The following is a 143,067-nucleotide window of genomic DNA, read 5'->3' as shown; positions in this document are numbered from 1 at the left end:
CCACTGTCATAGAGATGGCCATCATCCCACCAGGATATAATGCTTGGGTTCAAGAGCTGGTCAGTATGTGTGTGGATTGTCTTTGTCTTAAAAAAGCTTCAATATTATCCAACTATCTAACAGACAGTTTAGGCCGTTCATATCTTTACTGGTTGAGTTAGTTTGTTCTTTATTAAACATAGCATACAAAACAATCACCTGCTTTACTTTTATCAGGTCCCCCTCATATATCCTAAAACTGTTTGGGCTGGGATACAAGAACTCCCAGGTTGACTTGTGGTGCCTTAGATAAGGAGAGTCGTCTGAAAGGGTTTCTATGGTTTCTGCTTTATGGGCTCTCTGGAGTTTGGAGTCGAAGCCAATGCCTTAGTAACTTACATTCCCCAAGCTGCTTTGGAAAAGTTGTGGTGCTGCTGGAAGAGCCCCTGTCAGGGAAACTACCACATGATAGTCTGAACCCAAAATTTCAGCACAACACTGAATTTTAACAAGATTATCAGTGTTATTTATCATATGGTTGTGACAGTGATTGATGGATAATTGGTGTCGAGCTGTCACACTCTCCACTGTACAATCTGATGGCAGCAGCTTTCCCAGATAGGAGATCATGTGTCCAAAAATTTTTGCATGCACTAACCACTCGATGCATATTGTTCCATCTTGTAGGTATTAATCTTGGTATTATCTTGGAGTATTAATTAGCTCTTTTCCATCTTCACAGTTTTTTGGTTTTTTTTCCAAATTTTCTTTTTTTTTTTTAAGTTGCACATTATCACTAAAACCCTCTCTGTTACTTTAGGCTCAGGAACGCTTCCAGAGCTACCCTACCTGGGCTCTGATCATGTGTTTTGCTCTAATCGTCTTGGCCATGCTTCCTCTACCAATCGTCTTCATCGCCCGCCACTTCAACTTAATGTCAGATGGCTCCAACAAGTTGTCAGTCTCCTACCGTAAAACTATGATGAAAGACATATCCAACCTCGAGGAGCAGGATGAGTCCAGATTTATCCTCGGCGCTAAACCGGGTGAGGCACCATCATCAGTTCTGGCACGCAGACCCTATGTAACTCCAGCAGGGAACAAATCCCTGGATCCCAACTCTCTTTCTCCAAACATCTGCTATGGTACAAGCTACCAAAATGCTGCAATAAGCCCCACCACGCCAACAACACCACCTACGCCTGTGACACCAGAGTCTGACTCTTGACTGTTGTTTAACTCTTACAAACACCCAGTCATGTGTAATACTTAACTTTTCAGCCATAAAGTCTCAACCAGGGGTCCCTGAAACACCAAGGATTCCCACCAACACCCCTCCAATGAAACAAAATTGTATGAAAGCAATTAATAAATTATGAGCACAGAATTCCCAGGATGGCACCAAGGAACAATTTGGATATCCAGAATGTTTCCATGTTTCCCAAAACCTAGACAACTGGTCCTTTCAGAGTTATATGTTACAAAGCAGGAAAAACTCTACATCTGTATATATTTAAACTCATCAGGTTATTCTGCTCGAGGTGAAGTTCTGTGATCTGCTCTTCTTTGCCTTAGTATAAGAAATATCAGCAGGCACGAACCCAACAGAGCAGTGCACGTGTGTGCAGAGTGCAGGAGGAGTCAGTGTGATGTTGCTGGCTGGACAGTTGGAGGATCTCAACAGGGTTTCATTCAGTACAGACAACTAAGGTGAATGTGAATATGATTACTTAAAGAGTTAAAAGTATCGTCTGCTGTTTCAAAGTTTCAAAGCCATGCACAGAAAAGACAGACCAAGTATTTATTTGTCAGGTATTATGCAGTGTTTCTAAACTGAGCATAAACAGACATATAGTCTCTGACACTATGATCTGACAAGACAAATCTCATCATATGGATGCTCTAAAGACACCCAGTTGTGCTCTGTTTAGGCCTAAGGTTGACCTCTTGCTGCAGTTTATGTGTAACAATCCTTGTTCTTTTTTGTTCTGTAGAAAAACAGTATACATTGTAGATATATAAATTAGGATAATATAGTTTTTCTTAGTTGAAAATTAAAGCCATTAAATTAATGTTGTTACATGTTAAGTAGAAAATCACAGATTAGTTTTTGCACCAAAGAATAGGAAGTAAATAACAAAGCACTTGAAATGTAGCACAGAATAATAAACTTGATGACCTAAACTGCACTACAAGGTGAACAGCAAAGAGCTTATTTTAAACTTGAGACTGAAATAAATAGCAGTGTGATCCGTTTTCTTGCCCAGTTTGTTCATAAGGATCTGAAACAAGGGGGAAGTTTGCTTGTTTGGTACCACAGAAGCACAAGAGATTATTGTGCACAAATTATTGCCCTAAATTGTTCTGTTATTTTTTTTAAAATGCTGTCATCATGTACTAGATATGCATTTATATTGGAGCACAAACTAAAATGCACAAACTATAAACACAATGACCAAAATATCATAAACATAAGTGTCAACCGACCAAAAGATTTCGGAAGTTATGGAGCAACAATCTCACCGACTGACTTGATAGTATGCAATCCTGAAAGCCTTAGACTCCTCACATGCACAAACAGAAATATACATGCACACAAACTTACTGTTTTCTGTACATCTGTGGAAATTGTTCATGAAGATTGGCACAGTTGTGATGGGTGTCTTGCTGCTAATATGTTTCATGTTTCTGCACACTGGTAGTAAGTAGCTTTGAAAAACTGTCGACAAGTTGAAAGTGAGCACGTTTGAGGTCCTGTTAGACAGAAAACAAAACATTTATTTATTTTTTTATCACAGTATTTAAAGCAGTGGTGTTAAGGTAGAAATGGACTATATTTATATTCCTATATATTTGCAGCTATGTAGACGTAATGAGTATAGGGGTCTATGTTTTACAAGTTGTCAGTATGTATAGTGTACATTTTTGTGTTTTCATGCTTATTGAAACTGTGTTTTCAAAATCTTACCTCTTTTGTTGTTGCTTGTTCTTGTTGTGGGACATAAAATTGCAGACATCTGTGGGATTTTTGTGGCTGCGTCACATGTCAGTTGGTGCATATGCATCTGACTTCCCCTCTGGTTTACCAGCCTACATGTTTTCAGTCACACTAGCCGTCTGCCTCAATATGCTGTCGTAATTACCATTTATTTCATGACAAAGATGCCTCAAAAATAACTTCAGTCCATGTAAGTCATGGTTTCAGATGTACACTAAAGTAGATCAGCAGAAGATGAGGGATGAGAAGGTAGATTTAAGAAAGCTGAACCAAGTGGAGGCATGCAGTCAAAAGGCAAAAACTTCAGCTGTGTTGCAGCTTTTTTTCCAGCACCATCAATTCTTAAAACAACTATTTTACTGCAGACTTGTTGGTTTGCTGGAGCCAAATGTAGAAATACACAACTTCTGTGTTTTAAATGACAACAAAACAAAGTGCAAAACTGTTAAAATACATAGAAGTGTATAGATGCTCTTACCAGAGCATAAAAGCTTCTTGTTCTCTACATGCCTGATTTATCTGCAGTTAACTTGTCACCAGTGTTCGGTGTGGCATATACACATGCTTCTTCTGAGCTGTGCTTATTTATATTGTCCATTGTGTATATGACGGACAGGGCAGTGTCAAAAGACAACACATTTCATCTTTAGATTAAAGGGAGACCATGTATCTTTTGGCCACTAGGTGCACTTTACTTGTAACTTTCTTCAGGGCACACAACATTGTCACAAAATAAAAAATTAAATTAAAAAATAAACTAAATTAAACAGTCTCCATTTTAATTTTTTGTGAAATGTTAAGGGAGTCACATTAGCTTTGGTCTGTAGCCAATTAGCTTCAACTAGCCACATTTAGCTTCTTCTAAACAGCAAAATAAAGGGACAGACATATACTACATTTTCTGCAGCTCAACAAGCACTTAAAGCCATTGTTTTGAACAAATGTTGGCTGCAAGATGTTAAAAAGTCATTCACATTTTGGTACGTTTGCAAAACAAACAAAGAGCTGAATTAGCATTCTAATAATAAAAAGACAGTCTTCTGTTTCTGGCCTCTTCAGATGCCATTGTCTCTTTTATACTTTGTTCAGCCATGAAAAACTTTCATTCAAAGAGGAGGAAAAAGTAGCACAAAGTGCAGCTCCGTTTTCATAGAGGGGGAGCTGTAAAGCAAAGTACTCCAGGTCATGTGATTCTGTGAGAGACGGATCCAGTCCTACAAAGTTACAATGTCTGGTTTCTGAAGAGGGCAGCCCCTTCAGAGCACCAACATAAGTCAAGCACTGTATATTGACCCCAAAAATCATCCATTATTACTCACATTAAGCTAATGTTTGGGTCAAAAGTTAGATAGTATCCCTTTAAACTGCCATTTTGTCCCCATAAGGTGGAGCTAACAATAGCTATCTGAAATATTGATTAATTTAAAGACACTGTTTGCTGCTTTTTTCCATGATATATTTAAATGTCAGCTACTGGTGTGGCTTTAAACTTCCAAGTCTCGTGTTGTTTTTGTTCTTGTGAGTCCAGTACCGCTGAAACTGTATCATGTAGAAATCTCATGTTTTGTTCAGTCTGTAAATACTCCTGTGTGACAAAACTGTTTTGAAGATGGTTTTTATTCCTATGAAGTACATAAATGTCTTAAAAAGTAGGTAATAAATGTAAGAAAAAGTAATAATGAACAGAATTAATGCACTTTTTTCACAAGACAACAAAAAACAGTGTTTGCTTTGTTGTCCAAACTAAAGCAGTAAATTCACAATTAATATAAAAGCATCATGTCATTTAAGCTGCAGGATAACTGTGGCTGAAAGGAAAATTACACCTGAGTGTCTCTTCATAGATAATACCAATCAATGGGATCCCCTTCCCTCCTTGTAGTTAAAGGGAGATAAAGTTCTATGACTTTTTAAGTGCTTGAGTGTGTGTATATGTGCAAAAGTATATGTGTGTGTAGAGATAGATTGATGTATGCAAGGCCTTACTGAAACCACATTATAAGCACTAGCTGTACAGGATACCCACTTGGAAATGTCCCTTTACAGCTTTTTCTCCTCAGTAATATGATTGTATAATGGAAATAATGATAATAAAAAACAAGAAAACTGAAACAGATTAATGACTATAATAAAGAATGGACAAGCTGCTGTGTTATTTTTGGTGTCATTTTATAGCTTATGTCACATTTCAAATTCAGTAAAACTTTACAGTTGTATTTATTGACATTTTAAAACGCAGTTACCAAGATTTTAGGCTGCATTTCTAATTTGTTTTGAAGGCAGGCTTACATTCATTATCCACATTCCTGGAGTTGTCATTGCCCTGCAGCATCCTAAGCCTGAGAAACCACACTTCATAACTATATGTTCCTGTCTGGACTGGAGCATTACCTGAAAGATATATTTTGATTTATGGTGCCTCATCACGTGAACGCAACTGGATATCAACATGCCGGCCATTTTCAACATGCACTGTGACTGATTTGGTAAAGAAATTCAGGAAAGGGGAAAAAAGAAATTGACCGAGCAAGAGATAAAAGAGAAGTCAACAACACAACTGGATTTTACTGGCTGGAGAGCGCTCAGAGAAGAGATGGGCCTCAGGACGATTAGCCTCTGTTGAGGGCATCAAAGTGAAAATCTGCAAAATTCAGTTGTGCTGCTTTAAACATAACCAATGTAGACTCAAATTAAATGATAGAAGCAAAAACTAGTAGTAGTACCATCCATATCGCTTTATTCCATAACTGATTAAAGTTATTTATATTTACATAACTGCTCAATAAAAATAAAATGTACAATATGATTTTCCAAAAAAGATCATCTTGAAATTCTACCTGATGTGCAATCCCAACACCTACAAACAGGCTATCAGGTAACCCAGTGTCCCCAAAATTTATGCAATAAAACCTTTACACAACATGCAAAAACAAAACAGAAAATACAGCAACAGTTGATCACTTTATCACTAATGAAATCACTACGATATCTAGTAGCCCACCGCAGGACCGCTGAAGAATCCAGTCAAGCACCCAGAAAACACAGACTAGCTTGATTTCACTGTTGTTTAACTCTCTTAAACTTATTACTGGGTCATTCCATATCATGCTTTCATCCAATATATTCTGTGTAGTCTGAATTTCCAGAGTGAAGACGTCCTTGTAAATAATAGTTGTCTGCGGTCCACTGTGGTGGTTTACAGCCTGTGTTGTTTCAAATCACAGATCCTTATGCAAGATTTGTCTCCAAGCCAGAAGCCCGGATACAGCGGCTCTGTAAATTTAGCTTCCATCTTGTAAAGAAACTTCATATCGTCCAATACTTCATAGAAATACACAGCTCCTTCTTTGAATTTCAGATAAACTCCAATCCTGTGGTGACTGGGGAGTGCTGATAGCTTAATACTGTGAGCTTTGTGGCTAACAGAGTAGGTTTCAGAGCGATCCAGACTCCAAGAATTTGAGTTGGCCCCAAAGGCTGACAGTTTAGAGAAGGACTTTCTGTCTATTCCTTTATAGGCAAGAGCTATTTCCACTTTGTTTCCTTTTACTTCTACCTCATAGTAGCATTGCTCAGCCTGCAGTCCCTCCCTGCACAACACCTGCTTCCGACGGGTGAACCTCTGTGGGCAATGAATGACTGGAGTTTTACACCTTCTGGGGAACAACATCACCTCTTTGTTCCCTTCAGAAATGGTCAGGTCCTCATGAGCTGTTGCGGGGTCCAGAGAAAGCCCACATGCATCTGAGACAATGACAATGATAAAAGGTGAAATTAGCATTTTAGCAGCATAGTAGTGGTTGGATGTGTCAGTATATGAATCATGGACATTTTAAACAGTATGTCTGAACGTAGACTCACACTGAAGAAACTCTTCTCTGGTTTTAGGCTCCAGTTTATTCTCTTTCACTGTTCTATTATCCTCAGGAGGACCTATCAAACAACATTAGCATCATTACTGAACAAAAAATAAACATAGATGGACAGAGAGAGAGATGCAAACCATGGGACTTTGAGGTACTGGCTTCACATCTTTGCTCCATGTCATTGTTGTTGATTGATTCCACGTGCTCTTCCAGGCCAGCTTTCAAAGACAAAGGCATGTTGTAAAAAAAAGACTGGACTGAGAATGGAGGAAAGTTTTCTATATGTTAGTAAAAACAAATACCAGCAGAGAAGATTGAGGCAAATTCTTTGTCACAGAATTCTTCCAGCTGTCTGCCCAGTTGTTCAACTGCTTTCTTTGTGTCCTCGAAGGGAATAAAAAGATCTTCTAAACCCTCATGGAAACGCTGGAGATCATTTTTCTCACAGAGGCGTTCCACATGGCACCATTTCTGTAACATCAGAAAAGATAAAGTCATCCAGAGATGATCTATCACCCAGATTCAGGAAAGCTTCCAAAGATGTGAATGCAGCACCTGCAGGAAATGGGCATCGGATTCAGTTTGTGCAAGACACTCCAGCTGAGCATCCTGTGCCTTTATCTTCTCCACCTTCATCTCTAGGGTCTGCTTTGAGATGTGAACCTGAGCTGCTGCCGCCTCCACCTGAGCTCCGATCAGCTGCTTCACTGACATGTAACATTTCTGAAGGTAGTCAATGACTCTGACTATGGTACTTTCACAGTCGTCCTCTGTTTTCCTGGCTTCCACCTGTTAAATATGCATGTGAGACAGATTAGTGGGTGTCTGGACTGGGGAATACATAGTTAACAAACGTTTTTCTCACCTGAATCTGTTCAAACATCTTCCCCATGTTATCCAACTTCTTCTCTTGCTCCTCCAGGGTCTGTCTGAGTTTTGTCTGCATCTTCCCCAACTCCTCCTTAAATGCATGTTATATCAGTAAACACATTATTTGTCTTGATTCATAAAAGTGCACTAATTTTCATTTTGCCTTCTGAAATGTAATTGTGTTTATAACTAATAGGGGAAATCAGGATCTTGCTTTGTGTGCTCAGTTTATTTGCATATTGGTAAGATCCCTGTAGTTCTATATGTGCTATGTCTCCTATATAAATTAAAAAATGTTCAATTAATGCATTTTATTACTTTATTAAAAACCAGCTTGAGTAGCAGCTGAGCATAAACAGAATGACTATCCGACCATCCTTTATAGTGAGCATCAAGTTTCTCACTTAACATACAAGAGACCAAATAAACTGGTGACCTTTTCTTGGCCTGACCTTTCTGTTATAATTAAATCATTGTAATAAACTCCCACATTCATAAACTCTTCGTCAATCTATTATCCACAAAAACACTATTTCAGTATACTTTAAACTGCTAAGTGTTTGGGCCTCCTTTGCATTATTCATTAATTTTTTTCAAAATCATTTGCTGTGACATAAAGTTAATGTGTTGGACTGCATAATACACACTTTACTGGTATATTTCCACAATCCTAAATACCAGCATGAAGTTGCAACTTGCAACATCTGCAACTTTTGCGGGTCTGGATCGCTTCCTGCCAGCAGAAGGATCTTTGCACGTAGCATAAAATTAATCTTTGTGGTTCAGAGTTTATTCCATTTTAAATATTTCCCTGCAAACCGGCAGATTAAGTGAATTATAAAGTGACTAATCACAGATATTTTTTCTCTCTAATCTAAAAGCAGTCTCTGTGTGGCCCTGCGATGGACTGGTGAGCTGTTCAGGTTGTACCCTGCCTTTCACCCAAAGACTGCTGGGATAGGCTCCAACTTCCCCGTGACCCTTCATCAGATTAAGTGGTTAGGATAATAAATGAATGAATGAATTATCTAAAAGTGGACAAGCCTTAAAGTGTCATTTTTGTTTAAGGAAACTAAATTTCAGAAGTCTTCAAAAGCCATGGTGAATTAGAAAGCACTTGAGCTTCTTTTGCTGCTGTTTCTGTGACTAGGATTGTGTCACAGGGTAATATTGTCTTGCAGCTGCACTGGGTTTCTGCTGGATTATAAGATAACATCTGAATTGAATCCAGACAAGCCCACTGCCCATTCATCATTTCTTATCCTTACTTCAGTAGGTGCATAGTTTTAAAAAATCCTTTTCATGGGTTACTGACTAGTTATTGGCAGACTCTTTGTGTTTGTTATTTTGTTTACCTGCTTCCTCCTCCGTTCCTCCTTCACCAACCCAAATCTGTGCCCTACATGCTTTGCTGAAGCACACAGAGCACATATGACATGACTATCTGTGCAGCAGTAAACATCCAGTGGACAGCTGTGACGAGGACATAAAGGGTTCCCAGATGTTTCTGTGTCGCTCCGGTGTCTCTTCAGTACCTCCAACGACTGAGCTGAATGCTGCTCTTTTCTTTTCCTCTTCAGAGTTTCCTCTGTGTCTTTCATCACCCAAGCCAGAGTTGTGTTCTTGATCAAAAGAGGCCTGTAAGGAAACTTCTTCCCACATTCAGGGCAGCTGCAGTTCACTTTGTCCTCTTTCCAGCAGCTCTGGATACACTCCAAGCAGAAGTTGTGTCCACAGGGGATAGTCGTTGGATTCCTGAGGAGCTCGCTGCAGATTCGACATGAGAGATGATTCATAGGGATATGAAAGTCTGCCATGTTTATGTAGAGAAAGGCGCGATTTCGTTCAGTTTCATTTCCTCAGCAACTGACTCAGAAGCCTTCAGACTGTGATTTGTTCATCTCAAAGCGGAAATGGGTGTGACAGAAAAATTTGAATAGACTGTGAAGACAGAAGCAGTGAGGAGGTGGGGTAAAAACAATCAAAAGAGCACAATTCAAAATATTTAATAAACAATTACAACAAGAAAAAGCATTTATCATAACTATACCATTTTTATTTCTAATAAAATAATTAAATTAAATAATTTTTAAATAAATACATTTTTAAATAAATAATAATTTAATTAAATAATTAAAGTAATTCACTTACCATAACAAAGGAGACAAAAATAACACATAAAAGTGTATTTATCCTTTTTCAAGTGTTCTGTAGAAACTGTCATAGTGTTTTAATAATGTTATTGTTGTGCTGTTTTTATGCATTTGTCTCCTTTGTTATGGTAAGTGAATTTCTCTCAAAGTGACAAGGATATATAATACAAATGAGTCCAAACCAACTAATGCCTAAAAACAATTTTTACATCAGGTATCACATTTTTATACACATACTTGTCACCTTTGCAGCACTTTTTAATATCCTGATGCATCAGCCAGGTTTAGATATCCAAGCAAAATTTATCCTTGGAATAAACGTGCTTGTCAAGAAATAAATAAAAGCTGTTCATTTTCAGAAGATTTTACTGCAATTAGGCCATTTTTTTTCCATTTTCATTCATTTCATGAATTTCCTTTTGGGGATTAACAAAGTATGTTTCATTTAATTTCTCTTAAGATACAACTTCTCACTTGAGTTAAGATGTCTTTTTTTTTTTTTTTTTTTTTAGTTTTGTTGTTGGTGTTTTTTCCAGGTTCTGTTTAAAACTTTGTTAAATCAAAGCAAGCTTAAGCTCAGTGTTTTCTACACTGTAAGCTCATTTGGGACGTACATCCCAGCGTTAAGGAAAACAGCGCGCTGGCGTTGACAGAAGAAAGTTTTTTCTGACAGGTTAAAAATCCTGCAACACAGATGAAGTTATTGACAGCGTGGCTCGTTTTTAATTAAATGAAATGAAAATAAAATGCATAAAAACATAATATTAAAATAAAAAACATAATATGCATAATATTTAATGCATAGAAACCTAAAAATGAAACGTCCATTTTAATTAATGGACTTATTTCATTCTGCGATAAGACAATTTGTCAGCAGGAAACTTGTGTTTTGTGAGTTTTTCACATTAAAATATTAGGAAAAGAAACATCAGACGTAGAAAGAAAATGACACTTTCTACTCACGTTTAAAATCAGGTGAATTAATGATTTATGTGTTAGTTTTGATGCATTTAAATTGATGTTACACATCATCTGACTACAACATGCTGCAAAAATATCAAGCTCTTTATGGCCCAGTTTCCAACTTGGTTCCCCTCTTTTTCACTGGAAACCCCCCCCCCAAAAAAAAAAAGCATTTAAAAAAGAAATATAAGTCCAACATAAATGGTGGTATAGTTTTATTACAGTATTTAAGTCCATGTAAAACAACAAAAGCCATGACAAAATACATTTCACAATTACACACACGTTCATTTTGATAAGCTTTTTAATAAGAAATTAATCAAAGCATGAAGTTAAATAAAAACCGTTCTGGATGTGGGAAAGAAAATCACCAGTTCCAAACAGCTGTCTGATGAGTGAATAAAGATGAAAATGATTCTTCTGACATGGACAAAAATCTAATGCTGCATTTTCATGTCCCTTCAGCCTGGTGGTCAGTAAAATCTGGATTGTCCCAGAACAAAGGCAAAAAGTCTGTATTCAAGTGAGATACTCAAAATAAATCAACATGATAAAAAAAAAAAAACACAAAGTCAATCCTGTACACAGGAATGCATCAAATTCAGATAACAACTACCAAAAAGGTAAAATGTTGGTATTTGCACACAAACTAACCCCAAAAAAGCTCCCATCCACTCCTTTTATCTCTCTCAGAGAAATTAAACTGAGGAAGGTTTAAATTTGACCTGATTGTGTGGAGCTCAACCTCACCTTAAGAGTTTATACATAAAATTTATTCCAAATAACTTTGATTAAAATTAAATGCAAACATACAGTCATGTAGTGCTTCCTGCTCATTTACTGACCTACTGTAGGAGGAAAGAGGCACACAGAGCAAATACCTACATATGTAAGATTGGATTAGAAAAGTGGGAGCAGCTGGAAAAGTCTTTGTCAAGCTCAATACAAACAAATGAGCTTTCTTTTTCTCCCCAGAATGGCATCTTTAATGCCAAATTTCTTAAAAGGCAAAAGTTATTAACAAAAACATGTTTGGTTAGAGCCTTGTAAAGCCACACTGATGCCAGCTGATGCCAGGCAGTCAACATCTGTGCAACTTCTGAGTCAAATCCATCCATCAGAACATGTAGAATAATGCTGTGTTCAGTTTGAACAGCGCCGTTTCTCTGTACTCTTTATGAAAACTGTTTATTTCAGGAAGGGGAGAAGAAAAAACAAGGATGTTGACATTGGCTGATTCTCACTGTAGCAGTTCTTCCCAAGAAATGGGTTTAGAGAAAACCTCACGTTCCAGCCAGAGGTCATAGTTCATTTGGAAGTCCTCGGGCAGGTCCACTCGCTGTCCCAGAACGCTCTGCAGACAGTTGTCTACTGGCAGGAAGTCTGGATTGCTGTGGCTCTTGTCGTAGCGCCGACTGTTGAAGCGTTCGATGTTAGCCCGCAAGGCGCACTCTTCGGCCTGAAAGTCCCAGGGACGAGCGTCGAGATCTGTCCTCAGAGACAAACAGAATTAGTAATCTGAGAAAGTACAGCAAAATCCTAACATATATACAGTATATAAATTGAAAGAAGCAAATTTTGATAAATGTCTGCTGCAAGGTTGGCAACGAACGGCTGAATATCTTGTGAAGAGGAAACTAAAATGTATGAAAATTAATAACTCAATATGCTCAGCTTGTTTTTATTGACATGAGTATTGAGTTTACCTTTGATTTCAAACTGAACATATGATTATTATCAATCATTCTACTACTAGTACTGGAATTTCTACTACTACATCCCTTAGAGCTGAAAAATATCAGCAGTGACCCCACACACCCGCACCATGGACTATTTTCCCTGCTGGTAAGAGGTTCTGCAGCATTCAGTGCAGGACCCCCGGGTTCTGCAAGTTTGCCCCCCAGACCTTCACATTTCACATTACTTGACCTTCACATTTCACACATACCTCAATTGTAAAGTACATTACATTGTGCAGTATTTTATATTGTACAGTTTTTTTTTTCCTATTTAGGGTGCATTTTATATATTTTTAGGATTTTTGAGCCAATGAAACGAAATTTCACTAGTGCATATATGAATGATGATAAAGCTGGCCTACGTCTACTGACAGAACAATATTTCTGTATCATTCTTCATAACTTACAGAATACATACTTTAGAATTAAACCTATTTTGCATAATATAAATATGCAATAACTGACCAGTAAAACAAGTACAAAATGATGTTATACACTTACAAAACTTTGGAACTGAAGAGTAAAGTCATTTTACTCAAAATTGCTATTAAAATCAAAGAAATCAGTCATTTACTGTCAAAGCTGAAGGCTTGACAGACTGTTTTATCTAAAGTGGCCTAATCTTAAAGCCATTTTTCATTGCTTGGACTGTTCATCTTTCTGATATCCTCATTCACTCATCCATCCAGTTTGAGTGCTGGATGGGTATCCACTCAGTTTGTCCAGGAAAGATTTATTTAAATTCCAATGAAAAAAAAAATTGTTAACTTAAATAAATTGTAAATGAATTTGATGATAATTGCAGCTAACCGATGCTACAAACAACCCATTAGTCTGCCATTCTGCTCATTTTCACACATTTTTTGGGTAGTTTAGTGCATTTACAGTGGATTTGGATTCTGCTCACCATTTCCATAGGCCCAGTCATCATTAAGGCGATGTCGGACTTTCTGGTAGATAGCAGACATGGTCTTCATGTTGCTCTTCCTCCACTGCCGTCCCAGGTATTTAGTCTGCACTTTGAGTAGTTTAAGAACATAAAGTTGCATCATGGCCTGCTTGACTTTTAGCGCCCTCTTCAGGATGGGAGCAGACTTGAAGACGACCAGCATCTGGTAGAGGAGAAGTAAACGTAGATATCCACAAACAGTCGTCCATCTTGATAAATCTGACATAAAGCTTTCTCACCATTGTTCTGGAGTGTTTCCACTTGGTTAGTTTGTTGAGGATCCTCAGCAAGTTGATACATGAAAACAGGTTCCTCCAACAAAACTGATTGTTGTCTCCTGCTTCCTATAACACAAAAACCATCTACAGTAAGAAAAAGATCCAGTTTGACATCAGGCTAAAACGGAAATGTAAAAACTCACCAAACTCTCCGCAGTTAACTCCGGGAGCTTGTGCACCACACAGTATGGAAAGTCAAGTACTGAAATGCTGTTCAAGAAACAAAATTCAGGATCAGGAAAAAAGGGAATTAAAGTTCAAGGAGTTTTTTTTTTTTTAATATAAGAATTAGTCACTGTTAGAGAAATCAATTTTTTCTATTCAAACAGACACTCAGTACCTATTCTTAGCCGTGATGTAGGACATGATGTTCTGGTTGAAGAACTTTAGGATGAGTGGGATGCAGTTGGCAAACACCAGGTGCTGAGCCATATACTCAAACTACAAAGAGAGCAGACAAAGACGCACTTTGTTCAGGTAAAGAGGAGATTTTCTTCACAACAACGTTTAAGCCTAAAAACAGCAATGTGGAGCTCAAACCTGATAGATGTGGTTCAGTTTAAAGTGCTTCAGAAGCAGCAGCAGGATGGCAGAGATGGCTTTCACAATGATTTCTTTGTGCCGATTGACGTCCACTCCAAGCTTCATGCTCTGCAGCACGGTGGTCCTGCAGAGTCGGATCAGCCCCACAGAGCAAAGCACATGACCTTCAACCTTCAGAAGGAACTGTTCATGTTTAATTAAAGCCTTCAAAGCCTGTTTTATCCAGCTCCTCCGCGTTACTACTTCACCTTCTTTCTTGACATAGGGTGTTTTCACATCAGGATGATCCACTAAACTCAGTCCCATAGGGGACTTGGTTCAGTAGGACGGGGGCAATATTATTTTAGACCGAGCATGCTTTCACGGTGCACTTCTGAAATAAATCAAACCTTTTTAAAGTGGCTCTATTATGTAAATTTCAGTCTAATTTATTTTAATATGCAAGTCCAGAAGGGCAAGAAATAATCAAGCATTTTTCACAAACCCCTTCATTCATTTTGTATTGATCTCCTCAGATCAGCCTCTGCCTGAAACAAGCCAACAGAGAAAGCTCCGCCCTATGTCCTGCCTGTGGTCTGCGTCTGATTGGTCAATTGGTAGGAGAGGTGGGCGTGGCTTTCTTTTTGTGAACGTGCACAACCTAGAGAAGATGACCAATCACGGAGTCCCTCCCCTGGGACGTCACTAAAATTTAGAAGTCGAAAAAAACTCTCTAAACCAATAGTTTCTGTCACCATGGAAACAAAGTAGAGATCGCTGGAAAACACAAACCTGCGTTTAGGTGATAAAAAACGGCGCCCCTCATATGTCTGGTGAGTATTCAACACTACAACACTGTAGAAAGCTAAAATAAAAAAAAAAAAAAACTAGAAATAGTATAATAGAGCCCCTTTAAAAAACGTGTTTCACTTTCCATCAGAAGCAAGAAAATATGGAGCTGCATCAGATCCTCATGGTCCGGTTGATTCTACCAGAACTTTGACCAAATTCTTCCATGTGTTCCCCTTACGACATTTATTCTGTACAGAGCCATCTACTAACCTACACACATATGTTTTGGCTGCTTTTAGCCAGGATACACTTTGTTTTCTTGTCCATTTCCTGCATTTTAAATGGACCGAGACCTGAGTTTGTAGGCAAACAAAGTCCGTTTTCTTGATCCAAATCAGAATTCATTTGTCGCATTTAGATTACCCCAACACAAAGCAGAGTTTCTGAGCAAATAGACTACAATCCCAATGAAGAATATGCCTGGACTCACTTTGCGAATTAAGATATTGATGTCATTGCTAAATTGTTGGTTAATTTGGAGTATTTTCCTGGTCGAGGCACTTACGGCATTTCCTCCGGCAGCACATCAGCCAGGATGTTAATGGAGTCTGTTTTGGCTTTGGATGTCGGAGCAGCAGCAAGCAGGATCTTCAGCAGTGCAATCTAACATTCAGTGAGAAAACACCACACACATCAGTTGGACAACATTAACTATTGCCCTTTATGACACCATATTTAACTGTCACATATTTTCATGTCATAAATGGAGATGTAATTGCAATAGTTATTGTTTCAGTTCTGCAAGTTTTTACGTTGTCATTGTTGAATGTAAAACTACGACATGAAGCTTACAGAAAAAGGTCTAAAAAAAAGAAGCCATCTTTACACTATCCTTCATTTTCTTTTATAAGAGACTATTTCAGGGTTTTCTGGCTGAGGGTTGGTGTTTATGTGCTGAGGAGCCACATACTCAACAAAATTTCCATCACACTGGTCCTCACTGAGATCAAAGTTCAGCACTAAATAAAATACTTTAATTAACAACTTCAAAAGAGTCATGTTAGTTATAAATTATATAGTAATAGTATAGTAAACAGTAAAACACAGCAGCTCATAAAGCCTACAAAGACAGTTCAATTCTTCATGTGATCTTTGCTACATCTACAGCTGAAACTCATCACAGCTGCTGGCTGTTCATTCAGACAAAACATATGTAGGTCAGCGCTGCATCACTATAACAGAGTCAGCTGGTCCCCTCCTGGTTGGTTGTTTGTCTCCCTCCACAGTGCAGATGCACATCAGAAGTGCCTAAAACATCAACTTTGATTCCCTATTCAGGTCTGAATTAATAAACAGGCTGGCGATACTGAAGCTCTGTTCCTACTGCTTTCAGCAGGCAGTATGAAAAAGCCTGTTTTCCACCAGTCCCCACCATTAATCACAAACTATTAAACTAAAACTAAACCTCATTATGAAGTTTTCCACACATTTCAGAGACATTCAGCTTAATCACAGTTGCATATATGTAATCGCTCATATATACACACTGTTAGGGCAAAAGGAAGATTTTGCAGATTTATAGCTTCATTATGCTTCCTCCTCTGATCTGTTGCTCCCTGACTGTGTGTCTGCATGTCTGTGACAGCAGGACATAAGCAGCATTGCATCGTAAGGGAGTTAAGTGGAGGCTCTCCCATGATGAGCTGATCCTTAAGTTGCAGAGTAATGAATGGCACTAACCATATACTGAGGCAAACTGGGCAGAATTCCCTGATAGAGGAGTTCAGTGGCGCACATCTCCACTTCCTCCTCACCCTGAAGACAAGGAAACAGAAAAGAAAGAAATGAAATCCAGACAAAATAACTTTAACAAAACACCTCCATGTAATCTGCTTATCAAACTTAAAGATTTGTCTTACATAATGTAGCATAATCCTTGTCCAGACTTCTTAATGTAAACATATTACATATAAAAGTTAATTTTCCACTTACACCAGACAAAGGGGTTTTCTGATATTCCTCCTCCTTTGCAATCTGTATTTCTGCTATAGAAATGTATTTGTGCTGGAAAACAAGAAGATATAAGCTTAAATTCCTAGAGGATGGACAGCTCTGCAAAAACATGAATCTATCCTGCAGGAAAACATTGGTGCACTGTGCAGCATGTTGCAATACCTGCTTTAACGTCTTGATGCTCTCATGAATTGGTCTGGGTAAACCAACCACTGTGTCTGTATCGCTGCAGGGCATGAAGGGAAAAAAGGTTTTTTACTTGATTGCAGCACGTGTCAGATATTACTTTTAAGTCACAGTCAACCCAAAGAGAACATACCTTCCAAGCGTGTAGCCAATGAATTTACTTCGACTAGATTCCAGAAAATTTTCAATGTCCTTTTCCCTGTTGGAGCAAAAAATTACGACAATAGTGAACTTTAAAGATGTAAACATGAAGAAGGACCCCCCCACCCCTAAACTATTGTAGCTGTAAATTTGAATGATAGCATAATGACAATAAAATAACATTTCCATTAATTCAGAAGTCATAATAAACTCTGCTGTTTGTTTATTGACGATGAACACTACCTGACTTTGGGAGCCCACGGCAGACCCTTGACAAAGAACGCTTTCTCTGATGGGGGATGAGGAATAGGTGGAGGCATCACCTCGTCTCTTTCTAAAGGGAAAGTCTCTGTCTCTAAAGAGTTGTCATTGTCGTCATTATCATCCTCATCCTCACGTGAGTCATCAGCCTTGTAGGGATCCTTCTCATTGAATGCATCCAAGTTGTCCTGTTTGATCAGTGCCTGAGTAAAACAGGAAGAAACAGGTTAATACATCATTGCACTTATTATAACAATATAAATAATATCTGAAAGTAATCACTACTGAGTCAGATACAAACTTTGATAATCATCTAACAGATGTCCTAATGCTTAATAAAATAAAAATTTCCATTTTAAGTCCATTGAAACCAAATTTTCTATTCTCTGAGGCACTTTGTGACCATCTTCATGCAAATTTAACCAAAATATTTGCTGAAAGTTACACCTTTCAACTCCTGTAGTTTTGGTCCAATTAAAATTGCAAATAAGGATGTAAAAAGCTGTAAGAGTGACACTCAAATCAGATGTCAATCTTTCAGACTGACCAGTTTTTCACGTCACTTTCATGTGTAAGCTTTGTGTGTTTTGAATTGAGTAACCAGCGCTGTCTACCTTGTGCTCACGGCGTGCCCGTTTTTGCTGTTGCTCGATCAGATCAGATGCCGATGCAGGAGGAGACGCAGCCCTCATACTGCGAATGACTCCAATACTGTCCTCTGGGAGAGGAGGAAGACCCAGTTCTTCACGTTTACGGACCTTTATGCTCTGAAGCTGTTCAAACCCTCCAAGTGTGAACTGAAACAAAGAACAGAGTAGGATTCACTCGACTCAATGTTTCTTTTAGCACCATATAACACTTGGTTTTATCTCCATAAATGCTGGATTTTTTCCATCTCTCACCAGTATGCTCTTCCATAACAGCAGTAGCACCTTCTTCATTGGAAAGTGAGGGGCATGTCCGCTGCAGAACTTGGTAACCATACCAAAGAGCATGACAGAAATGGGCTCATTGTTGAACAGAGGAGATCCTGAAATAAAGCAACAGGGTGAAATTAGTTTACATCAGAGTTTGCACATAACCTCATGTAACTTCAGTGCTCTAAGGAAATGTACCCAGTTCTGCTCTGAATGTCTCCTTGATGATTTTCCATTCAGGTTTGTCAGCTGGATCATCCTGCTGGATTGTCTCCACCATCAGATACATTATATTAAGCAGCACCCTGAGATCTGTGCTATCAGCGAGGGAGATGGCGGGCTTTCTGACTGCACTACTGCAGGCAGCGCTGTTACTGAAAAACAGACAGCACATCCCTAAATATTCAGGCTGATAAAATTTACTTCATCTCAATAAAAAGCAGAGAACGGTCAAAGAACTTAGCTTTACCTGAAATTTAGATTCCTAATGGGTGCTGACAGTTATGCTTGTTTATTTTTCAGCACTTTTGGGTGTAAATTAAAATTTTTCAGAAAAAAAAATACCATTTTCAAAACACAGACTCGTTAATAGATAACATACTCAATCTCCATGTTGAGCAGCTCCACCAGTGCAGAGAAAGTCCCCACATCAAGCAGCAGAAATATGTTGTATCTCATCCAGTGCTGCACCTCAACCTCAGAACTGCACTCTGCAAATGTCCCTGAAGAGAAAAGAGAAATTTGAAACTGAAATATGCAGAGATAAACAAAAGGCTCCTCCATGGTTGGTGTCCCTCTTCTAAGATTTTTTTTCCTATTTCTAACACATGAAAAGAGACGTATACTGACCCTGAGCCATGTAGAGAATGGCTCTAGCAACCTTCAGTCTTTTCTCCCGAGCGATGACTTCCAGACCGTCCAGGAGTCGCATGGCATGAGCTCTGTGCTGAACTGCATCCAGCTCTGTCCACTTCTTATCAGAAACTGATGCACAGCAGAAGTGAACATTTCAATTTATGTATATGACAACTTACTCTGCAATCTATAATCAATGCTTGTTAAACTCATTATATTTATCTACATCTACTTACTATGAGTTCTGAATTCCTCCTCGAAGCACTTCCTATTAAGAGCAAACTCTGGTCCTTCAGTGTAGCTGTAAAGTTCTGCAACACACATGAAAGTAATTATATATTAACTAAGCAGATCATTTACACGTATATATAAAGGTTTGAGAAAATTATTTGTTCAGAAAGCTCAGCTTTGCACACCTGAAAGTTCTGCAGCCCATTTGTCTGTATCAGAATATTCAAACTCGAGATCTGGAGATTCAGACAGGCCCTGCGCACAACACAGGACAAAGCAGCAAGAGACACAGCATTTAGATCCAAAAATAGCTACTCTGCATTTAATTATATCTAACCAAGCTTAAAGAATCAGTTAAATCATATCCACAAAAAAATATATGACTAGAAAACCTTTAAAAAGTTCCTGGATTAAAACCGTGATCCGGATCACCACCAATATTAAATTGGTTTTTCCTTTTCACAACAATTCCTAAATATTTCATGAAAATACATATATAACTTTGTGAGTTATATTGAACACAAACAGATAAACGCCGGGTAAAACATGACCTTCTTAATAGGTAATAAGTTAGAGTTTGATTGTATTTAGTGGCAACAGCCTGCATGATTATGATGATTCCCTAAGAAATGTTCCCAGTGGAAAATAATCATCTTATTAAAAAGCAACATATTGGCACACTTGTGTTGAGATTTTGTAACATTGTGGCAAATAATAATACATTTGGTGTTGTGAAACTAAGTAGTAGCTAAACTATTCTTCGAGTGTAACTTTATACTTCTACTTTATGTAAATGGAAGTATTGTGGGGGTTTTTCTGACAGCATTATCAGCCAGCTGGGGGTTGCAGATTTTTTTTTTAAAATTTTGTATATGAACCATTGGATGACAGAATAACACCAAACAGCCAAAACCGGCAATGCAATCTGCCGAGAAACTGTGACATAAATCTAAAATATAGACGTAACATATAAAAACATCTCATTTTACTTCAACATTTTACTCCAACAGGAATATGTACTGTGCCAAGCTGAAAAGACAAAAAAAAAAAAAACCAGACACACACACCACAGAAATCAAAGTTTAGTGTTGGCCTTCAAACTACACAGATCCTAATTGCATTATAGATCTGTGGAATATGAGAAAAAAATGATTTACCAAGGTCTTGCCCATACACAGAAATATAAAAGTATGTAAATGCCGAGGGTACCCTGAGTCATTTTTCTGGGTTGTACCACATTACACCAGTGGTTGCACCTGTTGTTAAGAGATGATAATTCATTGAGCCAAAACAAAAAGTCACTGTTTAGTTTTTCATCCATTAGAGTGGGGATATTCTGTAAATTAATGTCTGGCCATGGGATCAATAGGTGTCACACATGCAGCTTTCATAAAAAGACACAAACAGAACCATAAATACTCAGTGTGAGCGGTCGTGGAAAGTAAATAAGAAACAGACCTGAAACAAATTAAATGTCCTTATTCCTGCCAGTTAGGCCTGTAACAGGCTAATGTAGGTTAGCTACTGCCTACTCAGTTTCACTTAAATTCAAGACAATACAATTACAGGATTAGAACGTATATTAAACATAACTTTAAACTTGTTTAAATAAGGAACCTCAATTTCTGATGTTAGTGATAAATTCATGTTTAAAATATTAGTAAAGCTACATTGACAGTTAGCTAACGCTACAGAAACAGTAGGAAAGGCCTAGTGTTTTTTATTACAGTCTAAAAACCCTTTTAAAAAAAATAAACCACAGACTTTTGTACCTCTGAATCTTTCCTTGGATTCCGAGGGAATTCGCCCCTGCTTTTGTTTGGCAGCATTGCTCTCTGCTTGTTGTTTACAGGTAGCCCACCACCGTTGTCACCGACGTCCATCATTTTTTGGGGCGACGCGTATTCTCGCGAGATTGGAATCCATCAGCGAGAGTTTGCCTCTGACTGCAACTTCAATATGTTTTACTCACCAGGAAGCATGACAAATCTGACTATTTTATATCTTCTCTATACAGTCTATGATCTGAGACTTGCCACAGATTTTCTCTGTATTCAAGTTGCCTCTGTGAATGTCTCCTTAAACACGTCCAGCCTACATTTGTGCTGCAAACTGTATGCAGCTATTTGTAGCTTAGTAAACTTGTGCAGTACTACAATGTGTATGGCCTCCTTTAATTGTCAAGCTGCAGAATTCATCTACTAAACCTTTGATGTCTTCACTGTACTAAGTGGTCATTAATGTGTACACCTTATTCTCATTGCCCCAAATGAATAGCAGATCATAGGGACATAATGGGCCCCTGAAGTGCCCCTGTCCAGTCTTATTGCGTGACTACAGATGAGAAATGTGGTAATTTCATAATCTCTTAGGAGTATAATGATGCTGTAACTAAAGGAAAATTAAATAGATCTACTAAAAAAAACATCTGACTGCTAATAAAGGGTATTTATAGGGTAGAAAATATATTTTCTGACTAATACAATTACATGGACTGAGAGACAGCATGATGAAGCTCCATTTGAATTCAGATGTCTTCATTTTATATAAAATATGGCTTGAGGAGGAAAGCGGCAACAGGCATACATGGGCTTTCCAAGTTTTGCATGTTAGGTCAGTTGGTGTTTCTAATTTTACCCACAACCCTAAATTGGGATGAATATAGAAATTGGATAGATTGGTAGAGTATGAGAGTCATTTCATGATTAAAGGCTCTTATACAGGTCTTGGTGAAAAGTCATATGAGCCATTTTCAAATTTAAGTTCTTTATTAAAGGAAATGGTACACAGAAATTTAACAGGGTGTGGACTGATTAACACATTCAAACTACAATGTTGAAAATATACGCCAACGAGCTAACTCACATTATCTTGTTTCCAAACATAAAATAAAAGGTTCTGCCATCAAATCACAGTGGGAAAATAATCAAATCTAACAGAGGAATAAAGCTGTTTGCACACATTTGTTTCTCTCAGACTTAAAACATTATTAATCTGAATACTGATTGTATATTAATCAAAAGGAAATCACAACATAAAGAAGTTTCCACATACCATCTTTATATATATAAAAAAAAAAAATCAGTTATATGAAATAAATTGGATATGAAATAAGTATTGTCTCTATTTCTTTTTAAGAGTTACACTGGTTTAAAAATTCACCACCGCTGCAGAAGACTTCAGACAAAAGAAAGGATGAGGGTGTTTAGCTGCATAGCTTTCATTGTGTATTGCAGAATAACAACCAATCTGGGCATAAACATACATGGGAGGAAAACACAGCTCTGTGTGTGAGTATACATTGCTGAGTTACAAGGCACTGTCAACTGACAAGTAACCATGGATATAGCACTCATTTAGTAGACAATAATGTCCTTGCCAAGGTCCCTGGTTGTAATGCCCTTAAAAGCTGTTAGTGCAAAGATGTTAGTATTTTAATGTAGCACTGAGTAGACTACTTTTTTAACAAGCAACAGGATTAAAACAACTAAAACCAGCTTGTTCCTTTATGATCATAGCTCATATATAATACAGCAAGTACCTGCAGATTCAGATTGTTTTTCTCTTTTTTTTTTCCAATTCTTTGGAAAGGTGACATAACAGCAAAAACAAGGAGTACCTTGTAACAACATTAATACTTTCTACTTTCTAGAGCTGGGCAAGCTGAAAACCACCAAGATTCTGAAATGTGTTTGCCAGTCTCACACTTTGTGTGCAGGTTGTTGGGATTTAAGTTAAAAAAAAAACAAAAGGTACCCTCAGGGTCAAAATATATATGGCATGTGAATATAGAGGTAAAAATTATTCTCTGCATTTTGTAAGCCTCACAAAACAGTGCTTAAACCTTCCAAATAAATATTCCAGCAAGTACATTTTATTAAGAAAATACATAAAAATACCATAAGATGCCACAGTTGACTACCAAGTTAAATATGATGATACCAAGAGTTAAACCTAATAGTAAAACCTTTAGGACATTTACTTTTCTGTTGTTATAAGCCTTAAAGTGGAAGCTGACATCTTTAATTAAACTAAGATCCCTGTGATAATTTTAATGAGAAAGACAATGAGCAGCTTATTAAAGGTTGTTGTGTGTACAGTATAAACATACTTCATGTAACAGAATATATATCACTAAAAAAGTTTTATTTTAAATAGTTGAACCAAACAAATGAGCATCAAAATCCCCAAAGATATCTGTAGTTTTACTGTAAATGGCTTTTCCAAAAATGGGAGATTAGACAGATTAGAAAGATATTATATATCTTTAGCCATTTCTGATGGATGGAATGCATAATGTGAGTATGTGCACTGATTTCAAAGAAGAAAGAAAATATGAGCAGCAGCAGGGATGGATTTTTGGCCGCGGGATGGTAGAAACGTTTAACAAACTATGATTTACAAGTTTCTATAGTGATTTAAAAACAAATGTTCCCAAGACAAAAGCTCACAAAACTTAGAGAGACAAGTGCTCACAAACAGTTTTATAATCTACATTTACAGCAAGAGTTATAGTGCAGATATATATATGTGAAATATGTTCACACATTGATTTAACTTTGAAAATATGTATAAATACTTTTAAACCCAAGGGTTGTATGTATATGAAATTGATTTCCTTTGTTGTTCTATCACAGGTAAGTTCACACTTGAGTTAACACAGTTGTGAGATGAAGTTAAAAAGGGCTTTGGCGCCTTTATAAATACTTTAGTTTGCCTTCCCCGTACCACCCCATTTTAAAACTTCATTCATCATATAACACACATACTGTTTAGAGTATTGCTATGGTATTATCACAAAGATTTGGTCCCTTTATAAGTGAGTTGCTCAGAAGAAAAACACAGACTGGAACAGTTCTGGAGACTCAGTGTGCAAAGTACTTTTGAGCAGTTCTGGCATATACAGTAATTTCTGGACTATACAGTGCACCTGAATAGAAGCCGCACCTTCACCGAGCGTGCAGCAGCTTAATCTCCTTCTTCAACAACCACATCGATCGCCTTGAAGGCTGCATCATATGCATTTCTCCATGTGTTTTCCATGATGAGGTTGTGTACATGAAGCATAAAATGACTGGTTAGTCTGTAAAAGTCATACATTAGCCACCACAGAATTCAATTTGTGTGAAAAAGAAGCAGTTTACACGCCTGAAATTAACTTGTGCCTGTATTCAAGGAAGAAAAGACTTATGGTAGTCGGTCAAGTTGATGATTATCAATAAGATCTCATTGATCAGGGAGATATGATCCCTCTCACATGCTTAGACCTATGTCATATGCCTCATGTGACATGCAACACTGTGTTTACTTTCTTTTTGAAAAATTATGATTCTGGGAGCATTTGTCTTGTTAGCATTTGTCTTAGCATCTTCTATGGCTCATGTGTCAACAATCAACTGCCTACTTTAGGATCCAGCACAAATGGAAAAGTGTCTGAGTGGCTGTAAGAGCCACATATCTGGCTATATAGAGTTTAAGTATAACTCTTAGCCTTTCAGCTCGTATTTGGTCCAGCAACTACTGTTCAAAACATCTATTCACCAGTCAGGATTTTACATCCGCTCATGTCAGGAATTGACGGCTAATAGTTTTACACAAGAACGTGACAGCAAGGACAGAATCACCCAGTTAAGAGTGTGTCAAATGCGCAATATAAGCAGCAGAGACACCTTTGCATTACATCGGTGGGGGGTGGGCTCCTATACAGTGTTTATACATGTAGTTTTCAAGCCGTAAAAATAGATTTATGCAATTCCTCTTATTTCTACTGATTAATATTTTTGAACATCTATAATGATCAGTTCTCACAGTTATTTGGCACAATATATTCATACGTCATTCAAAAGTTATCAGACACATACCAGCAGTTATGGAAAAACATGCAAGCAAACTCTTATTGACATGTTGGATATTAGACATCTGAGTGCTGCTTTTCATCACAAAGTGTCACATGCATCATGTGCACAAAGCAGCAAAGAAGGCAAAATCTGCAGTGGCCACTAAAATATATCTAAATGCAAATTGTGCATACAGTGAAGTGCATAAAAAATTATATACATAAACCCTCTTGATCTGGAGGACAGCAGGATCCACACAGCCGGTTCAGAGGTGTGTTTGACAGACTAATACCTGTAATTAATGGAAGCATATCAAGTTTAGACTGGTCTGTCATGCATATCATGTATGTTTAAAAAAAATACACACATAAAAGTGCAGAAATGTACCTGTAATAGTTTGGTTTAAATGGGCCGTTTTTATTCAAACCCAGATATTTTGCCTGCTCATCAGAGAGCTCTGTCAGGTGGGCATCAAAGGTGGCCAGATGCAAGCTGGCCACGTATTCATCTGAAACACACAGATATGGATGAAAATATATTTAGATTTAATTATGTGCAACTACAGCTGGACTGTACAATAATTTATAACTCATCGGGGTGCTAGATTTATTTCTTTAAATTTTCATCAAGCATCATTGAAAGCTTTTAACTTGCATGCATGACAGATGAAGGAAAAAAGAATAGATTCATGCAAAACCTCAAACACAAGTAGAGCGTCTTGAAAACAATTAAGCTTTATATTCTTACCCATCTTTTTGGGAAGCAAGTAAACGTCTTGTTTGTAACGTCCCTCAGGAGCATTGTACAGCTCTATGAGGGCCAGAGCCTAAACACAAACATGCATAAATACTAGTTAGAGATCATAAAGTAATAACATGTTTTTGATTTAATAAGATGCGCAAAAAAAACCAGCAATTAAACAAACAAATAATAGCTGACTAGTTTTTTTTTTAAAAATCAAAGAGCACTTTTGTAAGGGCAGAAGGCATTTTGCTAGAAGAGCCCTGCACACTGACATTTCCAGGTCGGATCAAGAGCTTATCTGCCAGGATGGCCACATAATTAGAGAAAATGGAAAAGCACAGTCAATCCTTAATGCTCTGCTGACTGTGGCCGATAACAGCAATAATATAATGTGGGTTTAGCTGCCATGTGACCTGAGTGGTGGCTGTGATGGACAAGACAAAGGTCGGGACGGTGGAGCAGCTGAGGTTCAGAAGGCGCCCCTGTGGAACAAATCAACATGTTATCAGGAGCACAAGCTTCAAAGAGCATTTTCAACAGAACTTTCTACGCCTCCACAAGGCATAAATATATCAGCTTGTAACCGTAAGAGAAACTGTAAAATTGAAAGAAAAATGGTCTATTGTTTATGTTGTGAGAATTTCTTAGATATCACGTAAAAGTTCAAGTACAGTAACTGTGGAAAGTAAACAAAGTACTGATTTAAATAATAATTTCATTATTAAATATGGGTTTAATTAAAACTGTTGCAGAAGACAAAATACAGATTTTTTTCCCTCTGGTTGCCAAAAAAAAACTTCAATTAAGACATTAAGAAACTCAAGTAAACATCTAAATTTATACACATAAAATCAAAGTGTTTCACATGCAAAATATTTGTAATGATTGCACATCACTGCAAGACTCGTGACGTAGCCAGTCACCTCAGCTAGGAGGATAACTCTCTTCCCATCTGGCCAGATGACATGATCCACCTGAGAGCGGACTCTTTCCCAGGTCAGCTCAGGAGTCCGGAGACTGGCCTAGAAAAGATGCAAATACCAGTCATCCTGTACTTCTCTTTGACAGTTCAACATTTAACTTCTGAGCCATTTGGTTCTGTTTGCACATATTTACAGAAGTGTATACAAACAGCTTTTTCTATAGGTTGAGTTTAATTTAGAATTTTAATTCTATGAGCATGAGTTTACCACATCAATCTCAGTGTTGGAGTGCCCCATGTTGCACACAATCGAACCATTTTTCATTCGGTCCAGCTGGTCCCTGGTCACCACGTTTTTGTTGCCTACAAAATAAGAAAATCACTTATTATTAAACAAACAGCATATACTTCTAGAGGAACAGTGCAAAGGACCATGAGCTGAGAGGCATTTATTCATTTATTTCAAACTAGTCCTGTCCAGCATCATAGCAAGCAGGATGATGTCTGACTGTTGCACTGTGCCAAAAAAAAAATGCTTTGCCGGGAGGAGCTTTATGGTTATAAGGGCCCTTGTTGATACTTAAGTATTTACATATAAACCTTTAAGTTTTAAAGGTTTTTAAGGCATATTGTAAATAAGAAAAACCAGAGTTTATGATGGCAGTACAGTTATTCATGTAATTTCATGTAACGGCATCACAGGTTGGCAGCCATATTAGAATCCACATTATAACTCACTTTGGCGCCTAAAGGGTTAATGTTCATTTAATATAGATTAAATGCCTCTGAAATATAATCCCATGTGTCAGTGCATTCTAATGAATACACAAGTATTGCTTTAAGTTGAGTTACCAGTGCATGTGATGATGACGTCAACCTGACGAATGACCTCATTCAGCTTGACCACTCTGAATCCGTCCATGCTGTTAAAGAGAAATATTCTTCAATGAGGACAAACAAGAAAGATCTGAGCTTTCCTGACATGCAAATCAGTCCAGCTGAAGGGAAGAGCTCCTTTTTGACTGGCGTTTAAGGTCAGTTTTAATTAGATACTAAATCTAAATATTTTTTGGATGACAGATTGAGCATGTGGCTGTTTGTTGTTCCTGTATGCCAACTTATTCTGCATAGCGATCATCCAAGTTGTTCTGTTTCTCACCAGGCCTGCAGGGCACAGATGGGATCGATCTCTGTAACATAGACGATAGCTCCCAAAGCTTTCAAAGCTGCACAACAACCCTTTCCAACCTGAGAAAAAAGACGACGAAAAAACGCACAGAAAAATGGAAACATACAAGTAAAAGCAGTGTAAATAACACTGGTTATTAATCAATCCTAATCAGATCAATGTCCTGTAACTTTGTTTATAAAAGTTATAAAAGGAAATTTATCCTGAAACAATTCAGTTGAAAGAATGTCAATCTTGTTCAAATGTTATGAAAGTTTGGATATAATACTACATGAAGCATCTCACCTCACCATACCCACATACGACCACCTGTTTGCCTCCAAACATGACATCTGTGGTTCTCTTCAAGCTAGAGAGGTTTGAGATACAAGATCAACATGATTTGTGGAAGTGAAAAAATTGCCAATCTGAAGAGTTCACAATCTGGCAACTCTGTGTGCAGCTAAGGATATTCCAAAACAAAAAAACATCTATGGAGATCTATTTCATGTGATGCATTTTTTTGGCACCTGTTTGAATCCGAACATTTTGCTCTTCATGAGGCACATAAAGTTTTCTGGAAAGTCCTAGATCACAAGTCTTATCATACTGACATTTAGCACTGAATGGTACAATGGAACACCGGCTACAGGACAGCAGTTCGCCTTGCTGATAATTAATCTGGATGAACAGCAACTAATTAAAAGTGGTCAGAAAGCACTGACCCAACTCAGACATGTGCACACATTGTTAAAGGATAGTGGAGCATTCATTATGCTGCCAAGCTGATAATTAACAGAAGAATAACGGAAGTAGGACTTGTTCCCTCAGCCTGTTTCCACGGCGTTCAGAGTCCAGAGAATTTGCAATGTGCATTTTTTTAAAGAAGCAATTGACAAGTATTTCACCAATTACTCCTACCTCCCCCCAAAAAATCTAAAAAATGAACACATATAAATGCCAAGCTGTCCGTTTCAGCTGAGGGTGAGTCAAATGGCATTCAGTAATTATTGGCTAAACTTTAATCAAATTGCAGAGCTTTTACAAAGCCACTTCACATATGCAGTAGTGCAGTGTTAACTTAAGACCTGTATGTAGAATCTAATGTGAAACGTTGGTAGCATAAACTTTCAGACTGAATTACTTATCAAGGTTGGAGCAAGTGATTTAATTATTAAACCCTTGTCTGATCAGTTTTTAATAGCATTAAACTCCAGACGCTTCTCACAGTGCAAATGAGATCTTCTGACTCCAACATATCCATGGTCATGGTAATGATATGCAATAAGCAAACTGGACATGTGTTTATGAGCAAGTTGGACTGTGTTTATGTCAGGCTTTCAAATAGCCGTAAACTAATGAGCAAAGGTAACTCACCCATCCAAGATGGACTCTCTGCAGCAGTACAGGTTGTCAAACTTCTGTTTTGTCACAGAGTCATTTACATTCATAGCTGGTACACACAGTTTACCAGCTTTGGAAAGTTGATACAACCTGAAATAAATAGGATATTGACCTGGATGTAACCAATGTAAATATTCTCAAAAAGTTGAAGTTTCTCCATAAATAAATTACCTGTGAACCCCTGTAACACTCTCCTCTACAATACCCCGGATTTTCTTGAAGACATTGGGGTATTTCTTATACACCCAGTGTGTAAGGTCTCCTCCATCATCAAGGATCTAACAGCCAGGGTGAAATAAAAAAAAATCTTTTATGGTCACTGGTGCTGATATTGAGCCATGTTTTTTTTTTTCCATTTAACCTTTAAGTTGATAAAAAAAAAAAATATTTACAAACTTTGATCAGGTTGACTTACCATTCTGATTATTTTATGGGCATGGGAGACAAATGTTTGTGTTTGCTATTCATATATTACATTTTATGGCTACATGTCTGTCCCTGCATGGTGGATAAAAAAAAAAAAAAAAAAGATTTTCCACAAACCATATTGGGCTGCCAACCCTCAGTGTTGACACAGCGGTCAATACACCACCAGAAGTCGTCTTCAGACTCTCCCTTCCAGGCAAACACAGCCACACCTGATCACAAATTAACAAAAAAAGGTGAAAATCCTTCATATTCATGTGAACTCATCCCCTGCATTTCCAAGACAAAAAAAATACGGCAAAAACTTTGTTAGATTCCACAAGATGATATTTAACACGCTCTGAGTCACCTGAGTTAAAGTGAAAAAAGTCAAAAGTAACAATGATGAAATCTGTTTTGTTTAAAACTCTTGTGCAATAATAATAATAATAACAATAATAGTAATAATAATAATAATAATAATAGTAATAATAAAAATATGTCACTTCTTCAGTTGGAGAGCTAACAGCTAAACACGTCAGACAAGCAGCTCCAAGTAAGCAGTGAAATCATTGGTGGATTTCAAAAGCAGGTTGAAGAGCTGTTTACTGACGGCAGAAGTTTGCACTTTCTATGTTCCTTACAGTTTAATGAACAGCCCAGCATGAAGTAGACGATGCACGGCAATAAATCACTAGAGCAAACATCTAGAAGTGCATGGCCCCCACAAAGCTGCGAATCACTCAACTTGCCAAATCTGAAAAGGTCTACTCTGCAGATTTAACACACACTTAGACTGTTGCATAGCAACCAAAGATAAAGGGCTCAAGTAGCATGACTCGTTCCCTAAATTGAAATACTTAAATGCTCCCATTATCTCAGCAAGGCTGAATGTTCAAGAGTTTAACATTTCCAAAGAGTAACCTTGGACTGAAAAACATGAGATGTTTACGTGACGAATGAACTTCTGCTCATCGTCGAGCAAATTATGAGAACACCACTGGCTGCTATGAATACAGTATCATCGGATATAATCAGAAAACATTACTTAGTTACAACATTTATGGGATCATTTATAAGTTTGGGTATTTGAAGTCTCAAATTAATTGATCTTCATTATCTCTGCTGCTTACCTGTCTCTGACAAAGCAGCAGCTACTTCATTCTGTGTTGAGTAGATGTTACATGCAGTCCAACGGCACTGAGCCCCGAGAGCGACCAGAGTCTCAATCAGCACCTGAAAATGCACAATTTCATAGCTTTAATATTTCATTTTTTGATAAAAATGCATCGTGTCTGTATTATTTTTATCTTGATTGCTCTGTTATAATTTGCATATTAGTTACACATGTTATCTTTAATGGTAAATGTTGCAAAGCTGTGCAGAAACTAAAGGTAGCATCACACTGCACCACTAGCTGGTGTGTTGAAGCTCAATGTCCTGAGTGAACTCTTACCGCAGTCTGAGCGGTGATGTGAGTGCAGCCCACGATTTTGGCACCTGCCAGTGGTTTCTCACTCTGTGCTCTCTTTCTGAGTGAGATCAGCGCAGACATATCTGCAAAGAAGATGACATCAAAACAGTCAGTGGAAAAGAAAGCAATACAAATGATACAAAAAAAGAAAAGCTAAACCCTCACAGTAATTACAATATAAACAAAGCTAGCTACAGTACCTCTGTGTGGACCCAGTGGCAATTTTTTTTTTCAGATAAAGTTGGATTAAAAGGACTCTGAAATACCTTTAATTTAGACTTCACACTTATCTGTTTGGTGATGTTGGGTAATAGGTAGTTAGTTTGTAATGCTTGAATTAAATAAAGTCCACACTGACTGAAAAACTCTTCCTCTCAGAAATCATTAGTCATGACATCTCAGTGATGCCTGGTTTAGCAGAGCAGCGTTCCAGTAAAACGCTTGGGTCCCTTTATCCCCCTTGTCTTACCTTGTTCTGCTATCTCAATCTCACGTCTCCCAAATTCAGCCTGTTTGATGCTTTTGACGCAGAAGTCACTGCTGCCCTTGATGTTAACCTGCGTTTTGTCCCGCGGTGATGTCTCGTCATCAGAGCTGTCCGTGTAGGATGCAGCTGCAATTCCAAAATGTGTTATTCATTAAAGTAAATCTAAATGATCACTTTTCAGTTTCTCATTAAGCATCTCTTTTTAAATCCATTTACACATGCTAAAGTTCAGCCAATAATCAGAAGATATATTAAAACTAAATTATAATAATTGTTTATGTTTAAAAAAAAAAAGGCAAACTTAAAACAGGTGCTGAAGAATGTGGATACGTCTTCCTCTCACCAGAGCTGTAGCTGTCAGTGGATGACTGAGAGATTGAGCGAGACAGTGAACGCCGGCCTGTTTTGGTGGGGAACCTGCTGAACTCCTGCTTATCCTCCACAAACTGGATTTGCTAAAACAGACCAAAGTAACAATGTAAATTGATTAACAGAAAGTCAAACTGAGGTCATTTAAAATAAGGGCTTTACAATGTTTAAAAAAAAAACATAATATGCAATATTATTGCTGAATAACAATGAGTCAATTATATGAGCAGCAATGTGAAAAAAACTCAAAAAAATGGTGCAAATTTTAGGCGCATTAATGAAGAATAGTCAAGTTCTGCATCTGTGAATATCAAATGTTAGAAATGCCCTGAAGCAGAAGTCTCTCTAAGTGGAGTGCAGGCCTCATTAATACTGCTGTGCTTGTCCCATTGCATGTCGAAATGTCTCTCTAAAAATGATGTTGTGCATGTTAGTTAGTAATGCCGTTCAAATGAGAACAGAAAAGGTTTTGAATGTCAGCTTGTCCGGGAGTACATACTGGACACAAAGATAAATGACACACTCACTTTTTACATGTTTTTGGACTGTGGGATAAAAATGGAGTACCCAGTAAGAATCCTGCAAGCACAGGGAACTTGTGCAAACTCAACATTAAAATGCTCCAGTTCAGCTATGATGCAAGTCGCTTCTGTTTATTTTCCCCAGACATAAATAGATTTATAAGCTGCCTGGGCAAATTTGGTTTGGATGTCCCTATCAAACAAAAAAAAAATCCCCATCGAGATTTTGAACATCCCCACTAAGCTTTAATGCAACAACAACAAAAAAAAGAATATTGATGTTCACGTTATCTCCTCTCTTTTATAGCGTTGCCAGTCCTTGTTGCTCATTTGCCTGTATCAAATATAATTTTCATGATATACCTCCATTCCAATAAGCAGAAAAAAGCTCTTTTCTGGGGAAAAAAGTAGCACGCCTCTGTAAGAGGACAGAGTTAGTGTTTTTGTTAGGCATGTCTTATGCCTGCTTGGTTCATTTTCATCAAGGTAGTAAACATAAATTCTGATGACAAGGATTTCGCATGCCTAAAAGTAACATAAGACAAGGCAGGAGGCTTCGTCTGGACCTGCACTGTTACGTAAATGATAAGTCAAGGTATGAAAAAGTAGACATCTATATATATATATTATATCTATATATATATATATATATATAGATATATATAAAGCACATTTTGGTTCTGTTCTAATTTTCTTATAATCCCCAGGTATCTTTCATAAAAACAAAGGAAAAAAGATCAGAGTATGGGGAGTTTTTCTTATGACTTAATAAATGATCCAACAGATATTTATCATAGTAAAGCACCGCAATTGTGAACAAGCTTTTCCCCATTATTAACATGTCTGCACCTCACTGTCTTCATCTTATGATTAAGGATCAGGTTGTGACACACACATGGCTGGTATTGAAAACCATTCACATACCAGTTAAACAACATGGCAACAAAGAACAATGTGAAGCCATTTTCTTGAGATTAAGGTGACATGAAACCACATATTTTCTGCCTGGACACAGTGGTATGGGTTTCAGCCACAAGCCTGTCTGACTGATGTAAGATAAGCTAGAAAAGAATTCAAATGTATTTATTTACATTTATTTTCAATCTAATCATGATTATTAATCTTATGTGTGTCAGTTTATTTGTGCTTGGATAAATTATCTTTTTACCTCATCTCTGTGGAAATATCCTTTCAAGGATGCCAAAGCAAAAGCTGAAAGTTTCAGCGGCACCTTCATAACAAACAGTAATTCAGTTGCACCTTCAGCAATATTTACATGAAAATATTTTTCTTATTCCTGTTGTCATGAATAATATCTGAATGCTGTTGTTGCCACAAGTTTAAACACTGAGTGATAACTGTGGTAATACATCTATAAAAATAAAAAGGTTCAACTAACTGGGAAAACAGTTGTTAAATGGTTTTCGAACAGATATTAAAACCAAATGACATCTTCCAACATAACATAAGCCATAACTAATATCCTGTAAGCTTGTGCAATCCATGCTTAAATACGGACTAGATGATATAACATCTAACAATAACATAGAATAAATGGTCTTATGCTGAGGCAAAAGTCTGGTCACAAAAGAGGGGATAAGCCACAAGTAGCCTAAACAGACCCCTTTTTGTCCACATAAAACATAAGAGAAGCAGTGTATATCAGGAATTATACCTTATTTTGATCTCAAAACAGCTAAAGCATTGTAATATATATATCAAGTGGAAATATGTCGGTTGTACCATTTGTCAGTGTACCCTTATATATCTCTGAGACTTTGTTCTTGCAAGTGAACACACTCATTTTTATTCTCTGCAGCCAAACAAAAGCCAATGTAAGACTTAAGATAGTCACCGTTCTATAATAAAGTCTTCCTCAAGCAAGTATGAGGATGTAAAAATGTCTAATTAAAAGAAGGCTGCCAGATTGGCTTATAAATCTTGATCTTTGTATATCTGGACTTAGTTTTTGATAGAATCATATTCAAACAATCTACATCCACTATAGATTCTCAAAACTAAAAAAACACATAGTAGATTGTGTTGAATCCAAGTCCTCTGTTCATTGGTCCACCTCATCCAAAAAGTCAACATACTTGCCAGTAGGAAGTTTATAGAAAAATCCAAAACTCTTCCTTGTTCCTTTAAAATGTCAGGTGCCATCTGTTTTTATCACATTTCACATGGAATAAATGGGTCTGTTGTTTTAAGGAGTTGGAAATATCTTAGTTGATAGGCTTTCGATAAAGAATACATTTGGATTAAATTAAAAAATATATATATCAAACTATATTCTCTATTAAAATGAAAAAAAAAAGTTTTTCGAACAAAGAGACAGCATGTTGTACAGCTTGACAGCCCATCTGGGGTACATTCACGACATGAATAATTGGGTTACATAAGCAAAGTAGTATTTATCATAAATTTTTACCATTTTAAGATGTCTTATTTTTTTCTTCACATTTTTAAATTTAAAATAATTTATTTGTCAAGTGGCAATATAATCCAGACAATGTATTACTGCTGAGCAACTTAGTCTGGGTTAAACTAAAAAACAAAAACGGGATTCTTTATTAGATCATATTTCTGTCTTCTATTGTTATATTTTCTTTTCTTAGTTGAGTTTAATTTAAATTTCGCCTAACTTTTTTTTATTTCATTTTGTTTATCTTGCGTGTGAAATATTATTTTGTATACTAAACCTGTAAGAGATGCAAAGTACAACTGATTACAATCAGAAAACGATGCAATCACAAATAGAAAAGTCTGTATCAGTGACAACATTTTTTTTTTTTTTTTTAACTCAGTAAAGGTCATAATTGACGTGCAAATGTCCCCCGTAGTGATGTCGTTAAGCTGGTGATTGCTGCATCTTAGGAAGTCTTACCTTTTTGACTGGTTTGTGAGTGGGCACAGCGCTGAAGGCTGATGACAGCTCTCCCATGTTCATTTCGCTGTTTTTGCTTACAGTCATGGCTGAGTATTTTTCCGCAGCGTTTTCGCTCTCTTTCACCTCTTTGCTCGCTTGTTTCACCTCCAGCTTCGCGTCCCCTGCCGCCTCTGACATGTTCACAGCGGCTGTGTAACCTTACCTGGACAAAAATACAACAACCGTGGAGTCTGGTGGAAACGTCACAAGCTAACTCTAACGCCCTCTCCTGCTAGCTGGTTTCTCCACAAGAACAAGCGGAAGAACAGCTTATAGACTACGTGCTGCATGTAAAAAAAAAAAAAAAAAAATACAGTAGAAGCAGTTGGTAAATAACTGGTAGTTATTTGCCTGGTTTGATTTGACACCGACAAATCTCTGTTGCGTTTCTGTGCGTAGGTTGTAGTCGTGCTGTTCGCCTGCTGGCTCAGCTGTCACCTGGCTGAGTAACTTTGTGGGCGGATGCCAACGGAAAGCTGGGCGGTTCGTTTTTTTAAGACGCGTTCAGTTACGTAGGACATTAGAGAATTACTATTTTAAAAAAAGGACTATATCAGTTTAATTTTGTTTAGTTAATTTTTCAACTTTTGTGAAATAGACATGCTAATTGTCATTATACCAAAATATCTCAAATATAGTCTTTCCTAAAAACAAAGAAATGTCTAGTTTTCTTTTTCAGTTTTATAGTTCTCGCCTTGTTTATATGTAATCTTCAAAATTCCATCTTATAAATGTGTGTTTGAAGTTCGCGTTCGTAGTAATTTGCATATTATACTCCAGCAGCGAGGGAAGCGCTTTATATTTTATGGTAACAGGAAGTTACGAAATAGACCTATCAGGAGGTCATGATGTGATTTTTAAAACATGCTTAAAGCTTCGAGTCGTTTAAAGTTTTGTTCATAAAACACTTCTACAAACAGTAATAGTTTTAAAGTGTGTTTTTTTTTTTTTGTTTTTTTTTTTTTAAATAAAAACTTGTCTTGTGCAGGATCATATCAACACACAATGATGCTCTGGCTGCTTTATTATTCTGAGCTAATTTGTTTTGCCAAGCGGAACTTTATGGGGCATGCAGTCATCTCACCATCTTCCTTAATTTAGCTTCTTTTAGTTTGTAAAAAAAAAAAAAAAAAAAAAAAAAAATTAAAAATAAAAGAAAAAAAAAAAATCCAGATTTACAATTGAATGCATCCATTAAAATCTTGCACATTAATTATTTTTTGTTTGTTTGTGTTTTTTTTTTTTTCATCGCAAACTCAGAGACTTTTGAGAAGAGGAGCAAGACCTTGATCTGTAAGGTTTGCAAGTAACAGATTATGTTGAACTAAAATTATGTAATTTGATTACAGAAAATGTGTAACAGGATTTGTTTTATAGTGATGACTAAGACTCATCAAACTTACCAACAAGGTTCTCAGTAGTCTATTGTGTCTGGATTATCAACATGATGTAGTGAAGAGGAAGTTGTTGCTAAACTCTTTGCCAACATGAACATGATGTTTTCTAAAAACACCTCTGGCTATTCAGATGTGCAGATTAATCTGAAAATTAATTTTTCTTTACTAAATGGTAATAAGTATTTGTTAATTTCTTTACCTTTATATTTCTTTTTTTTAATGGCATATTTTACCATACAATTTTGAACTTCCTTGTAAATTGTTCCTGTAATTCCTGATAACTTCTTCCATTTATCCAGTACCTCCTCCCTGACCTACCAACTTATTGTTGTGGAGGGGTTTGTGTGTCCTGAAGATCCTAGCAGCTATGTTGTCGGGGGCTTTGTGCCCCTGGCAGGGTCACCCATGGCAAACAAGTGTCTTGGGGAGGGACCAGACTACGTGCGGCTCTAAGACCCAAATGATGACAACAACCATGACGGAAAAATTCCCTTGCCTGGAGGCGGGTCACTGGGGCCCCCCTCTAGAGCTAGGCCTGGGGGTGGGGCACGAGAGTGAGCATCTGGTGGCCGCCTTTGCCCATGGGGCCTGGTTGGGGTCAGCCTGAAAGGGTTACATGGACCTCACCTCCCATGGGCTCACCATTTGCGGGAGGAGCTATAGGGGTTGGATGCATGTGAGCTGGGCAGCAGCAAGAGGTGGGGACTCTAGCGGTCCGATCCTCGGCTGCAGAAACTGTCTCAAAGGATGTGGAATGTCACCTTTCTGGTGAGGAAAGAACCTGTGCTTGTGCGCGATGTTGAGCAGTTTCAGCTAGATATGGTTGAACTCAACTCGAAGCATGGCTTGGGCTCTGGAACCAGTACCCTTGAGAGGGGCTGGACCTTCTTCCATTCTGGAGATGTGTCATGGTGAGAGGCACCAAACAGATGTGGGCATTCTCATTAGCCCCCAGCTTGGTGCCCGTACATTGGGGTTTACCCCGGTGGACAAAAGGGTAGTGTCACTCCGTCTTCGGGTGGGGGGACAGGTCCTGACTGTTGTCTGTGCTTATGCACCGAAATGCAGTTCAGAGTACCCAGCCTTTCTGGAGTCCTTGGGGGGGGGGGGGGGGGGGGGGGGGGTTGGAGGGTGCTCCCTCTGGGGACTTCCTTGTTATGCTGAGGGACTTCAATGCTCACGTGAGACCAGGAGGGGGGTGATTGGGAGGCATGGTCCCCCCCCCCCCTCTGAACCAAAATGGTGTTTTGGAATTGGACTTCTGTGCTTGTCATGGATTGTCCATAACGGACACCATGTTCGAACAAAAGAGTGTCCATGTGTACACCTGGCATCAGGACTCCGTGGGCCACATTTCAATGATCCGTTTTGTAATCGTATTATCAGACCTGCGGCCACATGCCTTGGACACTCGGGAAAAGGGCGGTGGAGCTGTCCACAGATCACCACCTGGTGGTGAGTTGGCTCCGGTGGTGGGGGAGGAAGCTGGTCAGGTCTAGCAGGCCCAAAGATGTTGTGAGGGTCTACTGGGAGCATCTGGCAGAGTCCCCCGTGAGAGCAAGATTCAACTCCTACAAGTGGGCTGTGTTCCGTGCCTCTATTGTTGAGGGGGCCAGCCGGAGCTGTGGCCATAAAGTTGTTGGTGCCTGTCGTGGCGGTAATCCCTGAACGTTTTGGTGGACACCAGCAGTGAGGGAGGCCATCAAGCTGAGGAGGGAGTTATACCGGGCCTTCTTGACAGTGGGACTCTGGAGGCAGTGGATAGGTGTCGCCAAGGCAAAAACATGGGCACGGGAGGAGTTTGGTGAGGCCATGGAGAATGACTTCCATACGGCTTTTATGCAATTCTCGTCCACCATCCGGTGACTCAGGAGGGGGAAGCAATACTCCGTCAATACTGTGTACAGTGGAGATGGGGAGCTGCCTACCTCAACTTGGGATGTTGTGGGTCAGGGGAAGGAATACTTAAAAGACCTCCTACAAATACTCTTCCGGTGAGGAAGCAGAGCTGGGGGACTCAGGGGAGGATTCTCCTATCCCTGTGGCTGAGGTCGCTGAGGTGGTTAAAAAGCTCCTTGATGGCAAGGCCCCGGGGGTGGATGAGATCGACCTGGAGTTCCTTAAGGCTCTGGATACTGAGGGGCTTTTCTGGCTGACACGCCTCTGCAGAATCGCGTGGACATCGGGGACAGGGCCTTTGGACTGGCAGACAGGGGTGGTGGCCCCCCTTTTTAAGAAGAGTGACCGGAGGGTGTGTTCTAACTACAGGGGAATCACACTCCTCAGCCTCCCCAGTAAGGTCTTTGAAGGGGTCCTGGAGAGGAGGGTCCGTCGGACAGTTGGATCTCAGATTGAGGAGGAGCAGTGTGGCTTTTGTCTTGGTCGCGAAACAGTGGACCAGCTGTATACCCTCTTTGGGGTCCTGGAGGGGGCATGAGTGTTTTCACAACCAGTCTACCTGTGCTTTGTAGACCCGGAGAAGGCATTTGACTGTGTACCCCGGGGACTCCTGTGGGGGGTACTCCGGGAGTATGGGGCATGATCTCCAGCTCTCGCTTGAGCAATTTGCAGCCAAGTGTGAAGCGGCAGGGATAGAAAACAGCACTTCCAAATCTAAGACTTTGATCCATAGCCGGAGTAGGGTGGATTGCCCTCTCCGGGTCGGGAGTGAGGTCCTGCCTCAAGTGGAGGAGTTTTAATATCTCGGGGTCTTGTTCACGAGTGAGGGACGGTTAGGGACTCTGCGCCGGTCTGTCATGGTGAAGAAGGAGCTGAGCCAGAAGGCAAAGCTCTTGATTTACCAGTCTATCTATGTTCCTATCCTTCCCTATGGTCTGTGAGCTGTGGGTCATGACCGAAAGAAGGAGATCCCGTGTACAGGCGGCTGAAATGAGTTTATACCACAGGGTAGCCCGGCTCTCCATTAGAGATAGGGTGAGGAGCTCGGTCATCCGGGAGGGGCTCAGAGTAGAGCCACTGAACCAGTTGAGGTGGCTTGGGCATCTGGTCAGGATGCGTCCTGGTGAGGTGTTCAAGGCATGTACCTGAGGAAGGAGACTCCAGGGGAGACCCAGGACACGCTGGAGGAATGATTTCTCTCGGTTGACCTGGGAATGCCTTAGGATCCCCCTGCAGAGTTGGCAAATGTGGCTGGGGAGAGGGAAGTCTAGGCTTCCCTGCTTAGGCTGCTGCCCCCGCGACCCAACCCCAGAGAAGCGATAGAAGATGGATGGATGGATGGTTGGATGGATGGATGGATGGATGGATGGTATTTTTCCAGTGCCAAAAATGCTGTTAGACTGGTTTTTGTTTTAGGATTAAGGAGAAGGGAAACAGCCAGACTGTGGATGTAATCTATGCTCACCCAAATCCTGAAAGTGAATGAATCCAATCAGTAACCTCAAAGCAAACTAGAATCAAAGAACTGTCATCGGTTATGTCTGATTTTCATGAGAGAAAATGGATGCAGAGATATAGGATGGTACAACAACCCAGAAAAAGCAGATATAAAGTAATTGAATTAAAAAAGTTTAATTTGCCATGAGACCAAGTTAGTGTCATTCAGACTGTTATAGAAAGTACACAAGTGACAAATTATAATTGATCCAGGGCTCGCTTTACTTATTTGTATCCTATCACCCATTTTGATTTTGTCAGATTTTGTCATGAGCATTAGATAAAAAGAAACACAAAGCTAGTTGTTAGCATCTTCGCATGGTTGCAACATTATTACCATGTAAAAAAAATGTATATCCATGATCTGATTTATGGAAAGTTACTGAATCTAATAGGACACTTGTGTTTGTCCTTCCCCAACCAAAAAACAAGATTAAAGAGTGAGATTATGATTGTTGGGGAATTATAACGGCCCTGTGATGAAATGATGAGCTGTTTGGGGTGTGACCAGGGCCTTATCTGTCGCCTGATAGCAGGTGAGATATGATCAAGTCACTTACAACCCTGCACTGAAATAATAAGTACTGTTACAGTATGGATTAGAAATGTTCAGCCTTGGTTATTTGATTTTTATAAAAATTTAAAAACGTATTTTCAAAATACAACTAAGAACAAGCATTATATTCCAGGTTAATCAGATCCATTTGATTGTAAAAACTCATTTTCTGTTTTCTTAGTTTCTTTGTATTATTATTTGATCATTGCATTATAGTCTCAATGCTTTCTGCAAAGCGCTGAGGCTTTTCATGTTTCTGTGTAAAGCACTTTGAATAGTATTGCAGGCCTACATGAAATAAAAATCCCTTGTCTAGTCTTTGTAGAAGTTAATTTGTAAAAGTTTATTTGTGAAAGTAATTAAATCACAAAAAGTTTAAATTAGTTTCGCTTTCACACTTGTTCAAAAACTAATAATAATAATAATAATAATAATAATACTTTGTTGTTTCAGTAATTGAAAAAAAAATGAATAGGGTAATCTGTATGGAGCTTTTGCAAGAATTTTAATGAATATTTTGCAAATAGTTTTACACAGGCTGCAAATCAAATTGGTAATTTAGAAACAGCGCCACAGATTCATTGGGTTTAATTATGTGGCTCACCGTGGTACTGCAGTTTTATTCTTTGTGACCTTACCACTTCGGCACTTTAATTATACCAATAAAATGCCTACATATTTCAGCAAGTCGGCATGCTTGTACAAAGCAATATCAGTATTCTAAATACCTATTTCCGAAGAACTAGTTAAAAGAGGAGGGAAATAAGATACCCCGCCCTCCTCGATACAGCATCCTGGTTACTCTACCGACAAACGTATTTTCCGTCTCGCCATTTTCCATCCACGATCGAGAGCGCCGAACTAGCGGGAGAAGTCTTGATCTTTTGAGCTGTGAATTTAATCAAACACGGTACAGTTTGTGCACAATACTTGATCGCATATTATACAATATCGTTTGTTAATTATATTTTCGAGTAGAGTTTGCTGCATCACCCAAACTACATGTTGTATTGTTTGATTTCTGTGGCTGCTAGCCGATAGCCCCTACACGCGAGCAGGCCTCAGACGGCCATTTTAGCTTCTCTTAAATAGGCATTTCTTTGTAAACGTAAACTACTTTAGGTTTATGCATTTTAAGGGACTGTATTGGTTACTTATCAGTTAGGCCATTCAGTTAAGCGGTATATGAATTTGACATTTTGTGAAGTGTAGTTTATGACGACGAATAACGATATGTAGCTTCCTAGCTAATGCTAGCATTGGCTCCTAATCTAGTGGGGAACTTTTTTTTCCAGACGCTAAAACAGTTTATAGATAAAATGGAACTGTGGGTTTTGGACATATTAATTTGCTTACATATGTATTCATTTAGTTGTCACCTGCAAGTGTGATTAAACTCTTGCAAACATAATGGTGAATGCTAGTTTGTGTAACAAAGAATTAGAGGTGTGTGTCTAGGCAAGCATTTTCCCAGAAAAGCGGTAAAGAAAGGGTTTATGGGTTGTTGCTGTTTGTTTTGCTTTTCTTAACCGCTTTTAAGACAAGATTAACTTATCAGGTTTTGTCATGGGTGATTTTAAGTGTTGCAGTGATAACCAACTCTTTAAACTTCTTTATCATTTCAGATACAGTCATGCATCGTGACTGTCCCCTTGACTGCAAAGTCTATGTTGGAAATTTGGGCAACAATGGAAATAAAACGGAGTTGGAAAGGGCGTTTGGCTACTATGGTCCTCTCCGTAGTGTTTGGGTGGCAAGGAACCCCCCAGGCTTTGCCTTTGTAGAGTTTGAAGATCCCAGGGATGCAACCGATGCCGTGCGTGAGCTTGATGGGAGGTAGGTGGCTGTCTTTGCATATTTTGAAATCCATTAGACGAAAATACAGAAACAGGTTTGTCATGCTACACCGGCAATGACACATTACTGCTTAATTTATAGGACATTGTGTGGTTGCCGAGTGCGTGTGGAGCTGTCAAATGGTGAGAAGCGTAGCCGCACCCGTGGCGCACCCCCATCGTGGAGCAGGCGTCCTCGAGACCGAGACGACTACAGGCGCCGTAGCCCACCGCCCAGGCGAAGGTGACCTACATGTTATTTGATGAGGCCAGCAGGGATAACAGTTGTTCATTTATCCATCTGCAACTTTCTCATTTATCTCTCTTACCCACAGTTTAGTTTCCTGATAATTACGAGTGGCCTTCCAGTGCATTTGTATTTGCATTAGTAGTTGTGGTTATTTTTGTCTAATGGTTACAGTTGCACTGTCTAAGGCCTCCAGTTTTGTCTTCATTTACATTTTTCATTTGGTTCAGTGAGTGAAACAGCAGTTTAAAATCAAATATTAAAATATAACATCAATGGGGCATTCTCCTCTGCAGTACAGAAATGCCTTTCCATTGTGTTTTGCAATAGAAAGGCATTTCATTTGTACTTCAAATTATGACAAGTCTGACAAGTTGTTTTAGCCATCTGTGCTCCGTTGAAGTGTACATTCCTTTGTGCACAGTCAAACTTTATAATTTGCTGCATTACAGTGGAAAACTAGTAATGTGAAAGAGGTGTAGGCAGTTCCTTGTTAGGAATAGTATAACCTGTCTAAAGTTTGGGAGGGGGGGAGTGCCAAATGTGTTTTTTCCTTTTTGTTTGAGGATGCTTTTTACTTTTCATCTATATTAATAAGAATGAAACCCGTTGCAGAGCCACCACCATGCCTCTTCTCACCACCCTCTGAGTCAGTCAACTAGTCCTCTTTCAGCATCATGTGACTGCTGATCATCGTGCCCAATCAGCTTGGCTGGTGCTGTCACATGACCCAGGCATGGCCAGTCGTCAGGTTGCATCAGCCCATTGGTTCCTCAGCATGCCGTTCTCATCTTCCTCCTCCTTCAACCTTAAACCAAACGGCAGAGGCCCACCTCACATTCCCGACCAATCAGCGTATTACGTTTCCAAATGTCTACAACCTACCAGCAGCAGCCTTCAGCTTACCAATTAAAGCAGGAAAAAAGCCACAACCAGCCCCCATCTGCCTGCCACGTAATCACCTTGCAGCATCTGGCCAGTCCTATTCAACCAATTCTACCTACCCGGCCGCCAGTCTGCCTCCCTTTCGTCATAACTAGCTTGTTGAAATCCAAAAATACTAGTAAGTTTTCCTGCTTCATTCAGTACACTGCTGATTACAGTTTTGAAAGTGAAGAGACATCTGGTTTGAAAAGGTCATTCTTTAACATTTAAATCATAGGTTTGTCATTTAGTCGTCCACCATTTCTGTAGTCCTTATTTCAAAGGGGAATGATCCAATATGAGATATCTGGAACTTCATGTTTCCAGAGGTTTTGATATAATGGATAATAAGCTGGTATGTTTTGGGGCTCTGAGCAGAATTATGAGGTCATATCTTATCAAAACTCTTTTCAAACCCCACGATAACTATCTTATCTGTTGTGGTGGTTGAATGAGGTTTTAGCCTGGTTGTTTCCCGAGACTTGTTCCTTGATATTACGGCTTTACTTGCCTTCATTTTATGTTATTCATTAAACTGCAGTTGACTGCTTTTCATACAGTTGGTGGCCCCTGTATGGTTTAATTTCACACTAACATGGGCCAGTCCACAGTGCAATGTTTGTTTTTTCATAGTGGGAGTCAGTCTTTAGTCTTATAGTCAATTCTCCTGCATATTTGCAGAATGCATCAGACCTTACCTATTAAAATTATAAACAGGAATAAAATTCCCACTTGTGACTTAACTAAAAGTTGTGCCTTGTACTGTGGGGTAGGTGTGAGTAGGAATTCCTGGGCATCTGCCATCTTTATGCGCTTTGTTTGTTGCCAGTGACTTTTTATTACTCAGATAATTGTTTCCCTGGAAAAACACAAAGTCTTATTGCCAATATTCTTATTCAAAAGACTGAAATAAGCAAAGGGCTGTGCTGAGGTAGCCCAGTGTAAGAGGAGTTAAACAATGTACAGTTCTACAGGGTGATGGGTATGTCTGTATCTATTCTTAACTACTGTATTTCCCTTGCCCAGATCCCCACGCAGGCGGAGCTTCAGCCGCAGCCGAAGCAGGTAAAATAGCCCTCAAAACTTGACTCTTAACTTTTAAGTAGATAACTATTGAATATTTCTAGTTTAGGTACGCTTGGACAAAAAGTACAGGAGTATAATATAACTCTGTTGCAGAGAAGGGTTTATAATAACATTTAATAGCCTGAAACACAAAGGATTATCTTCCCTGATTATATTTGCAAGACTGTCTTGTGCTTTTGATACATAAACTACACTAAATTGCACAATTTGCATATAATCTTTAAAATGTATTTTTTTCCTTGCGTTACTGAGATATTCTTTTATTTTATTTTTTTTAGGTCTTTCTCCAGAGACAGGAGGAGAGAGAGGTCCCTCTCCCGGGACAGGAACCACAAACCTTCTAGGTCCTTCTCTCGATCAAGGAGGTATAACAATTTGAATCATCTGCAAATCATTTCCATCTGACGTCAGTAAAACTGCTCGTTGTGATGAGAAGGCTAGAAAAACGACTCGACTGGGGAACCTAGTGGAGGTTTCTTTTTTATCCAGGATGTGTTCTTGTATTTTTTTTCAGCCTTTACCTGCTCTACTTACTACTAATACACTTGGTTGCGCAGTTTTAAGTGCTTTAATTCTAGCTAACATTAACTTTTTTCTTCTTTTTTTCCCCTCCCTTCTCCACAGCCGCTCCAGGTCTAATGACAGAAAGTAGAAGACAGTCTGTCAGGTGTAAAAGGGGCTGATGATGAACATTTGTAAAGGCTCCACCCTTTCATTTGATGGACTTGAGCATGGCCGTGTGGTCATTTTGTCCTTTTTTTTTTTTCTTTTTTTTTTTTCCTTTCCTTTCGTTCTTTTTTCTTTTTTTTTTTTTTAACAAAAGTTTTAGTGTCCCTCCCATTCTCCTTTTAGGTTTGCTTCAGAATGCATCGAGTGGGTGTGTTCAGGTGTAGTGTATTATCAGTGTCAGCTAAGCATAGTCTGTTTTGTTAGGTCCGATCACAGTTGTCTCACCCTTCATTCCAGAGTTGATTTTCTATGAGCTTTGGTTTTGATGAATGTACTGTGTAGGTTGATGTTGTTCCAGCAGTTCCAGATTTGGACAATGTAAAGGTCTTTTTCTTTTTTTTTTCTCCCTGAAGAAAAGATGGGAAATGTAAGAGTTCCCATCTTTTTATTGTGTGCGTGCGTGTAAAGCCAGCCCTTTTTCAGTCAGCTAGTTTCATGTATCCGTTCACGGTTTTTTAATACTCTGTCAAGATGCAAAACTGGCTTTAATTTGGAAATTTAAAAGGAAAAATGGTTTGAACAGAAGTCCTGTTTTTTTTTTTTGTTTTTTTTTTGTCTTTGGCGTTTTTCATTGTTTCTTTTGTTTGATACTATGTGATCTGATATCTCAAATAAAAAATACAGATTGGTTAAATTTTATCCTGATTTATTTGTATTTATTTCTCTTTCACTTTGCCTTGACTATTGTAGTATTCATAATTTTTTTTTTTTTTCCCACAAGAGGGCACTCATCAAATATCTCAATAGAAGACTTGACTCAGCTCTTAAAATTGCAAGTCTTCACTCTCGTTTTCCTTTGGTGCAGTCTCCATTATTTGAGTCAGACTCAGTTCTCAAGTACAAAATAGTTCATATTTTTATAACCATACTGGTCCTTTGATACCTGTACATACCACAGATTTTCAAATAAATCTGATTTAGACGCTGTGCTATGGTGATGAATGGTTTGATTTGTATGTACATTTATAGTATAAAGTCAAAACAGATTTTTTTTTTAACCAACACTAAAGATGCAAAATGGATGGAGCAAAAAAGATAACTTGAAGATATATGACCAAAAAACAAAGGCAGTACAAAAAAAACCCTCGAGATAAAAAATTATTGGATTAAATAGCGAAAATATGGTACCAAAAGAAATCTGTCAAGCTGCTAAAAATTGCATTAAAAAATTGTTTTGTACCTTGTAGAGTAGACCCAAGAGATATAATGGATTAACATTGCACAATATTTTTTCAAATTGATTTATTTCACTAATGATTTACTCATATTCACAACTGAGACGCTACCTCAGTTACCTGGCAATGAAAAAGATATAAAATATACAAGAAATTAAAGTTGAAGAAATACCTTCATAATTAACAAATGAATAAAAAATGTATTTTTAAAAAATGTGAAGTACTACAGCATAATTACAGTGTTAATAGTATGAACTTAAAAGAAAAATAGAAAATCATGTCTGGACATAAACTAACCAACACACCCGATAGAGGGACTCCAATTGGAAGGTGACTTCACACATACTTAACAGATTTTTAGAAAGGAGTCCAAATACAAATAAGCAGTCTTGTGTGTTAAGTTGATTTAACTTTCTTACAGACAGAACTGGTACATATATTTGGTACATATTTGATTTAAAAACAATTTGTATTAAAAATGTGTCACTGTAGTTTGAATGTTTTTCTGATTGTGATCATACAGGACACATTTATTGTGATATTTTGTCAAATAAATAATCTTGAAAAGAAAAAAAACCCCATCCTACCATATCCTTCATTGGTTGTTTAAAAGGTCAATAAAAAGTCATTGAAACTTTGTAGTCAAAGGAACTAGACTTACTATTGGAGTTTCAAATAACTTTAAAACATATTTGGCCCTTTTTGTCACATTAGAAGGCATTAATAAGTGTGGCATGTATACATTGCTGTCTGTGCTGTAAATTTAGCTATTTCTGCTATACAAGGGTTCCAGTTATGTAACACAACAGACAAAGAAGTTAACCCTTTTGCCAGTACACATACACTGCAAATAATGGTGATAAAGTTACATTACTATTGCCTAGATTACAACATAGTAATGTAACTTTACCAGCAGGCCAGGAACTCCATTATTTGCAGTTTATGTGTACTGGTGAAAGGTTAACCTCTTAGTAGTCAGCAGTGACTAAGAGTTACTTATGAAAGTGTTTCACTGTTATTTTAATAAATACGTTCATTCATTAAATGTACTTTCATTCATTGAGTTTACTTTTAGTCATTAAATGTACTTTCGTCTGTCTTAACTCGTAGTCGTCCCGTCCCCCCCACTGACTCTTCTCACAACTCTCCCACTGCCCAGTTGCGTCTTGCGTCCCACCCAATCTGCCCCACGCCTTGCTGTTCACGCTCCTGTCCGCGTGAATCGAGTCACAGCTTTCTCAAATCTGCGCGCGCTTTCCCGTGAATTACTCAAGCCTCTCATGTGACATCATCAGAGCCGTGACTCATGGCATCCACGGAGATGGGTCTCGCAGGCAAGTAACCGCGTGAATGCGTCGAGAAATCCGCAGTACTTCCACCCACTGTTATGTGACACGCTGTCTGTGGCTTTTGGCGCCCACGGAGCAGAGGACATTGTGTAAATATCACAGAGATGCAGCTTGTTGGAACTGAGTTTGGATGAGGTCACGTGATTAGAGATCTGCCTGGAAGACTTTTCAAGGTGACTTTTTCCTGGATAAATGGGGATTGAAGGCATAAAATTGTCAATAAAACGGTAGTTTTACATCCCAACAGGTGATAAAATGTAGAAATGTGTTATTTCAGGTGAGGATTTCTGGTCCAGCACTTTCTGGCTGGAAACATTTACTGCACGAATTGCTCCATTTACTTCAAAATGGAGACAAAACTACAAATCAGTTTAATGAACCGTTTTATTACATTAATTACTGTAATAAAACAGCTGCATTCAGGTTTATTTATGCACATGTATACATATATATATATATATATATATATATATATATATATATATATATATATATATATATATATATATATATATATATATATATAGACTGAAAGATACAGAAGATCATTCCTGTGAGCAGCCATCAGCCTCCGGAACAAGACCACCTCAAATAATTATCTACTACAATATTGAATTTCCCTTTGGGGATTAATAAAGTATATTTAATTTAATTTTCATTTCATTAAATTATATATATATATATGTGTGTGTGTATAATATGAAATACACACACAAACTGAAAGCAGACGTTTTATTACATAAATTAATTAAATGCTCTCACAAAAATAAAAATATTTAGTCACCTATGAAAGACTAGACTGAAAAAAAACACCATCCAATCATTTTAATCGACCCGTTCTAAACGATTGGATATGTGAGATGTCTATCAAACTCAACTGCCATTTGTCCCGCCCCCTCAACCTGTCAGAAATTAGCATCATGATTCTGTGCTTTGAAGGGGTAGCTTAGGGGGAAAGTCTGCAGAAAGGGGGTTTGGGGCTTTTGAATTGTTTATTTTAAACATGTTTTAAACATGCTTCCTCAAACTATTTTGCCCAGATGTCCTACCTTACCTTTAAGACTACAAACTATGAAACAAGTCCAACAATTACAGTCAGACTGTAAATCACTTGATCATACATGCATCATCAATATCAAGCTGTAAGTCATCACCTCACCAGGAAGTATAACTGTCAGTGTTAATATTACATTTAGTATAGAATTGCAGAGAGCACATCACGGTTTTGATTATAGCTGTGTCATATTTCAATTTTTTCTTTTACTAATTCCTTATTTTAACTGTGCTGCTTGCTCTTGTATATAATTATAAAAGGTTTAATTAACGCTGTGCATGGGTGTAATCAGTTTATAGCTATATCCAGTCAGTGTTATGTAATGTGTGGTGATAAAGCTGAAAAGAGCAGTGCTCCTTAGATGAATAATTAATCGCTATCCATGCAAGTTTCAGCATGTTTGGCAAAACTTTCCTCAGCGGTTGCAGAGCAAGAGGCAAAATAAAATGAAGCACGTAAAGAATAAAACAATATGATGGGGCTTGCAGAGCCTCTGCAGTTTGCATTTGCATTCGAGCTGAGGTAAGAAAATGCCCACTCAGCTATACAAATATCCAGGCTTTTTCTGCAGCAAACAGCTGCTATTTAGTCAAAAACAGCATGCTTTCCCTGTATACTGTTAACTTCAGTACACAGTTCTAGTGGATGTAGCTATGCTGATAACTTTTGTGAGCCGCTTCAAGTATACATGTTTTTCTCTTGTGTTCTGACAGGCGCCTACTTAACAAAGGACCCAGTGTCTTTCAGACCAGTGGGGCCTAGACTGCATCCTACGGTTGGGACTTTTTGCTGACGTGCTGGGAACTAGGCTTAAGGGCGTATTGAGGAGTTTGGTGATTGAGTGAGAGTTGGAGTAAATACACCTGGCCTCAATGACAAGAGTGGGCGGAGCAAACTTGTTGTTGAAACCAGGTACAGCTGGTATATGTAACCACAGACACAGTTCTGCGGTTTGGAGAAACTTAGCTCAGACTTTTGACAGGAACTTTGACTGACAAAATAATTACAAGCTCAGAGTGCTGGGTTGCAATGTTATGGAAAACATTTAGAGAATTGTAGCTTGGTCAGCATTGTTTAATGTTTAAATCTAAAGAGCCTAATCTAAAATACTGTCTGCACAAGACTGATAATGATAATTATTCAGTATTGCACAGTATTTAAAAGAGTGTTCCAGATTGTTTGAGTTTATAAATATATAAATATATACTTATACTCTGACAAAGCTGTTCAACTCCTCATAAGTTTCCCTTAAAAAGAAAAAGAAGTAAAAAGAAATCATTGCAAACATCAGGTGTGCATGTGGTGATTGTGCTTTCTGCAATAATACATAAAAATCATACAATCATTGTACAGGGAGAAAATTTCAACTTCCATATAAAAATGTTGCTCTGCCCATGTGATCTACATGCTTTCATGTCTGTAGATTTGCATATGTTGTATAAACAGTCTGTAATAATGAATATTAGAGCACAAATCAGCACTCCATACAGACTGTATGGATTATGCAATTGCAAAATCACCTGAGCAAACTGTGAGCAAAACGCCTGCAAAAATCTTTTGAAGAAACTGTCTCTGAGGATATTTTAGATCATGCCTCACTCTGATACCAAATAACTAAATGATAGATTAAACTGGTTGCTTAGAAGTGGACAATGTAATGTAAAGTGCTGTAAAGATGGTGTTTCCCCGTGGACCTCTGGCTTAGGAGATGTTGCATGCTGTTCTGGAGGATGTTGTTGTCTAGAAAACTTTAGAAGATCAGATTAAAAACAGAAAGTGACAGTGGAAGATTTTGGAAATGGAAATAAAACAAATGTTTCTTCTGTTTGTGTGTAAATGTGTGTGTTTATCAGGTTGTGTCCAGGGAACAGCATACTGACCGACTGCTGCGCTCAGTCATGCGTCCTGAAAGGCAGGGAGGGAGGTGCCAAGCTGGAATTTTCTCCACTCCAGAGCCAAAGTTTCACGTGTACTCGTGTGTTTACCGGGCCCAGGTCCACGTATGATAACTGGCTGACCCCGCCCCCTCACGGGAGCGAAGGGTCCCCTCCCACCGGAGTTCATAAAAGTTTAGGCTGTGAGAATACTTGGAGAATTTATCAAGGAACGCTATTTGTGGCTGAAGTTAGAGGCAATCTGATCTGAAGGGCTAGAATAACTACATAAACCAGCCTCAAGGTTTATTTGTATCACAGCTGTAGTGAAACTTGGAATCACAACCAAGCAGAAAAGCAGAGTTATAAGTTTGAACCAAAGGAGGTATTTGGACTGGACTGAACTTCATTTGACTCAAACTGTAAGTAATATCACGAATAGATATCTTTTAAATATGATTTGACTTTAAACTGGGTTAAAATCAGAAGGCAAATGTTTGAGGATTTATTGTCATTAGAATAGATACACTATTAATCAATCAAATTTTATTTATAAAGCACTTTAAATACATGAGTAGCACAAAGTAGGCTGAAAACCACTTCTTCCTCCTTCGGACAAGGGGTTTTAGTTGAAGTTTGACTCACAAACTGTATGTAATGGGGTATGACAAATATTCAATTCAATTCAATTCAATTCAATTCAACTTTATTTATATAGCGTCAAATCACGGCAATGCCATCTCAAGACGCTTTACAGACAGAGGGGAAAACATAATGAAGGCCAATTCATAACAGCCTATATAAGGAAACCAACAGATTGAGTTGAGTCCAACTCAATCTCCCATCCTGAGCAAGCACACTGGCAACAGTGGGAAGGAAAAAACTCCCTTTTAACAGGAAGGAAACCTCCGGCAGAACCCGGCTCAGGACAGGCAGCCATCTGCCTCTGCTGTGTGGGGGGAAGAGGACAGAAAGACAACAGACAACAGGAACTGCTACTCCCGGCCAGGGAGACCTGCTGAGACAGGAGACATACATGTTAATGATGCAACACTGTTATGGGGGGGGTAAAAGAAAGAGATAAAGAGAAAAAGAAAGAAGCTCAGTGTATCAGGAAATGTCCCTCAGCAGTCTAAACCTATAGCAGCATAACTAAGGGATGCTAACCATCCCTAGCTATAGGACTTATCAAAAAGATAAGTCTTCAGCCTAGTCTTAAAGGTGGGGAGGGTGTCTGCTTCCCTAACACTAACTTGGAGCTTATTCCATAAGAGAGGGGCCTGATAACCAAAGGCTCTGCCTCCTGCTCGGCTCTTTGAGACTCTAGGAACCACAAGTAAGCCTGCAGTCTGCGAACGAAGTACTCTACTTGGTATATAAGGAACAATGAGGTCTTTGATATATAGTGGTGCCTGGTTGTGGAGGGCTTTATATGTAAGGAGAAGGATTTTAAATTCTATTCTAGATTCAACAGGCAGCCAATGAAGAGAGGCTAAAACTGGAGAAATATGATCTCTCATGCTGGTTCTGGTCAGGACTCTGGCTGCAGAATTCTGGATCAGCTGAAGGCTTTTCAGGGCATATTTAGGACAGCCCAGTAATAGAGAGTTACAGTAATCTAGTCTCGAAGTAACAAAAGCGTGAACCAGTTTTTCTGCATCACTCCGAGACAGAATGTCCCTAATTTTGGCTATATTACGTAAATGAAAGAAGGCTGTTTTAGTAACCTGCTTAATATGTGGGCCAAAGGACAGGTCAGGGTCAAATATTACTCCAAGGTTTCTCACTGTAGCACTGGAAGCTAAAGTAATGCCATCCAGGTTCATTACAAAACCGGAAAATTTAGCTCTGAGTTTTTCAGATCCAACGAGAATTACTTCAGTCTTATCTGAGTTTAAGAGGAGAAAATTTCTAGACATCCAAGTCTTTATGTCTATGAGACAATTTTGTAGCCTATTGGGCTGATTTGTTTCATCTGGTTTAAAGGATAAGTATAGTTGAGTATCATCTGCATAACAATGAAAGTTTATTCCATGCTGTCTAATAATTTTGCCTAAAGGGAGCATATATAGTGTGAAGAGTATTGGTCCAAGTACAGAACCTTGAGGAACTCCATGACTTACTGTAGTTTGGGAGGAGGACTTGTCATTTACATGAACAAACTGAAGTCTATCAGATAAATATGATTTAAACCAGCTTAACGCTGTACCTGTAATTCCAATCACCTGTTCTAGTCTTTGTAACAGAATGTTATGATCGACTGTATCAAATGCAGCACTAAGATCAAGCAAGATAAGTACGGACACAAGTCCTTTGTCTGAGGCCATAAGAAGGTCATTAGTAACTTTCACCAATGCTGTCTCAGTGCTATGATGAGCTCTAAATCCTGACTGAAACTCCTCACATAAATTATTTCTGCTCAGGTGGGCATGTAGCTGAGCTGAAACTATTTTCTCCAGAATTTTGGACATAAACGGGAGGTTAGATATAGGTCTATAATTTGCTATCACCTCTGGATCCAGAGATTGCTTTTTAAGTAAAGGCTTGATTACAGCAGTTTTAAATGATTGTGGTACATATCCTGTCACTAAAGACATATTGATAAGATTTAGTAGTGATGTATTAATTAAAGGGAAAATGTCCTTAAAGAGGCTCGTTGGGAGAGGGTTTAAGATACAGGTGGATGGTTTAGATGAAGCTATTATTTTAGTTAATTCAGAGGGTTGGACAGGACAGAAACTATTTAGACACAAGTCAGATCCTGGTTCTAAGGATGCTTCGGAGACCACAACAGGCTCAACATTATAGGTAGAAGGAAGAGTATTGTCAATTTGATCTCTAATAGTGTCAATTTTATTCCTGAAAAAATACATGAAATCATCACAGCTAAGTGAGAAAGGAATACATGGCTCCACAGCGCTCCGGCTCCTAGTAAGCCTAGCTACAGTGCTGAAAAGAAACCGAGGGTTGTTTTTGTTTTCCTCTATCAATGATGAATAATAAGCTGTTCTTGCCACACGTAAGGCTTTTTTGTATACGCTTAAACTTTCTTTCCAGGTTAAGTGAGACTCCTCTAGTCCTGATGAACGCCATCTGTTTTCCAAACGCCTTGATGCCTGTTTTAGAGCTCGAAGCTGGGAATTAAACCCACAATGATATTATGAAATATCATTCATAATATTAATTAGTTTTTTTTTTTAATATAGTTTCTCAGATATTAGTTTAAAAAATCTCAACTTTTTAAAAAAGTCTATAAATTCATCCGCCCGTCGCTGCCTTGTGTTTGTGTGTTATGTGCCGTGTGAGTCCTTCAGTGACAGCCCAGTTAGACTGGAGGACACGAGCGCCAGCCTCACGTGGAGCTGTAGTAAACTGGGCAGGGTCCATGCCGGTTTCCTCTGCAGCTCGTGCGTGGCGATTCTCCCGCCACAGCTTGAATCTGTCTTCCCCATAGATAGACTGTTTGGTCCTCCCCGCAGCCCGGCCTCCAGCTGACGTTGCATCCGGGGTCTGGGAGGGGATGAGGGGCGGGGGCTGGATGAGGATGGGTGGAGGGATGGGGGCAAGCATCGAAATTAAAGCGGAACAGAGGAGCTTTTATTAAGTCGTTGAAGCATTTCTTTTTCGGTCAAATTTCTCGTAGTTTATAAACTTTTTTCCGACTTTTGCCCAGTAGTCCCACTGTTACGAAACAGCGGGTGGGAAGGGGACACGGACATTTTAGGGATAGACTACTTCTAGCAAAGGAGGTTGTTATCAAGTAATTAGAAGTTACTTCTAATATTATGTTGGTAACATGAAGCAGAACCTAAACTCATTGATCTATTGATTGCTGTCCTCCAAAACGGTTCAAATCTCTGGCAATAAAAAATAAATTAACCTTTTTCTCTGAGTGACTTTGTGCATGTTAAATCCTGAAGTGATATAAATCAAAAGCTGAGTTTCGAGGTTAGTTAAACTACTATCTGAAAAAATAATCATAAAACCCACCAGCACACTGGCCTAAATGTAAATTAAATAACTAATAAAAATTAAATAAAAACACCAATAACAAACAAGCGAAATACGATGGTACATTAGCCCTCCAAATTTAATCATCTTATTGCTGAGTTTGGCAGAGAATGAATGAAATGACTTTTTTTTTTATCTCACTGATCTGCTGAGGACCACAGGCAAGTCCGATGACATAACAAAACTTGTTTATCCTGATTTGTGTTCATATTTGTTTATCTTTGTATTAAATATGAGGAGGCTTATTTCAAATGCTACTAACATTTTAAAGGTAATCTGCCTGAAATCAGCTACAACCATTTTAATTTACTTTGAGTGTCAGTGTCTTTCCTGTGCTGGAGCTGAGTAACTGGGTGGGATGGGTTTCTTTTATTGTTTGCTTGAAGAAAATCCCTGGAATTCTTCCAGGCTTTTCCCGGATGCCTTTAATGACCTTCAGTATTATTCTCCACTTTTGTTTTCCACTTTGCAACCATTACAGAGTAGTATCAAATATTTAGCTTGGTACAGTGTCCATATCAGTGCTACTTAAAAGAACAACAACTCTTTTTTATTTTTACTTTATTAAAGACACACTGCTGATCAGCTGCAAATCAAGGCGATTTGATGATTTTCCTCCTGAGCTCGGTGTATAGATGGTGAAACGCTGCCACCGTGTGGTCAATGTCTGTCATCGCACCTTTCCCAAACTTAAAACTTGCCTTTACATGTCTCAGAGATTATGTCCAGGCATGTACCAGTGATTCACACTGGAGGAGGTCTCTGTGCGTCTCTGCCTTTAAAACTCAGCTCAGATAGCGGCACTCTGCTTCTTCTCTGGGAAGGTGTCAAACTGACCACAACCATGGTGAGCCTGGTTTCTACTTTTATTACTGAGGTATTACATGAGTGTTTGCAATGGATAGAGATCTAGCATGGATTACCAGTATTTTCTTCGTTTTCAGAGTAAGATTGGTGTAAGAGCCACCTGCTTGTGTTACTTAAGATAAATTTCTGTGTCTTACATATGGGCAAAACCTGGGTGATACATTTGAATCAAAAGCATCTGACCAGTTACACCAGTATATTGATGCTGGTTTAAACTTGCAGTTATTAGGGAAACTTTGGTGACATGAATGATTAAGTGTATGGAGTAGGGATGCACTTTTTGGGCGTCCCAATCCGATATAGATATCTGAAATTTGAATACCTGCAGATACCGATATTTGGCAATACCAGATCTATTGATGTGAACATTATTGTGACTTAGGTTATTATTGGTGTTATAACCGTGTAAGATTTTATTTCTAAAGTTACCTCACCAATACAAACTAACAATTCTAACAAGTTTCATTTTGATTGGGCACATTTTACTTAAATACAACTATAGATGTGTGGTTTTGAAACTAAGATCTAGCTTTTAGTGTAACAAAAAATGTGACATTTTAACATTCAAGGCATTTATTTCTTTTAAAACATATAACAAGCATGTCATCAAACACATCTGCACTAGCTTGACTAGTGTGGTGTAGGGTGTCGGTTGTGGTATCGGTACACTTTTATTAATACCAAGTACAAGTACACACGCTTGGTATTGAGCCGATACCTATATCGGTGCATCCCGAGTATGGAGCACTCCCACCTAACCAAAACCTTCTCTTTGTTCACCATTAGTGCAGAGTGATGGCTTCTCACAAGCGGATCCTAAGTGCTCTCAGGAGTAATGGACCTGTTCGGCGGATCCTGTTTGGCCCTGTTGACAGAGAGCAGCTGCAGGTGGAGTACCAAACTGCCCTGCGTAAAGACCTGGATGAGGCTTCCCAGCGCTGGGGCTTTGATTTCATCTCAGACAAGCCCTTGGAGACCAGTGATTTCCAGTGGGAGGGTATCCCTGGCACCAGGGTACCTCTGCTCTACAGACCCTGCAGGCTTGGTGTTGGAAAGAAAGAAAACCAGAGAGCAGCAGAGACAACAGCTTCTCCCAAAGAAGGAAGGGTGGAGCCACCACAGAGTGAGAAGGAGAACATCCCTCTTTCACCAGAAAGATGTCCGCTCAAACTGGATAGCAGGGAGAAAACACTGGAGAGGTTAGAGAGCACTGGCTTGAAGAGGAAACAAACAAACATTACAGGTGTGTGTTTAGCTGGTTAATAAACTTGTTGCTTCATAAGAGTTCTTGTTTAGCTAATCATCCTCTTTGTTTTGTCTTTTTCTAACCAACAGATTTCTATCAAGCTAAAAGAAGAGTAGTCTGGATGCCGAGGAAGTCTGGCGAGTAATAATCCCTGAAAAGCTGCCCATATTCCAAGAGAACCACACAAACAGTACCTCGCTCTGGAATCATAAGTTCTGGAGAAACTCTCACAGGAAGGTCATGCACCTGTGAACCACCACAAATCTGAAGGGACCACAACTACACATCTCTACTATAAGGTTAATTAGGGTACTGCATGTGAGGGGGGAGTTGGTGCTTTTCCCAGTAGAAGGAAAGGGGACATTTAAGCAGAGAAGATTAACAATAATCCCTGGAATCGGTGGATTTATACTCAGTTGGATCAAGGGGTTGCCAGAGTGCTTGCTGACATTTGCTACTGTACATTCCACAGCACTTAAAACAGTCACATCTCAGCTTTGTGATAACTCGCTACCTCTAACAGGACAGAGATTAGATGCATGAGCTCCTATCAGGTGTCACAATGGTTATTATTTTGATGAACATATTGTGTTCGCTGTCGTATGATAAAATAAACGAGTTCAGGCAACAAAGCTGCAGACTGACTGAAAACAGTAGAAAATGGACGAAGCACTTTGTCTCCTTTGTACTAATACACTTTGTTTTTTTGCATTTTGTTTTTTATAAAATGTTTATCACAAGTGCTAGGAGTCTGTTTTTAAGTGTATTATACTTTCTATGCCTTTGTGTACTCATAGGAGAATACCCAAGGAGCTCTGATATCTTGAACACATGTTTGCTTTGCTTAGATTATGACAGAAGTGCCAACATGTCTTTCTCCATCCTTTCTGCCTAATGTGTTTGAAATCATTTTTTAAAATCTCCGTACCTGTCCTGTCCAGACCCTGACATGAGAACACCAGCAGATAGTATAATTGAGATGCTTAGCCCCATGTCTTTGAAGCTATTAAACATAAATATATAGTATATATCAGAAATGTATTTATAGAGTTTAACAGAGTTTAGCGTAGCATATTCATAAGAAACATTGCAGTGTTGCACATTAATCTGATGGTGGTGTTTAAGAGGCGCCACCTGCCCATGTGCCTTTGCGACATGTAAGTTTTGGTATATTCAGCTCTGTAAATCAGAAGAAGGTGTTCTTAAAAGCAAATGTATTATTTACCGAGCTAAGCCCACAGGCTTTATTGTTTCCTATTTGGAGGCACAGTGCAATGAATCAGACAAACTGTATGTTTGTTCATGGCATTTGTGTCTGTTCTGGCAAATCCTGCTGCTATGGATAATCTGAACACGTATCAGACAAGGTCACTGTAATGCTAATCCTTTACATATTGACAACTATGTAATGTCTGCAAATGCAAAAGTTCTCCCAGCAATGAACGCACTTCTGTTAATAGATGCTTATGTACCGCTGCTGTTTTATGTTATAAACTATGAATGAATCTGTCTTTATTTATTGTGAGATACTATGCCTTATTTTAATCTACACTGTGTCAAATGATGAAAATTCAAATTGAAATAAAATTTTAAGATTGTTTTTCTGAGTTTTGCATTTTTTTCGGACTCTGCGGCAAATATTTCATCACAAATTATCTATTTGTGAGAGGTTTGTTCTATCTAGTAGATGTTCATCCTACAATTTAATAGATTAAGAGTTTATTTATGGCAGACCCTGTTAAAACCTGTCAGGAACCAGGGTGGGTGTAAAGAAGAGGGGCTCTGTTACATCCCTGGGAGTGGAGTTACATACCTGTCTCCTCTTTTCACACCTCTTTTTTTTTAAAGAAGGCACAACAACATAGTCACTTTCTGGGGAAACTAAGAGCTTTAATAAAATCCTCTCTTTCAGCATTGCAACCAAGTACGACTCCTTCATATCTAAACCCGAAACAAAACTTTCCCCAAAAGTTCATCGGGTCACGGCACTCAGACTTTGCTCTACACTGGACCACTGTAACCACACACCACTTTTTTAGGCTTTATGAATAAATTTGAGTTGATTTGATTTTGATTTGTCAGATATACATTCAAAAAGAAAAAACACATTTTTCCATTATTTTTTATGCTTGATATAAATGGTTAGCGTAATTTCTTCCCAGCAAGATGCTTCACAGTTAGAATCTCAGCCTTTCTGTGTTTTACTCCAGCTTCCTCCCACATTTAAAAAACAAGCCTTTTCATGTTAACTGGGTATTCTAAATTTGTTGCAAGTGGGATTACTGTTATATGGCTCTTTGTACCATTTATTCATCATATGATGGACCAGTGACCTGTCCAGAGTCTTACCTGATGGTATCCAGAATCAGCTCCGGCCTCCAAACAACCCTGAATACAATGAACCGAGTATTGTAATTGGACGGATGGATGTTGTAATGCAAACATGTGATATCACAGTGATGCTCAAAGTAGTGGTGTCCAAATTCAGTCTTCGGGGGCCACGGTCCAGTAGGTTTTAGTGTATCTCTGCTCTGACACATCTAACACACCTATGACGTTCTGCACACAATTCTTAATTTGAGTCAGGTATGTTGAAGCAGGAATGCATTGAAAACCTGCAGGATTGTGGACCTTGAGGGTCAGAGCTGGACACCCCTGGCTTAAGGCTAATCTACAAGTTTACCTTTTTAAAAAAAAAAAAAATTATTATTACATTTTCACCTTGATATAATCAAAACCCTAAAACAAAAACTTTTATTTTCAATCAGATGTTTGTATTTCATTTGGAATTAGAATTGATCACTGAAAAACCTGAAGATTTATGCTTAAAAGTGGCAGAGTAAACTCCAAAAACACCGCACTGGGATTACAGGCAGCATGAGCGGTGATTCTATAAATAGCATGCCAGTATAAACATAAAGCAGGTGGTAGAATGTGAAAACTTTCTAAATAAAAATCCAAGGTGCTCTACGGCGTTATAGTAGACACTAATAAAGCACTAAGAACATTTTTTTTTACTCTAATAACGAGTCGTAAAACAAAACCAAACTATAAGTTTTTGAAAAGTCATATCACACATGCCCCCTTTTGCCAAATGTCTGGACTGCAGGCTGACCAGTCTAGCACCTGGACTCATCTTTTATAACCCCATTTTGTTGTGTGACGCCTGCAGTTTGTGCTTTCGCATTGTCTTCCTGAAATCTGTAAGGTCCTTTCTGAAATAAACATTGTCTAAATGGGAGCATACATTGCTTGAAAACCTTCTGTACACTTGAAATAGAATTTCCCTTTGGGGATTAATAAAGTATTTTTCATTTCATTCATTTAATTTCATTCAACATGAATGAAGCCTTTACAGATGTTGAAGCTCCACAAGCCAAAGGCACCAGTGGCACTTCATACCATCAGACATGACCTCTGAATGGTCCACTGATAAGTTGGATGGTCCCTCTCTTCTTTATGTCCCTGAACAGTGTCCACAGTTTAAAAAAAAAAAAATTGGATTCATCTGACCAGAAAGCAGTTTTCCACTTTGCCACACACAATTTTAAATGAGCTTTGTTTCTGAATCAGGTTCACACACGGTTTCTTCTTTGCATGATCGAGGTTTGTCCTACGTTTGTGCATTACATGGTGAACTGTGTTCATGCAGGAGAGAATCACACCTGTTTATCATTGCAGCCACAAGATCTTTAATGGAGGCCAAATGAGTGCCGAACAAATGTATGAAAATGTAAATATGGGCCATATCTGGGTCAATTTTCTTACGTTGTCTGTCTTTTTTCTCTCTATAGTCTAATAATTAGACTATAGTCTATAGTCTATTAATTCACAATGTTTACTTTTCAACAGTGCTGTAAAGAAAAATCAACTACTTGCTTTATAAAAATGTCAGATCTCAGTGAGTATAGAAACACTTATCTTAACTGAATATGACATTTTCAGGAAATGTTCATTAAAAAAAAAAAACTTTAATTATTTATTACATCTGTTTTTAATGGAGAAAAAATAGAATCCCTGGTGCATTTGACATTTACTTGCTTTCTTTGAGTGGAAAAAAAGTTTTAGTTTTTTTTTTTTTTTTTGTCCATTGTAACTTATATGTAGACTAGCAATGTTTTAGAATAAACTAAATTTTAATAAAGACAAACAAATCATTTAAACACAAAGCAAGACGTCCCTTATTAAGTTTTATTCAGATAATATGGATCTAAAAATATAATATCTGTGAATACTACTCCTGCACAAGTTTATAGCTTTAGTCCACAACTTCACAGCTTTTTAGATTTGCTTTGGAAATAGTGATGAAAGCTTGTTTTTATCTCTGCTTTAGCAGGTATCCCTCTGCACAAAACCCACTGACACACAACCAGCAGAAAGACATCTAAAGTTGGGTGGATAAAACTTCAAGAACAGCTGAGTCGCTCTCACAGGCTGCGGTTATTTTGACACCAAATTCATTTATCTTTTGTGAAGAAAGCAGATGAAGAGGGAGGGAGACCCTGTGTACTTTGGCAGCACATCACTGCAGCCCCACATCACCACACGCTGGCTGTATGTGTTTGTATTGAGGATTTAGGAGACCTAAAGCCCGGAGCCTTCCCTCTCTCCTCCCCTCCCTCTGCTTCTCTGGCCTCAGCCGCACAGGAGCACCTGCACGCCTGCGCTGAGCTCTCCCATCCCCCGCCCATTCCCCTCCATCATCTGTCCCTTAGCTTCCATATCCATTATAGCCCAGCACTGCTCGCATTTGCATGTAGACAGAGAGAGAGAGAGAGATATACATAGGGAGAGAGGGGGAGAGATGGTGGGAGAGTAGAGCAGGGGGAGGCGGAGGAACATATGACACAAAAGAGAGAGAGAGAGAGAGAAAAAGACAGGAAAATAGATCAGAGCAAGAAAGAGAGAAAGAGAGAGAGGGAAGGCTGTAGATATCGATGGCATTAACAATGGAGCCTTAGGATCCAGAGCAGTGATAGTCCGCCAGACAGCGGCTTGGGGTGCAGATTTTTTGAGGAGGAGGGGGTGGGGGGGTCCTCCTTGGTGAGCACTGGGGGAGGAGGAGGTGGAGGAGGAGGATGGGCCTCGAACACAGACTTGCAATGGCACTGCAAAAATTGGATTAAAGCAGTATGGTAACGTTTCTGATTTCATTTATTGCTGTGCTGCTTGTGTGTCTTCTCCATCCGTTCCATCAGCCGTGTCTCATGTCAAAGTGTGTCTCCGGCCGAGTGAAGAGGGCTCAGGCATACCCTGTCCTCTTGTTTTCATGCAACAGACATCTGTCATCTCCATCCTCATCACAGCCCTGCTTCTCCTCCACCCATAACAAGCCTTGATTCATCTCAACACACCCCCTCCCCGTGCGCTTTAATAAGGACATGTTTAGATATTATTGCAACCTCTACTGTGTCTTTTACTCTGTTGTTTTTGTTGGCTGTTTTCACCCATATATGCTGGACACTGCACCCCCCTCTCTCCCTCCCTCCCCACCTAATACTATGAGCAATTGCTTAGCTACTGCATAAGCATCTCACTTTCTCTGACAAGATCAAGAAATGACTAACAGCCGAGAAGCGTAGTCATCTGTCTTTGTTTTTTGACCCTGTTACAACACGATTGTGACCTGCTTTTTAAAAGGAAAAAAACAAAAAACAAAAAGCCTGCTTTGCTTCTCTCTGACCGATGTGTAATAGCACAGTGAGCTTGTGCTCATGTCATACTGTCACGCAAAGAAAATGCATATAAATCCTTGCAGTGGAGAAATTAGAGCAGCACCATGAGATGTTTTGGTGTCATGTGTCTGCCCCAGCTCATGTTTGCAGCATCTGATTACAGTGTTTTGACGTCAGGCAGAGGGTCATTAACAACCCCCCTCCCCTCTCCCCATCTGTCAAGCTACACATAGCTTGCAGATACGACACTGACCAGGGAATCCCCCTGTGGATCAATGATTTGCCAGCATAGGTCTCGTTCTTTAATAGGATTACATCTTTGTCTGTTTGGAAAAGGCGAACCACGTTTAGGTTCATGCTGGAATGATCCAGAACACCACAGATAAAAACACTAAAGAGTCTGTCATCATAGTTGTCACCTGCAACATGTTCTCAGGATTTTTAATTGTATAATTTGCTATTTAGCTTCTAACCTGACAAATATTTAAATAAAATATGTTTTGAAGTGGCTTAATTGTGTGCTGAGGGTCTGAGGCCTTGCAGGGAAGGAAGCGTTGTAATTATGTATCATCTAATTGATGCAGGATGGCCACTGTGTGCTCTTTGATCTCTCCACTAAATCAATTACAGCCTTATGCATCAGCAGTGGAAATAAACTCATCTGAAATACTTCCATTTTATAGGGTTGACTTTACTCCTCTAATTTTCCATGAACATTTAAAAATCACCTTAAAATGAACTGATTTCATTGAGGACTTGGTCAAATGTGTGATGAAAATTTCATTGACAAAACTGATCATTTTTAAATGATTGTAAGCTCTTTATTTATCTCTGAGGAACCTCAGTTCTCATGGATTTAGATCAGTTTTGTGTTGATAAGCTTGTCATTTAAAATAAAGGGTTTTTATTGTACTGTTTTTTTTCCTCTGTACCAGATCATTTTATTATTTCAAGATTCTTTGGGAAAATATTAAGAAATTGCATCATGAAAATATAGATACAGTGTCTGGGCTCCCCTGGTCCAAATTTGTATAGCTGTAAATAGCAAAGAGAGTAAAAGATGACCTGATTTCCGATGGCTCAAAGTCAAAGATGTCTCATTTTATTGTAGGGTGCTGCAAGACTTTTGGATCCAGATTTAGGTGTTCTGCAACAAAATCTCTCCTATTCTGTAAGATTCTTGGGTCACTTGCATGCATAATACAGAAGAACGGCAAAACATTTAGCATGTGACGGCTGAAGTGGTCCATTGTGGGTTTTAAAGTTTGTCGGAAGTCATTATATAATGTCTACTTCCTGGTATTCAGCTGAATTGATTACTCCCTCAAACAGTGAAATGATCTATGTGCCGCTTGGCTGCAACAAAAGCATGATTATCATGCCACTGTATCATCAGAGGAGATTCTGTTTATTCCAATGGATCTTTTCTCATTCAGTCTTGTTTTCAGAATGTATTGAACTAGTTTAGTTGTCACACTGCAAAGCACTGGTGCTGAGCTGAGTTGTTTTTGATTACTCTCAGATCAAGGTGATATCTATGTAGCCGGAGCGTTTTGGTAAAACAGTCTGGTGAAACTTTCAAGAGGCGCTCTGCAGTGAAACTAGGGTTTTAAATTATGTTTATAATTGTGCAATCTGTTCTTTATGACTGTTTTCTTTGGTTTTGCAGACCCCAACTTGACCTCCATCATTCTTAATTACAGTCATTCCTCAGTTACATTACAAGCCGAGGAAATGACCACCAGAAAAAGCTCCTCTCTTGAACTGTGGACATTTATTAGCAACTGCTCAGAGTCTGCCGCTGCTGGTTATTAAGACAAGTTTTGAGGAGTCAGATTATCTAGACAGCTTTAAATTTAGTTTCTGTGGGCCTTTTGTGACAATGACTGAGAACAATCCATAATCCTAACAAGATCATTAAGAGACTCTTTGGTAAGTTATCAGATTGCTCAGTTATAATGTCATAATACTCTTTTTCATTCCTAAAATAATGCACTTATCTTAATTTGGATCTCTAATAGAACGTTTTGTCTTTAATTTTATGCTTTTTTAGGCTTTCTTGAATATTATACATTGTACATTGATCACACGGGCCCAAATGTTTGCATGTTCTCATGATTTCTGGGGAAAAAAATGACAGAGGAATCCGTTTTTTGTTTTGGCATCATCTGATAGATATTTATCATACAAAGCTCATCTAAATGTCCCTCATTTTTTATTTTCTTTTGTACCTACCTTTTAAAAGAAAATACATCTTGGATAAGAGTGTAACTTTATAATGGTGGCCTATCATTGGTATGTTCACAAGCTACCCCTACCTTATTCTCCCCTCAGCTGGATAAGAGCGAGGTGGCAACTCTTGGCCTACCTTCCACCACCAGTCATGGTGGGTCTGACAGCAACATCAGTGTGGACGGCGCGGGGGCAGCGTCGTCCGGGGTCATGGCTGGGGGAGCAGAGGGTTCAGGGGTCGCTGAGCCACAGCGGACGCGTGCCGCTCTGGAGCATCTGCAGCAGAAGATCCTAAAGGTGACCGAGCAGATCCGTGTGGAGCAGGAGGCCCGTGATGACAATGTGGCGGAGTATCTGAAGCTGGCTCACAACGCAGACAAACAGCAGGCGTCCAGAATCAAGCAGGTGTTTGAGAAGAAGAACCAGAAGTCAGCGCAGACTATTGCACACTTGCACAAGAAACTAGAGCACTATCACAAGAAGCTAAAAGAGATTGAGCAGGTAAGTGAGAGAACATGTCATCTTTCTGTCTTGAATGTATTAAATCATGTCATGAGTGGCTCGAGTTCTATCTTTGTGAGCACAGCTGTGTCCAAATATAGACTGATGACTCTCCAAACGCCTATTTATACCAATGCATCATCCTGTGTCTCACCTAACTCTCTACAGAGCCTGCTTTCCTCTTCCTACAGTTTGGTCCCTTTAACCTGATCACCTCTCTCCTACCTTTGAGATCCTCTGCTTCTCTGCCACCTCATTTCTCTTCCCTCTCTTCAGAATGGACCGGCCCGGCAGCCCAAAGATGTCCTGCGGGACATGCAGCAAGGATTAAAGGACGTGGGAGCCAACGTTCGTGCTGGGATAAGTGGTTTTGGAGGTGGAGTAGTTGAAGGGGTCAAAGGTGGCGTGTCAGCCCTCACCCACACGGCCGTGGTCTCCAAGCCGAGAGAGTTTGCCAGCCTCATCAGAAACAAGTTCGGTAGTGCTGATAACATTGCTCACCTGAAGGATACACTCGAGGATGGAGTTGGGGGTCATTCTGAAGACACGCCCACACCCCGGGCCTTGAGTGGAAGTGCCACTTTGGTTTCCAGCCCAAAGTACGGCAGTGACGACGAGTGCTCCAGTGCAACATCCGGCTCCGGAGCAGGCAGTAATTCTGGTGGGGCCGGCGGAGGAGGGGGGATGTTAGGACCTACAATGGGGAGTCCCAGACTGGACGGGCACCATCACCACCACCATCACATGCACAGTTCTTGGGACTCTTTACTTGAGGGCTTGCAAGAGATCAAAGCCAGCCAGACACACATGGAGGACGCCATCGAGGACATGAAGGGCCAGCTGCAGAGCGACTACTCCTACATGACGCAATGTCTGCAAGAAGAGCGATACAGGTAGAGATGCAACAACACAGTCCCACACTGCCTCCATACCATCACACAACTTTCTGTTTGTCAATATCATCAACAAGATGTTTTCTAATTAAACTATAAGTCTTTCTGTAGTTCATTTAGATTTGTCAAACTTTGAAAGATCAAAACCATTAGTACATTGGTCTCAATACATCCCTGTCCTTTCTAGGGATTTGAGCATCAATTTGTTCCTACACAAGATGTAAATCTTTTAAACCATGCACTCACATGCACTTAGATTTAAAAAGAAAGATTACTTCTCTGGACAGAGTGATTTTTGAAAAAATAAAAACAGAGCAAGCAGTGCATATGTTTTGGATGATATTCAGCTCTGGATTACGGTAATACATATTTGCTGTTCAAGTGAGTTAATAATAGTGCAGGGATTGTGGAATGTTTGCAAAATAAGTTTTATCATCTTTGCTCATTGTAAGAAAAATCACCCAGAGCATTCACTGATCCTTTCAATTATTATTGGTAAAAACATTTTATTAGCTTGGCGTAAGGCACACAGGACTGAACACAGGGCTTTGTACAAATATAGTTTGACAAGGTACTGAAATTTTCTCCCTTCATCTGAATCAAGATCACAGCATTGTGTTTATTTGTTCAGGTATGAGCGACTCGAAGAGCAGCTGAATGATTTAACAGAGCTACACCAGAACGAGATGACCAATCTTAAACAGGAGCTTGCTAGCATGGAAGAAAAGGTGGCCTACCAGTCCTATGAGAGAGCAAGGGACATTCAGGTAAAGATCTGTCTGATTTATGTGGATTTCAAAACTTTTTAAAATGTATCTGTGACAATAATACAAAAAAGTGCTGCAGTAGTTTTGCTGTTGATCCTTTATTGTTTTTCTTACATACTAAATATGTACGAACAAATCATTGAAGAGAAGAGCTGGATGTAATGTTTAAATCCTAGATTTTCCTTTATCATACCGATTTCAAATTTGCTTACAATAAACATACTCGGCAGCCTGAAAGAAAATCAGAGAAATAAAGGTAAGGAAAGTTTGAAAATCACATATTGGTCAGGATCCTCTGTGACACATGTGACCTCAACAACCTTTTGAATGTAAACAGAAAACTCCCCAGCAGCTAGTTATATCTGAATATTTGAGACCTTTTGGGTAAAATACTTGTAAGAACCAAGAAATGAGGTTGAAATGTCTTCCCTTGAAACTTCTAAGATTACTATGAGCCATGTCCTGACTGAGAATCTAAACCAACATGTGACCATGTGCAAGGGAGCAGTGCAAAGTCAGCTAACACTGGCTTGGTTAATAAAATTTATTTACAATTTAAAGGTACAGTGTAAAAAAACTAAAACTAAATGTGGATAACAAAAGACTTAATGAAAAACTGTGCTTCTATTCATATTTAATTGCTTTACAAAAATAAAAACGTTTTATTATCTTAGAATGAATATAGAAAGAATGTAGAATATAGAAAGAATATATTCGATGGGTTCTCATAAATGGCAGCTGCCATTTTTATGACAGCATTTTTACTACGGTGTCTCTGAATGGCCAAACAACGCTGTGTGTGAAGTGAGAACCCACTGAGCTTTATAATTGTAGCTTGTTTGACCAATTGAAAAGCAGTGTTTGGGTTAAGAGGCACAGAGAAGAAGACAGTACGTGCACACTATTCATTCACAAGTGTGCTTGGCGTATGAAGTCATTTCTATCTTTACTGCTACATGTCTTTAACTTTCACACAATGTATCTTAAATGATACAATATGTAACTTTCAAACTTTGAAACATTGCATTTCTGCCTCATTTGATGCTGCAGTGACATTTTGTTATGCACATTTTACAAACCGTCACTGCCCACCAGTAAACTGCACTTCACAACTTTTGCTTCTGGGATGCAAGATGATGTTTCACTTTACGCACCGTGTCACACTTCAGCAACTGGATCAGCTTTTCTTTTTTCACACAAGATGGCATTATCGGAGGAAGAGAGGAAACAAAAAAGAGAAAGGAAAAGAGCAAGAGATAAGACGAGTCAACACCAGGCTGATTTTTACAGGCTGTAGAGAGCTCAGAGTACAGGTAGGATGAAAGATGGATGTTGAATTAACGAACGTTAGTTGGAACTTCACTGAGAAAATCTGACAAAGTTCTGTAATGTAAGGAATAGCTTTGAAGTTGCTAAAACTACTATTTTATAGTGACTCCAAGGCAAGGCACGTTTATTTGTACAGCACCTTTCATGTACAAGACAATTCAAGACAAGTGCTTTACATGAAACATTTAAAGTATTACAGATGGAGTAAAAATAGACAAAAAAAAGCATAAAAGAAAACACAAATAGCAAAATCACAATAAAATCATAAAGTGTATTAAAATAATTAAAAGCAGGATTAATTAAAAGTTACTGTGCAGATGTCATCCTTAGGCACGTTAGAAAATAAATGTTTTTAACCTGGATTTAAAAGTTTCTACATTTGGTGGGAGTTTAATCTCCACTGGCAGATTGTTCCACTTGTTTGCAGCGTAACAGCTAAATGCTGCTTCTCCATGTTTAGTCTGGACTCTGGTCTGGACTAGTTGACCAGAGTCTTTGGATTGAAGAGCTCTGCTTGGTTTATATTCTCTGAACACATCACAGATGTATTCTGGTCCTAAACCCTTCTGGGATTTGTAAACAATCAGCAAGGTTTTGAAATCTATCCTGTGATTGACTGGAAACCAGTGTAAAGATGTTAAAACTGGTGTGATGTGTTCAGACCTCTTAGTTCTAGTTAAAGCTCTAGCAGCAGCATTCTGGACAAGCTGTAGATGTTTAATGCTCTTTTTAGGAAGTCCTGTTAAAAGACTGTTACACTAATCAAGTCTGCTGGAGATTAATTCATGGTAGAGTTTCTCCAGATCTTTCTGGGAGACTAAACTTTTAATCCTGTAGATGTTTCTCAGTTGGTAAAAAGCTGTCTTAGTGACAGCTCTCATGTGGCTGCTTAAAGTCAGATCTGAGTCTATCAACACACCAAGGTTACAGACTTGATTGGTAGTTTAGAGCAGCGTTTTTCAACTTTTTTTGTGCCAAGGCACATTTTTTTCACTGAAAAAATCACAAGGCACACCACAAAGTTGTGTCCACATTAAAGTCCATATTAATAATATAAAGTTCATCTAGTCAAAGCCTCAAATCGAAACCAGACAAACACAAGGAGAATGAATTTTATTATTTTTCACTGGGGAATGTTTGGATGAACACAGAGCTACTTTTTAGACCAATTAGGGGAAATTGGGTAATTTCTCATGGCACACCTGATAATCTCTCACAGCACACTAGTGTGCCACGGCACAGTGGTTGAAAAACACTGGTTTAGAGAGCTCGAGTCGCTGACACAACCTCCAGACACAACCTCAGGTAGAAAATTGCCCTGTAGCAGACCAGAAATAAATAAATACATTGTCATATGATAAAACCAGACATGTTTGGCAGGCAATGGTCCTCACATTCAAAAAATGCATTTGAGGTATGTGGTTCTTGGGGCATGTAACAGATGTTGAGATGAAGACCAAAACTTCCCCATGTGGTTTCTTTGTGTGTCGGTGTTCTTGGCTTGTTCGTGCAGGAAGCAGTGGAGTCGTGCTTGACCCGCATCACTAAACTGGAGCTGCAGCAGCAGCAGCAGCAGGTCGTGCAGCTGGAGGGAGTGGAGAACGCCAATGCTCGAGCTCTGCTGGGAAAACTCATCAACGTCATCCTGGCCCTCATGGCTGTGCTGCTGGTCTTTGTCTCCACTTTAGCCAACTTCATCACACCGCTGATGAAGACTAGATCCCGGGTAGCTGCCACTGTGCTGCTGATGTTACTACTGTTCATCTTGTGGAAGCAGTGGGATTTTGTGGAGGTGTGGTTGCTGCCCAGCTAAACAAAGCGGGCAAAGACTTACAGAGAGTAAACTCAGACTATTTTTTCCTCAGTCATCATCATGCAAGAACCCAGAGACTAAAACAGACTGAAGCTTGATGCTTTTGTTCTTTTGGACTTTAAAGGTGAAGCTTCTGGACAAAACATGGCACTTTTAGTCAAGAAATGAGAGAAGATCTGACTAACAGGGAGTGTTTACATAGAAAACAAACAAAACTTCTCTGATTGCCAAGCAACGAAGGACATCCCCACATCTCACCTAGATTTACCAGTGTGGATAACCAATCACTGATTGCATTGCTATCACCAAAAATTGAGTTTCTTGCAAGAATTCTTTGGAGGGTCTTTTTTAAAATTATTTACTATACACAAATTGCAAAGACTAGTGCAAATACTGACAACTGTAAAATGCTGATCATGTTTGCTGTAATCTTCATGTTGAAGCTATGAGCATATTTGAAAGGTAAAATCTTTTTCATGAATGTTATGTACTCATGCATGTCCTCATATGTGCACTGAGATGCATCTAGTTGGCATGAGGTAACATTTAGTTAATGTCAAAAATGCATCCTCTATAACTGCCATTTTGTTGTCAGGACATGTTGCATCTCCACTCCACAGTGTCATTCCTGGTTCATTTCACAACCTGTTCTGGTGTTGAAGCTGTGCTTTTAGGCTTTTCTTTCTTTACGTGCTTTCTTACAGTTGAATCAATAAAATCTAAAATTCACAGATTTGGGAGTGAGGTTCTGCCTCAAGCGGAGGAGTTCAAATATCTTGGGGTCTTGTTCACGAGTGAGGGAAGGATGGAGCGTGGGATTGACAGGTGGATCAGTGTGGCGTCTGCAGTAATGCGGACTCTGCGCTGGTCTGTCGAGGTGAAGAAGGAGCTGAGCCAGAAGGCAAAGTTCTCGATTTACCAGTGGATCTACGTTCCTACCCTTACCTATGGTCATGAGCTGTGGGTTATGACCGAAAGAACGAGATCGCACGTACAGGCAGCTAAGATGAGTTTCCTCTGCAGGGCATCCAGGCTCTTCCTCTGAGATAGGGTAAAAAGCTTGGTCATCCGGGAGGGGCTCAGAGTAGAGCCGCTGCTCCTCCAGATCAAGAGGAGCCAGTTGAGGTGGCTGGGACATCTGGTTTGGATGCCTCCTGGACGCCTCCCTGGTGAGGTGTTCCAGGCACGTCCTGCAGGAAGAGACCCCGGGGAAGATCCAGGACACGCTGGAGGGATTATTTTTTGCGGCTGGCCTGGGAACGCCTGGGAACGCCCCCCCCCACAGAGCTGGCAAATGTGGCGGGAGAGTCTGGGCTTCCCTGCTTAGGCTGCTGCCCCCACAACCTGACCCCGGATAAGTGGCAGAAGATGGATGGATGGATTCACAGTTGTCCAACAATGTAAAAAAAAAAAAAAAGCTATTTCATAACCGCTATTGTAAAATCAAGTGCCATCCACAGAGTCTAACTAACTGGCATGTCAAAGTTTATATCCAGTTTGCAAAAAGAAAAGAATCATTGCTGTTTTATTAAACAATGTAAGAAATAAATTATTTAATATATTAGACTAACTTGAGTTCATCATCAATCTTAAATGTTTTTTTTTAGACCAGAAAATGGTTTTGTGAAGTATTCCTGAGCTCTCGCTGCCATTATTTGAGGTTGGAGTGACACAAAATAAGTTATTGGGTGGGGGTGGAGGGGGTGCGGGGGGGATACAGGAGACCTTAGGTCAATAGTGTGAAGCTGAAGCCTTGATACATGTGCTGGGTCATTAAAATGAATACTAACAAGCATTTATAAGCTGCAGCTAACAGCTTTATTAACTGTTAATCTATTCTACAGCTCATAATTAAATCACAAATAAGAGCGACTGATGGGTTGTGAAAAACAACCTTTTCAGTTGGGCATTAAAAGTATCTTAATAACCTGCTGCAAAGGACCAGGACTACATATATTTAGCAATAACACGCATTAGTAAGCATTTATCACGCAACTGCAAATATTGATTATTGCAAGCACAAGTCAAATAGTTAACGATGTAAGAACTATGTTCTAAGTCTCAGTACGTTCACTAGTTTTATGCCATTTAACTGGTATTTTTCACACAGAAACAAGTATTTACGAATGTTGAAGTATAGCAGGATGTTTTTATGTTGTTTTATTTTAGCTTATGTTCACAACTTGGCACTTCATGTTGACGAGACTTCTTCCCCAAAGAGCGAAGTGCCGCTTGCAAACTTGCCTTCTCACCATTTGTCTTCTTGAACAGAAGTCACTGCATGCTAAAGACCATCACACCATAAAATTCTACTGTAAACATCAGCTGATATTTTTAATGTTTTCATAATTGTAGGGTTTCATTACCAAATTTCTTGTAACATTTACATAAGCATGTGGTTGTTTGTCCACTTGTGTTACCCAGTAATGAATGGGTGAACACCCCCATCCCCTTTAAAATCTAAACTGGACAAAAGCAGGTCAAGAAAAAAAGAACGAGTAAAAAATATTTACTTAAAATTGCAAAACTTTACAATGTTTCAAGTCATAAAAGACCAAGCAATTGCGAGAAATCTTTTTTATTGTAATAATCTGTAAATTCTTCTCAGTCTCATGGCTAACGAGTCAACATAACCATCGGCACTTGTCAAGATATGTTGTTACTTGTGTTAAATGCTCTGGGAGCTGCAGTGTTAAAAGATTTATTTGAAAAATATAAAATGAAGATGCATTAGTTAGCTGGTTTGTGTGAATTATTCATGTTTAATGCTCTTTAATCAGCAGCCTCATTCTGGATCATATTGCTTTACGTTTAAAAATGTGTGAAATTAAAATCATGTCTTAGTTCAACCTTTTATGCACCTGCTAATCCTGTGGATAATTTAGCTGTCATGCTAAATCTGTAAAAAAAAAAAAAAAATTCTCATAACCCGAATTAGCTGCATACTTTAATGAACAAACCAGTTACTCAAAAATGAAAACAGCATAAAGGTTATTCCAAATTGTTTGTTTTCTTTTTAATAATTACTGTCAGGCAAAACCCATACGAACAATACATTTATGACAGGTATTCTTACAGTACAATACAGAACTCAAGGGGATCAGAGCCAGTGGCATGGCCACACCTGACCTCTAAAAAGTAAGACATTCATCGTCATTAGATTGTTCTGACTTTCACAGAGTTCACAAATGTATTTTGCATTTGACTCGTATCAAACACAACAGTTTTCTTGATTACCTAGCAAATTCTAAAGACCTCGATAGAAACAGCAGAGTAGAAAAAAAACATTGTATAACAAGCAGAAGAATTCCTGATTTAATTTCCTGTCAAGATGAAAAATGTACAATATATTGCTTTCAGGTGCTTTAACATAAAATGGGTACTCCAAATCTCCTAAAAACACATTCTTCAGTATCACCTCCTGCCTTTTTTTTTTTTCTTTAAACTAATTTCTCATCTCAGGTGCAGTGTCTCTGACCTCAACTCAGAGCGGTCTGACAATTAAACCACTAGAGGAGCTGCCATTTCAAGAAGTTAACAGGAACCAAGCATACAGTAGGACCAACAGCTCCTCCATAAAAGTGCAGCTTTCCAATCACTTACCATCAATCTTGAGTCTGAACCTCCAACTTTTTGCCTCTTTTCATGAAATTGAAACAGAATGACTACAAAGTAAAGCAAAACAAAAACTATTTATGTTCACTGAGAGTTTTGAGCCTAAGACACAGTATCCAGTCACAGCAGTACGTTTGAGGAGAGAAAAAGATGAAATACAAATGACACATGGATGAGTATTAAATGTTTTCATAACTGACATTTCACAATAATTAAAAAAGCTCAACAGGAGGTAACACGGACTTTGGACTTTAGTCTGATTACTAGATTCTTTGTGGACCTATGAAGTTATCCTCAAATAAGTACCTTTCTAAGATTTAGTGCACTGAGACTAAATGTACAGTCCAGATGAAATGCACAGCATCAACATTACAGTGACCAAGTTTCAAACTCCAGAATCCGTGTTGCCTTTCAATGTTAAAATGCTGTCTCAGGAGAGCGCCTGGTTGTTTCCAGACTCAACAGACATGAGCCCAATTGCTGTTTAAAAACATGGACATACAAGTTGGTGTTCAGCAGGACAGTCGGACCTGCTCCCACAGTCTTCAGGCCATAAACCAACAAGCTGGTCCCACAGGCTGACTAACCTGTGGCCTCATTTATGAAAAGGTTTTTGATTTCTTTTAGTTATAATCAGCTTTAATTCAGCCATCTGATAATCATTTAAGTTTGCCTTTTATTTAACATGGCAATAACATTTCACTATCACTATCATTTTATCTGGATTATAATACTATTTTTTTCTCCATCATTCATTACTGTGGCTTTCACTCCACTGTCCACAGCCATCTTTTTTTTTGTTCCTTTGTAAATCCCTTTAAATTGATGACATCTGGGAAAACGTTTTCATAAATCCAGCTTTTGGTCGCTTAACATCACAGCGAGAGAGGTACCTAAGCAGACCTCTGGGTATAGAAGAGAATGTAGGCCTGAGTGTTGCACACTTCTTCCACACTGCAAACTTTCATCTCAGAGTCGTTACAATGGACCCAGAAACCTGAAGATGACAAAACAAAGATGTTAAACCCACAACACGGCGGCAATAGAGTACATCACAGGACTTTACTAGCTGATGAGCAACAGGTTCAGCCTCTTCCTCACCTCCTTCGGTATTGTAGCAGTATGCGGTGTAGTGCCCTGAGCCAAAGCCTTTACCATGATGCATAACCACAGCAGACAGATCGTAGGTGTAGCCTCCTCTGTGGACAGAGTGATCCGAGTCTGTGCAGCAGTATGGTTTGATGTTCAGAACTTGGTCAAAGGCCACATGGACGCCGATTTTCTCTCTATGGTTCCGCCCCGACCATCTGCTGTACAACAGGAGGTAGTTAGTGATACTACGACTCACAAGCCTCATGACAAAAATAAAATACTCCTGTAACTTTATTGTTTTAATCACACAAAACAATAACAAACGCGGAAGAACCAGAATGTTGTGTGGAAAACATCAAACTGCAGCGTGTAGGGAAACTCGCCTGAAGCGTTTGAGGTGCAGCCGTAGAACCTGAGGTAAACGGTAGATCAGAAGCTGCTTACGTGCTTCTGACAAAACTAAAGGTTTGTGGGATGATTTCCGTCTTCTTTCTGGAAAAAAAAAAGAAGCAATAAGATGGTAACAGTTCAGCGATTGTTATGATTTTTTTTTCTTTTTCTTTTTAAAGAACATCACTTATTTTAGTCCGGAAGTGACTGACTTCAAATGATCAAGCATTGTAAATGGTTATAAGTTAACCATTACCCCTAACCGGAGTTTTACTCTCACTAAAATACGAAGTCACTGTCATCACTTTCTGCTTCATCACTCAAGTACTGCCTCAAGTACCCTCAAACTAACATAAATAAAAAGTCACCAAACTCCAGGCTTGAGAACTTTACAAACATTAATGAAGAAATTAATGTGACGTCAATAATAATTTAAATGGAACCTTTAAGTCATTCTGTGGAAATTTCCTATGATACAAACAAGTTCTGCATTCAATGAGTGTATTTACATGCACAGCAGTAGCCCTGTTATGATGGATGTTTCAAGTATCCTAATTATGTAACATTTTCTCTCCTTTCAGAGACTTGGAGAAGGCCACAGTCTGATAAATATAATCAGCAAATAATCAAATATTAAAGACAGCTAGACACACATGATTAAAGAAATGTGGATACTTCTACAATCATCTGTAAAGTGAAACAAGGTTTATAAGGTTCCAATATTCAAGAACACAAAGTTATCAAATCAGTATAAGATCTTGAACTTGAACATGAACATGAACATGTGAACATAATAGCATTTAATGTACAACTAGTTCTATAAACCAGTGTTTTTCAACCACTGTGCTGTGGCACACTAATGGGAGATTATCAGGTGTGCCATGAGAAATGATCCAGTTTCACCTAATTGGTCTGAAAAGCAGCTCTGTGTTCATTCAACAGACCCTGTCCCAGGTGTAAGATCATAAAATTCCTTTTTCTTGTGTTTATCTGATTTATGTCAAGACACTTTGACAAGATGGATTTTATATTAGTAATATAGGCTTTAGAAAATTGTTTTTGGTGTGCCTTGTGATTTTTTTCAGTGGAATAAAAGTGTACCTTGGCTCAAAAAAGGTTGAAAAACACTGCTATAAACAATGAAAAAAGTGTTATTTATGGTAAATCAATAACTGCCTTTTAAAATGATTATGGTCAAATATCCTGAAAAAAATACAGATTAAACCAACTACAGTGAAGCTGGTGTAATTAAGAAAAACTAATATTGCAACTAAAGCATCCAATCTTAAAAAACAACATAATTAGATATAATACCTGTGCTGCATTGCATCCTGCAATAATGTTTTTGTTTGTTATTTACATAGAACAAATCTTGCTAAACTGGTGCACCACGACATCTAAAAAACATACCGCCCCCCCTCCATGGCTGCTACGGATTTCATTTAGATATTACCAAACTAACAAATAGAGACTACCTTTGGTCAATACATGCATTCATTTTCTGAACCACTCAGTCCGATTAAGGGTCAATACAATATACAAAAAAATATATTTCCTACTTTTTTTTTTTTTTTTTTTTAATAAACTGAATTCAACAAAGTTTTGTTTTAATAATGCCTTTTAAACTAACCCATAGTACTGCTTAATTACACCAGTATTTATTATCTTAATAAAGTAAACTTGAAAAAAAACTGCTGAACACATTTATAACTTTTAATTTGCTATACTGGAAAAACGTACACATTTATGGTAAGCTAAAGCAGGCAACACATGAAAAAATGCATCTGTTTTTATTTCTAATATTAAATACTGTACTGACTGTTGCAGTGGTTGCAGGCGTAGATGCTGCCTTCTAGAGCCTCCATCTCTGTAAACTTGGACAACATCTCTGTAAGGGTGCAGCTGCGCTGGTAAGCTGTAGAGCCTGAGCCTTTGTCTGTACTGTGATATCGCTCTGGAAACTCCAAGGACAAATCCCAGAATGGCTCTACTGTGTTGGACTTGTGCTTGCAAGACAGACACGTCACCTTCAAATGCAGATTACAAGGAAAGGAGACAAAAAATGCCAATTGTAATAGCCTTAATTTTATGAATGAAGCACCGGAAATGACAAAATAATGACATAAAAACATAAATCACACTTGAAATTTCTGTGTGACAACTATCTTAAATTACAAGACTCTAAATTGAAAAGCAGTGATTCATTGTTCTAGGTGTGAATAACAATCTTGGCACTACAAATCTCAATATTTAGAGCATTTTAACCCAGACACATCACATAGACTGAAGAATCCGTGAACAGCCAGAAAAGGTGAGTTAGAAAGAGAAATGAAACAATGCATACTTTAAAAATAGGCCTTTTAACACATATGCTGCATGTTTAGTACTGAATATTGAAACGGTCTGTCTCACCTGGCTAAGTAGCTGCCCGTGAAAGATGGTGTTAAGAACCTTTAGCACTTGCTTGGACAATTTCCTCTTTGTGATGGGGATAACAATCCTGCGTTTGGACCCCTCTGTGTCCAGCTCCTGCTGCACCTTGTCCAGCAGCTCACACAAAAACTCCTGGGCATCCTGCTGGTCATAACCACGGAAAGCTGGAATGAGGTTCCACACAGAGTGCAGCATGGCAAAGGGAGAAACCAAAGACCATCGGCCTGACCACATGACCCTGAAAAGTGTATGCAACTCATGGCACAGAGACATCTGCTGGCGGGTGGAGCAGCGAGGCTCCTTGGGCTGGACCAATTCTGCAGTCTTTGGGGTAGGTGGGACACTTTCTTTTTTGCCCACAGGCAAATTCCAACAGCCCGCCTTACCCATGCGTCCAAGAGGGCACTCAGATAGAGCCGTGTTGCCACTGCTGACAACACCTCCCGTCACCCCCTTCATCCCTTGGGAGTGATTGGTCTTGGCCAGCAGCTCCTCAGTCTCACACAGGTCCAACGTGAGAAAACACTCCCTGAATTTCTGCAGGTGACTCAGCACTTGCAATATAGAGTTCATGTAGCATGTGTTCCCCAAGTTACGCAGACCAGTAACACCTGGAGCAAGTCTCCGCCGCGTTACTGCATGTGTGGAATAGTATCTCCTTAGTTTAGCAGCTCTGCCATTCTGGGGAGCTTTGCGAGACAAGGTGATAAGTGAAGGCTTCTTGGGAGGAGGAGGAGCAGGGGGAGGAGGTAGGCGTTCTGGGGGGTCGCGAAATTTGCGAGGAATGAGCGTGATGGTTGAACGAGGCGCCTGAGTAAGAAGCCTTGCACTCTTCCTGGGAGGTACGCTGCCAAGTTCTTCCATGAGCCTCCGTTTGACCTCTTTCTTTTGTCTCCTAGCTTCCTCAAGTTTCTCTTTACGCTGATTCTGCAGCTCCTGGTGTTTGCTGATCCACATCTGAAGCATTTTCCCAAGGAGCGTCTTCCTCCGGTGGCGCAAGGCCAGCTGCATGGCTGGCTGTGGTCCACCTTCACCAACCCAAGGGGTGCAATCCCTCCCAGTTGCGGACCGCAGCGAACGTCTACCTGGACTCCGTACAGTAGAGAGTGCCCCTCTGAGGAGTTTGAGGTCTCCCTCTGCATTATCATTGAGCACATAGTCACCACAGGCAAAGCAGAAGACATCCAGCTCACGCACCTCCATAGCCAGTGGGTGGTGTGACTCCTGAAAGTGTTTGAGTGAGTGCTCCTCCATGAAACGTCCACAGGCCACATGGGAGCACTTGAGGCAGGCCCACACTGAATCTGTTGTGCTGCATTCCACACAGTGCCATTTTTGTGGATTGAGGATGGAATGATTTTGGCTCAGACGAAGACGCCCCACGTGTTTACAGCGATCCATCTCTCCAGATACACATGCGGCCTCAGCGGTAGGACGCACGTCCTGTGGCCAAGCAGCAACTCATCCTGATGTAAAAATCAACAAGGAAAAAGTGGTGCAAGATTAAAACTTAGTTTTAATTATTCAAATGTATGTACATAAACACACTCTCCTGTATAGAGAAAATGGTTGAAATTTTTTTCTTCTTTTATGTATACTAACTGTAAAAGTAGTGTATATGATCAGGTTTGGGACATCATATCAGATGATCTGTAGAACATAGCTCAGCAGCACTGCCCAGCTGGATTACCCATGCCCATGGTCACCACCGGGACCAACAGGAAGAGTCTGATTGAAAAAAAAAGGAGGTGGCATTAGAAATCTAGTGAAAGATGATTAAATAATCACACAATATACAGAACTGACATAGTTTCTAAATAACACTGAAAAATTAAGGTAAGAAATTGATCTTCAGCAAACTTCACATTTTGCCAAACAAGAACACACAGCAAATACAATGGTCTTGAAATGTAAACGTCCTCAAACTTCTGAAAAACAATGACCTTTAACAGTTTTGTTATCAACAACATGTTGGAGCAGAATATGAATATGCAACCTGTATCCAAATGTGGACTGTTGTTTATTTGATTGTACTGATAACTTAGGATGTATATGGAACGCAACAGGAAATATCTTTAAAAAGAATAAAAGAGTGTATGATAAATTTAAGGACGTCTTATGCAACACATTTTTTTCTTTCTTTTTTTTTTGTTTACGCTAACTTTAGACCCATCTCGGGTTCTGTGGTCCCAAGCTGGTCAGTTTTCATATTCACCTACCGACATAATGCAATATGGTAATTAACTTAAGCAAACATCTAACATACTCGGGTACACAGTTGGACTAATCTGATGATTTTATGTTCGAGAAAAAAAAAAGTTCAACTAAAGTAGTAACTATAACCACAACATCCTACTTATTGTATTTTACCCCTAATACATTTCTATCCCTTTTCTTTTCTAAGTGACCACAGACAACCTGTTATTTTAAAAAAAAGATTATCACAGAGAATAAGATGACAAGCTGTTCAAATACAACATAATGCTTTCCAACCTTTCAGGTATTATAAATAAAAGTTGTGCATCGTTTGTGTCACAGCTTTGAGTTGCCCAAATCTCCATTAGATTCCTCAGATTTACAGTATCTGGTGTTATGAGGGCATATCCACCCAAAGATGATCTGCATGTTTAATATGCTTTTCACTTTTAATAATTTAATCATGTTATATGTAGTGCAAATTATAAAGTTTGAGGCACAACAGTGATAACTTTACAGTTGCGGCTTGAAGTTCTGTTTAAACATTTTCCACATTTTTTAAACTTGAAATGGATCCTTTTTGCATTGATTTATTGTTACTTCTTCTTAAGAATTAGATTACTTCTTCCACCCTTGCCATGGTTGGAAGCGGATGCCTGTCTGTTTAAACCATGTAGTTAATCTAAGCAATTGTGTGTCTGGGCTGTACCAGCACGGTGCTGCTACACCACTCCTTGCTTTATTGTTTTCTTCTTTGTGTAAATAACAGACTTCTTAACACAAACTGTTGATGGCGAGACACCATCAACTCGGCGCAACTGGTTTCCAGTTGGGTGCATGCACAAACCGTGATATGTTGCCCCTTTGCCGCTGTGTTAATCGTCTATAATCCCTCATGACGCTATTATTTATTGTTAGAAAATCTTCACTGTGTCTGTGTTTTAAACGCTGTTGTCTGGCTCGGATGGGCTGGCTTTTTCACGCCAAGCTAAGCTACCGCACCATCACCATGTTCAGCCAGAACAAAGAGCCGTCAGAGAGCCACTCTTCAGGAACGTCCAACAACTTTGTTGGTTTGAGGCAAGCAGTAAGTTAGCATTCACCGCTAACAGTTAGCTGCAGCGGCTCAGTGTAAGGTTAGCGCCGCTTAGCCATTTCCTGTGTTTTACCTGGAAAAACGCACTCAGTCAAACACATCATGTTTTGCTTGGTACCAGAGCACGTATCATTTGTGTTATTAGCTCAGTAACAGATAGCATTAGCTGCAGTGCTAACACGTTTGCTGAAGACAATCGAAGTTAACCGAATGCTTGTTGTTAGTCGCTAACGTTAACTAACGGCTTAGCTCGCCAGCGAACTGCGCCGTTAACCGTTTAAAAACTCCCCGGTGACGTTCACCACAGACAACCGGCTACTGAAAGGTGGCTGCAATGATGCCGGGCCTTGATTGTGCTCTTTATTACATTAGTAACATCTAATAACGTGAAAGCTGGGTAACATTACCATCGCCAACATTCATCCGTCCGGTACTCTTAGAGCCGCTGCTTGTTGTCCTCCTCACAGATTGAACAACCCAACTCTCGATCCAAGCCCAGACCCCGCTGCTCTCATTGGACTGGGACTGAGAGGCAGTCGGGCTTTCATTGGCGGAACAGCTGAACAACAGGCGGCAGGATGGACCGTCCATCCGTCCACCCACCGAGGCCACATGGAACAATGACCGAGGCTGGACACTGCAAAACAGTCGAAAGAGACGACTGCCCATCTGCATCTGACCTCACAGCCCCCGTAAACCTAATGTGTGCCGCGTTGTCAGCTGGTTTGAGATAATCTGATAAAATGCTCGGTGTCTGCGCGTGTGTTGCTTTAAAGCAGTGTTTTAAAGCATTAAAGCTGCCGCGGCAAAAATCCTGTTTCTGCGCGAAACACTGCTTTAAAGTTAACACAAGGTGAGACCACCAGCGCCAAACTGCTGTCTGGAAAACATGAATTGAAATGGAAAAACTGAACACTTTTCATGGGGTTGCAGTTTTAAAGCAAGTGCTATTTAATATTCCTGACAACTCTAACAATTGTAGACGATGGATAAATATTTGTGATAATATGGTAAGAAGTAATAGAATATTTGTTCAATCTGAAGAACAATACTATATAATAAAAAAAAGAGGGAAAAAAGTTAAATACAGCTTGAAAAAATAAATTAGGTTTGTTAAAGTGGACTGTGATTACTTATTTGTTACACATAAAAAATACAGAAAACATACATTACTCTGACTGAATACTTCTGGCTCTGTGACTTAACCAGCTTGAAAACCTCATGTTCACCTTTAAGTGTTGTTTAAAAATAATAAACATTTTTTATTCCCCTTCATGCACACTGGACATATATTTTAAATTCTTAATGTCACCTTTTTAGTTTAAAAGGGAAACCCATGTGTTTTAAAATACACACAGATTGTACCAATGGTTTTTGTGCATTTCATTTTTTGTAAAAGTACTATTTGATGAATACTTTACACATCAGTGACCAATTACAACATTTGCGAAGTCATTTATTATATAATCTGACCTAACCATCAAGTAAGATAGTGATAAAAGATTTGAAACACTTTGTTCTCCATGTTGAGATACCTGCACATTTACAGTTTTGTAAACCAGTGTTACATGTACTGGAATAAACAGAAAATACAATGACCTGCCCTTTAAAAAAAAAAAAAAAAAATTGTTTGTTTTTCTGCAAAAAACTCCAATCAAATGTGAAGTTGTGCTGCTACAGATTGGTTAGGTTTGCTTGGGGGGGTGACATCAGCCTTAGGTTGTTGCTACAGTGGTCTTCCTGCAGGGCCCAGGAAAAGAACTCAGGTTTGGATCAGAGGATGGAGCACGGTTGCAGTCGTGGAAAGCTTAGTGGACGGAAGAGTTATTCTTTCCTACTGAATTATAAAATCATTTTTAGAAGACTCACCAGTGTTCTGCGAGTGAGTATATAATGAGTGGGACAAATATGAACAAATGTAGCAGCCAAGCAGAAGTTTTGTGAATGAGACTTCATTTGAGCCGAAGATGATTTGACTTTAGCGACTGTTGGTGGCATTGCAGTTAAAAGCAATTCTGCAATGGTATACTATTACATGTTGGACGCCATCATTCATAATTTCTAGTTTATGGTTAAACAGCGCATAGACTATACCTGAAAATTGAATCATTATGTCGGGTTTGACAGCAAATCAGACACTGTACGTTTACCATCAGGTCTCTTTAATACAAAACTATATCATCAAAAAGGTGAAATGCAAAGATAAAGTCACAGAAATGGAAAAAAATAAAGAAAATCTTACAAACATTAGAAGATATCACAATGATCCATAGGACCATACTTAAGACAAATACAAAGAAAGAATTAAAGGATCAACTCTTTTCCCTACTTAACGCACATTGCTACCTAAGTTTTGAAGTTTACGAAGTTTGTTGAACAACTCTAGGTATTGAGTCATGGTATCAACACAGTCTGCTGGTGCAAAAAGGCCCTCAGGTTTCGTGGCAAACACAGATGGAAGTTCAGGAACGTTGGTGCCAAGAAAGGACTGCATGAACTCCTTCATGAGGTTCCAGCAGTCCCCTGGAACCACACAGGGACAGTATTCGACCTGAGGAAAACACAGCACAAGCAAAAGCAGTCACACAGAGAAAATGCATCTCCTTTTTATGTTGATAAGATTAAACTGTTAAGTACTTACCTCCACTGATATCCCTCTGGCACTGGAGCTCATTGTCACTGTGCCAACCTTTACTAAGAAATCACAGTAGCGATATCTTGAGCCACGGCACTCCACTTTGTGTCCCTTTGCATTCTGGAAGTGACTTTTTAGCTTCACCATGAGGACATCAAAGTTTGCATCAGCTATCAGGAAGGGTCCTCCTTCAAACATGGCCAGGCAGCTCAGGGGAGTTTCAGAGTTGTGCATCACGTACAAAAGCTTGGAGGGCTGACCTGTAACAGACAGACAATGGCTGACTGTCAAGTAAGGAAATGAACTGGACTGCATATAAGCACAACATTTAAGTTTTACATTAACAGAGTATAAAAGAAAGTACAATACAAAGAGTGAGCAAATCACTCTTTTGTCATTTCCTGACTTAAATTAGTTGGTAAAAATCTAAAATTACATTACAGTCTTGTGCGTGGCAGAGGCACAAAAACAGCTGGAATAATGTCATAAGAAGTGACTCACATCCACAAGCTGTAGAAGCTAATGACAAAGTACTCCGCTGTTGGATGTGAAAACAATGAAGAACTACCTTGACGTTCAACACTTATGGCATACTGGTACTGGTTTTAAATAGCTCTGACTCCAGTTAACTCCTGTTCACAACGCATCAATGCTGCTCACAAAAATACTTAATCAGGACAGTTTTCTTAGGAGTCATGATGCTCTACTTAGCTAAATTTCCACTGTCGCCTTGTGCACGCTCAGGATGGGGGATTGGATCAAAGTCGAGATTTAATGAAGTCTGTTGGTTTTCCTGAACTAAGCTATTAATTATGAACTGACTCAAACTGATGTGTCTGTAAAGTACCCTGAGATGATATAATGTGAAGTGGCACTAGACAAATAAAACTGAATTAAATTAACTTAATCTTATCAGTATGCTTGCAGTATATCTGAAAATAGTTCCTCAAATCACAAATATGTCTCTAGAAATTAAGTTTTGGCCCAATCAGCTTTCAAAAACTCAATCTTTAGCTCTACCCTTTTGCCTAAATGCGGTCACTCTTCCTCCAGGAGGAGCACCGTGATGGCAACTGAATGCAAAATCAAGGCATCACAAACCAACGATGTGATACCGCAGAGGGTTAAACAAGATAACCAACAGTGGTAATAGAGTTGTGCTGTGTTTTATCTTGATTGATTGACTTGCAAACTATGCAGCATTAGAAAGGAGACTAATATTTGTAGCAAATTGTAACCACAATGCCGGAAATGCTTTAAAGTGGCTTTATGATGCACATTTCAGTCTAATTTATTTTAATATGCAAGTCCAGAAGGGCAAGAAATAATCAAGCTTTTTAATTTTTTTGTCATGGCTACAGCAGTCTGCCTCAAGATTGACTAGAAATGACCAAATACAACATCCAGGATTTTAAGCCCCACCTCCAAAGTTCCTAAACTGTAAGAGTTTAGAAAATTCCTCTCCATGAGCACTGACTTCTTAGGAGATCTAATAATTTCTCCTTAACTTAAATTACACTGAGCAAAGTCAAGGAGTTTCTCTCACTGGGATAGCTGTTGGAGTGGCAACACAACTTATCAGAGAGCCCGCATTACAAACAAAAACACATTAAACACATACCGGTATGTAAAACATTTCAACTTAAAAACAAAAAACAACAAAAAATATTGTTAGACATTAAAGTAGCAATGTGTTATATTTGACCTATACCTGTGGTTCCCTAACTGGAGTGCCCATCTTGGCCAAATAAAACATAATTTATGCACTGCTAGCAAAAATGGGTAAGGTCTTGAAAGAACCAACAGAAAACAAAAGATCAGCAGCAGAAGAATCAGCAACAGACATGGCAATAACTAAAAAAAAAGACAAGAAAATATTGTACCTATATCTTGACAAGTACATTGCAAGTTGATGAAAGACCACAGTGTGACATGTTTCAAAATATTAGAATCTGATAGTATAAAGTGAAACATGTTACAACACCCCTTCAGACAAAAAAAACTAGATGGTCTCTTAAAAACTAAACTACTGACTCAAATGTTGTGAACATTGGTTGTTTTACTGAAGTAGCATCAATCTTGGTAAATGTTCAGCTGACCTCATACAAAGCGGTGTGCAGAGTCTAGAAACTTTCACATACTAGAGGAGGAATTAGTATTTCCCTTCACTGATAAATGTAAATATGACTGATGAGGCCACGTCCATTTACATTATTGCTGTCGATGAAAAGTGAGGCCTGCAGAAAAAGTTTGGGAAATCACAGGTCAAAATTAAAAAGTGAAAGAGGCATTTGATTCATGAGTGTTCCTGCAGATTTCATTGGCTCATTCTAAGGAAAATGAAATTCAGTTAATTTAGCAAACTGATTTTACACTTGGAAAAACACTGGTTTTATTGGTTTAATATTCATTTCAGATTAAACGTCATCTATTTGTCAATGTTGTGCAGCACAACTTTAATGCTGCAACGGTCATTCAACCAAACCCATGTGCTTTTTTTCAATCAAACTAAATTATTTAATTACAAGAGCCTGCCGAAAATGAGAAAGTACTACTAAAAATGGCTTTTCAGTCATTTCATCCCCATCATGCTGGGTGAAAGACCTTCGTCCAATTCTTACACATCTTTACATAAAGACTTGATAACTTTGTTTTTATGTGACACAATCAGACTTGGAGAAGCCTTTCTGACAGAAACAACACAACAAACAAGTAAAAGCCCCATAAAAATACACATTTTCCTATTAAGAATAGTAGGATTGAGTTATTGTGATCATTAAAACCTTAAGAACCAGTCTATTAAGTTTAATAACTGTAAAAGTTGGCACACTGAAAATGATAATGCGATTATGAATGAAAATGTAGGAAAGTAAATATTACCGCTGACATTTCCAGTGTACGTCTCGCAGTCAACACAGAAGCTGCCCTGCTTCACCGCACCCAGCTGCTCCAGTTTTTTATGCAGGATGTCTACTGTCTGCTGGACACTCTTCCCCTCCGCCACGGGCACCTGGCACACACTGAAGACACATGTATACACAAAACATCAGCTCATCTCTGGGGATGGACTGAAAGGCCAGGCAGCATTAGATGCTGAGTTATGGTCATGTAAGGTTATCCCTAAACTACTGATGAAAAACAATGCCGTAGCTCGAACATGATGCAGAAGCACGGTGGAAAAAGTTACACACTACTGTGAAAAAATACTTTTTTTTTTAATTAAAAGAGAAAAGATAGAGTTAAATTGATCTAATCATCTCACCAAGTAACACCCATTGATGTTTTGTCGCCACTTGCGATTCAGTCTTTGACTTGAGTACTTCCGGGTGAATAATTCTGGTAAAATTCAGTTCACCTGTGAAATGGATTAAAATAATAAATAATAAATAATTAAATTATATAATTCAATATTTAAACACATATTCTGTATAATAAAAAAAATGATAAGATAGAATTTTAGGAGATGATCAAGGTCCAACTAAACCGGATGTTGCGTATAATTGTTTCGTCACTTCCTTCATACAGGACAACTTGCACGTGTGAAACAACTAACTGTTTACAGTATTTTTCAAGACTGAACTTTAGCTTCCCCGTGCTGATATACAAGCACCAACATAATTGCTACAGCCCAAGTTAAAGCGCAGTAATGCCGAAAGTGAAAAAATCTAAGGGAGGAGGGGAGAAGAGCGAGGCATCGGTGACGCTCGCCGACCAGATACTTCAGGCGGACACGATCCGAGCCAGAGGCCGGGTGAAGAACCGAGACTCCCGAGCAGAAAACGAAGACAAGTACGTAGACGAGCGACTGTCGCGGAAAATCTTACAGCAAGCCCGAATTCAACAAGAAGAGCTTCAAACTGAATATGGCCTGGCACCAGAGAAGAAGAAAGCTCCAGTCACTGTCCTGGGTAATGTTGGAGGGTTGTTGACCGTGTTGACCGCACAAACCTAGTAGAAAACGTGTTTATTAAAGATTTGACCCATTTTCGTATGTTGTAGTTCACATATTTAACTATTAATCATACCTTAAGCTATAAGGGTTTTATTTAAACGTGGAGCTAATGTCTATTATGAAAATGAATGAAAAATACTTTATTAATCCCCAAAGGGAAATTCAATATAAATTATTATTATTATATTTTATTATATATACACACATATATATATATATATATATATATATATATATATATATATATATGTATATATATATATATATATATGTATATGTGTGTGTGTGTCTGTGTGTTATAGTATATATTATTATTATTCAATATCAATTATTCTATTATCAGGGCCAGATTAAAAGTGCACAGGCCCTGGGGCCCAGAATATTCCAGGGGACCATTGTGAAAAGTGGGAATGATACACAGAAACAACATTTCTAACATCTCTCAGCCAACCATTAGCAATGCACTAGACACTGCTGTAATTATCTGGCTTTTATCTACTTTTTGTTTCATGTCCAAAATGCCCTACATGGGCCCCACAATGGCCCCAAGTGAGTGCGGGCCCCTGGGCCTGTACCCATAATGCCCATTGGATAATCTGGCCTCGTCTATTATTATGGGTATTTGTCAAACATAGAAGTATACAAATAATTAGAAGTTTTCTGTACTGAATCAGTTCAACAAAATGTTAAATGGAACTTATCACGATCTAATGGTTGAAAATGTAGTTTTCAGTTCTGCATGACCATGTCTTGCTCTGTGTTGGTTTATATTTTAGGACCAGACTCTCAGGATGCTGACTCAGATGAGGAATGGCCAGCAAACCAAGAAGCAGGTGCTGATGGTGGCACTGCAGAGTGTGATGCTGAAATTGTCGTAGACCCAGATGATGAAAAGGCCATAGAGATGTTCATGAACAAAAACCCTCCAATGAGGCAAGCTGCAATTTAATTCTAACTTAAGCTTGAACTTTATTGGATAAATTAATTTGCATTGCATCGATTATATCTGTATTTTAGTTCACTACTTTGCTTCTTTTTCTTTTTTTTTTAACCCTCCCTGTGGTTTTGTAGACGGACCTTAGCTGACATTATCATGGAGAAGATCACAGAGAAGCAGACTGAAGTAGGAACTATGATGTCTGAGGTGTCAGGGCACCCAATGCCTCAGCTGGATTCGAGGATAATAGAGGTGTACAGAGGTGTTGGTAAGGTAAGTTATTTTGAAAGGCAATGCCAATTTATTTGTCAAGCACAATTCAATGACGGGGTGATTCAAAGTGCTTTAGGCATTAAACATCAGAAAAAAGAAAACAGAATTTAAAGTTTAAAACATAAAACTAGGTAGAAGCAGAAGTTTAAAAATTCAATCTTAAAAGGCAGCGCAGATATGGAGTTTTAGGTCAAAACTATTCAAATGCAGCTGAGAACAAGTGAGTCTTTAACCTAGATTTACAGTAAATAAACTGAGTTGATCTGGGGCTTTCTGAGAGTTTTTTCCAGACATGTGTAGCATAGCAGCTGAATGCATCTTGTCCACATCTGTTTCTGACCCTGGGTGCTGTTATAAGAACAGAGCCAGATGACCTGAGGGGTCTGGTAGGTTCATACTGGGTCAAAAGGTCAGTTATATGTTTTGGTCTTAAATCATTAAGATCTTCATAGACCAGCAACAGAAATTAAAAGCCTTTTCTCTGACAGACAGCTGTTGTAAACCTGAGAGCTGGACTGATGTGGTCCACTTTGCTCGGTGTTTTGCATCAAGTTAAGCCGCTTGAAAATTGACAAAATTCCGCACATAACAAAAGCAGAAGACTGTTGTTCTGGCTGCACGTCTGTTTTCTACGTTGTGCATAAATGAGCCTTTACAGTGTGCCACACATGAACATATAAGAATAGTGATGGTGAATTAAAGGAAAACTCTTAAAATAATGGTAGGAGTAGTTAAATAAATAAACATTGCATTAAGATGACCTGACTTATATACTGTAATCTCTTTATAGACAGATGTCGCCCTAATTGGACACTTGTGGGAGACATTGAAGCAACATGCTAGCCAGTGCTCTCCATCTTTGTTGCAAAAATCAACATGAAGGAATGTAGTGGGAAGAATGATGTTGACTCGTGTCAAAATTTGTCCTGATTATTAATATTGTCAACCATATAGTTGTAATAGAGCCATGCAGTAAACAGGTAGTAAAAATTTTTAAGACACTTTGCTTTTTGTTGATGTTGCTGGCTAAAGAATGTGTCCATGTTAAAAAATGAATGGAATAAATAAGGTGCACATAAACAGTACTTGTTATTTCTCTTCGTTTGTGGTAGGTTTTGTCAAAATATCGGAGTGGTAAACTTCCAAAGGCTTTTAAAATAATACCTGCACTTGCAAACTGGGAGCAGGTTCTGTATTTGACTGAGCCAGAAGCCTGGAGTGCTGCTGCTATGTACCAAGCAACAAGGTAACTTCTCCCTATTTCGATTTGACCGATGGCTTTCTAACATTATTTGATTGTATTTATTTTGACAGTGTAACATGGTACATCAAGTATTTTTTTTCCCTGTCTTATGTCAGAATATTTTCCTCAAACCTAAAAGAGCGAATGGCCCAACGATTTTACAACTTGGTGCTGCTACCCCGTGTGAGGGATGATATTGCAGAGTACAAGCGGCTCAACTTCCACCTCTACAGTGCACTTAAGAAGGCCCTGTTCAAACCAGGAGCGTGGTTTAAAGGTGAGACTCAAACAGATTTTATTGGTATTTGTTTTTCTTGTTAATCTCTCTTTTTTTTCACTGAAAGAGTTCTGTTGCTGGGTTATAATCAGAACCTATTTTGAGTGCCAAACATCGACTCCAACCCCCAAAACTGTGGAAAATGTTCTGCTAGGCTAGAGTGATTAGCCACATAAGTTGAAGGCTGTTAGCAGGTATTTGGAGACTACTAAAAAAAAAAAAAAAAAAAAGAAATAAATAATAATTTTATCTTTTAACAATGCCCACCACTTTTTTTTTTTTTTTTTTTTTTTTTTGCCATAAACCATCTGGAAAGTCACTTCCTGTCCACCCAGTGGCACATAAAAATGCACTCGCTGAAAATAAGTGGATTCTATTAAATATCTGCGAACCCCAGATGCAAAATGTTGTCCACAACGAGACAAACAGTCTTGTAGAGCAGGACAATAATCCAGACTGATTCTAAAATCCTCAATGAAATACATAAGACACAGAAAGCTTTTGAGTGGCTCATAGTTCATGTTTCAAGTTTCTTTGTCAGTTTGCGTCATTTCAGTACATACAGAGAATCTAAATGACTGTTCCGTCACTTGACGCAGCTATACCACCAGAACTCACAAGGGCAGTCTTGAGTTGTATAGCTGACACACAACCAGCGAAAGGAACAAGGCGAAGAAAAAGAGGAATAGGAAGAAGATGATGCAGAACCCATTAAAGACAAAGCACCCCCAAAAAGCACAATGGACGTTTTGAGAAACAGCAAAACTTTTGTAGTTTTATTTTTCTACTTCTTCTGGTGTTTTCAGGCACTTGTAAACAATTTTATAGCAATGCATCACCGCTAGTGACCGGTGTCAATACACAGATGTGAACTCTGAGCTCTGCACTGCCCACTAGGTGATTGGCTGACTTAACAACCATGGAGAGGTACAGAATGTGTGTTTTTAGCTTCAGCTTCTTGAAAGCCTGATGGATGAAGCTGTCCTTCAGTCAGCTTGTCCTGGACCTTCCTTCATCATGGTGGAGGCTGCGAATCGGGTGGGAGAGATCCCCGGTGATGCAGAGGACCTTGTCCAGGCCAGATGTATCTGAAGAGAGGGGAGAGAGACACTGATGATCCTCTCAGCTGCTCTCACAATGTGCTGGAGAGTTTTGTGTCAGCATAGCCAGCAGGTGCTGTACCACATGGAGGATGGTAGAATGCTCTCCATCTATAAAACGTTATATTAAAAGTTCTTAGGATGTGGACTCTGACTCTCCTCAGCTTGCGGAGGAAGTAGTCTATCGGCCCTCTTCCGCTAGCAGCTACTAAGCCCTGCCCCATTTCAGCCAACACCACACAAACCTGGTTTTAATGGTTTCCATTACAATTGATGCGCCCTCATTGTGGGCGGGGTTGTCGTTGCATGAAGTCATTTATTTTTGACACACACAGCAAAGTGACACACACATGAAAGTGATGCTTTATTTGCTGCTTGGTCTGCAGCTTGTAATCAGGAAAAGATTCCATGAAGAGCCAGGGATGACTGATGGTGGAAAAGCAGCTGTGCTGCCGCCTGCTGAAACGACCCAAAGTTATCTGGCGTCACTCTCATTAGTCATCCTGTGACATCAAATTCTGACTGAAAGTGGTCTGAAAACTGTACACAATACATATTCAGCCCGTCAGAACCCCAACGGAGCAGGTTCTAAAACTGTGTCTGCTTGGCCTGGACGGTCCTGATGGAAACGCCGACAAACCAGGAGGGGTGGCGTGGGATTGGGCTTCAAAGGCACTAGTGGAAAATGGATATTTGCTGGGCTTTCTTGGCCAGTGATGTGTCGTCGCTGTTGGTCCAGCAGATATACTATGACGTGTATAGCCAGAAATTTGGTGTTGCTCACTCCCCTCACCGCAGTATCGTTGGTAAGTTAGAGGAGCATGCTTGCTGTGCCTTCTCCTAAAGTCCACAATCATTTCATTGGTCTCCTCCACATCAAGAGACTGTTGTCACTGCACCACATGACTAGGCGTTTCTCCTAGTTTGTTTCAGTTTCTGATGACAACTACCAGTTGTGTCATCTGCAAACGTTACCAGATAAGAGCTGTGTGTTGGTATGTAGTTGTGAGTCAGCAAGGTGGAACAAAAAAGTTACTTGGCACATGTTCCTGTCTCCACAGTCTGAGTAACTCCACTGGTGCAAAAGTTGCAGGCAACTCCCCTGGAGTACTGAAACTTGGCCCCTTTGATGCCTTAGGACAGGTAATCTCTGGCTGTCCTTAAGGTTCCTTGTCACTGGCTCTGAAGACAACATTCTGAGCTTTCAGGAGCTTATAGACCTCCCTGGGCCTCTGATTGGCATATGCAGCAATGGTCTTTGTGTCTGTCACATCATCCACGCCATTTGAGGTGTGTGCCATGGTGTTCTATGCATACTCCTGCTTCCTACAGTCTGTGGTAGAAAAAAAACATCCCGAATTGCCTCTAAAGACCCTTCCAGCCACACCTGTACCTGTTTCCCAACCGGTTTGGTGACTTTAATCAGTGGTTTGCATACTGACATTAGTGTAATAATGATGTGGTCAGAGGCTCAATTGTCGGGCAGGTGGGAGGGCGTCATAAACACTTCTCTGTTGCGAAAGCTTATTCACTGTGTTATTTCCTCATCTAGGATAGTTGATGTATTTTGATATCCATGGTTTATCAGTGGCTGTATTTTCATCCTCCACTTCTTGCATTCATCTGTGTCCCGATCAGGCCTGTAAACACTGGCCATTATGTTTGGTCTCACGAGATACTGTTTCATTAAATGCCCGCGGAATGCCAGGCCACGATCCAGTTACATGTGACCCTTGCAGGAAAACTGGGTGAAGTAAATGAATGAGAAGCTTTGGCAGCTTGATGCAGAGCAGAAAATTCAAGCTCCTTGGGACGTGTCACAGTTCTAATGTTAGCACTAGATTTAGACATTTTATTCAGAGCTGATGGAGGATTAGCAGCTGTCCACAGGGTAAATGACACCATTAGTTGCGGAGGCAAAGTAATTAACACTTTCAAGCTAAATTAGGTCAAGTCATCCATCATATTTGTATCTAAAATATTTGTTGAAGATATTATTTAGCTTTTTTTTTTATCCTGTTGGTTCCTGCGTTTATGTATTGCCCCAGTTTGAAGAGATGATTATACCCAAACAACCCATGGCCTACATTTTTGGAAGGGGAAAAAAAGGGGGAAATAACTGAATCTATCACTAGGTGGCAGTGCTGTTGGCATCATACTCTGCAAAATGAATCAACATGATGGGCACTTTCCTTTCCTTCTCCCTTTATTTATTACTTTCACTTCATGAACAGAAAAAAACAGAGTAATTGAGAGAAATTAATGAAGCATCGGGGCTCATTTAATGTGTTTAAATGTTTGGAATAATGTATTATAGTTTAACATGACATGCATTAAGTAAACAGTACTTTGGACTCTGGTTAATGCTGACTGTCATTATGTGAAATGATGCATAAATCACATTTCAGTTCATTTGTTACAGTTAAACCTACATTTAAAAGTTTGGAAATATAAGTCCTTAATCCAGAAAGCAATTAAAGAGACCTGGTAAACTAAGAGGAGAAATTGGGACATGACTGGCAGACGTGTTTAAACGTTTGCCTTCCATGTCACGTGAAACTGTAAATCAGTCTTGTACATAATGTTAGAAGAATCTGGCTCCCAGATTTGGATTCGGCTTTTAAATTGGTTTTCCTTGTACTAAGTAACCACTCTGTTATAGAGTTGTTTTTATAGCTAAACACAAGTTTGAGTTAAATTTAATTTACCTGTGTGTCTGTGACAAGACGTCTTTTTTGTTAGAGCTTGTATATACATGCACAAACGTGTTGTGGACTTTAACACATCCCTGTTTGTAGGGATAAAACAAGGTGCCCACATCCTGTTATTGTTACATTCTAAGAAGATGAATCATATAGTAAAATAAAATAAAAAAAAGAACCAGGTATAATATGTTGCCTCTGTTACTTTTTGTTCTTTTTATTTACTTGGAGATCATGTTTGCAAAATGAAGAACCATGTAATATGTTGACTATAATGTCATGTTCTTGCATCTCATGATAGTGCAGCACTAATTCTTTTGTCTTCCATTGTCTCCCAGGAATACTCCTTCCCTTGTGTGAATCAGGGACATGCACTCTCAGGGAAGCCATCATCATCGGAAGCATACTCACAAAGTGTTCAGTTCCTGTGCTGCACTCCAGGTAAAGTCCTCCTAATACACAAACACACTGTTACAGATGTCAGCATCTTATTGTTGGAGGAAGGATGCACCCTGCTGACCTTTTTACTTTTGTAGTGCATGCAAGTAAAAGCAAGTGCTATGTTGCATAACAGGCTTCTTGTCTTTCAGTGCTGCAATGTTAAAGTTGGCAGAGATGGAGTATAACGGTGCCAACAGCATTTTCCTGCGTCTATTGCTCGACAAGAAATACGCCCTGCCTTTCCGTGTTGTGGATGCCTTGGTGGCGCACTTCCTGTCCTTCCGTAGTGAAAAACGTGTTCTTCCTGTGCTGTGGCATCAGAGTCTGCTCACCCTGGCCCAGCGCTACAAGGCTGACCTGGCCTCTGAGCAGAAAGAAGCACTACTGGATCTGCTCAAGATACAAACACACCCCCAGATTTCAGCAGAAATACGCAGGGAGCTACAGAACTCTGAGTCAAGGGATATTGAAATAGGGCTCCCTGTTACAGTTGAAATGGACTAGTTGAGGCTGGCATTGTCCTCCTTACTCATGTTTCCTCAGCATGAAAAGATTATTCTTATTATATCCATATGAGAAAAGATAAATAAAAAAAAAAAAAGCGTGCCGCATAGAGTCCCAACTATAATTCTGTTTCCTCCTCCTTTATTGATGAAACTGCAATTTCATAGTGTCGTTTGGGAATACAAAACTGTTTTTTGTACATTTGATTGACAATAACTTTGTTGTTCTGAAGCAACAATCTGAATTAAAAGGCATCTAAACACTTTAAATTGATCATTGGTTTCCATTTAGTGTTTTCATTTGTCATTCAGGAATTTGGTGGTAAAACAAAGTTCAAAACAGTTGACTTGCTGGGAAAAAAAACAGCAAATACCTTTTAAAAATAAAGTTTTTTCAGTCACCACTGGCTTGATTTTTATTTAAATTGATCAAGGTTTTTAGACTTATCTAACCCCATTTTGTCAACAGATGTGCCAAATAGTTGCCAAAGATGTCCTTTAAGTGGTGCCTCTGCACAGGCCTGGGTGCTGGAAAACTGGTTTCTTAATAAAACAGGAAGAATTTGGTAGGGGCCACAGCACATTTTGTCATGGCCCCCTTAGCGGACTAATCCAGTCAAGGATTAATTCTGTCAGGATTAGTAGTCCCATGTTGTGCAGCTTTCAGAACTGTCACTATATCTGTCTGAATAAAGTATCGAAGTACAAAGTATCTCACAAAGCACACAATATATGGAGACAGTAGAAAGGAGCTACAAATCATGGCAAATCTAAAAACCAAAAACAAATAGGCATTTGCCAGGACTACTTCTTGATTGTAACAACATATTTTATCACACGTACTTGAAAAAGAGAAGGGCATGTATAAATTCAAATTAAACTGAATTTTGAGTTGTATTTACAGAGGCCCAAACAGAAACAGCTGATTTAGGGGCTTCAGGAAAACTATAAATTCTGCTGTAGTCCAGGTCGGGAGACTGAGGGTCCTGTGCAGTGTTTCAGTTGTTCCTAGCATAGTGTTCCTTTTTGCTAAGATATCTAATGTTTGTCAAGAAAAAATTAGCTGATTTTTCCAGTTCGGGAAATGTCACAAGCGCTCTGATGACCACAATTGCTACAATTGTCTTCAGCTTACAGGCTTTCTCCAGCTCTTCTTCAAACTTATGGTATTTCTCTAGTTTCTTATGCTTCTTCTTGTTGCCAGCATTTGGGATGGCTACACTGACCACGATATCTTTCATATAGTACTTATAAATTATCAAAATATCTTTTCATAATATATTACCATATGGTTGTGTGGAGGCAGACCCACAGAATCTAGGGTTGGTAATTCTCTACCATCTTGGGGGGTTGTGAGCTTCAGTCTATATTCTATACTATGCAGGCTATTTTTTTTGTGCTGTTTTATGTATTCTTTTCCCGCCAGTATCCCCCTTATGTTTTCCCAGCATGAAATTCCAAAATGTCTTCATTATTTCCTACACAATTTCTTGGAATGGGATTTTTTTTTTTTTTTTTTTTAATTTTCTTTGTCCTCTAAAAGACAAAAATGCATTTTCCTATTTTAAAAAGGGGTCCTTGTAGAGTTCACAAATGATCAATCTGCTGAAGTCCTTCCAAAATGTTTTGGAGTGAGCGCAAATCCGGAAGAGGAGCTGCATATGGCAAGCCTTTTTAACATTTATTAGCTAAATGGGATATGTGTTTCAGATATATGTAATTAATTTTTTATGAGTCACAATAATCATTTTAGATATCTGTTTTTCAATTATATCTAGTCAAAATTAACATTTTAGATATCTAAAATGACATTCTTACTAGGACAAATGACGTCACATTCCCTATTCATGTGTATTGGGTTTTTACTTCCAGATATCAAAAATTACATTTGTCCTATCTAAAATAAACTTTCTGGAATTTTCCTAGAATTTTACTAGGACAAACGACAATTTATTATATCCAGATTTTAATTGTTTCTAGTCATAACTTTCATATCAGATGTTAAAAATGAAAACTACATTCTAGGTATCTACAAAATAATTTCTAACCTCTGCAATATATTTTTACTAGTAAAGATGCCATTACAGATGACAACTACTGGTAATATGGCTTGTTATAATCAAATTTTAGCTATCTAAAATTCTAATAATATCTAGGAATAATGCAGTTGCAGATACCTACAAGCATATTTTGGTCATCTTGAGGCAGAATGGTAAGGCGTCATTTTAACATTAAAAAAAAAAGAGTGATTGACTTTCCACATTTCTATTTTAGTTAGCATGAAAGCATTTTTCCCAGTCAGAATAATTTTCTTGCTTAATTGTTGTTTTTTTTGGGTTTTTTTTTTTGTTTTTTTGCTGCTCAGAATTACAATATTTCCCATCGAGAATTGTGATTAACGACATTCAAGAGTTAAGACAATTCGCTACACGTTCTTAAACATTAGCAGTGGCCACTTTTTATAGCTTGGCTAGAAATGTATTTCGGACATTTTTTATTCAATTATTCCTAGTGTACCATCTTCCAGGTTATCATCCCAATACCTAGTCAAAATGAACATTTCAGATATCTAAAATGACATTCTTACTAGGACAAATGACGTCACATTCCCCATTCATGTGTATTGGGTTTTTACCTCCAGATGCCCAGAATGACATTTGTCCTAATACACATTCTGGATATCTGAAATAGAAATCTTACTAGGACAAACTAATTGTCGATATCTGGAATGTTAGTTTTGAATAGGAGGAATTGAGTAGCGGATATCTGCAGTACAAATCCAGTTTTGCTATTAAATGTTAAATACAGACTGCTATAACAGATAGGAAGAAAGGAAATTATGGATATCCACAACCTAATTGTTCCTGGTAAAAAATCCATTTGTGGATATGTGTAATAAAACATTTACTCATAAATTTATATTATAGAGGTTAGTGATTATTTTGTAGAGATGGAAAAATCTAATGTGGACATCTACCCAAAGGTACTATGAGAGGAGTGTGCTTTGAATAAATGTCAAATTGGCTTGCCATAAGCTGCAAGGTCTCAAAATGGTTTCTGTAGAAATAATGAGCCTTTTGAATATTTTCATGTAGTAGTTTGCAGGGTTTATATATATATATATATATATATATATATATATATATATATATATAAATATAAATATATATATAAATATATATATATATATATATATATATATATATACACATATATATATATACATATATATATACATACATATATATATATATATATATATATATACATACATATATATATATATATATATATATATATATATATATATATACATACATATATATATATATATACATACATATATATATACATATATATACATACATATATATATACATACATACATATACATATATATATACATACATACATATACATATATATATATATATATATATATATATATATATATATATATATATATATATATATATATATATATATATATATATATATATTATATAGGCCCTGCGATGGACTGGCGAGCTGTCCAGGGTGTACCCTGCCTGTCGCCCAAAGCCAGCTGGGATAGGCTCCAGCTTCCCCGCAACCCTGAATTGGAATAAGCGGTTCAGAAAATGAATGAATGAATGAATATTATATATATATATATATATATATATATATTATATATATATATATATTATATATATATATATTTATATATATATATTATATATATACATATATATAATATATATATACATATTTATATATATATATATTATATATATATATTACACATATATATATAATATATATATATATTTATATATATATATTATATATATATTACATATATATATATATATATATATATATATATATATATATATATTACATACATATATATATATATATATTACATACATATATATATATATATATATATATATATATATATATATATATATATATATATATATATATATTACATACATACATATATATATATATATATATATATATATATATATATATATATATATATATATATATATATATATATATATATATATATATATATATATAAATAATTTTAGAAGAGGTTTCTTTCACCTTATTTGTCACAAAAATAATACTTATTGGGAAATGTCCATACCTTCTTCCGGTTGATGGTTGATAGAATTTACAAGAGAATTCAGGAGTTTCTTTGAAGTGCAAAAACAACTGGAATGTAAAATAACGGGAGGGGGCGGGGGACATATTTCATGGGTCACAGAATTCGATGCTAGATCTGACCGAATCTTGTGGTGAATATATTTTGGATTATATTTGGCTAGATAAAGAGAAAAGGACAACATCCTGTTGATGCTGCCGCGTTTTTCCTGTATTAGAACACATAAAAACACAAATTAGTCCTTTTGGACGGCAAAAGGACAGTCCGGCTAATGCTAGCTAAAACCGTTAAAAAACCTTTTACTTCACATTAGCTTAACAACATTGGGTGTAAACGAAGATGGACAGCTTCATTCTTTACTTGGAGAGAAAAACTACTGCCGTGGAGCAGTCTGTCGTCCTCCGTGCAGTTACCGACCCTGCCATGACCAGTGACCTCCGAGTTTTTAACCATTTGCGGGCCCTGGAGGAAACAAGCCCCGTTTGCTCCTTTTTTGGTAAAGTGCAGAAAGACATCCAGCCGTACATGAGGAAGTTACTCACTGTGTGGATGTTCAGAGTAAGCACTTTTTTAAAAATTTTATTTTATTTGAGAGTATGAATGAAAGTAATGGTTTGATTTGAAGTAATCAATACCTCTGTCTGACAGGTGTGCGAGGAGCAGCTTTGTGAGGAGGAGGTGTTTCCTCAAGCCGTGCGTTACCTGGATTGTTACCTGAGCCGATTTCCTGTTGAAAAGCCCAACCTGCAGCTTTTAGGGGCAGTTTGCATGTTCCTGGCCTCCAAGATGAGAGAGACTATCCCCCTGACTGCTAAAAGGCTTTCTATCTACACAGACAACTCCATTCCAGTGTCAGACATAGTGGTAAATATGTTTTTGAAGCATAATAATGTCCATTTTCCTCCTTTTTGTTTCATTTGTTTCCCTGTAAAACTTATACTGGTTACCAGGACAAAATGACACAAGATCAATTAAAAAATACCACATATACCACTTCATACAAAGTACATATATATGACCAGTTTGATTGATTTTTATAATGAGAATTAATCTCCCTTTTTTTTTTACCAAGTTTCCCAAAAGTTGGAACAGAGACAGTAAAAGATAAGAAAAGTTTTGGAATACTAAAAGAATAACTCAAATTTGGCAGGCGTCTCACAACTAATGAGGCCATTTGGCAATGACAGTGGACTTTCACCCAACAGAAGGCTGGTTCATTTGGATAACAACAGAAACACGCACCCAGTATCAAACACATTTCATCCGTAATTCATCAGTGATCTTCATCATTTAGGAACAGATCTCTATGCATAGGAAATAACCTCATGATTTAGCATTGTCTAACTTTGTATTGTCAAAATGCTATTTTGAATATGAGGACCCGCCAACCAAACCAAACTGGTTGAAAAACCTTTCAACACTATTAGATGTTTTGGTTTGTTTTAAATAGACTGAATAGACTAGACTGTTATGAAAGTAAGCCCAATAATTAAGCCCATAATTAATTCTGTAACAAGGTGTGAATAACAGTTTTTAATCTAAGGTTTCAGAAAATTTTAGTTTTTTTAAAGACACAATGGCAGCAAACATCTTTGTGAGAACATTATTGGCATTTTTTATGACTTTATTGAAAATGGCTGCAACTGTTGGGATAATGGTCTAAAATATTAATGCAACCGATTTATATGTAAGATTTTTGCGTTATTTTGGAATAAACAAGCAGTCAAATCTTTTCACTGCTTCAAAAAGCATGCAGGTATGCATGACAAAAGAGCTTTTAATTCCCACACTTCCCAGGAAGAACAGTGTGTCCTTCCTGAGCGTCAGCAAGGGGTAAGGGTACCAATAACCTGTGGCCTTGTCTGTGTTAATCCCTGCATTGGGATTGTGATGGTAGATTGCTTTAGAGGAATGTGTATGTTCCAGCAGTGGGAGGTGACTGTGGTGTCCAGGTTAGACTGGTGTCTGGCCTCTGTGGTGCCCTCTGATTTCCTGGAGCCAATTCTTCACGCTCTCCCCTTTGTTCAGTCTGCACACCTTCAAAACATGCGCAGGCATGTTCACTCCTATGTCGCCTTGGCAGCCATGGGTAAGTTTCATAACTATGTTACCTACACATGAAAAGGTTTACACAATTGAAATGCAATGAATGTGTTCACTTCGGTGTTAAAAGAATAAATCATTTCATGGTGCAATAAAAAAAACATTTTTTTGTGTTTTGTGGAACTGAACGATTTAAGACTCTTTAAAGTAAATGAGGTTTTAAATGATTTTTAGTGCAGTGAACAGTTGGCAAACAGCAGCCATAACTTTGATTACGATGTGTCAGCAGTTCATTTAGGGGACAGAGAGACGAGTTTGTGTAATCCCGCATTGTCTGTATTGAAAGATCAGCGTCCCACCATTCATCTGGCTGATTTCCCACGAATCTCTGTGATGCTGCCAGAGGCAACAGGTCATAGGGATACCGTCAGTTAGTGCTTTTTCTGACAGACCATATCATTACAGCCATCTTAAAATGAGGACCCTAAACATTTTAACCCATTCAGAAAGGTGTTAAGCAATAAAGTCTTTGTCTCAGTGTTTCTCCTCCCTGCAGCAATCAGGATATCAGATTATCTGGTTTTGGGAAATGTCTGTTTCTAAGAAGCTGTCTTTGTCCTTAAGGGTGTGTCTGCAAAGCTTTTATCCACCTTTTTTTTTTTTTTACTGCCACGTAACCTTGACTAAATAGCCTGATGTATGAAGAAACTGAAGGTCAACGATTAGGTAAAAATCTTCCTTTCTTCTCTGCAGACTGCAGGTTTTTAGTCTTCTCGCCCTCTACTGTTGCATGTGCCTGTGTGAGCATGGCCATGCAGAAGCTAAAGGTGATAGACGCCAGAATCTCCTTAAATTCAGTGGTGAAGATTTTGGCCAGTCTGTTGTCTGCTGATGCGGTACGGGTAATGTTTAACTTTCAGATACCACTTTGACTTTGCCCTGTAAATGATAAGGATTCTGTTTAAATAGTCAGAGGATTTTAAAAAAATATTTAATGCATGTCTAAATCTCTTGCCACAAATGTTGAATTATTCATTGCTATTAAGGAGGCTTTGCTTGCAGTTTTATTTTCTTTGTCCTTGAACAGAGCACCATCCTCCACTGCTATGAGCTGCTGGGGAGTGTGTTGGAGCTCAGCCTGCCCTCATGTTTCCAGGATAGTGTTAACAGGTCAAATGAACCCACTCCAGGGATCAGCTACACTCCTGCTGACATCCAGGATGTTGTCTAAAAGCCACCTCAGGAAACCAAGCTACAACACTCCACCATGCTATCAAGACTTAAATGAATTTATTTGACAAGAGATTAAATATGAAGCTAAAATTGAACTTCTCACATTTTCTTACACAAGTTTTACTTTGTTGTTAAAGCCTTTTTGTATGTTCTGTTGCTGCTGGTATTGTTTTTCAATGATTAAGAGCAGCTTTGAGAGATTAAATACAGATTTTTATTAATACTTGTCTTTTTCTGGTACTAAATTTGGACTCATTCTGAGTTTCTCAATGCGCCTTGGGCAAAGACACTGCAGCATGTTTTTAACTGTACTTTCAACAACATGCAGACATATATGTAGGTCACAAACATTACCCAGCCATTTAGTTCTTTGATGTTTTTTTATTGATTTTTCTCATTCCAGTCATGTCAATGTAGATCAGTCAAATAACAGGCCAGAGGCTTTGGCAAACATGGTGGTCACTGTGGATAGAAAATGTATGATCTGAACCTGCATATGTGCAATTAGCATGTTAAGTAAAGATGAATAGCGATGTAATGCCCACAAACATCAAATGACTTTAAACAATCTTCCTAAAGTAGTACATTTAGTCTGTAAAACTACAGTAAATGATCAGTTATCAATGACCAAGAGTAGCTCAGTCTTTTACACAATCTATCCAGACATCACTTTATCTTTAGCCTGGATGTGATCAATTCCTGATAAGCCCCAGTTTGCCAGAATTTAACTATAAATTGTATTTGGGAGGAAGATGTTAGGTTCTGAACAGCAGCATGTGTTAGCAATTTAAATGAACTCCCAGTGGAGCTTAAACTTTAAACTGAATACCCAAATGACAGCCAGGATCGGTTATTAGGTTTTCATGACTTGAAGGTTGTTCCCGGAACTGGCTGGATGTTACAGGCAAATGCTCATAAATTTAGGTCACACCCATGTGCTTCAGTCATTTGACAAACAAAAACGTGGCAATGTTTCTCTGCCCAATGGGGGACATGTCAATAAGTAGGGTTTAAAAAGTCAGCTGGATAGCGACAAAGATTCAATATCATCAAGTTTTGTTGACAGTTACATGGATAGCCTCATCCAGAATACTGCAACAGCACATTACATGACTGCAAAACTCTGAAAAAATATCAACATGTTGCTGTTCACTTCCTAAAAATAGTGACACAATGAACTTCAACCATCAAACTGCCACTTGCAAACATGGGGTTAACCTGTGCTACTACATCATTGAAAACTTGGTGGAAAAAGCAGGTTCGACTGGTTGCACCTGTCTTGGGTCACAATTACTCAAGTCATAACCAAAGATAGCAAGTAATTTCAGGAAAGCAAACAAAAATTCTGTCTGAGATCTGGCGTTCCAGTTACATACACACAAAAATACCTTCTTGGCACCTTTTGATAGTGCTTTTTTTTTTTTTTTTTTTAAATAAATATTGAAAAAAGGTCTAATAACATTAGGAAGTTTTGTCTTTGGTGTATGAAATATTTTCCACATCTCCTCAAACCGAGTAAATGCTGTCGTTCCATACAAGAAAGTTGTAATCCTAACTTTGAATCTGTTTGATATTGCTGTTTTTCCTCTTCCATTATGATCACAAAGCTAGAATCCAAAAAGTAAAAATCTTTCTCAAGTCATCCTTTCAGTAGTAAATAGCAGAGATCTTGTCCAGCTTAAGTATTCTGCAGTCGTAAACCTGGTAAAATAGGCCATCTTCAAATTCAACACCAATGAACACTATGTAGAAAATGTCTTCTTACTGACTTCTGCTGATGTTAGATATTTTCTAAACCAGTGTTTTGGTTTCAATGTGTATTTCTCATTAAATACACACTCATTTACAGGAAACCCTCATATTGAAGATTAGAGCTCTGGATTAAACAGAGGCTCTCTTTCCCTGAGATTCTTTGAAATGGGCATTTTCAAGTTACTCATCAACTCTGCCATCTCCTGAGTCTTGGCCTCTTTTACCCCAGTCGAGATCTTTATCAGTCTAATTACCATAATTTAGTCTAATTTAACAATCAAATAAAATACAATCTGATGTTTAACACCACATCTCCACCCTTTTTGGTACTATGAAATTCCTGAAGTTGGTCAAAATGACAACTTGCAGGTACTTTCACTTTGAAAAGTTCCTTTTCTAATTAATGGCTTTCAACTTGCTGCAGATCCTCGTATAACCATGGCCTGTTTGTAAGCTTCCGTGACATTGTCACAGTCAGTGATTGAAAAGGCACTGTCAGCCACCCCAGTCTCATAACAGTCCCACGGCCTCAGCATCCTCTCCACCAGAATGCCATCTTCAGCAATGTCCAGCAGGTTGTCTGCAGAAACGCAGCCTCTCATGCCTGCCTTGGCTGGTTTTTCCATTTGTGTTGGAGGTCTTGTGTGGTCTGGGAGATCGAGCTGATCAAAGGACTCTGTAGACAGAATGCTGTCCTCACTGATGGCCCCACTTGGTCTTGTCCGGGCGCCCCCTCGGGGTAAAGAAGCTGCCAGTTGGTCCAGAGAGCCAAACTCTTGTAGTCCACCTGAAGAAAACTTTCCATTACGTTTGAGAATGCCCTTCCTACATGTTGGTGCTGAAGGGCACTCTTTAGGTTGTGCTACCCAGCCAGAGTCACTGTTTTCAGGAGAAGAGGAGTAATATCCTGACTCTTGCTCTGCAGGTTTCTTCAGGATTCCTTTGCGAGGTGGCAACGCAGATGAAGGGGCATGAGCTGGAGCAGACAAACCCAAAATGTTCTGTGGATCCACTGAAGCTACAGCAGGGCTGTCGCTCACTACCTTCTGTTTCACGCTGTTGCGCCTCTTTAGAATACCCTTGAAAGGCCGAGGGTCTGTGCTTCCGTCATAAACTGTCTGGGAGACATTATTCTCTTTACGTGACCTTCGCAGCGAGCGTTGTCTGACCACATCGCCTCCACCAGTCTGTGGGCGGAGCAAGCAGCGCATCTTGGAGCCATTTTCCAGCAAAGGCCTTGAGGTACGTCGCAGCCAGCTAGCAACACTAGCCAGCCCAGTGGGAGGTGACGTAGCTGCTGGCAAAGAGGTCTGTTCTACAACAGTGCTCTTTTTCTCACACAGTAAAGGCTGCTGGTAACCCCAGTTGAGCCACCAGTGTCCAGCAATCTCCTCTATTGTAGCTCTGCGCTCAGGATTTACCATCAACATCCAGCGGATGAGTCCACAAGCATCTGAAAAGAGAAAAATAAGAAAACATACTTAACTTTGTGCTCATAAAATTATGTATTTACACAAATTTAGAGTTTAAATACTTTTAACCCAAAGGTACACTTAAAACTCACCAGAAGGGTTGGTGGGTTTTCTGTAGTTTCCAGTACTGATCTGCTGGACCAGTGTCTTGTGGTTGTGCCCATCAAATGGCATGGTGCCATGAACCAGCGTGTACAGCAGTACCCCAAGGGACCAGGTGTCCACCTCTGGCCCATGATATGGTCGTCCGTTGACGATCTCTGGGGAAGCATACAAAGGGCTGCCACAAAAAGTCTGAAGAAATGAATCGCCATGGTAGATGTTTGACAACCCAAAGTCTGCTATCTGAAAGAGCAAGAGGTCAAAGAGATTACTTCAGAGCAAAGATTGCACATCACTGTTTTTCATTAGCTCTATTCAATAAACAGATTATGTATCAAATTTTCCTCCAAAAAGATCTTTAAAGATCTTCTACCATTGACATGCTAAAAATGTTAACAGAATAACGTGCAAACATTACTGCTGATATTGAGCTTTCGTGTGCAGCACATTGTGTCATTGTACATACCTTCACATTGCCGCTGGCATCTAGTAAAATATTCTCCAGTTTCAGGTCCCTGTGAACTATTCCATTCTAGGAGGGGGTAGGAAAAAAAAAAAAAAAAAAGACGATGAAATTCTATCTTTTGTCTGCTTTTACAAAGATGAGCATTGCTTACAGATAACTGTCTTATTACATAAAAGGATTAGTTTTTAGTGGATTCAAGCAGATTCTTTTCAAACTGAACATTTTCTTCTGGTACATCAGTTATGCTTCATTGTCCTCCTCTCTGCAGGGGGGCATGCCTTTGGCTCAAATGAATGCATTTAGTTTGCTTTCAGAAATGCAGGTCACCTACAACTTTCATACTTCATGCTCACTTGTAACTTATTGTTGGTTCTGTTGTCCGCTGTTTGGTTCTTAAAATACAATCATAAACTTAAAGTGATGGTGTAGATGGTCTTCTGCATAATTAATGGAAAGTTAGATATTTAACAATACACCTGCACCATGTAAAAGTGAATTATTGCAGGTGGTTTACACAGTTTATGAAGCAGCAATCCACTCAGTAAATACAGCAGAGCATTGAAAAGTGCTGCACAGCCATGCTAAAATATAGTGTGCACTTAATGCTTGTAATTATTCAGCTCTGGTCTTCAGGAACAACTGAATGTTGTGTTGGTACTGTCCATTCACACCCTCATTAAACTGTGAGACCATGCGTGTGTGTCTTTGGATGTTTGGCCTTCAGCCCTAATGCAAGCTCTGCAGACACTAACTGCTCATTTCCCCTGACATCATTCTCACAGCCTCCTTGTTCAGAGCAGCAGGATAAAAGTGAATAAAATCCATTATATAAATTTAGAGGTGGCAGTGTTCTACAAACAAACCCAAAAAAACAAAACAAAAAAAAAGGTGGGGCACTGCATCATTAGACGTGACATAGCAGATGGAGCAACGGCTGAAGATCTAATAGGGTTAATATATTAAATTCACTAAGAAGGCAACACCATCTGTAAAAAACTTGAAATGCTACTGATGTGAGGAAAATGGCCTTACCTGATGGCAGTAGTGCACAGCAGATACGATTTGCCTGAAGAAATGCCTGGCCTCCCGTTCAGAGATGTTCCTTTGGTCACAAATGTAGTCGTATAGATCCCCCCGGCTGGCATATTCCATCACTATCACAATTTTGTCCTTGTTCTCAAATACTAGAAAGAGAAAAAAAAAATTCAAACCCAATGCAGAATTTTCATATGCATAAATAATCTGTCATGTTTAAGATTTCTATAGTAAAAACTGCAATTACTAGCGGTCATTGATTTGGATAAACAAGCCATCAGGATAATTGTACGAAAACAAACATGCACTGTAATGCAGAAAACTGATTACGACCATCTCATCAGGCATAAGGAGAACTGGACGACACGAGGCTCTGCACATTATCCCACAGTGTCGTTGCATTACAACAGCGTATCGGTGCTTATGCAACAGAGCATTGACTCTTTTGCGCAAAGACTTGCGTGACTTAATTCTGAACCTCAAACAGAGACTGATTGAGATATACGTTTCCCAGATGTCATGTTTCTCACAGTGTGCAGCCCAGTTAGAGCCTCCCCCAAATGGTCAGCCATTTCACTAAACCCAAGCATCAAAACACAGCTAAACTCTGAAATACTTACCTTCGTATATGGTGATAATGTGTGGATGACACAGTGAGGACATGATCTCTATTTCTCTGCGAATATGCACCAGATCTTGCTCATCTTTGATCTTCTCTTTTCTGATCGACTTTACAGCAACCTTAAAAAACAAGAGAAAAACAACAAATGCTAGATTTGTGGGAGAAAAATATATTTTGAGGAATTTGTTTTTAATGTGCGTTGGAATTATGTTATAATTTATCAATAGAGTGAATGTATTTTAAACAGTGTAATTAATCACTGTGTTACTAAGACAATGCTGACAATCTGTTCTTCTTAACGCTGCAGTTTTGAGTCCACACTATGACCACTTTACTGGCTCCCAGTATGAATGGTAAGCTTGCTGCTGTTGGTTTATAAAGCTGTAAAATGTTCAAGGCCGAAACACATTTTAGATCCTCTAGTACAGTGGTTCCCAAATTTTTCTTGCAGGGCCCCCTTTTCATTGACTACAATAATGGCACCCCACCCCCCACCCCCCAATCCCAGCACCACCACTACAATGAAACATAGAAACGTGAAATAGTATGTTTGGTAGAAAAATATTTTGTTTATTGACTACTATTTTACTTTAACCATGTCAATGAGGGAGGGCTTATAAATTACTTTATAATTTAATACCAAAATTATTCAGTAAACGCCGCAAACTTTTTCATATGAGGTGAGCTGAGCATTTCACATGACAAATGCTGCTTTAGTAAAATGTTTATAACAGCTGATTAGTTTCTGATGTCATCAAAAGACTGTTCTTTCTACACACACACACACACACACACACACCCTTAAGTAAAAAAATTAAAGGATAAATTATATGCTTAAAAGGGAATTTCTTGTCAGAAAAGATGTGTGAAATTAATGTATGGGGTATTGGATGGGTCTTTAGCTGAATAAGCTCCAACTATGTACAAAAAAAGTTGATGTAATTTTTTTTTTTTTCATTTTGTCCCTCTAAAGCTGATCCAACTGTGAAGGGCAGTGGAGAATTCTGCTGTGCTGTTAATAACAAGGCAGAGGGAATGCCAGGTAAAGTCATGTCTGCTATAAAAAAACAACAAAAAACAAAAGCTAATCTATTCTCTCCTAACACAGTCTTCAAGGCCCACTGAGGAACATTTAGATCTAAATGGTATCTGCAGGTCCATAATCATGTTTTCATGTCACGGCTGTCCATTTGGCTTAAATGTTTGGGATTCCTCGATGTGCCGAGTGCGTCATCAGTCTACCCAAAAGTTTGAAGGGTGTCGCGAGGGGCCAGATGGCTCATCTGAGGGGATGTCCTCATTTCCCTGTTGCTACTAACCCTTCAGAGGCTGCTGACAGTAAAGTGAGTAAAGCATTGACTTGTCATATCAGTTTCAACACATGGACCTCCCCCCTCCTTAGTCACTGTCTGACGCCGATTCTCCTCAGCATCACCTTCACACCAAACATAGACTCCTTTCCTGATTCTGGGAACTGACGTTTCCTGTGTTTGTTAGCATAGCTGTCAGACAGGCTGAACTCACACTCATGACAACCTCACACCACTGTGAGGTTCTCGGAGTGTGCGTGCAGTCTTTGTTCCCATCCGCCTGTGACACGTAATACACACTCAAATGTCAAAAACTAAAAGTGCCAAAAACTAACGAAAGATTTCACACGGACTTTTTGAGAAAATACACGAAAAACATCAATCTGAACTGCAAACATACTTGCACCATCAATAACTGCCACACACACTACTTGCCACTTGAACCATGCGATCCAGTTCAAACTTGAATTACAAATTAGGCATACTTGAAGTTTGATTTGTACCTAAAGATGCAAAAATTCAAAGTTCCCATAAAACCCACCTCATTCTGAGCAATGAAGTTCATTAAGGTTTTCTGAAGCCTGTTAAGAAGCCATTTGTTTCATGTAGGCGTGTTATAGTAGGTTTACCTCTAAAACATCCAGGTCAGTGGGTGCTGAAGACCTGGATTGAGAACATAAAAACACTACAAGCCAACTCAAAAATATTAACTTGTCCAAGCGTGTGTTCTAAATAGTTTTCTTTATCGAATAGCCCTACAAATTAGAGCAAATGTTTTTGCTTTTCAAACAAAATTATGAAGCATTTCTGGGCAGTCAAAGACTCTCTGGCACAATTAAACTTCTTTATGAGCAGTATGGAGAGGAAAAATGTCAAGAAGGTGAGATTTCACAAATACATGTAGCACATAAAACAAATTTATTGTCTCTTCCACATGTTTTGGCTTCATCAAGGTCACCATACACAAGATATCTATCAGTTTTTCCAATAAGGAAATTTTTGATGATTATGAACACATACACACACTCATAGAAGGTTGGGTAAATGGATAGATGGTTTCCAACAAACTCTTTTCCAGGTCTGAACTGAAATTACTCTTCCTCAAGTTAAACCCCAAGTAATATATGGTAAATTAAATTGTCCACTAAAGTCTTTTAAAATCAAAGAGCAAGCAAGGCATTGTTATTTGAAACTCATAAAAAGGAGCATTAAAAATGGATAATTACTGTTTAGAAATTTTACTTTTATTAAAAAGCATAATAAAATAAGAACATTTCCTGACATCATCCTGATATGCTGCATTTCTGTGATTTTGTGACATATTTATTTTGACCTATTAGTTCAAGATAATTAACACAATTTTAGGGGTAAAAATTTTTGCCTGTGATCTCCAAATGTGAATGAGTACAACACAGCGATTGCAGAGAGGACGAAGATAAAAAAAAAAAAAAAAAAGAATAATAAAAACTGTGCAGCTTTTGTTTTGCTGTTCTGCTGCCAAACAGACAGAACAACAACCACAGTTCTATGTTAAAAATTACATTACATTGTGGGGACGTTGCATCTGCTTTTAACTAAAATAATAATAAATGAAAAGTGCGCCTAGCCTTTAAAAAATCATGAAAGCGCTAAAAGATTGCCATTTCTATATATTTTATGCATGTCCTTCCTCTATTCAAAGCCCCTATGCATCTGCAACTTGTATCAGGCTGCCACTGGCATTGGGTAATATAACGATAAGTGAAGACTCCTTTCACATTCCTCCCAATTTTATCTCCCGTCTAGACTTTGCTTAGAGATAAGAATTTTGCCTTCAAAGCAAGGTTTTATCAATAAATGCTTAGAGTCATAGACAAACCAGATCGCAAGTCAGTTTATTAAATGAGGCCAAAGGTCTGTCAGAATCTTAAATTTTTACAATTGTGTCTTTTGTTCTCCGACAGGTCTAAATTAATAAATAAAAAAGGGAAACAATAAGAAAGGTCTGGATAGAAACTGGACCACTTATTTTACTGTTTGGTTTAGGAAATCATAAACTCAAAACTAGCTCCAACTAAGAACCAAGTTCTAATCACAGTTTCTGAATAACTCAAGCATCCTTATGAAGGTACTAAATTAGTGCATTTGTTGGGATGGAATGGCTGATCAACTCCACATTATTATTAACCCCCCCATCTGAATGAATTATGTAATAAAACTTATGTACCAGGAAACAGCTGTAGCTGCAGTGTTGTTTTACTCCCTGTGTCATATTACATATCTTTGTTCAGTATGTGGTCAATGCTGACGTAGATACATAGAAAGAAAAAGCTAAATAAGGTTTCTTTCATTTCCACTCGGTACTACCTGCTGTCCGTTTACAACTCCAGAAATCTGTTTTGGGATGCATTTATACATGTGAATGAGTTTTTGAGGCATGCTGGGTCAGGAAGCTGCCTGCTGGGATAAATCTCAGACACCAACTCATATCCTATTAAAACAATACAGGTGAAGTTGTGTCATACAAGAGCAGAGCAGGTGTGTGGACAAGCCGAAACTTGTTTCACTGCCTGTTTACTCCATGAAAACATGGGGAAATTTCTGAATTTTTACTTCCTCAAGTTATGAGCACTTTCACTGAAACCTGACTCAGCAACTGAACCTACTGTGTTTTTTCTGTAACCCCCTTGATTTGATGCCATCATGTTGTAAAGATTTAACTTATTTCATCCTAAATATTCTTCTTGTTTTGGATAATTTTATTGCAATTTGCATTTTCTTTTTCTTTTTTACAAAGAAGCTCCCTCTCCTACATTTCCCCCAAACAATCAGACAACAACAACAAAAAATTGCATTTTCTTGGCACAATGATGGAAAAAAAAACATGAGCCATCAAATAATATAAATATGCTGCATAATCAAAACAAATAAAGATCACTGACAAATTATTATTGTCTCTTTATTTAAACTGACTTTAAAATAATTTAAGTTTTACGAATTATTTTGCAGTTTGCAGCAGGTGTTCCTATATTTTGCCCAATTTATTTATTTTTCCCACAATAACCATGACCCATATATAAACATTCAAGAAATAGCTAAAAGTTGAAATGTTGTGTCATGGTATTTGGAGCTCTTGAATATACTAAAGACACAAGCCTTGTGTTTGCCAAGCCCCCACGGCTTCTTTTCAAGCCTTATCTCACTCCAGTTTGCTTTAAATACCTCCCATTTCCCCTTAGGTCATGGAGAACTGGAATTCACCTGAAAGGCAAGCTACATTCCCCCCTCCTTTTTTCTCCTTAAAAAGAAAATGACTGAACTTTCCCATCTAAAACTTCCTCCTTGGGTGAAGTACCTCAGACATTCCAACTAAACGCCTTTCCGTTACGCTTCCTACATGTATGTCAAATTAAAGTGATTATGTAAAACTTCCTGTTTGCCCCAGACACTGGCATTTCTGTGTGAAAATATGTGTATAATTGCAAAATGTATGTGCTTCAACCAAAATCAGCACTTTATCAAACAAAGCTTTTAAGGTCTGATGAGAAACACAGATCTTGACTATTAGAAGTGTTTTGCAACAGACTGGTTATTTGGCCATTAAGAAAACAGTAGAATAACTTATTTTAAAAAGTTATTTTACAACAAACACTTAACTCTTTGGCAAACACACTCCAGAGACACGCATTTAACTTCAGGCTTATTTCACAGTGTGGTGATATTACTTCATCTTTCCCCAAATTAAATCTAAAAGTCACTGTTGCATTTTTACATTAATTAAAATAAAACTGTAGACTACCTGATGGCAGATCGTATCCTAAAAATAGTTCTCTGTGTCTAAACAACAGGTGGCCATCAGGACAGAAGAGCAAACACTGACCTGAAACTGACTGCAGACCTGATGCAGGACAGAGTATCGGCAAAAAAAACCACGAACCGTGTCAACAATAACTCACCAGTTTGCCTGATCTTTCTTTGGCTTTCTTCACTTTGCCGTAGGTCCCTTTTCCCAGACTCTCCAGAAACTCGTACCTGTGTTTCAGATTGTGTTTGTGATGGTGCCTCTTCACGGCTTGCTTTTTCACGGGAACCTGGGACGGAGCTGACCCAACAGGGATATTTTCATCGGGTGAAACTCCCCCGACGGGCGGCCAACAACTTGCTGGAAGATGAGCAGGGTCTGAGCCATCCATGGCGACAATGTGTTTTCTTTGTTGCTTATTCGTATAGGCAGGTGTCGTTTTTAAGCATTCTTGAGTCCGGAGATAACCCGGCGTCTCTAAAATATTCAAGTTCAATTTAAATTAAATTAAATTATATATATCAAAAGTCCTCCTTCTCCGGCTGAAAAGTAAGTAACTACAGCGAGACCATGAAGACAGAGAGGGAAGAGTGAACCGAAGAGAGTCTACTGTCCACGAGCTGCTAACTGAACCATTAGCAGGTATGCCGCGTGCGGACAGCAGCAGAGGTAACGACGCGCGCGGCGCCGCCTGCACGCAGCGTAGAAGTAGGCGTTTCAGGTGACGAAGGACGTAGCGATGGATTTTCACTGCTAAGCAAATACGGACGTCAAAACGCAGAACGTCCCAGTTATTTTCTACCGATACTTTCCCTTATTTTATTTTATTTTATTTTATTTTATTTTATTTTATTTTATTTTATTTTATTTTATTTACGTTGTCTGAGCGTAACTTCCACGCAGAATGTTGGTGTTTCAAAATGTTCTTGAGTAAATGAATAATGATAATAAAAAAGAAAGAAAAGGAAAGAAAAATATAACAAAGTAGACCACATTTACACAGTTCTGCTGTTTAACAGAAATCGCTCCAAATAATTTCCCCTGTTACATTAGATACTTTGACACATAACAGAAAAATCTGTAGCCTAGCCAAAAAGAGTAAGACTGGGAGTGATTAATTTATTATAAGAGGGATCATTTTAAGCGCAGGACAGAAACATAAAAACAGTCTATGTAACTTTTGGAAACCATAAACTCACGTTTAGTCACTGCTATAAATCAAGGCCAAGTAGGGTTAAAAAAAAAAAAAAAAAAAAAAAAAAAACGAGGTAGGCTACATCTGGGCCACATTTAGACCAAACAGTTTTTGCTATCTTAGTTTTTAAACAATTTAACACTGACATGTGAATAAATAAAGCACAGAAAGGGGGGCAAACTTAAAGTATGAACTAATGTTATGCCTACAGATAATTGAAAATAATGTTATTGCATGAGTTATTTAAGAAATAGGCAGAATCCCATTTAAGATCTGAAAGACACCTTTCAGACCTCCGTCCTAGTCCTTGGGACTCACTGATCTGTATGTTTTAGAGGTAACCCTTCTTTAACACGGCTGAATGAAATAAATAGCTTGTTAACAGAGTTGCAAAGAACTTGATGAGGGAGTTCATTATTCTGAATCAGATGTGTTGGGGATGGAAAACCCCTAAAGACATGCAAAGCAGGCAATCAGATGAAGTGCTAACATCTGCAAACAATGTCCCAGCTGAATAAAAGAGCTTACGATATCACCAAAGGTATTTCATCATAATATCTGTATCAAGGTGTTTGATATCACAACCATTGTCTGTACTGGCATAAGACACATGTGAAAATTACAGCCCAGAGGGGATTTTTCACTAAATATGACATTTGACCAAATAAACATGACACACAATGACTTCTGATACTAGATGATGCTGTTTGCTTGACAAACTTTTATCTTTGATTTTTTTTTTTTTCCAATTGGCAAACTATTTTGCATCCTTGCTCATTTCATGTATCTATGGTATGTGTTTTGGTGATTTAATAAATAAAGGGATATCCGAAGGGCCAGGGCCGGATTAAAAGTGCACAGGCCTCTGGGCCCAGAGTGTCCCTTGGGCCCCCCTTCCCCACTGCAACATTGTGAAAACTGTGATGATACAGTGTGAAACAACATTTCTAACATCTCCCAGGCAATGGTACTATTAGCATTACATTAGACACTGTGGTGTAACTATTTGGCTTTTATGTACATTTTGTTTAACGTCCAAATTGCTGATGTACGGCCTATGTGGGCCCCACTAGTCTCCAAACGTGCCTCAAGTGGGTGTGGGTCCCTGGGCCTGTGCCCATAATGCCCATTGGATAATCCGGGCTTGCAAAGGGCAATGGGAGAAGTGAATTATGGGGCAGAGAAAATGGAAAAGAAGTATCATTACAGTATGCACGCTAGAGGGCAGCGCAGTCGCTGTTTTTTAGAATCTGCAAAACTAAGTTGAGCATTGCATTCAAAGAAAGTGTGAAAGAACATGCTGACAGTCTGAATTATTCAATAACATTTAGTGGTTTGTGTGTTATCTATGTTCAGTACATCTTTGAAACATATAAAATATTAATTCAGACACCTGTAATGATGTATTGAGGAGACACCCTCAGATTTGATACTTTAGGATGAGGAGAAACTCACAACATACAATTGTTTATTGCTGTTTATTATTTAGATCCACATTAGCTGCAACAAAACTAAAGCTATTCATCCAAACAATGCCTTAATTAAACCACTAGCCAGTTTGCAGAATAATATGCCAGAAATTATTCACCCCATGCAACAATAGAAACTGTGTCCAGAAAATATGTAATGGAAATAAAGGGAATCTGAAACAAAACATCAAAATATCTCTGGCTATTTATTATATGGGAACAAATTTCAGTGCATTTTGTCTTGACAATGAAACAATACAAGGGAATATTTTGGCTAATTTAATATGAGTCAGTCTGTTTGAATGTTCCTGTGACTCTTTTTCTATAAATATCCATCCATCCTCTACTGCTTATCCGGGGTCAGGTCGCGGCCTAAGCAGGGAAGCCCAGATTTCCCTCTCCCCAGGCACATTTACCAACTCTGCAGATCCCAAGGTGATCGCAGGCCAGTTCAAGCTTTTTCTATAAATATTAACAATAAAAATCAGTAGAATTTATTGTTTAAAAATTTTTTACTTAGTTAAATCAAAGCTTGTAAACTTTGATCAAAGAGAACCTGATTTAACCTAATCTTTGAAACATTGTTCATGTAATCCAACATATCGCCCAGAAGAGTGAGCTATTGAGCTTGTGACGTTTTATGCGACTAATTTTTTTCATCTAATTGATATGATAAGAATTTTATTTGCAAACATAAATTTATTGCATTTAACCTTGCTATCAAAAGGTAAATAGATTAATGAATACATGCCTTATTATCACTGTACAGTGGAATATAAAAAAAAATTCAGCAGCAATTTCCAGATGCAGTCTCATATCAAATGTGCATATGTGAGCATAAAAAAAAAAGAAATGTTTAAAATGTAAATTTGAACAAATTTCCATTTTGTCTGCAGTAAACATTTTGTCTTCTTTCAGGAATCAGACACAGCAAGAAACTTTGCATATAGATAGTAATGAACATCTCCAGCCATTACCAGACTCATCTTGGTTATTTGAATATATGGTCTTTCATGTGAATTAATAGTATGTGCTCATGTATTACCTATATCAGATAACTAATTTGTATAACATCACCTGATATGTAGCCTCCTTTTCAATGCAGGTCATCCTTCGACAGATTTCTTTGTAGTTTGAACAGTGTATTCAATAGATACCATCTCAAAAGTCCACAAAAGAATAATAAATTGCTATTATATTAAGATATAAGAAACTGTAATTTAATGTTACAGTTAAAGGCTTTTTTGTTTGTTTTGTTATTGATTCTTCTCTCTTTTTTTTTTTTTATCTTGGTAGTTGCCCAAAGCCAACAACTGATAAAAATGTTTGAACTTGTTTTCATTTTCTTCCAATAATTGAGTTTCTTTATTCATGGTATGTAATGTTTTTCTTTTCTTTTACGTAGGTACCTGTTTACTTTTGTTTCTGTTAGTAAAAACAAAAAAAAAAAAACTCAACAAAAAACAAAAATAAACAAAAAAGTGATTCTGTGGATAAAAAAATCCATTACACTAAACGCGACGCTCCTACATTTCCCAGAATGCAATGCGTGATCCCGGACCCTCCCATTGCTTTCACCAACTTTGGTCTGCTCGACTTTCTGTTTTGCTGTGATTTGACTGCCTGGTTTCAGCTTAGCTATGTGATTCGGTCCGGACACACCTCGCTCTGCGACACAACTGGTTGTTCTCCTTCCCTTCGTTTCCACCGGGGAGAAAACAGCCAGCTTCATTTAGCTGTGTTTGCGTTGCTTACCGGGGTGGAAGATGTCCGCTGGCTTCTCTACTCCGTAGGCACTTTAAGAAGGGTTTTCCCAGGGAGCTTCATCGGGAGAAGTCCGACGTTTTTAGTCGTGCTCAGGCTGTTCAGGCTATCAGTTGGGTTCCCCTTTGAAAAACGAGGCTGCATGACCGTAACATTTTGTGCTCTGGACCATTAATGTGTCGTTAGAGATGATGTTTGTTGTGCCAGGCCAAGGTAGGGACGGAGAGGAGATGCCATCCGGCTAGGAGCGCTAACGAATGTGGACCACGGCTAGGTCGCAAGTCACACATTATTTAGCACATAAGTTGTCAACACAATAGTGCGGAGCTCAAATCCTTGTTTGTTTGTTTTTTTAAAAAAAAATATACACATATAAAGCTTGCATCCAGCAGGGAAGAAATCATTTACGAGGAAAGACAGCTAAGATTAGACAAAATAGAAGCTAGCTTGTTGGGAAAATTTCGCCTCCTTCATTCGAGTCGTTAAGCTAGCTGTTTGTCAACATAACATAAATGCCTCCCCCCCCCCCCTTTCCTCTGACAGAACAAGCTAATTGTTTTGTTTACTAACGATATTCTCACGTTTAACACATTTTTTTAGACTGGCCACCGTTAAAAAAAAATGTCTCTGGTGTTGTGTTTTACACCGTGTAGCAGGTGGGTGAACAAGCATGACAACTAGTTAGTAATAGAAAAAGGTGTGAAAACAGCACGTTTTTGTTCAAACATATGTACTTTAAGGCTCAGTTTGTTTGACAACCTTTCATATTGCAACTAGAAGAAAGTATCAGCTCGATTTGTTCACCATGGAGGGAAATGTACAACAGAAAATGTCTCCTTTAGCTCGGGAGCTGACGAGAATATTTAACAGCTACAACAAACACTCCATACAGCTGAAGAAGAACCTAAAGGAGACCAATATCTTCCTACGGGAAATAAGGCAAAACTACAGCAATGTCTGTGCATCCACCATAAGCTCAGATTCAGCTTCTCTGGAGGCAGGTAAGGTTGAACACATGCAGCAACATCTGAGCAATACGCTTGAAAATTTATGTATATTTTACCTATTTATGAAAATCCTGGGATAAATGACAAAAATACATCATATCTACTGCTGAGTTCTACTTCTGTAAGTCAAACAAAGAGAATTAATCATTTTCTGATGCCAAGTGATTACTCCACCAACCTGCAGGCTGAAAAAAAAATCCATTCATTAGAGCCATGGAAGGAGATTATACCCCCTCTGAAAAGCCTAAGCAGACTTAAGTGGACCAAATATGCCATGATTTCTGCATTAGTTGGTTGAGATCCTGAGATTGTCTGTATTCAGCAGGGTCTTATTTGTTACTGGCGAGGTTAGCATTCATACTATTTGTATGTATTGATCCAAGTATCACTTCTTCATATATCCAAAGCATATAATGAGCATGTGATACAAATACATACTCTGAATCTCTGATTAAGCATGCCGGGGTGATATTGTGGCCATCTTTCAGGAATTTCCTACACTTTTGAGGTGTGTGTCCTGCATACAGGAAAGGTCAAAATCATTTCCCTCAAGTGTTGAGTGAACAATGTTAAGCTGAAGATTAGCCATAATCAACTGAAAACTGAGACCACAATGCTGCATTACATGGATAAAGCCAAAAATGCATCTACTTTTCTGTTCACTATATTCATACTACAAATGTCTTGGTTGTACATATTGGGGTGAAAATGGAAAGCACAGTAGGTTTTGACATGTGGTACATGGTGGAGGTTGTTAACATATTGGCATGTTTGTGTTTGTAGGTGCCACCATGATAGGTCAAGTTATGAGGTCAGTCATAGATTGGCAGATTTAGGTAAAAGTGAAATTTATTCATGTCAGGTACACACACAGAAGCAATTGTTGTCCACTTTTAGTTATATAACTGTTCTTCACTGTGACTCAGCATCCCGGTGGATTATGTCTGATACTGCAATAATAAGGGTGAATTGGTTCTTATGTGCATGTGCTCCGCATCTTAGGGTTAGATCCGGTAATAATAGCCAGAGGAATGATACTCAATGTGTTAAAGTGCTTTTGTTTTGAGCAGGGATTTATTGGATATTGTGAGAATAACACCTTAAATACAAAGAGAAGTCTGTGTCTAATCTCTGTTTATTATGCTGTACAGTAGTTCTGATATCTAAAAGGTGTGAACAAAAGCCACCAACTCGGTCCATCTCATGTACTGCTGTCTGTTTCATTTCACAGGCCAGCTAAGTTGCATCTCTTTCCCTACTCATGAGGAAGAGTTCCTACGTAACACTGTGGGTGCTGCCCCATACATTCTGGTGCTGGGCCAGGACTGTGCTGCTCGCTACCAGCTGCTTAACTGTCTTCTGGGGGAGAGGCTGCTGCCTCTTGGCCCAGGGGCCGGAGAGGCTTGTGAGGGAGTTCAGGGCACTGTCTGTAAGAGACGGAAGCTGTGTTTCACCCATGGGAGACAGACACGGCTCAGCCTGGCGCTTCCTGGCCAGTATGAGCTGGTGCATCAGCTGGCTGCAAACCGTGGCCGCTGGGATACGGTTCCTAGGGAAGACCTGGAGATCCACGAGGAGTGTGAAGATCCGGCTCACAGGCTAGCGGAGCTGGAAATCACCCTGCATCACCCCCTGCTTCAGGTAGGCAGCTTCCATTTGTGTCAATCCTTTTAAAGCTACATGCAGGTACCTGCATGGCTTTACATAAACCTTTCTAGGAATTACATAAAGCACAGTAGCTTGCCACCATGTTTAAGAAATTTGATACATGTATTCAGTTTCTAGACACAGACAGGCAATATATTATGTTACTTGTGGCTTTTATAAACTCAACATGTTGATGGAAGGTGAAGCAAGGTAGAAACAAATGATCAGATGTAAATATAGATGTTGTTCTATGGCAGGCAGGACTTATCTCCACCCCTAAAAAATGTTTACATAATCTGAGATAAACAGAATTGTGTTGATAAGATCACATCTTGTACCTTTCTTGTTTGACTTCTAGCTTTTGATTCTGGTATCTGGCATTTTTGTCATGAGTATTTCAACCAAAAAGATTCAGTTGCTTTTGAAAAAAAAGTATTGTATAAACATTTTTTTTATCTGGATACAACTATCCAGGGCTGAATTTAATCATTTTTTTAAAAATCAAAATAGCAATTTAACACATAATTAGCAAATTGCAAGGAGCATGATTAATTTAAAAGTTGCATGACGTCAGGTTTCAAACCTGCAGCATCCATGGTTTTACAAATCTACTCGCTTCAGCTGCATTTCCTGTCATCTTTCTTGTGCGACAGACAGTACAAGAAAGAACTCTCCTTTTGAGAGTTTAAAGAAATGGCGTCCAGCCACAATTCTGCTTTATCAGAGACTCAAATATGTTAATATCAGATTTGCGCTGGATTTCATTCCCCACACTTGCTTATTATTATTCAACTAGACAACAGAGTAACTTAGTATTTGTGCAAAACTGAGGAGAAATTGTGAGGTACTCTCCTCATATTCCTGGGTGAGGACACCCATGGAGAATGTGAAGCCCATCAAACTTTTCCCAGTTAAAAGACTACACAATAATAAGACAAATCAAAGACTATGGAGGCTACATGTTTAAAATAAACATTATGTGACAGATAGAGCCAACTGTGAAATCATGCCTTCAAACATCATCACATAAATGACTGAAATAGTGGAACAAAAAACATGGAGGACAGAAAACAGTCCAACTTCTGGAAATGTCCTGATGAAGTAGAAAAAAGAAAGATAGTTTTACTGTGTAGTGTTGCTCTAAATATTCATAGAGTTCAGATCTCAGTGTTGCAGACAATAAAACCTACAAAGAATATTGAATTAACTTTAAACCGTAATATGATAACCATGAAGGTTAATTTGGCTTTTTCAGCAGCGTCTCTGTGATGCACATGAGGTTCTCAGAAGCTTCACCTCACTGGGAGAGTTAAAAAACAAACAAACCTGGATTTCTATCTGACTTTCAGGTGGTTGCAGCCATATATTGTCTGATATGTGTTATCTGCTGGTTGGAGTGTGCACACACCTCCATGCACATGTCTGTGGCGGCGTGCACAAACTTTGCTGTGTTACAGAAAGCATGTAAAGAGAAAGGTTGTGGTGTAAATAAATGGCACTAGACCGTAAAGTTTATTATACAAGAACAAAGTTGAAAGCCGTGCAAAGGAAATGTAACCTTCAGGGTTTAGTGTTTTGACCACATTTTGCATCTTGCAGTTAGAAAGTGAAGCTGTTCATATCTCAACTTTGCATCCTTGTTTGAAAATAGAGCAGCTCATATTTAGATGTCATGTGATAACCCTCCATCTCATATAGAAAATACATTTCTGCATGAACATGGAGGAGAAGCTGGAATTTAAAAGGTAAAATAGCAAATCTAATCACAACATTGGTTCAGAAAGAAATTACATTTTTTTCCATTCAGGCCTTCAGCTGTAATGGGCAAAACTTTCTATTCTATTCTATTCTATTCTATTCTATTCTATTCTACGGTAATTTGACAGATTTATCCAAAGTGACTTACATGTAAGAAGAAACCAATTAACCATAGCAATAGCAAGGTTTTCTGTGCTATAGCAAGATAGCTAAATGATAGAACATGAAGTGACATGACCACACATGTATGCACTCCAAAATAAATACAATAATGGATTGATCAATGTAGACAACTGTCTTAAGAATACTGCATTTTATAAGTGTTTGTAGACACGTCATATCAAATTGTAACGATACTCTGATTAGTCCCAGGTATGTGATTTTGATGGTCATTTAACCAGAGCCAATGTGTTTATGAAAAATAGTCATCTGAGAATGTCTTTAACAGCAAAAAATAAGAAAAGTTGTCACATGAATATGTGTAATTGAGTCAACATTGGATCAGATTTAATTGAAAAAGAATTGAATCAAGCTGGTGTGGATCTACTTGATTCAGACGATGAGTGGTGATACCCTGCCATAGTTATAACAGGATAATTTATACAGTTAAACAGAAAAATTCTGTTTAAATGAAAATCCATTATATTCTTTGCTCTGAAACTTTTTTTCCTTCAATAGATTATAATTATCAAACATTGATGCTGGGAAAACAATGTATTTATGGAAATTAGCAGTTTTTTGCTCTGTGAAGCTGTAATTAGGTCATTGTTTCGACACTTTATGGACTGATCAGATGATTAATTAGGAAATAAATTGTAACAGAAGAAGCTTCAGTAATATATGCATACAACTGCTTTTTAATACCTGTAAAGATAGTTTGCACGTAATTTTTAGAGGAAGTCATTTGTAACATTCTTTAGATTCATTGGTAGATTAGTATATTTTTTCACATAATAAGGAACTTTTTTGTAAATGTAATTTATTATGAACTTTGTATGAGGTATTCTGATTTATATAATTTTTTCTGGTTCTGTTAAAATCATTTACTTTATATAAATCTTTTAGCAGATAAAAATCATATGTTTTTACAATAAAAATCCATGCAACATAGGCTAAATGGATAAAATCATTACAAATTTAAACAAAAAATGTCTATAAACGCCATGAACACCAGTTTAACCGCAGGTAATTTTACAAAAATGCATCTAAAGCTGAAACTTAAAGCTAAGCTATCAGCAGATCAAATGCAGAAAGGGTTCCGAAACAAAAGCTGGCGTGTGGGGCAGACAACAGGTTCTGGTTATTAGATGGGAGTGCAAGTGAAGGGATTTGGATGAGAGTTTTCAACTTTTATCTTCTGTAAAAGTGGCTTCTTCCTGTTTGGGGGAGGGCGGCAAGGAGAGATAATTGATTTGTTTTCGTCATTGTTGCGTCTAAACTAGACTTTGCTCAAGTGGCTCAGTTCACAAATGGATTACTGAGCCCAGCTAGTTAATTCTTGTATTGTTCATGTTTTGTATGATAGTATTTTTTTTTTTTTTTTTTTTTATTTTTTAACCGTATCTGATTTGTACTGTTGTTTAGGAAAAACACTTCTCTACAGAAGTCTCCTTAGTCCTCTGCTGCTTTAAGTACTTGTTAAAAATAGATTCATGGATTGAAGTGATGTGAAAAAAAGGAAGAAATGTTAAACAACATTTTACAGTCATGCAACAAATTCAGGCAATGTGACCTGAAAATCACAATATCCTGTGGGAGTGAAATGATTTTGCATGGTGTATGGATTGTATTCATTCCTTTCATGTGAAAGACATGGAAATTGGCCTGAAACCATTTAGACCAAGGCCCTGTTAGTGAGCATCGCACAGCTCGAGAAACTGGGCTTAGATCTGCCTTGGGGCGGCCCACCCGCCCTGCCCCCTTACGTAATGCCACTGGTCTGGTGCGATTCACATGACTAGTTCAAGTAAAAAAAGATCCCAAATCCATTGCTGTGATAAAATTGCCATGGTTACAGCTGAATTGTGGGACACTGTATGTTCCTGACAATGGAAAAACTAGAAAAAAGCTTAATTTAAGTTAGTTTAATCCAACATTTTTGTATGAAATCAGCTTTCACTAATGTTTGAAACACCGTGCTCACAGATATCAGTTGCATCGTCAAGTTATGTGATTGAGATAAAATCAGACACCAAGAACTGATGATTTAAGGGTTTTCAGTGCCGTGAAATTACACAAACTTTAAGAACTTTAGTGTTACACGTTCCCAATTATTATATTTTAAGATTAATTTCATAGCTGACTCTTGATCCATTTTAAGTCAAATAGACAACTGCCTGTAAGGAAAACTTCTGTTAGGGAAACTTTTTCACTGGGATCTCCTATACTTTATCTCAGTTAAGTTTTTCACACTTGAGGGGAGCCAAGCAACTAGTTGATTTAGTTCCAGTAACAATTCCAGCTTGGTCATAGGTCAGTGATGGAAGGACATCTGTAGACTTATCTTGTATGCCTGCTTCCTCCATTAACTGTAAATTTCCTCCCGTTCACCTACACATTGGTTTGTCACAAGCTAAAACAGTGTTTTGGTGGGCTATATGTTCCTGCTGAATGAACAACACAGAGCCATGTTTAGTTTTGGATAAATGAAGCCACAGAATGTCTCTGCTGCCTGTGGTATTCACACTGTTCTGCTATAATCGCAGCACCATGCTTTGGAGGTCTGCGGATCAGAACCGACTCGCTAATTAGCTCTTCTTCATCCTGGAACTTACCTTTACCTCCCAGTTCAGCTTAACATAGACGTGACGATGCCAACCTCCCACCATGTTTTTAAAATTCTTTTGAGTGACATGTTCAGTTTGGATCACTGGACCAGGGGTCCAAAAAGGTCACGTAAGACGGCCCACTTGTTAACAAACAACTGTGAAATTATCATCCACTCTGAAAATATGCAAACGTAAGGAAGTTCTAATTTTATACACGGGTATCTCTTTGTTGCAGAGCTTGTTCGCTGGATCACTGATGGATTTTAAAGATTAAATGAATCAGAGCAGCAACTTCAAACCCCTCGTCTGACATTATTTTGAAGTTTTGTTATTGGAAACGGGGTGGATGCAGGCAATTAAAACACTACTGATTTTGACTGGTCAAGAACAAATGTTTTCAGGCTATCTTTGTTCCAGAGAGACTGCTCAGGCGGGCTCGCCTCTTGTTTCTTGGAGACAGGACTGACTGTCTCCTTTGTTTGACTGTGGTCATTTCTGCTTCTTTACTCTGGCTGTCTTTTCCTCATCACACTCTCCCTCTCAAGCTATCTGCGGATCTATTTTTGCTAGTGTTGTTATTTTCAAGGGTTAAAAAAACCTTTCTGACTTGTCATTTATTTCAGTCTGGTCCCAAGACCACCACAAATATTTATTTACGATTATGTGTTCAGAGTTAGAAGAAGCATGTGACATATGTGAATGTTTTCTCTTTTCTTCCTTTTTTGTTTTTTTTTAGACCTCCTCTGGTATAGAAGAGTTTATTAATTATGCCTGGAAAAACTTTAACTAAGCAACTAAAACACAATCATGTTAGTGTCTTTTAGCAGGCTGAAGAGTTGTTTTGTCTGATGACACAAAGCATGTTGTCCATTTTGACTGCTATCGGTGAAATGATTAAGTTTCCACAGTGATTTCTGACGATTATTTGGAGTAATAAGATGTATGTACTCAAAAACAAGGTCTGTGGTTTTGTAAGCTTAACTCTGGGTTATTTACTTGTTACTGTGGTACATCGTGGTGGCAGCTTGTGTTGTAAACACAACCTCCAAAGAGATCAGCATGTATAATATAGAAGGCTATTGTACATGTTGACCTCTTCTGATTCATCAATACTTTTTGCAGAAGGGAGGGGGTAGGGGTAACTTTGTTATCAAGTTGATAAGAGCTTTACTGTGTTTGCTACTGTTTGTAAGTTCAACCATCTGGAGTATAAATGAGCTTAAAGGAATACAGGCGGTCCTCGGGTTACGCGATTCACAACTTATGTCGTATGACGCTCCTTATATAAATGTAAATAAAAAAATGGAACAAGTTTTGAAATTACGAGGGTCCATATAAGTTTTTACGACACGTGACACGGAGGCTGAGACGACGCCTTAGTTTAATTTTAATTGCCTGTACTGTTTTTCTACAAATTTGATGTATAATACATGTATTTAGATAGTTATTTAGTGAGCAAGGAGGCAATAATAGCTATTTAAAGAAAAAAATCGGACTTACATGGAATTTCAGGCTACGTTGCAGTGGTAGGAACTGAACTCGTTCGTAAACAGAGGATCGCCTGTATATTTACCTGTTGCCATCCTCACTTGTTCTGTTTTCCATAAACTACCACATTAACCAGAATTTTTAGTTAATACCCCATTTTCCTTTAATAGGAAATGGCTATAGTTGCATGCTCTCTGTGGCTCTCTCTATCACTTTTATGTGCATATCTGCGTGAAGCCTTTGGCAAATTCATGCAAAAGTGATCAGTGACTAAATGCCATCTCTGCAACAGATTAATGAAGGCTCTAGTCTAATGTTGCAAATCTCACGTGTGAGAAAGGCTTCATTGTATAGATTCTCTGCAGGCGATGGGGTTGATCTACAACAGACTGATTGAAGCACTAAAGCTTGTACTTGCTGACCTCATATTTAACAACTAACAAGTTTGCACCTTATAAATTGGAGATGCAATTGTTTCAGTACCATCAGAATAATCCACCTTCTGAGGATTTATTCACCAAAATACTGTGGAAAACTGGAGACATCTAAAAATGACAGTGAAATCTAAAAATATGCTTAAATATTAGAGTTCTTATCTGCGGAGTTGAATAATCCTGTTTGATCCCAGTCAGAAACACCTTTTATTTCTGTTTCTAAAAAGGAAATGTGATTAATTCCATTTATTGCCATTATTTCTGGTGAAGTGGACAATATTTCTAATCTTTGGCAAATAAACTTGGTGGCATTGTTGTGTTTCTATAAGCAGTTATCAGGGTGAGCCACTGCATAGTCTTATTGTAAAGTTTTTTAATGAGAGCGCAACCTTTTATTAATGATTAGCTGTATAACATATATGCATTTTCATTGTTTCATTGCGGCTGGTTTTTAGGAAGCAAAGGTCATGGTGGCACCTTGTTCGAGTGTCCAGTCTGTTGAGGAGGCTCTGGAAGATTGCACGGGTACCGTGATTCCCATCATGCTCTACGCCATCAACCAGGACTCTCTAAGCCCACAGCAGGTGGCTGAGCTGCGGAAGGTCAAAGAGATGCTCCGCTTTCCTATCTGCTTTGTTCGCATCCCAGACACCACAATCGCAGCCTCTCCAGAACCCGGCCGCCGGGTGGACAAGGAGAAGGAGAGGGAAAAAAGTGCCCTACACAAGCAACTGCTCTCACTTGGCTTCCTAAATAGCCCAACTGGAAACTGCTCCTGTGGTGCCCCTACACAGGTGACCGCCCCAGGTGGCAAACCCCAAAGCATGCTGGGTGAATCTTTTGAAAGGCTGCATCGATTACTGGTTCCATTTGCCCGCCAAGTGCTCCAAAACCAACAGGTGGAGGCTGCCAACCTGCTGAATGGTCTCCACTGTCGATGTCTGGACCTTTTCATCAACCAGGTTAGACGATGATGTGCACTGGTCAGCTGTGTCTTTTGGTTTTACTGCTTCAGCAATATTGTTTAACCTTTGCTTTCATCACTGCATGAATTGCTTAGTCTTAGTGTGTTTGACACTTCATGCCCCCTGACAGAAACACTAACAGACCTTTGTCCTCTGTGCTTCACCTCGCTGTAGGCCTTTGACATGCAGAGGGACTTGCAAATTACTCCTCGCAGGCTGGAGTACACCCGTGAGAAAGAGGGCGAACTCTTCAACTCCCTTATGGCCATTGCTAACCGCAAACAAGAAGAGATGAAGGAGATGATTATGGAGACACTGGCCAGCATGAAGGAGCAGCTACTGGAGGACGCCGCCAACCTAGAGTTCACAGGTTCGCTTAGATAATTGCTACAAGGCATACATGGAATTTTACTCATCCAAATGTATTTATTTAGTTATTTTTATTTATTTATATACTTTCATTGTGGAACAAATCAAATTTAACAGATGTACACAAGACATGGGTTTGTGTGTAATTAATTAAAATCTATGCAGATTACTTAGTTGTTACTAATAGATTTATCTAAATAGACATTAGATCCAAGGGAACCCTATTTTGATGAAAACTGTTTTTGGAATCACTCACACAAACACACACAAACAAACCAAAAAAAGCATTTTCTGCAAAAGGTCCATGACTGAAGTAAACTGCTGCAGGTACAGTAATCTTCAAAACAGACAACTATCTGCGTTCTTCACATCTTATTTTCTCTGTTTGTCCTGGATGTCCATAAAGCAGGATCCACTCAGCAGCAGACTTGTCACAGTGAGGCGACAGCGTTTGTGTCAGTGCCAAGATAGACATCTAGACACTGATATTTCATTGCCATAATTTTCAGGCAACCTATCACATGAGCGAGGAGAAGCTCCTTTGCTCATGTGTGTGCTGTAGTCATATGATAAGTCAAACAGGCATAAGGACAATAAAGCCAGTAAAGACCACTTGTGGGTGCTTTTATATGGCCGCACACACAATGTTGTAATTCTACTGCTTATATTAATCATTTAGTCAATATTAAAGATTTTCTTTGACAATGTAATCAGCTCATTTGGTGATGAGTTTAAGTGCCGTTTGAGGTCGGCAAACATGAGTGTGGTGTTGGCCCACAGCTGTTTACTCACTTAATCTAATACATCTTTTAAAGTGCTCATCAAATTTAGATGTTTGATGGTGCAAAAATAAAAACTCTGTAAGTTGCACATTGATTAACTGAGATGTATTGGGTGATTTGAAACTCTGTTATTTATATTTAGATTAACTAAATTAAAACATATGTTTTTTCACCAAGAAGATTCTTTTGTTTATAAACTTGGATGCTTTCCTATTATGCATTTTATTTTAGATAATTGGAAATAGGAAAGTCCATAATGACCTTTTGAATTAGCGATTTCACAGTTTGTTAGTCAACAACAACCACTTCTGTGCCTTATTTATTTGGCTCCTTAAGTTCGAGGGCATAATAAGGAATCCTTCCCTCTTTATTATGTCTCTAAGTCAGAGGATGACCAACGCTCGCACTGCATTCTCTTCATACCATTTCTATTTTATCTGTCCAGGCTTCTGTTTGTGGTGATGCCTTTTGGACTCAGATGAAAGTGAAATGGGCAGGTGACTTGTCATTACTGGCTGAAGGTCTTTAGGGGGCATTAGAAAAACCTGCTTTAGCTTGCAATCTCCACAAAGTTTGTAGCTAGATGACTCAGTGTGTCTCATCAAACCTGACAGTGTTGAGGAAGCAGTTGGTTTCTTTGTATTTATGTAACTTTAAGTGAAATCCAGTTCAATTGTTAAATATTTATCCTTTTTCATGGTTGTTTGTTTTCAGTAACCAGAAAAATGCAGTTTCTTAGACTCATCTTATCACTTGCATTGCAACATAAACACACTTTGCTCCATATGTGGTGTCGTCCCGTCAAAACAAAGGAGAGCTGAAATTAGCTCCAACATGAAATCTTTTTTTTTTTTCCCCTTCAAATTTTTGTGTCTATGTTTCAATTTCAATTTCAGTTCAATTAATTTTTATTTAAAAGGGACAATGCCAGTTAATGAACGTCATGTACAGTTTGCAGACGTAAACAAGCCAGATTATAGCCATAGGCTAATTTCCATCTGTTGTCCCCTAACAGATGTTCCCTAAAATTACTAAATAAAACATTGTAAAAGCATATTATTCCATTATTAAACAATCATTATTATAAAAGTCATTACATTCATTACATTAGTTAATACACCCAACAGACGTGCCTGAGTACAACCATAACAGAGTGCAGTCAATATAAATAACATTCAAAATAGAAGTGTTTCAGGTGTTTCCATCCACATCTTTTTTTTTTTTTTTTTTTATTTATTTATTTTTTTTTACCCAAACTGGTCTATTCAGATATCACAACACAACACACTAAACCACTTGTCCACACATGCACACAATTCTGGTCAAACCACATGAGCTCACTTTTACTGACATAGCCAATAACTTTTTTTGATACGGTGAATGCATGAGCTTACAGTGAGTTACTCCCAAGCGGGGAGTAACTCACTGAACTCACAGAAGGAGCACATGACTTCAGAGAAGAAAAAAAAAAGAAAACACGGAGTTGAACTATATTTTATAAATATGATTAATTCAGGACAAACAAACAAGCCTTTGCTGTTGTGCTGATCTGAATTACGTACGTATTTATTGTGCTTGCAGTACTATTAATAATTGAAACAAATCAGATTAGCTTATTAGCTGGTGTGGTTGCTGGTTAGTTGTTGGAAGACATGGCAAGAAGAAGTAATCAAACTTTTTGTGAACAATTTGACTTGTAGAAGTAATCAGTGTAATATAAAATGGTAGATATTTAGATTTGATTTAGACATTGATAAGTAGGTTGGTGTACTGTACTGTAACAGTGTTGGGAAATTTGCACTTTGTCACATTTGTGGTCTTGTTGTTTCTATATTCAGTCTTTAAACAGTTTTCAGGCAGGATGCCGTCTAAAAGATTCTTCCTATCAACACTTTCATGCTTGTCAACATCGTTTTAATTCATTATAAACTAGAGAAATATATAATTAACTATACATTTATGGTTATTGAAAACAAAGACTTGGTTGTGAAAATGACGTGTCAGTAAATACTGTTTAACATCAAATGAATAGCTCATGACATTAATTCATTATTTTTCTGTGCTAATTGGTTCCACATGCCACATTATTATCTTGACAAACTTTCCTTTTCATCTGCAGACATCATTGTAACTACTAATGGAGAGCCTGTTACATCAAAGGAGATAAAATCCTGCATCCATCTGATCCAGGAACTGATAGTTGTGCGATTAAATCAGGCAGTTGCGAATAAGCTGATCAGCTCTGTGGACTATCTGAGGGAGAGCTTTGTGGGAACTCTGGAGCGTTGCCTCAACAGTCTGGAGAAGTCAAACTTCGAGTCCTCTGTTCACAATATTACTTCTAACCATCTAAAACAGGTGGGCAGCTTTTTTTGTGGAGTAAAGACACTGAGAGTGGAGGGCGAAGTGGAAAGATCTTTAAATGTCAACATGATGTCATTTAAATGTTCATGGTATAAGTTTTTGTGTTTACCAAAGCTGGTGGTTTAAACTTGACTGTGCCAATAAGTTGCAAGTTTGCTGGTCAATCCTGAGGTGTGCAGGAAGTGTCTTCTTATCTTTGATTTTAAAAAGATAAAACTAATGAATGAAAAGTTCATCAGACTGACATACTGTCAAAAAAATATTAGAAAATGTCAAAATTAAGACTGAAATAAACACAAAGATGGTTTTGTAAGAGGCCTCGACTCTGTGGAGGTTTTCACACTCTTATCTTGAACAGTTTCTTTTTTCAAATCATCTACTCCTTTTATTTATTTTTTTTCCATGTTCACAGTTATTAAATGCTGCCTATCATGTGGAGGTCACCTTTCATTCAGGATCCTCTGTCACGAGACTCGTCTGGGAGCAAATCAAACAGGTTGCTTTCAGAATATCACTCAGGAAAATGTCCAATCTTGGAAATGTTGGAAACAGATTTGTAAAAAAATTGCTCTTGTTGTATTATCCTGTCTCTGTCGTAGATCATCCACAGGATAACGTTTGTGAACCCTCCCGCCATCACTCCAGAGTGGAAGCGTAAAGTTGCCCAGGACGCCATAGAAAGTCTCAGCGCCACCAAACTAGCTCGAAGCATCTGCTCCCAGTTCAGAACCCGGCTCAACAGCTCCCACGAAGCCTTTGCAGCTTCTCTTCGCCAGGTGAAATTCTACTGTTCCTTGAGAAAGACAGGTTCCTCTTTGAACGCTGCCATCATTTTAAGCGTCTTGAACAAAAGTGTCCCTTTCACGGATAATAATACTTATCATTTAATCCATTTGGACAAACATGTCAAAGGACTTTGCAGTAATAGGCCCCAGCTCAGCAGGACATGTTCAAGTTTTCAATGAGGACATGAAGACTCTAAAACGTATAACAACAACAAAAACAGACAAGGTTGGTGTTTCCTTTGACCCGCTTTAAACACAGCTGGCAGCTCACTTCCATTCCTGTTTTGTGACGCTGACATTCACAGCGTCTTCAAAAATAATAACCTAACCTAATCATCTCCAAAGACGTAGTCATAAAAATAAATCTGTAATCCAGCACAGCATGCAGGATGCTATGCCTTCATGTAGCACTTGCAGGCTGGTCCTTGTAGAGATAGTGGTAGCGGTCTCTGGGCCAGTTCTGAGGAAGTTGTAGCCCTCAGAGGACTGAAGGTAAACATGCCACTAATTACACCTGGAAAGATTTTAGTCTGTTTATTTAAAGCTGGGGTAGGTAATCTTGCTCAGAGACATGTTTTTTTTGGGTTAAGAAGTTCCTCGTCCTGATAGTAGTCTGTATATTTTATAATCATGAACAACAAGAAATATAGTTAGACCCCTCAGTTTACTGTAAAACTGTAAGAACTCTGACCAATCCAAACGTTCGGGCCGAATTAAAGTTGTTCATTTCTTATATTCCGTAAGCTTCTTCTCCCGGCTTTGTTCCTCTCCCTCCCACATCGCACACCCTGCATATAAATAGCGCGTTAGGATGAAAATACAAAGTAGTGAAGAAGAAACTCTGAAGGCAAACTTGGCTGAGAAAATGCAGGAAGGATTTCCCCGACCCGGCTCGGTCAATTTGCCTCCTCACGCTAAACAGCTGAAAAAGAGAAATCGCAAACCTCCGCCAAGGCCTTTAAAAAATTCCTGGATCCAAACAGTGATCCGGATCACCACCAAAATTTAATCAGTTCTTCTTTTTCACATTTCCAACAACTTCTGAAAATTTAATTAAAATCTGTCCCTAACTTTTTGAGTTATCTTGAACACAAACAGAGAAACGCCGGTAAAAACACAACCTCTTGGCGGAGGTAAGAAAAAAGTTTTGGATCACAGAAGCAGCAGAACCAGAGGGGGAAGAGTCAAGATGTTATACTTTATATTTCATAAAAAGCTTTTAGCTGCTTTCACATGCATTACTCAGCTAGTTTGTCTAACTATTATGTTACTTCAGAGTGGAATTTAGCTTTGCCTGGCAGAAAAGTAAATGCTATCTGAGGGTCTGCACTTCCTGCATCTGTGTCTTCCAGGCACCCTTAGGTGCGTGGCTTTAACCTCTTTGCCTTTGAAGGCCAGATTTGTTGTGATTGTAGAAAAATCCTTCCACAAAGGCCTTGACAGATCAGTTCCAGTAAAATTGTTTTATCAGTAATTATCACATGTCAGCATGGGTCTCATCGTTATACCCCCTTACTCATTATTCAGGATGCACTTACACAGATACAGTAATTAAGTGTGACAATCTCATAGAAGCCGTGATGCGAGATGATGGCATGTCAAGGTTTTGATGGATAAAATCTTAACTCCATTTAGTTATTAATCTGATTTGCTGCCCGGGTGCAGTGCGGACAAGTCAGGAGAGAAAACTGTATCAGAAGTTTGTCACGATTCTTTCGGAACGGGCAGAATAGCAAACAAACCTTTCCTGAATCACACAGATAAAAGCTCTTGTTTGTATTATCTTGGTATGTAGTATTGCATTAGGGAACGGTGTGGGTGGGGGATGAAAGTATGCTGGGAGGCATGAACAAAGGAACATTTTCCAGAACAGTTGAGTCTGGGTTAAATTCACACACTGTTTTTTGTGTGTGAGATACAACTTCTAGTTTCAGCCCAGCTTCACTTCACTTCAGTGTGCCAGAATTAGCTGGAGTGTCATACTCAGTATTCATTAAATTTTTATTTTTCAGAAATTTAAAAAACATTAAAGGATAAGTAGATGGCAGCTGTGAGTACAATTTAAAAATGCTCTTCACATGACTGCTGCCTTTGACAACACTATTTTCTTTCTTAATGCCAATAGATTTATGCTACATGTTCATCCACAGCACTGAACCCTTTCTTTATTAGACAGTTCTTGTTTGCAAAGCTGCCTTATGATGTTGAGCACATGCTTGCATTTGCTTTGCAATGACATCAATAACAAGGAAAACATAAAGAACAACGGCCTCTAATAACCATGTAGAACAGATTAAAAGTGTGTAAAGGGGTCTGGATGTTACAATAGACCTTAAAAGAAGTAAGAATCTTTTTTTCACGCCTTGTGTATGCAGATTATCACAGTTTTTGACCTTTAATATCCCTGACATACATGGAAAAGCAGCGCTGATGTAATGTCACTATGAGGGATCTATTTATTGTTGCCCTCTAGTTTTAAAAACACTAAAAGGATTAAGGAAAAACCTCTGTGTTTATGATTACATCTACATTAAACAGCCTGACAAATGACCAACTTGCTACTGAGGTCAGGGAAAATGGCCTTCAGTGCCTGAGAACTTCATGTTTCCATGGTGATGTGACCTTGTAACCTTTGTAAGATGCAGATAAACAAAGACAAATAAGAGATGTTGCAAGATGGATGAAGATTGTAGCCTTCCTAAAATGCTGCTTCAACGTTGTTAAAGTGTTGGACAAACTTCACATGCTTGGTATACTGGTTTGAGCCGCAGAGGTGCGAGAGCACACTAGTCTGTGACTTTTTAGTCAAGCTCTGTCTGAAAGTGCAAAAACATGTCAATAAATGGCATCTATAGCGTGAACGGCATTTTTAGAAAATAGACTGAGCCAAGCTAAGATTTAGCTTAAAAACAAACCTCGAGGCCTTGAGGAGATCACAGCTCATCTACCCTTTGAGACTATTAATATAGAAACAAAGCATGTTAGTGAAATTGTGCTCAAATGACAGCAAGCAAAACAGAACTTTCACGAATGGTCTCAGTCATTTTATTTATTTTAATGTTAATAAGATTTTATTCCATACGTTGGGGTTTGCAGCTGGAAGAAGGACACACAGGGCGTCTGGAGCGCACCGAAGACCTGTGGCTGCGTGTGAGGAAGGACCACGCCCCGCGCCTAGCCCGCCTGTCTTTGGAGAGCCGCTCCCTGAGGGATGTGCTGCTGCATGGTGAGTCACCACCTAATCCTGTTATTGTTCATTCATGGCTGAAACCTGGCTGACAAAGTCCTTACACTGCTGTAAAACTGGACCTTCTTTAAAGAGTCCTGAATTTCTGCATGTAAATGTAGTTCTTTTCAGCTCTTAAACACAGGTGAACACAGAGTCTGTTTCAGCTGAGTACAGGAGGAAACTTCAGCAGTTTCATGGCCACGGCATCGAACTATGCCTGAATGTCTATTTGCACACTGAAAGGCTTTTTTTTTTTTTTTTAGTGAGTGGTGTCTCTGATCTCACAAGCTGCGATCTGATAAAGACACCAGTAATGTCTCTGCACTAAGCTGGAAATATTTAATCACACTTATCAAACCTCAAATAATGAACTAACAAAAACCCAATCTTTGTTTGTTTCTGCATAGGCAAGCCTAAGCTTGGACGAGAGCTGGGTCGGGGCCAGTATGGAGTTGTGTACTTGTGCGACAGTTGGGGAGGACACTACCCCTGTGCACTGAAGTCCGTGGTTCCACCTGATGATAAGCACTGGAATGACTTGGCTTTAGAGTTCCACTACACAAGGTGAGCAAACGAGTGTCAACACGTCAACAAATCTAAGTTCTCTGACATTCAGACGCGTGCGTGAAAACCTGATGATTGAGTTGATGTGAGCAGTTTCTCAGTTGCATTTATCAAGTGCTTGACTCTATTGAACTTGACAATTTGACAGCAGCTTTATTCCACCCATGGTGTAAAAAAAACACTGCTCTGTTTATGCTTGAGGCTGTTATGCTGCACATCAACTGGTGTTGCAAGTCACAGTGTCTCATTAATGCTCCAACAAACCACAAATCTCAGAACATTTTCAGGACTTTTAAAACTCAGCTCAGCATGAAGAAAACATTTACAGCCAAAAGTGGATGTATTTTCATTTGACACCTGAAATATCTGCATTTTTCTCATCTCTGCCTCTGTTTTTGTGTGTTTTTCTAGGTCTCTGCCAAAGCATGAGCGGCTTGTTGACCTGCATGGCTCTGTGATTGATCACACTTACGGAGGTGGGTCCAGCATCGCTGTGCTGCTTATCATGGAGCGGTTGCACCGAGATCTCTATACAGGCTTAAAGGTGACTTGCTTGTAGTTAGCAAACAACTACCATAGTAATTTAATAAAATTTTAAATCATGCCTCCAGTTAAGCTCATTTCATCCTTCTCTACCAGGCTGGTTTATCGCTGAAGGAGAGACTTCAGATTGCTCTGGATGTGGTGGAGGGAATCCGTTTCCTGCACAGTCAGGGTCTCTTGCACAGAGACATAAAGCTGAAAAATGTTCTAGTAAGTTTACACCAATTACTGCTTATACCACTTATAAAGTTTGTGTTGATATATGTCTGTTTTACACATTCATGTAAAAGATGTAGCCTCCAGTTTAAAAGATAAATCCATAAAGTATTTAAAACCTGCATTCTTTCATGTGTCCAGCAGGGGGCGAACCCTGCAGTTAGAAAATACCTCTATGATTAGTAAAAACTGCAAACTTGTGCACTTTGACTTCAAGCTCTGCACAAGTTTGCTAATGAAGTCTGTTAGGTGTGTTGCAGCAGGGAAACTCCCAACACTGGCAGCAATGCAGCCATGAGAACTGGAGTTGCCCACCCGTGTGTTGGATGTATAAATTCCATGTATGCTCTAAAATTACATCTCTTTATTCTTTATCTTTCTCATTTTGATCTTTCCTTAAAATAATATTATGTTATAATTGAGTCTTTAGTCTCTGACAAAATGGAAATGCACTGTTTTCAAATATCCCACATATTGGGATATTTAAATGTTATATTTACTCTTATGTTACATTTACATGCAAATCTGTAAACTTGAATTATAGTCCTCCAGAAGCAATCATGAACAAGGCTACATCCACCGCAGATATGACCTTATTTTCCTCTTGAAGTTAATTTCGGATCTTTTCATCTTTTCATTTTAAGTGACTTGTGCTGATAACTTTTAATTCAATCATGCGTTCCTTTGCTTTATCAGAGAATATGCGGTCTTCATCCTTTCAAGCCTTGCAGGATTTCAGCCAAAGTTAGAAACCTGGAATGTAATAGTCCAGTTGCCACCAGTCCTACATGAGACAAATATTTAAATGAATGGGTTCAATAAAATGCAAACAAAGCCACTTTATTAGTATGTAATATTATTTAGCAGAGTTTTATTTAAAGAGCACAATCATGTTAACCTTTTCACTCTGCTGAAACAGTCTCTCTCTGCTCTTTTTACTTCAAGTTGGACAAACAGAACCGTGCAAAGATCACTGACCTTGGCTTCTGTAAACCGGAGGCCATGATGTCTGGCAGCATCGTCGGGACCCCCATCCACATGGCTCCAGAGCTGTTTACAGGTACGATTCCTGAACAGTCACACTGTTTCTAATCAGCTTTCTGTTTGCTTATTAAAATGTTTGGGGCGGCAGTGGCTCAGGTGGTACAGCAGGTTGTCTAACAACTGAAAGGTTGGCAGTTTGAGTCCCACTCCCTCACTTGATTTACCGTTATGACATTGTGCAAGACACTCCACCCTTCTTGCCTTCAGTGTGGCTGCCACCAGTGCGGCAAACACAAGTGTGAACAAATTTTGGGTGGCGGTTGGAGAGGCTGTTTGCACAGACTGGCTGCCACAGAAACTGTCAGTCTGCCTCAGGACCACTGTGGCAGCATGAATGAGGAGTGGACAAATAATGGATTCACTGTAAATTCACTTAGGGTGTCTTGAAAAGCACTACATAAATCTAATCTATTATTATTCATTATTATAATTACATCATGGGGGAACTCCTGTAGTACCACGTCAGACTGCCTAATAGGTTTGAGTTTTCTCTAAAAGACGCCACATTGTAACGGCATCAGAAGTTGAGAGGGCAGCCCAGTCATATGATGTCAAACATGCTTGATGTTGTTAGGGTTGGAATTTCTGCTTACAGCTTTCTGTGTGAAAACAATGACACCTGACTGAGCAGAAATGTTTGACTTTGCTTTGACTCCTTTCCTGACAGGAAAGTATGATAACTCAGTGGATGTCTATGCCTTTGGGATCCTTTTCTGGTACCTCTGCACTGGTTCAGTGAAACTTCCAGAAACCTTTGAGAAATGTTCCAGTAAGGACCAGCTCTGGACTAATGTTAAGAAAGGTAAAAGACCAAGATTCACCTGTCATCTCTCGTGTCACAGAAGAAAAAAAATCTATTTAAAACTTTGTTTGGTCTTGTATGGTTGGATAATTTCTTTAGCAATTAAACTTTACTTTCACCCCACAAACATGGGGTGTTGCTAAACTTACTGCAAGTATCTACGTTATGTTTGCAAAGGGGAAATGTCCAATTTGGGTTTTGTCCTGGTCTAGTGACCATCAGGGGTGGGAAAATAAAAATAGAAAAATAAAATATTGGGATTTTTTTGTTCACGGATTTAAAATCGATTTTTAAAAAAAAATGTTATAAAATAGAATTGTTTTTTTCCCAAATAGATAAAAAAAATAGTCCATTATAATTTTTTTTGGGTCATTTTAATTGTTTTTATTAATCTTTTTACTTGTCTTCTTGGGCATTATAGCACCAGAATGATGGTCTGGCTACAGTGTTGTTGTTTTTTCTAACTGAAACAAGAAAAATGACGAGCAAAAAAAAAAGTTTGTACAATTTTTTTTTTTTTTTTGTTTTTAAAAAAAAATATCAAAGAATTGTGAGAATTGCAATTTAAATCAAATTGGCACCCAAAAAATCGGAATCAAATCAGGACAAAAGCATATTAACTCAGCCCTAGTGACCATGCAATAATTATCAGTATTTAAAGGCACCAACTATAATCAGCATTGACGGACACGTCACTACTTTGTGCATGTGCTTGAGTCAGCATATTTGGTCTCGCTTCAGTTGCATTGAAACCATTCACACCTCAATGAATTAGCTAAATAATAACATTTGTTCTAAGCAAAGAAAGCAGGTTTTGTGATGAAGCAGCGCCACTGCAGCATGAAACACTTCAGCTTGCCAAACACTGCTGGGTTAAAATAAAAATAATCTTGAAAAATACGTCATTCTGACAAAAAGCCTTAATGATGACTGTTGACCTGCAGGTGACTGCTGTTTGCTAGTGTCTGCATTTCAGCTGCAAGATTTTAATTTGTGTCCGTGTCATTTTAGGCGCCCGACCGGAGCGGCTGCCCAGTTTTGATGAAGAATGCTGGCAGCTGATGGAAGCTTGCTGGAACGGGGACCCTTCCCAGAGACCACTGCTCGGCATCGTGGAGCCCAGCCTGCAAAGCATCATGGATAGGCTCTGCAGCTGCGGCTCCGAGCAGAAAAGCAGCAGCCTTGAGGACTCAAACTGAAAACACTCCACACAAACTAACATATATGTGATAGGGATTCTTATCAGAAAAGTATTTTTGTTGTATTTATGAAGAACGGAGCTGAAGGACCAATGAAAGATGATCAATGAAAAGTTTCAGTCGTCCTCCATGTTCAACGTTGTCGGATTTGTTATTTATGAGGAGCTGATGGAGACGTGAAGTGTGCTAATGTGTTTTATTGTTTTTGACTTTGTGTATTTGTATACAAACTCTACACTATGCTTTCCTCGTAGCTATAGTGCTAATTCAAACCACGTCATAGAGCTGTCACTAGATGCAATTTGTTTTTAAAAAGCTGTCCCAGTATTATGAAAAAAATATAAATATATATGATTAATTTTAGATTGTATTTAAACTGAACATGTCTGTATCTATACAAACCATCTTTTTTTTTAATAAAATGATCCATTCCAGCCAAGTGTTTGTGTCATAAAGAGATTTAAATGAATGAATTGTTAATAACTGAGGGCTTTGCCTGTTCACAGCAACGTCACTGCTTGTTTTAGGTTGAATTTTTTATCTTTTTATTTATTTATTTTCTTTTTAAATGTAGACCTGTACAAGATTTTGGTATTACTCCTCTGTTACAAAAAAAAAACCAAAAAAAAAAAAAAAAAACCCCTTTAAATCTGCATTCTTGTTTTTTACTAGGTGACAGTTTTTCCTTCTACGTTTACTTCAGAATAGTAATCATCTGCTACAGCCTCTGGACACTAAGTGCAGTTTTTCTGCTTTGTTGTCCTGCATTAAAATATAATTTTATAACTTCTAATGTTTATAAGTAAATTTAATTAAACTAGCTTTTTTTTTTTTTATTTTATTGCTGACTGGTTGATAAAGAATTACTGAAACCATAATGTATGAATAAGATTTGACAAGTATTTTCTTTAAATTTAGCTGTTCAGAGACAGCAGCAGCTCAGCAGAGAGGATAAAATACTAGAAAAACCCATGAGCAACTTTAGCACCATCTACTCTCTAAATCATGTGTTTTAATACGTTTTCAGCCTTATGACACAAAACTCTTCTCACATAAAAAAGTACAATTTTAAACATACCAGATGCTGAATATTCTGCTTTACAGAGGTTAGATCTGAAAACATTGCTCACTTTAAATGTCTCTCCATTATAATTGGAAAAGTACAACATATTCAAATATTTTTGCAGTCACGTTTTCTTCATATACGTCTTTGACAATGATTCTCTGTTGAATGACCTGATGAATGCATGCTTTCTGTTTAACTTTCCAAAGAAAGTTGGATTTTATTTTAACCTGTTATAACTCAGTTATAACTATGATTAGTTAGAACTCATCCAAGTAAGTTTAAACACACTTGGATGATTAGATTGCATTTTCCTTTCTTAAGTCTCACTCTTTTTATTCTGTTAATGTTTTGAAGTCTTTTAAAAGCTGCTCAATTACTATTCCCTTAACATGAATATGTTCATCCTCATGCTTTTAAATCCATAGTTATTTCACTGAGAACCAGAACTTATATATACGAACCAGTTGGATTTTGTTCGTGTTTTGTTGGATTCTATGAAACTATGTTAAGTTTTACACTAATTTTCAGCTAAATCTGAGGGTTTTTTTTTGGTTTTTTTACTCTTGTTGCAGCCATACATGAACGTTATGTAAATCTATGAACAGACTCAAAAGAGAAATAAATAAAGACCAACCACAAATCTCCTAAATAGTAGAACCTTAAAGGATTTCATATTATTATGCTTGTGGAGGGACAGAGGTCTTTAGTCACATGGTAGAGATATAAACTTTAGCATGTCACTGTACATGTTGAGTTTTGCATGAAGTCACAAGCCACCTTTAAAAACAATCTCACCAGGGGACAACAAACAAGAAAAACACATGCACCTGTTTAAATGTTACAAAATTGCTTTCAGGCACTTTCTCATCTCAGTAATGTTGCGCGTTATATGCAAGACGGTCTCTTCCTGTGGGCTGCTGCTTGCAGAGGTGAATGCACAATCCCACACATCAAGCATGAAAGCTACAACCTAAAGATATTAAAATTAAATGATAACATGAGTGAGACAGATTTAGCCACCCTCAACACACAGGCTTCTTATGATGTAGAACTAAAGCTCTGAACATTTGCAGCACCATAATTGATTGATTGAAATATAAAAACCTAATGAGTGTTTACAAGATGAACTGAAACCGTGCAAAACCAAAACTGTAAAACAGCCCAATCACACAGCTGGAGCCAGAAATGGTAGAAAACATTTTAATTGGTAAAAACAAGAGCAGAGTAAAAGAGACAATTCTCTGTTTGGACACCAGTGTTATAACACCATGACTGATGTAGTAGTGTTGCTTCTTATGGCATGGAATTTATACATTAAGTTCATGTGGTTGGTAAAAATGGCATCAACAAATATCACATCAGTCTGAATGATAAGGTAACTCCTAAAGGATATTTCCTTCAGAGCATCAATAGTGATTCCTACTTACATTTAAAGATATTTTCTCGACTCATTTACAGTCACTCTGTACAGTAGAAATGAATTACAGCTCAGATAGAATTGCAGCTAAAGTCTGCATGTTTTCTTTTTAAACAAAAGTCAAAGTTCTGTTTCTAGTCTATAAAATGCAGCGTTTTAGTCACTGAACTCGAATGCGTTCGTCCCTCAGATACAACAATGAAATGTTTGAGCATCTGTAAAAAAAAAAAAAAAAAAAAGCGCTTCCAGTGATTTACAAAAACGTGTATCAAAAGTCCTTTGAGTCAACAGCTTTGACCTCTTGAAGGCTTTCAGTCTGTGATTCTGTTGCTTCTGGAGACAATCTTCAGTGACGAGACGTAGCTTATGTGGAAAAATGTTAACAGGCAGACTTGTTTTT

At 38.5% G+C, this 143,067-nt stretch overlaps 13 protein-coding genes across 13 annotated transcripts in view; 7 read left to right on the top strand and 6 right to left on the bottom strand.

Moving 5' to 3' along the window:
* The window catches only part of LOC306756930 (sodium-dependent neutral amino acid transporter SLC6A17-like), a gene marked incomplete at both ends in the record, with an annotated part of 12,073 nt that extends 10,866 nt beyond the window's left edge, over window positions 1–1,207 (top strand). Inside the window, 2 exons of the mRNA XM_079241877.1 lie at window positions 1–59; window positions 800–1,207. The exon at window positions 1–59 is cut by the window's left edge and continues 104 nt beyond it. Coding sequence (XP_079098003.1) covers window positions 1–59; window positions 800–1,207 — 467 coding nt within the window. The remainder of the gene's footprint in view (window positions 60–799) is intronic.
* A 4,836-nt stretch (window positions 1,208–6,043) lies between these two features.
* LOC306757150 (tripartite motif-containing protein 16-like protein) lies at window positions 6,044–9,530 on the bottom strand (the record flags this gene model as incomplete). The annotated part of the gene is made up of 7 exons (XM_079242114.1): window positions 6,044–6,721; window positions 6,839–6,910; window positions 6,963–7,061; window positions 7,146–7,314; window positions 7,399–7,632; window positions 7,709–7,804; window positions 9,069–9,530. 7 exons carry the CDS (start codon window positions 9,528–9,530, stop codon window positions 6,174–6,176), a joined length of 1,680 nt encoding a protein of 559 aa, XP_079098240.1. The 3' UTR covers window positions 6,044–6,173.
* Window positions 9,531–11,044: 1,514 nt separating this feature from the next.
* strip1 (striatin interacting protein 1) lies at window positions 11,045–21,609 on the bottom strand. The gene is made up of 20 exons (XM_079242740.1): window positions 21,486–21,609; window positions 19,899–19,968; window positions 19,719–19,793; window positions 19,477–19,611; window positions 19,229–19,349; window positions 18,826–19,001; window positions 18,613–18,740; window positions 18,325–18,507; window positions 17,693–17,913; window positions 17,442–17,507; window positions 17,285–17,348; window positions 17,102–17,173; window positions 16,850–16,924; window positions 15,675–15,772; window positions 14,336–14,462; window positions 14,136–14,236; window positions 13,939–14,005; window positions 13,757–13,861; window positions 13,476–13,680; window positions 11,045–12,317 (listed from the first exon to the last, which is right to left on the bottom strand). The coding sequence occupies exons 1-20, from the start codon at window positions 21,597–21,599 to the stop codon at window positions 12,070–12,072; spliced, it is 2,451 nt and encodes an 816-aa protein (XP_079098866.1). The 5' UTR covers window positions 21,600–21,609; the 3' UTR covers window positions 11,045–12,069.
* An 867-nt stretch (window positions 21,610–22,476) lies between these two features.
* LOC306756921 (S-adenosylhomocysteine hydrolase-like protein 1) lies at window positions 22,477–36,373 on the bottom strand. Its single transcript, XM_079241862.1, has 17 exons — window positions 35,932–36,373; window positions 32,498–32,609; window positions 32,137–32,280; window positions 31,650–31,750; window positions 31,327–31,429; window positions 30,332–30,426; window positions 29,960–30,066; window positions 29,762–29,878; window positions 28,691–28,754; window positions 28,376–28,464; window positions 28,069–28,139; window positions 27,485–27,579; window positions 27,218–27,316; window positions 26,708–26,776; window positions 26,298–26,376; window positions 25,938–26,058; window positions 22,477–25,842 (listed from the first exon to the last, which is right to left on the bottom strand). Exons 1-17 carry the CDS (start codon window positions 36,109–36,111, stop codon window positions 25,836–25,838), a joined length of 1,653 nt encoding a protein of 550 aa, XP_079097988.1. The 5' UTR covers window positions 36,112–36,373; the 3' UTR covers window positions 22,477–25,835.
* Window positions 36,374–42,163: 5,790 nt separating this feature from the next.
* Window positions 42,164–46,760, top strand: srsf3b (serine and arginine rich splicing factor 3b). The gene is made up of 6 exons (XM_079241530.1): window positions 42,164–42,232; window positions 42,948–43,158; window positions 43,261–43,401; window positions 45,355–45,393; window positions 45,693–45,779; window positions 46,039–46,760. The coding sequence occupies exons 2-6, from the start codon at window positions 42,956–42,958 to the stop codon at window positions 46,064–46,066; spliced, it is 498 nt and encodes a 165-aa protein (XP_079097656.1). The 5' UTR covers window positions 42,164–42,232; window positions 42,948–42,955; the 3' UTR covers window positions 46,067–46,760.
* Window positions 46,761–57,265: 10,505 nt separating this feature from the next.
* cdkn1a (cyclin dependent kinase inhibitor 1A) lies at window positions 57,266–58,220 on the top strand. The gene is made up of 2 exons (XM_079242966.1): window positions 57,266–57,716; window positions 57,809–58,220. The coding sequence occupies exons 1-2, from the start codon at window positions 57,269–57,271 to the stop codon at window positions 57,862–57,864; spliced, it is 504 nt and encodes a 167-aa protein (XP_079099092.1). The 5' UTR covers window positions 57,266–57,268; the 3' UTR covers window positions 57,865–58,220.
* A 3,982-nt stretch (window positions 58,221–62,202) lies between these two features.
* On the top strand, window positions 62,203–70,929 carry tmcc2 (transmembrane and coiled-coil domain family 2; the record flags this gene model as incomplete). Its single annotated transcript, XM_079242113.1, has 5 exons — window positions 62,203–62,283; window positions 65,729–66,127; window positions 66,404–67,020; window positions 67,652–67,787; window positions 70,630–70,929. 5 exons carry the CDS (start codon window positions 62,203–62,205, stop codon window positions 70,927–70,929), a joined length of 1,533 nt encoding a protein of 510 aa, XP_079098239.1.
* A 3,260-nt stretch (window positions 70,930–74,189) lies between these two features.
* On the bottom strand, window positions 74,190–82,222 carry usp49 (ubiquitin specific peptidase 49). The gene is made up of 7 exons (XM_079242675.1): window positions 82,159–82,222; window positions 80,062–80,187; window positions 78,439–79,925; window positions 77,846–78,053; window positions 76,020–76,128; window positions 75,646–75,851; window positions 74,190–75,541 (listed from the first exon to the last, which is right to left on the bottom strand). The coding sequence occupies exons 3-7, from the start codon at window positions 79,858–79,860 to the stop codon at window positions 75,438–75,440; spliced, it is 2,049 nt and encodes a 682-aa protein (XP_079098801.1). The 5' UTR covers window positions 79,861–79,925; window positions 80,062–80,187; window positions 82,159–82,222; the 3' UTR covers window positions 74,190–75,437.
* Window positions 82,223–84,080: 1,858 nt separating this feature from the next.
* On the bottom strand, window positions 84,081–87,680 carry med20 (mediator complex subunit 20; the record flags this gene model as incomplete). Its single annotated transcript, XM_079242492.1, has 4 exons — window positions 87,649–87,680; window positions 87,267–87,406; window positions 84,393–84,646; window positions 84,081–84,302 (listed from the first exon to the last, which is right to left on the bottom strand). Exons 1-4 carry the CDS (start codon window positions 87,660–87,662, stop codon window positions 84,081–84,083), a joined length of 630 nt encoding a protein of 209 aa, XP_079098618.1. The 5' UTR covers window positions 87,663–87,680.
* A 235-nt stretch (window positions 87,681–87,915) lies between these two features.
* On the top strand, window positions 87,916–96,079 carry bysl (bystin-like). Its single transcript, XM_079242482.1, has 7 exons — window positions 87,916–88,294; window positions 89,115–89,271; window positions 89,410–89,548; window positions 90,661–90,794; window positions 90,908–91,068; window positions 95,209–95,311; window positions 95,461–96,079. The coding sequence occupies exons 1-7, from the start codon at window positions 88,033–88,035 to the stop codon at window positions 95,813–95,815; spliced, it is 1,311 nt and encodes a 436-aa protein (XP_079098608.1). The 5' UTR covers window positions 87,916–88,032; the 3' UTR covers window positions 95,816–96,079.
* A 4,236-nt stretch (window positions 96,080–100,315) lies between these two features.
* Window positions 100,316–103,250, top strand: ccnd3 (cyclin D3; the record flags this gene model as incomplete). The annotated part of the gene is made up of 5 exons (XM_079242112.1): window positions 100,316–100,534; window positions 100,625–100,840; window positions 101,903–102,065; window positions 102,773–102,921; window positions 103,107–103,250. 5 exons carry the CDS (start codon window positions 100,316–100,318, stop codon window positions 103,248–103,250), a joined length of 891 nt encoding a protein of 296 aa, XP_079098238.1.
* Window positions 103,251–105,414: 2,164 nt separating this feature from the next.
* nuak2 (NUAK family, SNF1-like kinase, 2) lies at window positions 105,415–114,183 on the bottom strand (the record flags this gene model as incomplete). Its single annotated transcript, XM_079242111.1, has 6 exons — window positions 105,415–106,457; window positions 106,569–106,821; window positions 107,045–107,110; window positions 108,077–108,228; window positions 108,700–108,820; window positions 113,947–114,183. The coding sequence occupies 6 exons, from the start codon at window positions 114,181–114,183 to the stop codon at window positions 105,415–105,417; spliced, it is 1,872 nt and encodes a 623-aa protein (XP_079098237.1).
* A 3,958-nt stretch (window positions 114,184–118,141) lies between these two features.
* On the top strand, window positions 118,142–140,560 carry dstyk (dual serine/threonine and tyrosine protein kinase). The gene is made up of 14 exons (XM_079242905.1): window positions 118,142–119,221; window positions 120,459–120,868; window positions 127,778–128,284; window positions 128,462–128,657; window positions 131,558–131,796; window positions 132,215–132,298; window positions 132,402–132,578; window positions 135,684–135,813; window positions 136,224–136,380; window positions 136,792–136,924; window positions 137,020–137,133; window positions 138,085–138,199; window positions 138,851–138,985; window positions 139,997–140,560. The coding sequence occupies exons 1-14, from the start codon at window positions 119,026–119,028 to the stop codon at window positions 140,182–140,184; spliced, it is 2,781 nt and encodes a 926-aa protein (XP_079099031.1). The 5' UTR covers window positions 118,142–119,025; the 3' UTR covers window positions 140,185–140,560.
* The last annotated feature ends 2,507 nt before the right edge of the window (window positions 140,561–143,067 follow it).

This window comes from Telmatherina bonti (genome assembly GCF_933228915.1).
Source record: "Telmatherina bonti genome assembly, chromosome: 6".
Classification (NCBI taxonomy): domain Eukaryota; kingdom Metazoa; phylum Chordata; class Actinopteri; order Atheriniformes; family Telmatherinidae; genus Telmatherina; species Telmatherina bonti.
The sequence above is the reverse complement of the archived record's forward strand: the minus strand, read 5'-3'. Positions and strand labels throughout refer to the sequence as shown.

Bases quoted from the DNA above. Each gene is read 5' to 3' on its own strand.
- strip1 (XM_079242740.1), bottom strand. From the start codon at position 21,599: ATGATGGACGTCGGTGACAACGGTGGTGGGCTACCTGTAAACAACAAG. The intron at 19,794-19,898 runs GTGTGCAAAGCT...TGTGTGTTGCAG, and splicing joins ATGGGCTGCAGAACTTTCAG to AACTTTACAGCTACACTGAA. The intron at 14,006-14,135 runs GTACTGAGTGTC...TTTCTTGAACAG, and splicing joins TACATCACGGCTAAGAATAG to CATTTCAGTACTTGACTTTC.
- LOC306756921 (XM_079241862.1), bottom strand. From the start codon at position 36,111: ATGTCAGAGGCGGCAGGGGACGCGAAGCTGGAGGTGAAACAAGCGAGC. The intron at 31,751-32,136 runs GTAAGACAAGGG...TCTTCTTTGCAG, and splicing joins GATTGAGATAGCAGAACAAG to ATATGTCTGCGCTGATCTCA. The intron at 28,140-28,375 runs GTGAGAAACAGA...TCTCTTTAACAG, and splicing joins ATCTGTGCCCTGCAGGCCTG to CATGGACGGATTCAGAGTGG.
- srsf3b (XM_079241530.1), top strand. From the start codon at position 42,956: ATGCATCGTGACTGTCCCCTTGACTGCAAAGTCTATGTTGGAAATTTG. The intron at 45,394-45,692 runs GTAAAATAGCCC...TATTTTTTTTAG, and splicing joins TTCAGCCGCAGCCGAAGCAG to GTCTTTCTCCAGAGACAGGA. The intron at 45,780-46,038 runs GTATAACAATTT...CCTTCTCCACAG, and splicing joins TCCTTCTCTCGATCAAGGAG to CCGCTCCAGGTCTAATGACA.
- cdkn1a (XM_079242966.1), top strand. From the start codon at position 57,269: ATGGCTTCTCACAAGCGGATCCTAAGTGCTCTCAGGAGTAATGGACCT. The intron at 57,717-57,808 runs GTGTGTGTTTAG...TCTAACCAACAG, and splicing joins GAAACAAACAAACATTACAG to ATTTCTATCAAGCTAAAAGA.
- usp49 (XM_079242675.1), bottom strand. From the start codon at position 79,860: ATGGATCGCTGTAAACACGTGGGGCGTCTTCGTCTGAGCCAAAATCAT. The intron at 76,129-77,845 runs GTCAGTACAGTA...TTTTTTTTCCAG, and splicing joins CGCCTGCAACCACTGCAACA to AAAGAAGACGGAAATCATCC. The intron at 75,542-75,645 runs GTGAGGAAGAGG...TGTCATCTTCAG, and splicing joins CTGCTACAATACCGAAGGAG to GTTTCTGGGTCCATTGTAAC.
- bysl (XM_079242482.1), top strand. From the start codon at position 88,033: ATGCCGAAAGTGAAAAAATCTAAGGGAGGAGGGGAGAAGAGCGAGGCA. The intron at 88,295-89,114 runs GTAATGTTGGAG...TTTATATTTTAG, and splicing joins AGCTCCAGTCACTGTCCTGG to GACCAGACTCTCAGGATGCT. The intron at 91,069-95,208 runs GTGAGACTCAAA...ATTGTCTCCCAG, and splicing joins ACCAGGAGCGTGGTTTAAAG to GAATACTCCTTCCCTTGTGT.
- dstyk (XM_079242905.1), top strand. From the start codon at position 119,026: ATGGAGGGAAATGTACAACAGAAAATGTCTCCTTTAGCTCGGGAGCTG. The intron at 132,579-135,683 runs GTGAAATTCTAC...TGGGGTTTGCAG, and splicing joins TTGCAGCTTCTCTTCGCCAG to CTGGAAGAAGGACACACAGG. The intron at 138,986-139,996 runs GTAAAAGACCAA...GTGTCATTTTAG, and splicing joins CTGGACTAATGTTAAGAAAG to GCGCCCGACCGGAGCGGCTG.